The sequence below is a fragment of the Spea bombifrons genome, chromosome 12, assembly GCF_027358695.1.
Source record: "Spea bombifrons isolate aSpeBom1 chromosome 12, aSpeBom1.2.pri, whole genome shotgun sequence".
In the NCBI taxonomy this organism is placed as follows: Eukaryota; Metazoa; Chordata; class Amphibia; order Anura; family Pelobatidae; genus Spea; species Spea bombifrons.
The window spans coordinates 10,403,362-10,547,540 of record NC_071098.1 but is presented as its reverse complement, the minus strand read 5'-3'; the positions used below and the strand labels follow the sequence as shown (position 1 = coordinate 10,547,540).

Genomic DNA, 144,179 nt, shown 5'->3' with positions numbered 1-144,179 from the left:
CATTAACCGAGTCCGGGACACCAGAACTGGTTTATGGATGTGATCCGGTCACATTCTTTCCATTCACTTAATTTGGGTCCAGCCCTGTCCTGCGAGCGAGACCCCGCCGGACACCCCCAGCGATATTATTAAACAATCTTCCCGGTCGCTTTTCTTACGCACGTCGACTATTGTACCTGGAGACGGATCGCTCAGACAGAGCCTGGGGACACAGAACACGATAGCATTGAACTATCAGATGTCGTACAGGTGTCTCGGAAATGGAATGGAAACGAATACATTCCTGGGTGGGCTGTCATTTCGCCAAGTGCCGTAGACACCAAATAAACACACAGGTAACCGTTTAGATTATACCGAGACCCTTGTATTATTGTTGTCGAATATCGGGACCCCCACGCCTTTCTTAGTAACTACCAGGCATTATTCACTAAGTGGCATACATTACTGTTCACGTGTGGCGTGCCCATTTCAGACGTACCATGGCAACTAATAACCGTGATCAGCAGTGCCAGCTTTAATTATCTTTGCCACACAGCCTGTAGGTGAGTCCAGGTCACTTTATTCCCCAGCAAATCGAACCGATCTTATTAATGTCCACAAAAACAACGATCATTCTTAAAATCAAAAACAATAATAATAATAATAATAACTAAATTAAAAGTTTAATATATTCTGCAATCTATAAGTGTGGGGTAGCTCAGAATACTGGCACTGGCAGACGGTAGAGGGGCACTGTTCCCCTGTTTGTACCCCCTCGAGGGGGTCAATAAACAGCTGTATCTCTGATCATATTACAGTGTATTTGTGAACTCGCCGCTCGCCGTTGTGTACGTATTATAACTGATACACACAAGGTGTCGGTTTCGCTCCCTGTGAAGAATAAGCCGGCAGTATGTGACCCGCTAATATATAACACTCACGTCTAAGCTGTTAAAAGACATTAAGTGGCCAAGCCACCATCATAAGGGTCCCATGTGGACCAGCGGCTTGTGTGTCCCCCGTGCCGCAGGTTTCACCCCGTTTGCTTATAACTGTTCTATATTCTATATCAATGCATGACCCCGTGGTGCATTTGCCATAGCGGTGCCGGTGACTGACACGGGATTAGATATGATATAGGGTGCATTATACAGCCGTTTAAACGGGTAATTGCCCTTTTAAAGTAGGCGCTGTTAATGCCGTTTAGTATTGACACGCATTGATCGGAGGCCACTAAATTGGTTAATTATCAATATTCCGCAAACCATGGTTTAGGAGGGCCTGTTAATGATTACAAGTCCAAAATGGATTTAGCGTAATGTCTCTCTCTCGGTGTAGAGATGAAGCTGTCCCTACGTGACCTACCCTGGAAATGCTTGTGATCATGAGGCTCATCATAGCTCAGTTTTCATAGCAGTGATTTTGTGCCTGCGCGACTCGTTATCATAGCTGCAGAACAGGATTGCTATTTACCTTTTTGAGATGAGAGTGTTTATCCTCTCCCCCCCTTCTATATACTGACCTACACCTATGTCTGGGATAGGCCTGTTCATGTTATGTTTCTCAATGCTTGGCTAATAGAAGAGATTCCCAGAAAATACTGAGTAAGATTAATGACATCACTCAGTGAAACCAGTCTGTTCCACCCCGGGGTTTGCCGGTGAATTTCAGCTCCCTCTGGCAGAGAAGGGATTAAATGTGTTTTTTGGGGGGTATTGTACTGGTGCACGAGTTTCTACGCATACAGATACGTGCCTCGCACTTTCATAGAAGTGAAGTCACTCTCTCCGCCGCCGTCCGCTTCCCCGACTGCAGGCAGAAGCAGCCAAACAGACCGTCGGATGGACAGAAACAGGTGGAAGAGCTAAGCGGGGGAGAGGACGCTGGCCAAGAGCGATGGGGGAAGGCAAAGCTCTCTAGGTTTTTTTAATGCCTAAACCTACTGTCTCCTGCTGTTTGCGGAGAGGAAACAGTATCTGGCAGAGATTTTTGGGCTGTTGTTGAACTTTAACGCTCATTAGAATCGAAACATAGAATCTGACGGCAGATAAGAACCGTTCGGCCCATCTAGTCTGCCCATTTCACCTGATGTAGAGACTTGGACCTTAATGACTATCCCATGCATCGTATTAGCCTCTACCACTCCTGCTGGGAGGCTGTTCCACTTATCTACCACCCTCTCAGTAAAGTAGAACTTCCTTTAAATCTAATGCACTCATAAAGTATGTTAGCCCTATACTCTAGCATGTGTGTAAAGGGGGGCGATTAATTGAAGGGAACGACCAGATGACATATGAATGGCAGGTCTATGGGGGTGATGGGTTAAGGGAACGATGATTCAAGTCTAGAAGGATCTCACACTTACTTATTCTAACACCGGATGGATTGAGAGTATGAGCCAGGATAGTGCTTCCAGAGGTAAGGAAGAACTCAGTGGTCAGACACAGTTTGAAATGTGGATTTATCGTCATAGTCTAAATGGATTATTCCATTGGTTGCTATGGTGATAAATCCACTTTTGCAAAATGTGCATTAGAATTACTTTTTTTAATACAAAACCCCACCCTCCCCTCTGTGTGTACTGAATCGGATTAACCCGCAGTGAATGTGTAACTGTGTGTAACGCAATGTGCACCATGTGTCCGCCTGGGATCAGCATGAACGCGCTCCCCGATCTACATGTACCCCTTAACGATATGTACATGTTCCCTTCCCTGCCTTACGATCGTGATCCTGTACATCTAACATACACTTCACTCTTTGAGTTGTATGAAAGAAGCTGAAGAATTGTTACATTGAAATTACTGAAAAACGGGTAGACCAGACGGGCCGAACGGTTCTTATTTGCCGTCAAATTGGACACAACAAAACAGGACACAATTTTTTTTCTTCCAGTTTAAGAGCGAGCCGGGCGCACGATGGTTAAGCACGCAATGATTCATTTAGAATGTGTGGCTGGCAGGTCATGGAAGGTGTGGTCCGGCATTCAATAATGTGTGTGCTGACATTACAGAATTTACTAGAATTCCTGTGTGCGTAGAGCTATGTACACCGCTTCATCCACCGCACAGCAGAGAAGGGACAGTGTACGCAGTCAAAGCAAACACACAGGAGAGTGACCCACCCCGTATCCACAGAAAATATATCGCATCCAAATCCTTCGGCGGATCTTTATTGCTTTCTGTGGTTTTTGGCCCCATAACAATACATGCGTTAAAGGAGACAACAGGGTGCTGGGAATTCAGGGTTGAAACATCTCGCATAAATCACTCAACCAAGAGAGGTAGTTTATTATTAAATGGTGGAAAACGTGCTGACCCATCATTCCTTAGAACGATAAAATAAAAATATCTCCCAGCTCTCGGGGTGTCCGCGGGTGAGCATCACATTCCAGAGTTCTGTACGATCGGGTCGTGATGTGTTTCACGACCTTCCAGGAGATAAAATATGAGAACTGATTACCCCGAAATCCCTTGTTAGGGGGGCTTTAATGTATGCGTAAAATATCGGGGGAATATAGATAAAGGGAAGATCTAGTGTTCTATCCTTAGAGCAATTAACAGAATGTGGAGCTATAAGGGGCTATATAGGGGCTATAAAAGGGCCCTAGTTGTTATGAAGGCATTTATCGTCTCAGTTTAGCGAGCGGCGGGCTCAGAGCGTGAGATCAGTGGTCATTGTGTGGTTACTCCTCAGTGCACCTGCACGGTCGCCGTTCAAAAGAAGGAACCCTAGCGTAGGATGTTACAAGGGAGAAAAGGCTGGGGACTGCATAGTATGAGTGCTTCGAATCTGTGTATACTACAAGAACCTTGGCTGGCACCCAGAACCGCTGTTCGGTCAGTTCTGTGCAGCCATACCTTAAACATAAGAGGACACACTCTTAAATGAGAGGGGCAAATTCAGGAAACATTACTTTAATGAGAGCGTAGTGGATGCAAGGTATAGCCTTCCAACCGCCACCTCTTATCTGACCACCACCACCACATACTGGCTCTTATAAGGAGATGAAGAGGGTGAGATCCGTAGTAAGGGGATTTCACAGGAAAGCTGACTAAAAGAAAGTTGAATAGCACTGACATTTAATATTGCTGATGGCGATATACCATGTAGAATAGGGATGTAGTACTAAAGAACCTATACGAATTTTCAGGGAGGATGAGGTCCATACAGTAACTTGATTATGGATGGAGAGCTTGAACATCAAAGTATGATGACCAACATCCAAACATCTACTCAAACATCAACCAATCAAATCTGTAGGGAGGTGGGATTTGTACCTCCTCGTTCCTCTCTATGGATCACATCTTCACCCCAAAGATACTTACAGATGATATATATTCTATAGTTAACCCTACTCAGTTGTCACCGGCAAATGGTTACCTTACTAGGCAGTTATGTCTACAATAGGTTAATAATTATTACGGACTCTTCTTATACTTAGACTGCAATGCAAGTATCTGATCGTAAGTAGATCCTGAAGACCTGAGAATGGGTTTGAAAACTGAAGTTGGACTTTAGAATCAAAATAATTACTGAAAGATCCGTGACTAAACATGACTAATGTGGCAATTTACTAGACAATCATGAGTGACAATTTCCTGATGATAAAGTCAGCGGGGGTAGGGTTGTCCTCTTTTGCTGTGCTGTTGCCTGGACACTCTTTGAGAAGCTGAGCCTGGGGGTCGTGGGGGGCGTAGTTTCACTTGATAAAATGTTTGGCTTAGTAGAAAGAAAGGAGAGAGGAGAGAGAAGAGAAAGAGAAGACATAAGTGAAAAGGGAAGAGGAAAAAAGAAAACAACAAAGAAAGGAGTACAGAAAATAGAAACAACATGGAAAGGTTAGAAAAGATTGTAAGCTTGACTGAACCAGGCCCTCCTCACCTGTTACTCCTGTAAGTCAAATTGTTATGTTATATACTACTTGTTATGTCCTGGCTACCTGTTATACAGCGATACGGAATATGATGGCGCTATATAAAGCAATAAATGATAATAGAAGAAAGTAAAAAATAGAGGAGAAAATAGGCAGGTGAAGGCAGGGAAGATAGAAAAGTAGGGAGAAGGGATACAATGAAGGAAATTAGTAAAAAAAGGAAAGAAGGGAGAAAGCAGGGAATAGAAAAGCAAAAGGAGCGGACATAAAAGCAATACAGAAGAAAAGGAGCAAAACGAAAGAAGAGGAAAGAAGAAATCCTTGAAGTGGCTGACGGAGAGACATTTGGGACCCCAGCAAATTCATCAAAGCAAAAAAAAAAGATTATTACATTTTTACAAGAAAAAGCAATACCTGCTCACAATGGTAGTCTCCAATCTGCAGGACTGTGACATCATCTCCAGAGTCTACAGAACGCCAGCGCATGCACACCTCAATAGTGTAGCTTACACGGCACGCCAACTCTCTTCCCACCATGAACAGGGTCTGTCCCTCTCATACAATCAGCCACAACATTGGCCCTTATGGTGTTGACTGTATTGACAAAAACCCAAGTTGCCAGATGAGTTACAGATGTAACTTTTATTGACTTAAGACAGCACAAGACAAAACCAAACCAACTTGAACATCAACATGTCTATTCTCCACGTATCAGGTTTCTGTCAAGCTTAACATTTCAAGCTGTACTGGAGAACAGCTGGCGATTTGCGTTGGGGGCAAATTTGTCAGGGTGGTTGAGTCGATAAGGGTTTAGCTAATTATGTCAAATCATCTCCTCTTGAAGAGTCCAATCAATTTGTTGAATTGGAGATTTATCGTACTTACCTGATCCACGTGATATGTGTTTGAGTTGGCTGTCAAACTAAGCTTAGTGGATACACATGCTGCTCCATGAATGCCAAGGTCATCAGTAACCAGACTCGGTTTGCGTAGCGATTAGACACCACGGTCTTCAATTTTAAATTATATTTTAGCTTTACATTTGTTTTTACTGTAAGATATCCTGATCCGTTCTCTAAGCTGATCCTTAGCTTTGTGGTTTAATAAAACCCACAAAAATAAATGTACGATCACATCTTGACGGCCTCTGCGAGGCTCCCAGCTTGTTCCAAAGCCACACGTTTAAGGTTTATTGATAAACCGCAGAAATTACAACTGGTTTTCCAGTCCAATAGTTATTTGTAACAATTTTCCTCCCAAAGAGATCAGCAGCAAATACTGGAGTTCTATTCTGTAATAACGTGTGTTAAGCGGGACATCTTCCACCAGCGATACCACTTAGTGTAATTACTGTATTCGTGGGGCAAGAAGCATTCACATAATGGCGCGGGTAACTAATTTTTGTTATTTATGACCACTGAGATGTCCAAACACAAATCACGGCCAGTCTGAGGATGATCAGACACCCCCTATATCAGGGGTTCTCAAACTGCGGCCCTCCAGCTGCTGCAGGACTACATCTCCCATACTCCTCAGCCAGCCCCTTAGCTGAAGGAGCATTATGGGAGATAGTTTGAGAACCCCTGCCCTATATCTTTACTGTCATACGGCTGCCTCTGTATTCTATTCCGATCCTAAACATTGATGCACAGATTTACAGTCCAAAGTTATCATAAGTGGCTTTGTTAATAAATCACACCATTACATTTCTTAATAAGGTATGTATTTACCATGATAGTACATCGAGAGGTGATCTTAACGGTCATAGTAAATATATTTTATATACAAATACACAAATTACACAATGTAAAATAGAACATTCCTTTCGTTTTGAGCGCGGGGCGAAATTATAAGGCATTCGTGTTTCCAGCGTTACCAGTTTAAACAACCGTCCGGCAACAGGCAGACTACAGATTTCCCCTACTATGCATGTTTAAAATGAGGATGAACGCATTAACACTTTGCTGTCTGAATTCAGGACAGCAACATCGTCCATGTGCTGCGTTGGATAGACAACTGTATTACTCCGGTTGGTGTTGAAAGATCTTTGAGATGCGAGGCAAATGGAGAGTGAACAATCGTTAAGCGGCGCGCTGTGGGAAGCCATGCTGCTTCATGTCCAGTATGTATACTACAGGTAAAAATATACACAGAGGAAAAAGCATAAGGGTAAGACAATAACGCCAGTATGCGGCTTAAACAACTCTGTCGGGATACAGAACATGCAGAAGAAAAATCAAAAGGTCATCAAGGAACATGAGAAACCCCAAAATATATGGATTATTGACAAAGATTATCATCATGCACAGAAAATGTTAAATGAATGAAGATCAGAAATAAGCACACTGCAGTAGAAATATATTTATGTACGTATATATATATATATATATACCGTATACATAAATACATTATATATATATATATATATATATCCTGCAGGAAAATAAATCGGATGAAGATGCATATATATGCTTATTGCAAAATATGACTGAGGTTAGTTTCACATTAAACAAAAAGACACAAAAGATCTTAGTGCCAGAAAGATCACCCAGGAGCGCATTGCTTTCCACTTATAATACTGTAGGTACGCTATGACGAGAGCCGTTTCCAAGAACACCTTAGACCTCAGTATTCATCAGAAGCACTTGAATGTAATTTTATGTGCAAATTGTGCCATAGCTGATTTAGGTAGCGAGGTGGGAGGATAGCAACATAAAGAACGCAAAACAAAAAAAATATAAATAATATTAAAATGAACAGCACCCAGTGGAAGAAGATGGAGGTCTGTCCAAGGGTTGGATTACTTTACATATTAAGTATACGTCCAAGTTCTATATCATGTATCAGCGCCAAAAACTCCTTCCTCGCCAGTAATGCTCATCCGCACACGGAGAGGACCAGGCACACTGTCACTCGCAGATTACACAATGGTTTTGCGGAGTTAGAACTTCCTCCATATCCCAACAGTACATGCGTCTCACAGACCACAGGCAAGATTCCATCACACCCAAAATGCAGGTAGAAAGCAGTTCTTCATCATTATTATTATTATTGTGTACGTGGATAGAGAAATGGAAGATGGGTACATATGGGGTTAGTTAGACCCCTTTCCTGCTCAAGAGACCTGCGTAATGCATTAGATCTACGATTGTCTTCTTCCTTAATGCAGTCACTCGCAGAATGCGACAGGAACAGCGGATACTTTATGTAGGCAAATCCACCGTCCTCTTTTCAGGTGGCAAAGAGGAATCTTTGCCACCAACACAGGCTGTTCCATCAGTGAAAAGGTAACACGGACAAAGGGGACATACTAAGGAGAAACCCCCTAAAATTGCAGAACCACATATCTTCTCCAATGTCTCCCAGTCTTCAGCTCTGGTAGACAACGCAGGTCCCTCCTAGACAAGCAGAAGTGGGTTCTTTGTCAGAGGCTGGTAGACGAGACAGACAAGGTAGGAGAGGATGGTGGAGGAAAGTTGAGGAGTTCGAGCACTGCCACCCCTACGCTGCTCCTCCGGGTAAACATGCACGAGGCTGCCACCCACTTATTGGTGCGTGGGTTATACTTCTCGATAGAATTCAAACTGGAGCTGCCGTCATTCCCCCCCACGGCATACAGCCAGCCATCCATTGCTACCAGGTCGTGAGTGCTCCTGCAGAAATAAGAAAGGATCTATAAAGTACACACCTTTCTCTGGTATGCAAAACGACACGTGGCAGGAATATATTCACTAATCTGCTTAGTTTTTTCCGTTATAACCTTTTTTTTTTACTCCTGGGCATTAAGGCCTAATGATATAATATAGTTTAAATCGATATGGCATGGATGTCTAAGAAGACAAAACATTTGTTTTATATACATGTATGTATGAGTTATTATTGCAGAGATTAGAAAAGCACACCATAAGCGGATTCATTATCCCATACATTCGGGCTCTGATCCCCTTGTGCACATTCCCTTTATCAACCCATCTAGCTAGGAGAACCATTATAGACGGCGTAACTTCACAAGCCCTGATCTTTCCTCCTGGCCTTGGGACGTGCAACTTGGACAGTCGTTGGCATATCAGAATTCCATTAGAGATGTTATATAATTAGAAGTACCTTTTTGTTTCTCATTGAATCACAAGAAAGCTGAGATCAGTGGCAAGAGGCGGCATAGCTAATATATATATAAAAATATTTTCTGTCCTCAGTATTTCTCCATTCTTCTCCTCCCACCCATATAAAGGCTGCTTGAATCAATCAACAGCAATCAGCAACTTAACAGCAGGAGAGATAACTAAATGGGTGGGGGAATCATACAGATCCTCACATTATGCACATAGGGTGGGTTTGGAATATGCACATATATAGCCTATTTGAATCTGTAAACATAATGATGTTAGTTTATTTGGTGGATAGAACTGTACAACACAGACTTTTGCAGGGTCAGGCATTAACGTGGGACGAGTCTTTTCATAACTCTAGCAGCCAGAGGCTTCCAGGGAGTAACAATAGTGATAAAACAGAGCGTGTATGACAAGAGGCCGTCGGATGAAAATAATCATAGCTCCGAGTCGCTAAACTGCTGTGAGATTCTACAGCGAACTTCAAATTTAAACAAGATTAGTCCTCATTACACAACCTCCCGAGGGTATACAGCAGGGGGCCAGAAACGACACATTCTCAGTGCAAGACCAGGTCTCCCAGCTTGGGGTTATCTGATGTAAATGAGGCTGGGGAATCCTTTAATGTAAATAAAGGAGGCCTCTATGGCCAGATTGGGCCTTCTTTGATGTAAAATGAAACCCTGGAGAAACCTAAAAAAAATATATGAACCTTTGTGGTTCTACAAAATCTCATTTAATTGTAAAGCTGGTTAAGTAAACATGTATTTTCATGTCCTAAATAATAATGGAATAAGACAGGTAGATGGATAGATAGCTGATAGGTACAGTTATTGAAGGTGAACATTCTAGTTATACTTTGAGGACTGTTTTTGATCTATATAAATACTACAATATATTATGAATTAGGTGTGGAGTAGCTATTTCCAGGACAATGACTGCATTTCATGTACCCTTTACAGCACAGAAATCCATTTTATTTTTGGCTAAGAAATGGTCTCCTGACGGGCAGGTTCAGAGAATGAACCATCTATAACCTGTAAGCCCATACGCCTTACCTTCTAATATTCATTGGGGCCACGCTCTCCCATGTGTTTGCTTTAGGATTATATCTCTCCACTGAATTCAGGCAGCTCGTTCCATCGTTCCCTCCTGCTACGTACAGCATTCCCTCCAGGACAGCCACTCCAGCGCTGCTCCTCCGGCTAAGCATATTGGCGATTGGAGTCCACGTATTTATCTAAGAAAAAACACAAATAAAAAAGAATAGCTGAGCCAACTAGATGAATAACGTTAAACAGACTGCTACTTATACCATGTCCTGATGTGCACACGCGGCCCTGGATTGGGCTCCGTATCAAATGGCTCTGTCTCGTCCCACGGAGTTGGGATCACTGACGTAGCGTATACAGATCATATTCTGTATGCGCTTCATTTACACGGTCTACCTTTTAGATGTAACAATCATATATACAGTATGTATATGGGAAATGAAATAGTATATGGTGGGCTGCCTCCAATTTTTACCGTCGGTATAACAACCCTGCTCAGGGTATAGCTGGATATGTCTATTATGGGATCCTGGACAGTTTTATTCCCTCTCCTGTGCCTAATTACAATCGTACCAAGAAAATGTCTTACAAGGACACCACCCACATATGAAATACCGTCTTCCAAAATCCTCAAATATAGATATGCCAGTTTCCATTCCATGACAGAAATTAAAATAGCATGTGCTTTTTTCGGCAGATAGCGGCCTGGACGTCAGCAGGAATGTTTCCACGTGAAGGAGGTGTCGCGCTCAAAATCAAATCAGTAAGTCGGGGGAGAAGATAACGTAACAGCGGGGTATGTAAAAATACACAACTAAACGCAAGGAAATCTCACGCAGGCACTTAAACAAATGTAAACCAAAAAACAGATACAATATATGAATTTACAAAAATACAATGTATTATTTACTATGAATTACATATGTAAATTATATACTATAATACTATATATTTTATTCAGGACAAACTTATCATTAATCTTTCCGCCTGCATACGTGTACGTGTTATTTATCTTGGCCTATCATTATTTTTCTTGACCTAGACATGCAAACCCCGACACCATAAAATCCATCTCGTCTCCATAAAACTCAATTGACAACACATAGAAAAGGGATTAAAAGAGGTCATAGTAACAAACAGAATTGGCCAATAATCAGGGAATGTCCCAAATGATTGTGTTATCATACCCGACAGCCGAGCCTATGAGCCATGTCTTTATTATATAGGTAGGGGAAGAAACACCTAGTCATACACAATAGCATCATCCACTTCCTGTTGCTTCATGATGTAATAAACTGGCAACACCCATGTCATCTGCTAGCCCACCTAACCCAGGCTTCATACCCTCCCGGCACCTATATAGAGCAGGGTGGAGAAAGCCTTGGCTGAACCAGACCCGGAAGTTGAGATGTTTGTAAATATCAATGTGTGCAACAATTATCTCGCCCTATGACCAACAGCATCATTATAGACTCAGTCCTCCCCACTCCTCTAGACATTGCAGCTACATCCAGATCCTGACTCCTTCATCTTCAGAATAGGTGTCCAGGTACATCTCCCCCAAACCAAAAAGGACACTGCCAGACTGGTGTGCAGAATTCCTGGAAATCTATCATGTTACTACACAAGCAAGTACGGCTCAGCCTCATTTCTAGTAAAGTATGAGCTCAACCAAACACCACCAATAATCGTAACAATATACTGTATTTGCCATGACGGTTTCGGTAAGTTTAACCACATAACTTATAAAGGGAATGGTGGTCTTTGTTGTTTTAGAACCCAAGATCATGTGACCAAAGAGAATAAGAGATTGGCAAAGCATGGGTGCAATAAAGTGAAAAGGTTTCCCCCTACTGGTTGCCCAGTGAATCGCAATCACAGTCAATAATTTAATAGAATATTCATGTGATATAATACATAATTTAAGATTATTAAATCATTAAAGATTTCATTAAACCAAGTGTCCTTGTGAATATAACAGAAAGAATATTTTATCCGACATGACTAAGTAATGAATAAAATATCTGAATTCCAGGGCAAAATGCTGTATCTAAATGTGTGAATGGACCCCAGGATACATGAGCAAAATCCTTTAGCTTCAGCTATTGTTAAACTACAAAGCCCATGATGCTCAGTTGGCATTATAAATGAAAAAGAGGTATGCTTATGACTATAACACCATGAAAAGGTTAAAATGTTTTAGTTTACGAATTGCTGGATTTCTATAATTTGCATGCTTAGACATCAAAATGGGACCAAAGTGGTGCCGCAAAAAAGACCAAGCAAGCGCCAGTGTTCCAGATTCCCTGGACTCAAGTCTTGAAATTAGTTGAGCATCATTGGACTTATAGTCTACAGCAGCAGGCCTCCCAGAATGCATTACTGACTCGTTCTGAATAGTACTTATAAGTGATAGAAATGTATTATAAGGACATACATAAAGGAAGCAATTTTCTTGTCACCTGCCCCCACAGACTTGTATTAACATTACATCATTTGCATTTTTCCCCTTTTACATTAAACTTATTAAGTCTTTCTGCACCACAATGTGTACATTTAATCTGATTTCCCTAAAGAAAAACAACAAGCAAAAAAGTGAGAAGACCTGATTGCATAAAAAAGAGGATAGGGAGCAGAGAAGATCACCATAAAGGCAAGTCTGTACTTGCAATTTGGTGGCACTTACATGGGGATGTTACCCATCTACTACCAGGATGACATACTTTCTCACGTAGACTTACATAGTTTAATAAACACAAAATTAAAGGAAAAGTCCAGCACCCATTCTTTTTACTGATTGTACAAATCAAATAAAAAAAATATTTGGTTACAGAAATTAGAAAATGAACCTTCTGTAGCATTCCCATTGGGGGCAGATCTCCTACTGAAGTCAATGGGAGTAACAGCAGCCAATAGCATCTAGGCTAGCTGAATATATTATAATATATAATTTCATATAACTGCCTCTCGGATAGGTGCTTCGGTAAAAGAAACCCTGGGGGCTGGGTGAAAATGAAAGCCTGTCCGGAGGAGAAGAGCAAAGAATCGCTTGCCGGCCCTGTCTCTGCTTAGTTATTGGCCTATACCTAGTGACAAACAAAAATGGAAGCTGCCTTGTTTTTGTAATTCTCCTTGTGTCAAAGAAAGAAGAATAAGGTGTTGAAAATCCAGTGGATTCAAATGTCTAATGGTAACTTATATTTGGTAGGTTCCTGGACACTGAACCATAGCATTATCTAGCCCTCCATGGGAGTTACCATTGGCAGACTCACCTGGGGTTCATATTTTTCCACCGTGGCCAAGTGAGAAGAGCTGTCATATCCTCCAACTGCATAAAGATTTCCATCTACAAAAGGAAAAAAGTACTGTATAGGTGGCGGTAACCTCAGGGCAGGAGCGGCTCATATAGATACCGTAAGAGTACTCACCTAGTGTTGCTACTCGAACATATCTGCGTCGTGTGCTCATGGCAGCTATAGATGTCCAAGTACCTGTCAGCGGGTCATAACGTTCTGCACTGGAATTATAGAAACATCTTAAATATGAAAAATACACCCAACAGTGGGGTTCACAAGCAAATGTGAGGGCAGATTATTCTTTATGCGGGCAATGCATGGAAAAATATATTTCAATTTATATATTTGCTAACATCTTCAAGCCCCCAAATGTAGCCATTTTGGGTTGGAAGATAGCATTTAGGTGTAGTCCAAAGATTGTATTGTCCATAAAGGCTCACCATCGCTTGACTTGAATATGTCTGGATTAAGCCTGTTCTATGACCACGACAAACCTCCTAGCTTTGTGTGGAGACTCTTTCCCATGAAATCTAGTACAATGTGAACGGAGCTTGGCACCTGTTCAGACACGAAGCACCATCATAACCGCCGGCGGCATACAGGAGACCATGGAGTACGGCCACTCCTAGACAGCTGCGTCGTGTTCCCATGGAAACCTCGGGCTGCCATGTGTTTGTAACTGGGTCATAGGACTCCACGGTGGCAAGATCGGATGTGCCATCATATCTGAAACAATATATAAACACAGAGGACAGCTGGAGACAGTAATACTATAAACATGTTTATATATGTCGGTAATTGTTATGGGGTTGGGGTATTGTTTTTAGTGTTTTCTCACTGGAGCATCATCTGTCAGTTACTGTGATTCTTAAAACACGAAGAAACACAAAGAATCAAGAAGCCAATTAGAATTAAGCTTGATTCCAGCCTTAAGATATTAAAGTCACTCTCTCTCCCTACCGGACTTGTCTGCAGCAAGGTCAAGTCGTTTAAATCTTACCCTCCCACGGCATATAGCTTGTTCCCAATGGCTGCTACTCCCACTCGAGCTCTTCTAGTAGACATGGAAGCCACCATGTGCCAGCGGTCAGTACGTGTATCGTATGCTTCACAGTCACCATGTATGGCAAAGAGGCTCCCACCACCTGCAAATTAGATAATGTCAGGATACATAAGACACCATAGTCTGTCATCAGTCTACCTGATACTCAGACAAAGCCCACTGCATTAACATCCTAGAAATGCAGAAGTCCAAAAACATTACTGGTACAGCAGTAAACAGCTCATCGAAAGAATAAAGAAATGTTAAAAATGTAATTTAATGGATATATATTTCAGACACACCCAGTGGTCACAATTGGAATTGCAAGTAAGAAACAAAGCAACAAAAAAAAACCCAAAACAATTGATAATCAGAGAAGGCCCTGAGGGTTACTGTCCCCAATGACCCACGCTCCCCAATGATCCATTTATCATCATGTCACCTGAACAAACAAACAAAAACTAAAAATGCAATGTACAAGAAGAACAATTAAAACTAAAAAAAAGGACATCCCTCTCCCAGCCCTTAAAATTCATGAAGGTCTCAGGGGGCCCGGGAGGACTTTTGAAATTTTTTTTAAACTATTTGCTATTTTTTATTTTCGCATTCTATTCTAGGTGTGACCACAAGCGACAACTGATATAATAAATACGCAATTCCCCAGACAACACTTCTTGCTTCCTTCCAGCGTCCTAACCACTTAGCACCTAAAACAGACTTACCTACTGCAAAGAGGACCGTGCTGGCTCCCTCGCAGCGCCTCGGCCTGGTTCGGCTATTGCTCAGCACTCCGCGTTGTTCTGGCATCAGGTGGTACTTCAGCGCCTCGATGAGCAGGTCTTTACACTCCGAGTGATGACGCACAAGCAGTTCGGTGTCCACACTGCTCATGAGGAAATCCCTGCTCAGCAAAGGGAGCCGCACACACTTCATCAGCTGCAGACAACAGAAAGCGATGGATGGATTATCTAGAGCCGGTCTATTTTGTGATGATCTCTAACATACTGGTAAGTAATCTCACCCGGGGGACATGCTGCCTCCTGGCATCCACATCATGTTTGACCCAGTTCAGCACAGCCCGGTATACCTCTTCTTCTGAAGGAACATTGAGACTGTCACTAGAGATAAGGTCCAGCACCTGAAGAGCAAGGTGGAAAGACCACACTAGAAACAGAGCTTCTGTCCTATGCCCAATCCCTTCCCAGAGATGGCACCGAGAGGCTGTTTCCATGGAAACTGAAACACGTTCTTTAAAGTCTGTGTGTTTTTTTTGTTTTACTTCAGATGAATGAATAAAATGAATGATCCAGTTTAGATCCTTAACATTTTACAGAGCAACATTAATGTTGAAAAGCACCTTCAATATAAAGGAGACCCAGTTTACAAAGGAGAACGCGAACATGTGACATTATGAAACAGACAGAGATAAAAGGTCGAGAAAATACAGGGTAAAAAAAGGAATACGAACAAGTATTAAAAGCGTGGGAATGGATGTGTTGCTGGCACACTGGGCACTTGCGCCGCGGGTACGCTGGCAGCAGCCCATGTGGGGGCTTCCCTGCTTTTTGGCTCTAAACACAGTTGCTAGGAAGCCACCACCACACTTAACATTCAGATCAGAGCAATGGCAGTTATGTGGGTAAATCAGAAGGAGACAATGCAACGTACAGAGGAGACAGACCAGATGTGAGACTGGAAGCGAGAAAACACCATACAATACAGCCGAGCTGTATGCTGCTTGAGTTATTTTCTTTTAAAGATGAGATAATGCTGGCTCTGCCACAGGCTGCCACAGACCCCGGCTTCTATGAGGCCAGCTTTTAAACTAAACATCTTAAGAAACTGATATGTTGATTGACGAACAATAAAACTCAAGCTGTAAGTAGTTCTAATTAATACATTTAGTTAAAGTATGCGACAATGTCTCCGCTCACAGTTTAATGAGTTTAATGTATGATGGATACAAGATTGGTAACATAACACGTTGCACTCTAGTTCTTAAATAAAACGTCTATGATCTCCAACCAAGTCATGGCTGTTCAACAGAGCGTCCGCTAACTGTTCTGCTTCGACAAGCATTGTGAAGAAAGAAAGGTCTGGCCAATACCTGTTTAAGTGGCAGCAGCATGAATTCCTCAGTCTTGGACACCTCTACAAAGTGCTGTAAAACATACTTGTGTGCCGACTTCAGCAGGTCACTGCAGGAATGCGTGTCGGCAAAACTGCGGATTCCGAGGCAGTTGGATGGGTCGAGCTGGCTGAGCAGGAACTTGCAGCAGGCGTCTCTCACCCCATTCAGCTGCAGCAGGCTGGCAGCGGGAAGCAACGTCTGGCACAAAGATAGCAGTGGGTGTCAGCATGCGTCCTTGGATGTAATCAGCAAACGATTCCTCGATACTCAAGAATATATACGTATTGGCCAAGGACAGCATATTCAAGTCACCAACAGAAAGGGGTCCAGTCAAGAGGATCACTACATTGGTTGCTGTGGAGAATCAGGGCTTTACAAATAACTCCCATTATCAGGTGAAAGTACGTGATCAAATAACCCAAACTGGCCATTATTAACTAAAAACACAGTACAATAGGATGCAATTCATATACATTCGCCTAGTGGCAAAAAGGCTCAATCAAGGCCAGTAATCCATCAACTCTTTTGTAATGCAGCGAATATAATATTCATTCATTGTATGTAAGTTTCATATATATTTTATATATTTATTCACATGCTGCTGAATGGTTGACTTGATTTCCGTAACTCTGTGTACCCCCTACCTGAACATTGCCCTCTCCCACCACAATTTCTGCTGTGTACGCATACTGTACAAGCTGCTCCAGGGCCTGTGGGTCAATGTCGTGCAGCGTCACGTGAGTCTGTCGACTCTCACTCATCTCATCTAAAAGGCAAGAAGAATTTATGGAGCTAAAATCATCATTAAATGGCTCATAGGTATAACACAGACACACAATGTAGACAGATTGGATGAAAAATAACATTTAATATGTTGTAAGTGCACTTCTAGATTGTAAGTTCGGTTTCTGTTATTCCAAATTGTTATATGATGTGCTACTTGTTATGTCCTGTTGGCCCATTATTTAGCACTGTAGAGCTATTATCATTTATTGATTTATATAGTGCCATAATGTACATCCAAATACACCCCTTCACTGGCTCACATAAGCATTCCATAGGGGTCTATCAAGATCCCCAACATGCACATATAGAAGGTGCCCCTAAAGGGTAGGGCGATATTAAGTTTTTAAGATGCATTCTCCAATTGGTGGCACCCTAAGGCGCTTTGAAAAATGTAAATGCATGTAAATAGGTTTGAATGATGTAATCCTAAATAAAAACCACGTCCTTGAAGATCGAGTCCTTGGTCATTAAAAATAGCATTCTGTCCGTTACTGAGCTCAGTTCTCTAATCACCCGTGGGTGTATATTATCTCACTGCTTTGGGACACTGATCAGGGTCAGACAATGATGTGTTGGGCGTAAAGCTTTGGTTCCACTCATTTATAAGATTCCATTGATCTTCTTTTCTTATATCATTTATTATGAAACATGTTAAGTACATAACACATTTGTTTTATTAATATTATTTTTACATATGGTTTGTAAACACCCTAACCCTCAAATTCCAATGATGCTTCTGACTTCTTTCCTTATCAGCTGAACAAACCATTTTATCTTCATAAAAAGAAACAAAGGTGATATCCCTCGATTGATACTCTTACAAATCTGTCCCCATAAAGGAACCAGGTCATCAACCTGGCACGACCTCAAAGAACATAACCACTGAAGAAATCTACCCTTGTTTAACCCAATCTCCTATACCAAAGCCATGTTCTACAGTACATATACAGTAATGATTCTATAACGATTCCATAAATCTCCCGCAATTCTCTTTGTTTCAAAATTCAGCCAAACCTAGAGTTGTAAGCAGCGGTAACATTGGCGTTTTTTGCATCCCTATTGTTATAAACTCTGCATTGCAGCAAGTTTGCTTTCTGCTTTTAAGCCAAACTGGACTATACCGTTGAAACATTTCCAAGATTATGAAGCCTACACGCAGAGATACTAAGACGCCATCATCCTAGCTGCCTACAACATCAATGCTGGCCTGGTAATGATTCTCCAGCTCGTAGTATTCTTTTAGAACAACTTGTACTGCAAAAATAAATGAACCGTGGTTTCAGACGTATGATTACGTTTTCTTGGATTCCAGTTCTTATTAATGTCTTTGATTAACAAGGGATGGAAGGAATAGACGCAGGCACGGACTCACTTGTAAACATGGCATGGAAATAAGGACTGCAGGATGCCAGCACCACTTTATGGCCCTTGATCTCCTTGGTCCCCACATGGAGCACGATATCACACAGGAGTCCCCGTTGGCGCATTCTGTTCATGCACACGAAGGCGTCATGGTAGTGCCGCTTTGAGTTGTGGGATATGGTGTGACCATCCCGGCTTAGAAGCTGCACTGCCGAGTCCATGGCCGGAGACTGATCTCCTGATTTCTCCTTGACTGGCTTCACACGTTGAAGCTGCAAGTACACAATAAAAGTTCAGAGAGCATTTCCCACTTTACACAAAGACACAGAAACATATATGGAAATATTCCATAAAACAGGCTCTGAATAATATCTATGGAGACCATCAAGTAAGATATCTGTGATGTCAGATGTGAAATGGATCACATATTTAAAGATACTGTATACTTCAGTACAAAGTCAAATCAAGTTTATTTATATTCATCTCTGTCTTGATATTAAAGCACATCTTCATTATGCAAAATACAATGCACAATCAACGGCCCTTTGTTTGAAACGTGCTGGAACTATAAAATAAGAAAGTTTGAGGAAACATTCCCAGATTTCATTATAAAAATATTATTTCTATACATGTTATTCAGAGCAAAAGGATTCCCAAGGACAACAAATTACAAGTGACGGGTTTCTGGAACCTCGAAATTGAAGCAAAACAAATCAGAAGAGCGATCATCAGACCTGGACAGATCTTTTAGGAGGGTGCTCTGGGTAACTCATGGGGTCTGAAATGCTTGTATCGACAGAAAAAAAGTATTTAATATCACAGAATGACACACAGCGCTAGAATTTTAGGAAGCTGAAGGACCCTTATTACTTAAATGGTCCATATAATCATATGTGAGATCTACCCAGAGCTGTGTGGCTTTGTAAGAGGACATCCTTGAAGAGGGCGTAGATGGGGCTAGCCGTGCACCAATCAGACTTGAGCAGGAGGGGAAGTGGGTGGGGAGTAGTCATGGGTAATTCACTATTCTACCTGCCTGGAGAGAGAGGAGAGTGACCCTGACACCCCGGGAATCAACGCTTAACCCGGAGACTCTGGATCAAACCCTGAAAGTTCAGAGGTATCCATATAATCTGACTGCCTACGAGACGATACAGCAAGACTCTTATCAGTGGCGTAACTACAGGGGTCACAGCTGCGATTGGGGCTCGTGCCTTTAGGGGGCATAGTGTTACGGACACATATATTACAGACAGGCCTATCTGTGTAACAAATGAAAATTGTAACCAAAAGCTTTAATTTTAACCAGGCTGTACTGTGTCCTAAAAACAGTGGCAACCATATCCTTGAGCAGTTTAATCCTCATTACAAAAGTATCGATGCGATGCGAAACCAACCCCATGATGTTCTGCAAAACACAGTTTAGAGAGTAGTTTAGAAGGTATGAGGTAATTCAAGACCACTGCCTGTGGACAATAAAGGGGTTTACAAACAAGTGACATCATAAAGCATAAATCAAAAAAATGAATCCTATGCAAAAATTATAAGAAGAAAAAAGACAAATGCAGAGCCATTACTCAGTGTTCAGGGCCCTCGTCCTGTGAGTGCATCCTGCACACCTACACGAGGCTGATTAATGCGGTGTAAAAATAGACGGAAAGATGCAGTTTCTACCCATCTGTAATCACAACAGGGCGTCTGTGACTAACCTCCCTCCCTCTGCACACGAGATGCGGAGCGCGCAGAGAAGCGTGGTGAGCGGGGTAGGAGGACGGGCTATACATATACATATATATATATATATATATATATCTATACATATATCTAAGCCGGACCGTGTTCATTTATGTCTTAAAGAAATAATAGAATCCAGAACCTGAGACCGATAGAGCACCTGGAGGAGGATGTATTATATCTTATATAATAGACACTTTAATGTGATAAGGAGAAGACTTTATGTTGTATTTGGTCCTAAATCATTCTCCAGCTGACCTGCTGCAGACATAGAGGTGATCTACTTCAATCAACGATGGCTGGATTTGGGGGATAATCTAAAAGGTCTGTTGCAAAATGAGAGGGTTGCCAAAACACAGATGCGATTGGAACCCTAACTCAAGTAAGGATCTCCGTTCTATGGCTTCCTTCCCCGTCCATGTCCTCACCAGTGAAAGTGCAGGGGAAAAAATGACAGAGGACGCTGGACTAACCGAACAAAACATAAATGCGAGGGATGGAAGCCAAGGTAGCCTCGTTGGTGCAATGTGTCCCACCTTGACTATATGAGAGGCAGATGAGACATGATGTAGGTCTACTGAATGGAAACCAAAACACGGTTTTTGTTTGGTTGCTTCAAACCATTTCTCTAGAGAACCTTGAAGAAATGATAAGAAAGGGTCCCCAGACTATATAATGTTTATGTCTCAATGACGTAGTCAGAGTTGCAGCTTCTACGGTTAGGAGTGGTTTTGTATTCATTTGAAGACACTCGCATTTCCAGCTACTCCTACTCTCCGCGGAGGTTTGTTGTGCAAATAAGGATTAGAACATAACAGGATGCGTGGAGTGGGTCGCGTGACATACAACCATCAGCTTTACCTACCCGTAAATATTACCAAACATGCTCTGTTCCATGACGCAGCCTTACCATATCATTTCTACCCTTCATTTTCTATAATCACCACAGGTAATGGCAAACTAGAAAAGCTGTTCAATACGTCTAAGGTAACATGAGCCTAAGTCTGCTTTGTTTCCGTGCATTTAAAGATTGTAAGCTTGCGAGCCGGGCTCTCTCTACCAAATGTATCGGTTTGTCTTAGTCTGTCAATTCTTGTCTTGTCATATCCCTTGAATTTATGTATTGTATTAAGCGCTGCGTAAACTGTTGGCGCTATATAAATAAAGGATAATAAATAAAAAATAAATAAATTTAAAGCAATAAACTTGCTCAAAATTACCATCGAGACCAGATAAGTGGACACATCTGCTAAGGTTTGTTTGGTTAATATGCTATAGAACACAATAGGTGTCTAAGTGGAACAGCACCTTTACCTCCATGTTTTAATTATTTGTATAAAAATCCGATCACATTCATTTGGTTTATTTCTCCTACTTGGGGAAGTCTTTGTAAGGATGGGATGAAGAGGAGGGAGAACGCTTCAGGACAGGAGAATAATTGTTATTCTAGTTTTGCCACCTTTTGCCTCAGATCTTACCTACACAGGGGTAGCATGATCCTTTATATAAGTTACATGTATCTCGAAAAGAATAGCATTGGCTGAACAATAAAAAACACAAGCTAAAGGTAGCTTTAATATATATATTTACTAATAAAATCTGCTATCAGGATCTGCTATTAAAGGGTTAATTTTCCACGCGTGTCAGGGGCAGCTCATTTAGGAGGTTCCCAGGTCCGCACATTGCATGACATTCCGCAATATCCCGGCATTTTATATAAAATGACAGTAATCTGCTACAAATTGAAAGCTCAGCAGTAATTATCTCTACTGGGTGCTGAATGTGTACGTTTTGTGCACGGTCTACGGTTTACCTTGTGCCGTTATCTATAGTCTGATCATCAGCACGGGGTTTATTGCCGAACGCCTTCCCCCGTGCACCGAGTTATATAAAGTAATATCTGAATATTGCAAACGATTAAGCAGAAATTAAAACATGTCAGCAACTGTGGCGCTATATTATTATCTAACAGCTGCTCACAGACCCGGCTCATCAGGGAGAAAGTCCTACACCAGGGTACTCATCACGTTAGATTTTATATATCATAAACAAACACATACATAATGTATATAATCTATCCTAGATCACAGGGGCATTTCTGCCCCAAAAAACATTAAAGGCATTTAAACCACTGCTGTGAGTTACGACGACGACGACGACGACGACGACAACAACATCTGCCACTGGCTTCCTCTGCTGGTGGATAAATGGGGGATTGTTCTCGTGTCCTGGAATATAGAGACGCTACGGATGCAGTTTCCATAAATTCATGGAAATGGCACTTCCTACAGCCCACAAACAAGGCCAGCCCCCGGTTCCCGGTATTAAACTGTGTCATTAGCCATCTACCCTGACAGCGCGTGGAACTTGTGATGGAAACAGTGGTAGGTGAGATGGGAAACAGCCCGTGGACCACTTTACTAGGGGCAGATTGTCCTATTGGGGCCAAAATCCTCCCTTGATGGTCCTCCTTTCCAAGAGTCCATGTGTGCTGCGGATGATTGCATCACAATGATCTTCAGACCTAAAAGCCACAATAAGGTTTAGATAAAACAGCATAAATATTTATTAATTAAATTCTGAAACAATTTGTTTATTTGATGGTTGTTGATATGTGCAGGGCCCATATGGAAACTGTGATTCTGCCCCCAAACATTCTGGACCGCTATGCATTCACTACCTTTCCTGTAAGACCATTGTTAACCTGAATGAGGGTCTGACCCTGCATGATCTTAAAACAAATTCGGCAAATCGAGATATAAGGACATGAACTGTTAGATCTTGTTTTAGGCTACTTAAACTTAGAGAAACACAGCCCAATAAATCCACTAGACATTGACCAATGTGCACAAAGCTGCATCTAAGGTCAACGAGGACCAAGCTTTTACATGTACTAGTTTGGCACCCATCAAATTTGGAAGCAGATTAAATGTACACCAGAAAAGGGGTAAGACCACTTCAAACACAATGTGTTGGCGAATTTCCATGTTTATGCTGTCATTCAATTGAAAACAATAATAAAAAGTATCAAAAAAACAAACAAAAAACAAGGTGTTGGCATTGTGAGGCCTGCCAGTATCTGAGATGATAGAGACTATTTGGTGGTAGCGCTATTGAAAGTACTGGGCTAAGAGACTGGAGTCAAATTAATATAAAATGCAATTTTTATGTAATATTTAAATAAAACAATAAATATAGTATTGACATGAATAAAAAGTTTCGCCACCAGGCTAAGTTTAGACTATACAAGCAGTGGCTAGGAATGGTGGTAGGTTTTAAAGCACTGTGGGTTAATAAATTGATCGTTCTTAGTTTAAGATGCAGCCGGCTAACAGAATCACCAAGAGGTTAAGAGAAGTTAGATGATGTCATACGATGACTACCAAGGAGCCTTGTCTCATACCCCGAACCAACTGGAAAGCTTTCAATACACTGAACAGCTGGGAACCTGCTTACATCTAGCCTCGATGTTCAGTCTTAGTGGACTGTATGCGGTTTGGGGAAAAATTATTATAAATGACAATTTATTAAAACATTTGTATGGACTAAACATCTGCTGAGAGGTCATCAAAAAGCAGCTCTATCAATACCCTGTATAAAACATACATATTCACAGATTATTGGGGTCGCCTCCTTTGGAAGGAAGTTGTGAAGAGCGAAGCCCACCTATAATAACACTATATGTTCACAGCCATCTTTGCTTAGAACTTAAACGATAGGCATTTATTTCTATCTTTTTAGTTAGTCTTGCAATGATCACAAAGACAGGAAATATCTGGTCTCTGCCTTAAAATATGCGATCAATCATTTATTTATGTGTTCTGCATCTGTGTCCTGGATTCGGAGACCGTCATATTGGCGATTCAGCCATTTTTAATTAAATATTCAGCCGGTTCTGCCTGGATACAGCCTCTCTCCTCGCTGCGCTTAATGCTGGATCTCGCTGAAAGGCTGAATCATCTTCAACCGACGTTCTCCACACTACAGAGATGCTTTCAAGGGGAAGGGCTCTATCCGACACCTGTAACTGTTTGCACCAGAATCTCGTGGTGTGAACACAAGCCCTGCTCGGAAATCTTGTTTAAATATGCCCTGGGCACCATACAGATCAGGCGGATGAGACATTAGAAGATATTTAAGAACCGGAGTGAGATACAAGCGTTTCATACGCCTATCTACCCCATGTAAGAAATCACAGCCGCCTGTGCTGAAGGAGGAATCCCCATGTATCAGCCGTCACCTTTACTGAACCGGCGGCGTTATCCCCGAATGCACTAAGATGTGGTTAAGATAACAGTTTCTTTCTAAAGGTAGTCGGAAGCCGCTCGCTAGACATCCCTTTACTCAGATCGGAAGATGATTTTCGGCTACAATGTTTCAACCCCCTTCTGTACCGGTTCCATATACAGGTTCCATATACAGGTTCCATATACAAGCATGCAGAGCGGAGGGCTTACGACGCTTGCTATGATTTAGTACAGAGGCACCTCAGAAACTTTCAGCCCCCTTATCATGAGCGCACAGTCACTATATACAGAAAAGGCTACTTAAAATGTACACGAGAAGAGGGTCTGATTTGGGACATGGGGTCCGAAAAAAAACCTGCTAGACAAGATGGGAAATTTAGTAGCCCACTTAATGCTAAGTATCGAGATGGACAGCGTCATTAGTCCTAACCTCCTCACTCTATATGTATCAAGACTGGATAAACTGCTATAAATTGCTTTATTAAGGAGAAATTACATTTATAGGATACTGCAGACTCTCTAGAGTTGCTAAACATGGGTATACCCATAAACTATACAGGTTCTGCCCCGGCACAGTCTTTATGTTCCGGGGCTAGAAGTACCGGGCCACCGATTCTATTCCTCGTATAAGTCAGAGAAGGGAGAGGCTACTATGTGATTTGATCCTCACTTACGGAGCCCCAGGCAATTAAAGCTCGGTGTGCCGCACACGGCTTGTGGAAGTGAGTGGCCTCCAGCCAAACTCCAAGTTAACCTGAAATCACCCCAACGCTCAGGCACTGGCCCATTCCTAACAACGCACGGGGGGCTTTTTTGTGATAAACTCTCTTAACCAACTCTTCCGATGAGACATAGAATTCACCTATGTGTCAAAAATCTTCTAAAACAAGTAAACTTCCCTATATTAGGTTTCATTTCACAATAAAAAGGGAGCTCTGTGCAAAACAGAGGACATATTTCTGCTCAGCACAATAAAGAAGGGGACACCTACCACACAGATCATGCGCGCACACACTGCGATGGGGTTGAGCTCTGTCCTACACTGTGCCCATTGCAGCGGAGTCTGTTCCATGACTGCCGCAAGATCCAAAGAGCCGCAGAGAGCGCAGGAGAGAGAGGGCAGCAGAGAGAGGGCAGCAGAGAGAGCGCAGGAGAGAGAGAGGGCAGCAGAGAGAGGGCAGCAGAGAGAGGGCAGCAGAGAGAGCGCAGGAGAGAGAGCGCAGGAGAGAGAGCGCAGGAGAGAGAGGGCAGCAGAGAGAGCAGCGGCCTCTACATCATTCACAGCCCGTTTTATGCTGGTGCATTTGAGTGATGCAGTAACTGTTTCACTGCTGGAAGGGCCGGGAGTACCCGGGACCATACCAATAACAACAATATTCTGACTAAGAGCTACACAAACCGGCAGAGACAATCCACTGGTTTCCATGGCGATTGCCCCACACTTTAATACCTTGTCCTCTAGTTTGGTATCTTTTGCCAAGCTAATAGTTAGTGGACAGGCACTGATTAATGTAGCCATATATAACATATAAATAACAGTGTTATTCACTGCGCAAATATACACACACACATATATATATATATATATATATATATATATATATATATATATATATAGTGTGTGTGTGATATACATTAAATATACACATTTATGATATATATATAAAATTATGCATATACTCTATATAGTGTGTAATATACATACGGTATACATATATAACCATTTATTATATATACATAGTATAATTAGAAGTGTGAAGTAATATATATATATATAAACACACATACATATATATATATATATATATATACATATATATATATATATATATATATATATATATATATATATATATATAGTGTGTAGTGTATATACCGGCATATAGTGTGTATATATACATAGTGTGTGGTATATATATATATATATATATATATATATATATATATATTATGAAGCACATACGCAAGTGCAAAGTCTATTACAGCGCAATTCAGTGCGCTGTTCGTTAACCCCTTCGTTGCCGCAGGGATGGATGCTGCTCATACTCACAGACATAAGGCTGAGGGTGCAGAGCTTACTCCGCGCTGCTGCCTGGATGCCCCGGACTCATGTTACCGGTAAACACAGGAGGGGGGAGCTGGTAAGGTCTGTACACGGAGCCGGTATCCGGGCTGTGTCGGTTTATATGCCAGGGCCGGGTGCGAGCGACTTCTTTGTCATTATCCTCAATATAAACCTCTCCAGAATACCAAACTGTCAGGGGCTGAATCTGACGCAAATCTCAACCAACCAGCTGCCGGGATGCTGCTAAGGAAGCTCCTCCCACTCCATGCCATGTACTGCAAGCCGGCTACAGGAGACAGCAGGACGGGCACCCCGGGCACCGAATACCGCCGGCACCTCTAATGCACTGTATGGGACGGCAGCACGGAGGATGCCAACGGCACAGACCCCAGGGGCAGGACCGCATTACGGCTAAAGGCATGTTTACTGTGTGCATCGAGCAGTGCCGCCTTAACCAGCTATACTGCCCATAGGTGAACGTACGGCACCGCGCAGGTGATCACACTGCCTTCTGTGCCATCACATGGGCCCCGTGTATATTGTGCCACACATATATATATATTTATATATATATATATATACACACACACACACATATATATATATACACACACACACACACATATACACCATATTCCAATGCTCAGAGTCCCCAAAAACCTTTTAATCGCACGGCTCCCTACCCTAAACTGCTAACACGAGGAGTAAACCTGCCCTAAAGTGCAAACCGTCCATTATAGATCATGAAGCGATTCGTAATTGTTGACACTATATAAATATATTATTAATAATAATAATAACAACCATATATCTTGCATCTAGGGCTGCAACTAACGATTTACATAATAGATTAGTTGGCCGATTATTTTTTGAGCCCAGGCTTGCCACACTGCCTCCCAGACATGTCACTCCACCCTCCCCACATATGCCTTATACCCCCTGATATGCCTTATACCCCCCAGATATGCCATAGTGCTACTCTGCACCCCCAGATATGCCTTCTGCCCCCAGATATGCCCTTCTACCCCCAGATATGCCACTGTGCCCCCCTGATATGCCTTATCATAGAAGCCCCAGTGGAAGTGGCAGCAGTAGCGGAGGATGTCTGCGCGCATCGCACAGACGCCCACCGGCTGCCAGAGAGAATGATCCGGGTCCCCTGCAGCGCTGCGGTGGATCCTTCTCTCTGGCAGCGAGTGCGATCGTTGTGCAATGCGCGCAGACAACCTCCGCTGTGCTGGCCGATACTTTTGCCGGAACTTCTATGGTGGAGCCCCTATGGTGGAGCCCCAGAAGGTCACGTAACACTGGTGCTCGATCATAGAAGCCCCGGCGGAAGTGGAGGATAATTTTCATTCTTTGCATAATTTGCATCCTCATCAATCTAAAATATTGTAGGTTTTACAAGTGGCCACTGAAACATGGGCTTGGGCTGCTTTGAAGATATTTGACCAGTACCCTAAACTTGTTATGTCTTAATTGCAACTTACTCTATAGCCAATGTCTATATGTCTAACGTAAACAGAGCACCCGAGACCATTCCCACCATGCTTGGATCATTTCTCTGCTCCTTTTTGTGAATATGAGTTGAATGAATAGTCCACACGAGTGTGTTACTTGCCACATGCGTTCTTAACAGACATGTTACTGGGCTGTTTGGATGGCCTTGTCTGGGACAAAGGATGTAGCTTTTCCTTGACCACTAGAAAGTATATAAAAACAGCACTCAGTTTATTAAAATAAGGCCACATTTATGAGTGCAGCCAACCTCCCTCATATATACTATATACAGCACATAGTGGGAGAGCACTGACCTATGCAGGGTCACGGGAGACAGAACCTTCTGACTTAACTCCTATGAACACTAACCTCATGATGCAATGTGTTCTTCCCACCTCTGTACTCAAAGAGTTAAATCTCTTTATAAAAGCTCCAGGGTTGAAGCCAAGGTGCTAATAGCGGCCAGCAGTCTGATCGATCTCCTCCGTCCACATATACGTCAATGATAACATGGGACCTGTCTTTGCAACGTGCTGCCTGGGCCTGCACCGTATGGCCGTTCCCACCCCACACCCAGAAGTAATGTCAGGAGAAGCAATGGAGAAAGGAGACTTTGGTCAGCAGCCCTAACAGAATGAAACAAATATAGGAAGGGGATCCTTTTATGTCACAAATGGCGATCCTGCTTTATATCAGCAAACTGACGGAAAATACACAAGCTTTTTCTACTTTGAAACATTCATCAATTGTCCTAAAATGACCTCAAACCAATCTCACCTCGCAGAGACCCGCTTGGTAGCAGGTAGTAGCTGACAGTTCAAGGCTCTTGAGTGAGAAGGGTGCCAATGCAAAGGTGAAAAGGGGTCATAAAGTAAAACGTGGTCTTATCACCATAGCAACCACTATTCCTTGTGATTCAGCTGGTTGCTATGGTGGCAGGATAACTTTTCAACCTGAGCACTAGTATGGCTTTTTATACATAACCCCTAAAGTTTTCGTAGGGAGTGCCAATGTATACCAAGGAGTAGCCCCACTCCAGAAGGAACTTATGTTGAAGTTGTTATTTTGAGATGTAAAAGGACTAATTAATCTCATGTAAATTCATGAAACTAGCCAGTGGCACAGTGAGGCGGGTGGGTACCATTGCCTAAAAGATGTTTGGGTGACTTCTCTGTTTAAGTCGGCGATTTTCTGGGGAATAATTGCGGTGTGCCTTTGGGTGCTAGGCTATGACATCACAACCTGGATCGAGTCACTAAATAACCTCTTTTCAGAAGGGTCGCGGTTCTACTATATTCTACAAAAACTCACAGGACAGGGTATGGCCTTTATGTGGCCCTCTCGTCTCCAACACACATTCAGGCATTATACATTAACGGAATTACATTAACGGTCTCTAGATTATTTGTAAATAAAATATATATATATATATAATTTTGTGTCTCACTCATAAAACATCCTAGTACAGAAAAAAATATTCTATTAGAAACCTGGCAATGATATCGCTTCAAAGGGCCACTAAACTGCAGGGGCCACTTTTTAACCCTAGTCCTTCCCAGTACAAGGGTTCTTCATGAAGAAGTTTTGAGAGATGACATAAAAAGATTTTTTTGAGCCTTGAAACAAGCTTAATGGCACGTTTCAGGAATCTCCCAGACAGGAATACCTATAGAGTGGTATACGCACAGATGACATACAATCATGTGTTATGCTGGAATACCTATAGAGCATGGACACGCATATATGTACAGATAACATACAATCATGTGTCCTGCTAGAACACCTATAGACACGTATACACACACATAACGTACAATCATGTGTCCTGCTAAAATTAGAAATCTAGTGATATTAAAGTAAACCATGAACCACTGATTATGGGGCATTGTACACAACAGGAGGATAAATGGTTAAATGTAGTACTTACCCTCTCAACACTTTGCCACCAGAACAGGCTCATGAAGGCAGCGCTCAGACGCTTTGTGGAAGCTAAATCTCCAGTTTATATGCAGCATGACCTCCTGCCCGAGAATCAGACTATATTAAGGATACTTGGCACAAGACATCTAGGAGGGACTCCATGATAGGGGTGACCTCATCAAATAACACCAACATGGTCAGACAGAGCACAGGGCCTCGGGCAGACTCCCTGCATCCACCCTGCATCAGGGGACGCACTTCTAGAGGGACACACAACACCCCATAATCACAGATCTCTCTGCTGGGTAACTGGGGAGGACTCAGAAGAACTATTATGTCAAATAAGTCAACTCTCTAGTACAGGAGATGTCTCTATTAGAACACATAACACATCCACATTTTGTTTCCATAGCAACTGATATTTCACTTATCAGACAACAAATAAAGCTCTAATATAAGTCAAATAAAAATGCAGCCTGAGTGACACAAAGATCATTCAATCCCTCCCAGGGTAGAAGAAGACAGCAACACAACTCCCGCTGGCTGATCAGTTTCTTGCGCCCGACCGCACCGTATTTATTTTTTCTTAAATAAGTGACACTTCTTTACATTGTCGCCGTCTTTTACTGACGCGTTGACAGTAAATGTCCATACAATTAATGAAATAAATCTTATATCTTTGCATTGTATTAACGCTCGGTCATTGCGTGCGCGTAGTGTTTTTAGGTTTCTCGCCTCACTTTTGAAGACAAACTAATCCGAGAATCGTTGAACTGATGGGCCGCCGCGGTGGATTGTGGGAGAGGAAGGGCTGAGCACGTTGGAATTAAAGTACAGCATGGCGGCCTCCGGTAAAAGGTAAGAGTAACGGAGGAGGATTGTAGCGGATAAGCTAAACGGGGGACGCAGCTACAAAGCGACAAGGCTAAGGCCTGCGTGTCGATACAAAAGTTGTGATGAGTTTGCCCATTCCGGTGCAAAAAACCCGGTTCGTTTGTAAGCGGCACATGTTGCTGTGCTATTAAGGGTGGCGTGGTACACGTGGGATTGGGTTCATTAGTTAGGAAAGGGGTATTTAATGCAGATACCGGTGGCAGTTGGGTCATTCGGGTCAGGTTATCAGTATTTGCTACGTATTAACTCAATGTTTCCCTAATCAATTCTCCTCATAGATGCCAACTTGGCAGAGCATTCACCGGTTTAGGCTAAGTCCTGGGAGTGCTTTAAGGGTTAAATAACTATATCCACTCAACAGTGCTCCGTGGACGTGCATTTACGTGCATAGGGCCTATAGTGAGACCTGGTTAATGCTTAAAAGTTTAATGTTCTAAATGTGCTTCCAAATAGCTTCTTAAGCAGTTTGCTTTGCTGCCATACCAGAGATCTGCGAATGATCCTTAGAATATGTGATGTTAGCAGCTCAGTCCAAATAGAATGGGGTCTATTTACTAAATTGAGATTTGTAGTTTGCTATTCACTAAGAAGGGCCAGGTCTGGTAGGTTTCCCATGGAAGGAGCGCTGAGGAGGAATTTCATTGATTTGACTATACGTTATACAGGGCCCTTCGTGCGGCAGACGTTTAGTGGGTCTGTATAATGTGAAGTCAAGGGGTTTAAACCTCCTGCAAACTCTACCTTTAGCGAATAAACCTCAAAGGTAGCCTGATAAAAACGGTACCCTGTGTCGTGAGCACACCGGGTATGTTCGGGTTCTACATGCATGTCTATGGCAAGCCTAATGTTAGCGTGAGTAACAGTATTTCACATTCAGTATAAAGTCACCACCCAGTGAAGCTGCCGAAAATGCCCTGCAATAACAGAATACCCCCTGAAGGGTGTGTGATTCATAAACGAAGACCGATCCTTCTGTCCCACACTGCCTGTCATATCCACCTACCGTACGGTATCGATGGATCTATACAAATGTGTGCCTAAAAATTTACATTAACGTCCACAGACACACACTATAGCAACGATAAAGCTGCCATATCAGGTATATAAAGGTACATAGTGGGTATGAAAAAACATATCCAAATCACGTAAATATTCATCACGATCAATCAGCACGAATATTCTTGCTTACTGCTCCATTGTCTGTGTGTGTGTGTGGGGGGGGTGATGCCTATGGAAGTATTCTGCAGAATCTTTTGCAATGGGGGCCACACGCAGATTTTAAGGTACCATATGATCGTAATATACATGAAAGGTCATGCAATGGCCCCGGAATGTCCTTTTTGTATAGTTTATAGCACATATGAATAACCACCTTTGCTTCTGTTCAGGAAACTTTCTGAACTAAATGTAGACGAGTTTTTGACGTCCGCCTTTGACTCCGAAGGAGATGGGGAATCCGCAGAGGAAATGGATAATGACGACTTGGAGCAAGAAAGGAAAACTTCCAAAGTGAAGAAGAAAAAAGCTCTGCAGACTAAAAATGGAGAAAAGTGAGTGCTTGTGTTTTATTCTAGCAGCGGGTGCTGTATCACACAGCTGTGCTGTCAGTTTGGTAGCAGAGATGAGACAGGGTCCAGCCTGATCCCAACACAATATCTCTCTACTCCACACTTGTCGCTACATTGTAACCGAGTACTAGAGGTGAGACTGCAGAGAGATTTATATATGATACTGCCAGGTTAGCAGACTTCTCCATATTGAATAATGATCACAACTACAGTGAAAACATGAAGCGGATTGTTCTTTGGTAATGATACAAAATGCAAAGCCATACTGCGGTCCATAGGGCTACGTCCTAAGCTGAATAAGGCTGCTTCTATATGTTTTCTTAATGTTGATGATGGATTATAGATTTAAAGGGCAATCGTGACCCAAAATAACTTTGCCTTTCAGCAAAATCCAGGCAGCTGTGCTGCGCATGTATAAACAGACACTGGGAGGACGTATTACCTGATTGTGGCTTGTTCCTGTCCTGCTATGGAAGCAAAGACTTTCAGTGAATTTAACCATTTAAAAAACATATGAGCTTATATGTATAGTGTGTGTATCGTCCGTTACTGCCGTGTCAGAGGTCATTTTGATACACTTTTTGTCTCTTGCACTCATAATTCCTGATTCTCCGCAATGCCACTCACAGGAAAATCATGAAAAAGAAAGGAAAAGCCACCGAGCACAAGGACCAGCTCTCCCGGCTTAAGGAAAAAGACCCCGAGTTTTACAAGTACCTGGAAGAAAATGATAACACGCTTCTCAACTTTGATGACTCTGACAGCTCTGACGAGGAGAGAGGAGCCCACCAGCTACCTGACCACCTGGAGGTAATAGGACATGTTATTTACTAAGCTCCAGTCGTTTAGCCCAAAGAGCACGGCTTTCACCCTCTAAAAAAAATGTCAGCCCACCCGCTCTTTACTTTCTTTCCTTTTTTTGGTTGTTCAAAGTCTATTGATTTGTTTTTATTATCTGAAAACCCGATCATATACTGTGTCTCCGGTTTGGAATCGGTTTGTTCTTCTGCTTCTTTTATCCTTGAAATCACAATAACTCTCTTATGATGCAGGAAAAGGATGAGGACGAGGATGACAACGAGAAAGAAGAAGATGATGAGACATCCAAGAAAAAGAATAAGAAACTTGCTCAGGTTATCGTCACCATAAAGATGGTCGAAAAGTGGAAATCCGAAGCCAAAGTGAGTTCAATAATCTCAAGTAATATACATGAAAGGCAATGTAATGGCCCCGGAATGTCCTTTTTGTATAGTTTATAGCACATTGGGATTCTTTTTTGTTTCTAGGTTGATTTAAGGCCGAGGCTCTTTCATGAAATCGCCCAGGCCTTCAAAGCTGCTGTGGCTACAACTAAAGGTGAAGAAGGAGAAGACCCCAGCAAATTCAAGGTTGCCGACAGCACAGGTGAGATGGACATTGTATATTTGTTACCGCTTAATGTTTGCCTGGGGCCACAGACACTTCTATCATCTTAACGTGTTTATGTGGAGCCCGATGAGACCATTTAAAGTGACGGGTTCCTTCTTGTACACGGCACTCCTTCAGACATTTAGTTACAAATGTAAGGGCTTTTACTTGCTGCAGACATTGAAGTTAGTTTTGGAGCAAAACCTCACCAGGAAACATTTTTTTTTCTGCCCGTCCCGTAGTGTTCAATGCGTTGGTGTCGTTTTGCATACGAGATCTCTTTGTGCATCTGGATAAGAAGCTGCAGATGAAGCCGACTACGGGAAACAAGTAAGTTGTCGATAAGTGTCCGTGAGCTGAGGAGTACGCGCTCTGCTGAACGTAACGATACGGCGTCCTCTCCTGGTGCTCAGGTTAAGAAAGTATGGAGGCTGTGCTGTGCTGGAAAGGCAATGATCTCCATAGTCTTAATGGGCCAATTCCAAAGGAGGTGTTTTTATCTTATTTCTCTCCTAGTCTGTTGTTTAATGCATCATGTGACTTTATCTCCTTAATAACCAAGTTATGATCACAATGCATTCTGAAGCTGTAAGAATGAAGAAAAGGGGGAAATCTGTGTGACTCCCTCTGCCGAGGGATCTTGCTTCGTCCAGCTAGGGGTTTTCTCCTATAACAAACCCAACCAAATGGTCAATGCACGTCGGCACAATATTTTAACTTCTCTCTAGCTCTGTACGTGTTGCCTCTTCATATGGCTATAAACATTCTTTATACGGTAATTTTCAGTCTCAAAAACTATTAGAGCTTAATCTGTCACTTTTTTGTCTGTTGTAGGATGCCAAATCCCTCTAGTAGTGGCCTTTGGAAGAAGCTTCGCCTGGACATTAAAATGTACCTGAACTCAATTATCCAGGTAACTTTGCTGTTCTTGGACACCTTAAACCTTTTGCTCCCTCGTCGCCCTCTCCCTTTGAATGGGTTGCCATGTTGTAGTGTGTGTGTGTGTGTTTATATAAAGATATATATATATATATATATATATATAATTTTTTTGTTTTTATTAATTTAGCATCCTGAAATTTAGACCCCACAGCGTCTCCATGCTCTGATTTAAATGTATCCGTGACAGCACTATGTTGTATTTGAAATTATGGGTCATCCTGTAAAAATATGTACAAAAGCCAAGGTGGAGTTTTGCCCCACAGCGTGATTCTCGAGATGTATTTGGGGGGATCTGGGGAGATGTAACGTCTATGTCTAACCACGTGGCAGGCTGCAGATTGCTGGTGAATTGTAAATCTCCGTTTGTCCCATAGCTCCTGAGCTGTCTGACTGAAGCCACCGTTGGAACGGCTGTACTCCAGCATGTGAACAGCACTGTACATTACTACTTGTGCTTCCCCAAACATACCCGATTGCTGCTGAAGGTGAGGTGCTATTCATTATTTGTGTATTCTGGACTAGGCCAGCTTGGTCTGGGGTGGCATCCTTTCTGCCTCATAACCTTGGGGTGCTCATGCTGCCTGGGGCACTGTCTTCTTAATGGACTGCTTGGAGAGATTAGAAACCTCCGCTGTAACCGACCTATGTAACCATGTGGAGTCTGTGGCACCATGGCGTCCAATATCCACTCCATGCCGAGTTAAGAGGCTGAGTGCTGTGATGATGTCTGCAGAGTAATAAGACTTTCTGAAACAAAATGCACATAAGGTGGGTTACATTCTGCAGCTAGGACTGTGATTAGCTCCATAGATTTCATTAGTGTCAAAAAGCCTCCTGTACATTAGGAAGATGTCTAAGCAAGGAGAATAATCATTGGAAGAGCTCATCTCAAAAGATGTTTGGAGGCACACATATAATATGCATACTAGGGGACTTTCTAGCATATGCATGGATCAAAGTGAAGATTTCCTGGTCCAGTTTGTAATAGTGATATCATTTAAGCCGTGAACCTGTGTACTAACCCCCTCCATAACAAATTAAAGTTATATATATTCCTTCTCGCTCAATGCTGAGGTTTTTGACTGCAGTCTAAAGTTTATTTAAGCTTCGGAGCCAACGATCCTCTAATATCAGCTACTTAATCTGATCTAATTCTCTGGATGGTATGAAAGTTATTTTTTTAATGTATGAAGTGATTTGCTTGTTGTCACTCCGAATATACTATAACGGGTTCCTGCAATTTATACTGTGATTAGAGGGGAACCGACGCAATTGTCTGGAAATCTGAAATAACGCAAATTTTTACCTCTCTGACTCCATGTTGCAACTTTTTAACTAGCCCCCTATCCCCTTACGTGCCCATCTGATTGTACTTCATGATATGGTATGTGCTTCACATTATTGTCTTTACTAACGCTGACTGATGTATATGCAGCAAGCCATCAACCTCTGGAGTACCGGGGAGGAAACAGTCAGAGTTCTGGCCTTCTTGGTGTTGAATAAAATCTGCAGACACAGAAAAGATTCATACCTCAACCCAGTGTTAAAGGTAAGACCCCACTATGTGTACTCACTGTGATAGTTTTTAACATGACGGGCATATTTGGAACTCTCAGGGTTTGACCCCAATCCCAAGGTCTTGGGCTGAAGGGGTAGATTCTCAAGATCACACACAGTTGGGAACTGACCCCTTCCTAGTGTGATCATATAAAAGACTCCAATTTGATGCGTTTGCTGCCATGTTATGATTGATGTGACTTCTTGAAAGCAGGTGGCTGAATTGTAGAGTATCTTTAAATAATGACAAGTCAAGGGATTATTAGAGGCACTACATAGAATCTTCCCTATTATTAAAGGGTTCATTTTTCAAGTCTCGGGGTCAGCTCATTTAGAAAGTTCCCAGGTGATGGGATACTCTGTGTTCCTACAAGTACATTTTCTTGGAGAGATCCTGACAACGCTTAACACTTGGTTCCCCTTCACACCTATCTCATGTTTATATCACTGCATGGAACGTGCAGTCTGTGCTTCTATGGATAGATCATCACGGTGTATTTTGTATGTCAGAATCTAAAAGTCTAAAGAAATATTTGCCGCCTCATGGCTTCATCCAGTCTGAAATGAGACTTTTCTTTTCCTTCTTACAGAAAATGTACATCTCGTACGTCAAGAACTCCAAATTCACATCACCCAACGTTCTTCCAATGATCAACTTTATGCAGCGAACGTTGACCGAAATGTACGCTATTGATGTCCAGGAGTCCTACCAGCATATTTTTATATATGTCCGACAGCTGGCCATCCACCTACGCAGCGCGATGACCCTTAAGAAAAAGGTGAGAGGAGATTAGAGGAGTGTTTGTCATCTGCTTCTAGAAGCTTTGGAAACTCCTCATAGGTCTTATGTTTTTTTCTAGACCAGTTAATTTCATTTATGATAGAAATGTCAAGTGTTCTACTCTAGGAAACCATTTCCGATGGTGGCACTGAGTTTATCCTAACGAGCGGTAATAATTATTAACCCTATGTCTCCCGGGTATACCCTATGTTGGGTATAACCTCTCAAGCCTGATGTGTTAAATACTTGGGGCCAAGAGTTAAACTCTGGTTACCCAGCATTTGGTATTCTAAAAAGTGTAAATAAATATAGTTCTTGTCCTTTAGATATTACATTTTGGAAGGATCCTTATTGTCACTTTATTTGGGTTTGCAGAAAATGGTGACAGTTGTAAATATTGAAATATTTTGGTAAATTATCTGTAAAAAGCCCTTCTCTGTATACTGAGTATCTCTGGCGTATTCAGAAATTTGTCGTTATATGGATTTTGTTGGTATAGATTTTTGTAACTGATTCATAAAATGAAGAACAACAATCGGAAATTCTCCACGTTGTCAAATGGGTGCCTTGTGTTTCTTTAGAGTAAAGCTGGTAACTGGTTTGGTGGTCTTCACGTACCCGGCTGCACTAACCGTTATAGTAAATGTAATGTGTTGATGTAAAAGCCTCTTCCTATGTATCACAAATTAAGAAGGAATCCATTTTATTGTTTATGTAGAATCTAGAGCCCCTTTGTAATTTGCCAGCTGCTTTTAATGTATGAGACGGTTTTGCTGTCTAGCCTGGCTGACCACCTGCTGGATACGTGGAAGATTGTGTAATTTGGTAATAGCATTAGAATTAACCCTGTTTTAAGTGTCTAGATCTGTATCCAATCCCTCTGAAATAATTTAAAGACAATTAGTCTGTAGACACCGAGATGTCCCGCCATATGCGTAATGTCTCAACTCGGCATATCTTCATTGCTTGGCCTTCTGTGGACCTTCTGGGTTTGTTGTGTTGGTTTTGTGCAGAAGCCTCTGAATTTATTTTTTTTCCTTTAGAGAAACATGTCGTTTTTAGCTATTTTAAAAGTGAAAATGTACGTTTTCATATTTGCAGACATACAGTTGACTCAGAACGTATTTGATGGACTTTAATCTTGGTGAACCAATCCCCCTGGAAGCTCATTTAATAGATAATGAGTAATAGTACAAAAATAATATATTTGTGGCCTTGCTGCATTGGTCCCCCTAGTGATTCATATTTGGCACTGACTTTTTATTTCAGGACATGTTAAGTGTGTGTGTGTGTGTGTATGAATGCATGCGTGTGAATGCAGGTTTGTCTGTCTTGAAGTTTTATACTGTCTAGCTATAGGATTTGGAAACCGGGAGGAACCACATTAATTGGATGATGTTATTTAAAGCCATCTCGCTTCCCCACAAGCCAATTATTTCTCCTGGATGGTGACAAAACAAGCTGCCGGGAATAGAAATGCCAAATGCCGACGCGGCTCCTTTAAACTCCAGTCGGCATATAGAATTACATAAAAGTAGCAGTAAGGAGATGATAACCCCAATTACAAATATTTTCGAATATCTGTCTATCATTACTATAAACAACAAATACAGCCCGAGATGTATATATGTATTCAGGCATCACGACAGAATAAATATGTACACAATCATTGTATATATGTATGTATATGTATGTGTATATATATATAATATAAACTTCTGTTCGAACGTTTGGGGTCATTTAGAAGTTTATAAGTACATATCATAAAAATATAAATTTATATTGCCAAAGAACATTCTGGAAAAACAGATATTTGAGTGCTAATGAGGAAATGTAATTGGGTTATATGAGTCTCATACAAATAAAGTTTGCATTAAAGGCACATTAATAAGCACACTTGCAGGTAAAAGCATGCGCCTTATTTTTCACGCCGGCATTTGTACGTGGGCTGGCGGGCGGCTGTCGGATGAGCGTGTAACTCGCACGGCGAGGTCATTCGCCACCCCGGGTAATGAGGATCCCCTGCTGGTTTCTGCTCATTAGTCTGCGGAGCGCTTGGGTCTGCAGAGCGCGGCGCGGGGGGCCTAGGCGGTCACATCCTGAAGTATTACTGGCTTGTTAGGCAAAGACGTGTTGTTTTTCAGTCCCTTTGCACAAAGGGTTAATTTGATCCAAATTGAAAATGACAGCTTTATACGGCGTCCAGCACCGGCCTCCTCTTGCTGTTTGAGTTGCTTTGTTTTGTGTAACGTGAAGCTTTTCTGTTGGGTAGGAAGCCTGTATAGGTCAGTCTGAACAGAGAAATGTCCGCTACCTTAAAATAAAGAATAGACGACAAGCGGTCGGGCTCTACTTTTCACGTTGCTTTTCCAGTCAACAATTCCCATAAACAGCCGATCATATGATTCTGTTCTTCAGTCCACCTTTTCTTATACCTTTTATTGGTAAATGTCGCACATCATCTTGATATCTTCTTCCGCTCTGTTCTCCTTTCTCGTTAATGTTTCTTCTCCTTCTCTGTTGTCTTTTTTTCTCTTTGCCATACCTCCCTCTTTTTTCCCTGCCACTTTTCTAAAATCTTTTTTTTTCCCTTCCGTACATTTTTCTCTCCTCCATGTCTTCTCAGCGTATTTTCCTCTCTGCGGTCTCTCTTCCTTCTTTCCTAGTATTCTCTCCACCGTTTCTCCTCCATCCTCCCCTGCCTTTTCCCATTCACCTCTTCCACATCCTCCTCATCCTTTTTTTTCCTCCCAAGCATCTCTTCCCTCTTAGGGATTTTTTTATCAGTCCCCTTTCCTCTCCATGGTCTTTTAAACTAATTCGTTTTGTAAAAGCGTGTTCCCTTCCCCGGAATATAAAGAGCATACAGAGCGTGATATTACGTCGCGGACCATTTCCCGGCTCCCGGAATGTTCCGGACATGCCGCAGATCCATTGCATGAATTATAGACAACGGTGACATTTGTTTTCTTGTTTTTATACAGGGGGCTTATCAGTCCGTCTATAACTGGCAGTACATCCACTGCTTGTACCTCTGGTGTCGGGTCCTCAGCACTCTCCATCCGAATGAAGTCCTGCATCCTCTGATTTACCCTCTTACACAAGTCATCACGGGATGCATCAGGTGGGAGCAGTTATTATTCGCTATGGAAGACCCGATTAAATACAAATGTATATTAATTTGGGTTTCACATACGGTTTGGTGGGATAAGCCCTTCCGCTTAAAATTAAGGGGGTAGCAGAAGCATTATTAAACACTATTATTAAATAGTTTTTTTAATTTTATTATTTAATTTTTGAATTGTATTAAATTATTAGCAAGCCTGGTCTGGTGGATGTAGATTAGTGTTTAATTTGGGTTTCTACAGCGTTAACTCTTACGGTGCTCGGCAGTCGCGTTTTAATCATCAGTTTATGACACAAGGTATCCAATTCCAGCGATATATCGTAGAAATCAGGAGCTGGGCGGCTAATTGCCCTTTAAAAATGACCTCTTTTTGATTGTACTGTTCTAGCGAAAGCCTTACCGCTGATAATGTGCCGCGCTTTGCCGGCTCACCAGCTGGGACTCAGAAAATCACCGAAATATTTAATAAACTAATGTCTTTTGAGATACCTGAGTGCTGCAGGCAGACTGTGCCGTTTCCTCCGGAGGAAGATATAGTTTATTAAAGTCAGCTGGAAATAATCAGACGGTTTAAGGAAGGTGACTAGAGTCTGAACGGGCCATAAAATCACGATCTGTCTAGAAATATTAGACGGCAGTGAATCCTGCAATAAAGACAACAGCTGAAAAGTAGATATTAAACAGAGCTCCGTGACACAAACAAATCGTTTTTTTTCTGGGGAATGACATTTATAACATTAATGAGTATGTTGCTGTTCTTTAATAAAACTGCATTGGTGGAGTATCCAAACCACACGTCTGGCGTGTAATCATGATAATTACGATAATGTCACAATAGTATGTATGACATACGCAGTGAAATGACTGCTCAGTCCTTCTCGGAAAGAAAAACTTGCAGAAAGATTTTTATTCTGAGTATTTGGGAAAGTCACATTGAAGCCAAGAGAGAAGATGTTTTTTTCTTCTTCTTCAAGCAAAAGGTGGAAGTGTGTCCAAATCAGAGCGAGGAAACGGTAGTGACAAATGTGAAGCTCCAGAGGAGCCGCAGTGGATCACTGGATCCCAGATCATACTCCCAAAAGGTGTTTGTGACTCCTTCATTCATTCGCTCACCAGCCATGGTGCCTGCAGAAAGCCTGGTCCTTCTTGGTCACCCTCACAAGAGAGGTCTTCAAGGTGAAGCAGGAGCCAAAATGTACAACCAAAAAGCCAAATAATCTGTGATCTGGCACTAATGTGACCTTTTCAGCATCAGTGATATTACAGTTTGTGGTTTGAATAAATAAAATATACAAAAAGAGCTAAAATAATAGATACATGTGCACTAATAGCGCAATTTGTAAAGAGAAATTAAAAAATGAAAGCCAATAGAGGCTGTACAAGAGGCGCCCACCAGCTTCTATGAGAATTCCAGGGTCTGATGACCATCTGATTAGGGTCATGTTGGCCCTTCACATGATAAAGAATAAGGGAAGACAAGATGGTAATTTTACATTTTATCTCCAGCATTTATAAGTTCATCTCAGCGTGTTGAATATTGTGCAATATTGGGGTGGCTGGATGGGAATTAATGGTTACTAAGGGTACAACGTTCAAAATGATGGAGGAACATTGGTGATCAGAATATGAAACATTAAGATCTTCCAATAGGTGGCACTGTTGCTCAAGCTCCGGGACATGCGCGTCCCGCTGAAGAGTCGCCTTACTGGAAATCGGCTGCTAAACCATTTTTTACAAGCCATGCAGCCAGCGTGTCGTGGCAACATCAGACATTGCGTGCATGAAGACAGACCTTGTTTGCATGGGATTCTTACCCTGTACCTCGTGACATTGGACAATGGCCAAGATTGCTAACGCAGAGTTAATTACTCTCCCGTTGGCCAAAAGGCTCTGCAAATATTCGTTATACTAGAACAGGTTTTTGGAACTTTCACGGTCGAATGCAATTTCGGCAATATGTAATACCACCCTCCGTAAAATACTATGGGCAACCTGTACCCCTCTTTTCCTGGTGAATGTACCCAAATATCGCACCAATAATTTATTTTTCTAATAATAAAAGTATGGTGTTGTACTCATATTTTTGCAACAATTATACGTTGTACATACATAGTTTCTATGTATCTTCTCTTTCTTTAAGAGAACCCCATTCTCCAGCTCACAGGGGCATTAGATTGCGGCGTTGCCTGATGAGAATCCTCTCGGTCAGGCCGGGCAAATTTGTGTAGGAGCCAGATCTAAAAATCTAGCAGCCAGGGCTACCTGCCCCCTGGGATAGTCATATTCAAGCTTCTGGGGGTGTGAAATAGCCTTTGGTTTATTTATTGTAATTTCTGTGTCAATAAATTATAATTTTTGCTTTTTTCTGTTACCTTTGCAGACTGATCCCCACCATGCGTTACTTCCCGCTGCGGATACATTGTGTGCAGGCGCTGACGCTGCTTTCTGAAAGCACAGACGTTTTCATTCCGATATTACCCTTCATCTTGGAGGTAAAGTACCCTCGGTCACACATTTTTCACATCTGCCTTTCCAATTATGTCAAGAGTACAAGCAATTATTGGGTGACTCCAATCATGATATGCACTTTAATACACAGGGTAGTTTGCATGGGGGGAACCCGCAGAACCCCCACCCCATATACATTTGCTCCTTTGGTAAAGTTGGGTATAAAGTTGTCCTTGATTCTCAGTGGTTTCATGTTTTGGCCTATGGAACTTCTTTCTGCTGGTACTATAACTAGCTAAAGCCACGCCAAAAAAGAGGTAGCCAACTAATAAAACCTCAGTAATGTGCCAAGGTATAATTTTCTAGAAAGTAAGCCTATTAGGGCAGAGTCGTCCTCATCCTTTTGTAGAAATAACCAAACTTTTACTCCAGATTGTAAGAATGATTTAAAAGGGCTGCTGCCCCCTACACCACGGTGCATGGGATTGTGTATAAAAGGTTTGGAGATATTGTTACTGTGCGATCTACTACTAATTGGACTCGGGACTGGTCGGTCGGCAGCTGCGGCACGTCGGCTCCCGCGCTCTTCCCCTCGGTCAGGGCTGAATGTTTTTTGTTTGATTTGGTTTTTGTGTGCTGCGTCTTCAGTCGGGTCTGGCTCTGAAGGCAGGGTGACGGCTCAGACGGGGATGAGGTTTGGGTGGAGGGCTGTGGTTGACCTGGCCGTAGTTTGGCTTGCGTAGCACAGGGATGGGAAGCGGCGGAGGTTTGTGCTGCCCCGTGATGCTCCGTCTGTCCCGTAGCCAAGATGTTATTCAGTTAGTCGAAGGAAATGCTTCTGCAGCTCCAGGCGTCCGTCCAGCCCACATCCTCCCGTCTTCTGCCAGCCAAGTCTCTTCCATTCAGCCCACTCCCTCCCTGCAGGTTCCTGGCGGCAGTCTCCTCCACGCTTCCGCTCAGCATCTTGCACACTATAGCTTTGATGGATTGATTTTGTCTCTTCCTAGAACAGCAGATCTGGTTCTTATTGGGCATGTTAAAGGGAAATAACCCCTTGAAATCTCCTTTGTTGTGGGGAATAAAGATGTTCCTGTCTTTTGTAAAGGTCATTGAATAGAGACGACCTCTAATCCTGTTTTACTGGCCAAAGGTTTTTTTTTTTGTAAAAAAAAAAAAAAAAGGGCTGATCTGAAATCTCTAATTTAACTCGTTCTCGACGTTTCTGTCTGATGACAGCGGCCTTTAAGGTTACTTTTCTGGCTTGCTGAAGATTCACAGACCAGAATATCTTTAGTAACGCTTGGCTTAAGATAAATGTGGAAGGATACCAGTTATAGTAAGGGAGCTTAATAGACAAATACAGTATATGGGGTATTTGGAAGAATTGGGAGACCCGGCCGGAGTCTGATGGTGACTTTTTACATTGTGCTGCAGATCAGACTTGTGAATTCTGCCACTTTGATGACTTAATGCCACGAGAAATGATATTTTTGCAGGTTGGCTTTAGCCTGAAAGTCGCAGCGTTCTACTTTTGACTGTTTTGGCTATAAAAATGATGAAAGATCACATTTAGCTCGCTTTGTTCCGTGTTGTTGAGATTTTTTTTGAGGTTTTTTTTTTTGGCGAGCACTTCTTAGGAAACACTGAAACGCAAAAAGTGGATGCTGTGGCTCATTTGGGCGTTCTGGGGGCATTCTGTAAACAAAGTTGGAAACATCCTCTTATCACCACAGCAACCAACGGATGTTCATGGTAACAGGAGCCTTGCATTGGTTGCTATGGTGATAAGACCACATTTGCAACATGGCACCAGGACCACTTTTTATTCACAGAAGTCTAATGGCTCAGCGGCTCGGTTTTGTCCTTTTGGCGTTGCGTTACACACGTCCGCCACGCGCGTCTCTTATGTTTGAGTCGGCACCTGTCGCTTTGGCTTTAAAGGCTTTTATTTTCCTCTATTATCTGGTTCCAACTGTCTGCTTCTTTTACAAACGGTGATTAGGGTGACGATATCTTGGAAGCGTAGGGGTTAATCATTTAACCATAAAACTCCAAGCGGCTTGGGACAGGCGTTCTTCCAGGAAAACTTGCTTAATGTGTTAAAGCCTTAAACTGGGTGTATTCAAATAAATAATGTAACTTTTTAACCCTCTGAGTTCAGGATGCGCTTAAGTGTCCACAACACACGGGTATGTAAAACGTGCTGGTTTTGTACGCTGAACCGCTACCCCTGCGTAGAAACACAATGGAGTTTACTTGCTGAATGGAGAGTGATTACTAATTGGTTTGTATATCGCCATCATATTCAACAGCGCTGTACAATGAGCAAACAGGACATAACATGCAGTGCATCACATAAGTTTGAACTCACAGAAACCAGAGATGAGGAGCGTCCTGGTCAAAGGAGCTTACGGCCGGCCCCATATAAAGTGGAGAAACCTCCATCATGAATAGTGTGGGAGGTGAAATAACTCCTCTCCGTCCATTACCCCCCTCCAGTGATTAAACCCAAACATGTAGCCACGCAGCGAAAGGGTAAAACTCTTGCTAATTAGCGGGAAATGATTTCACCGGGTAGCAGTTTATCTCTTAATGACATGCGAGGGTAGCAGATAATGATGCTTTTCAGATGACGCTGACAAGTCGCTAACTGCATAAGGAAACTGGGCTAGCTGACAGCGGCCAGATGTGCTTTTCTGGGAAGTCGGCGGCCACCACCTACCGACTTGCTGCTGTCCGTGCCACGGTGGGCATATGTAGTGTAGCACCCTGTGGATTCACATTGTGGCTCCCTGTGCCAATAACCCTTTACAGGAACATTCTTAAGGCCACCTACCTTAATTACAAAGTAGCTAAACCTCCCCTGGCACTGACAGGGTTAAGAGTGCATGCCATCAGACAAGAATATTAATAATATCCTTTATAAACAGATGGGATCTGCCACACGAGCTGCCGATCTAGATCTGTAAATGAAAGCTTTTGATTGGCTGATCATTTAATCATGTTTGGTAGAACTCTCTGTTAGAACCTTTTTGATGTGTTCGACGAGACTACATTACAAAAAGTTCTGGTAAATGTATAGTTCAAGGCTCCGTATAAATCCATCTCCCCTAATGATCTTTTTCTTTATATATATAACGGACGGGCTTTTTAATCCTTTTAGCACATGCGTTGCGGTCATCATTGCCCTTAAGGGGTTGAGGTTTCTTAATTCTTTTGGCGTTGTAATTCTGAAAATATTTCTATTTTTTTCCCCCCGATGTAAGATAAGTAATATATCGGGAGTAAGAAATGGAAAAACGCCGGCAGCGGTTAGTCTGCTGGTGACACCCGAGATCGTTCAGTCTGAGTATTGATGGTGACCTTTTGAGGCCAGGCGGGAGGTTTAAAGATTCTCTCCGCTAATGGTTCCACCAGACCCATTTTCTAATTAATACATTGATTTCGCAATAGAAGCCTCTGAGAAAACGCGGAGCAGGAAGCGGCTCAAAATAATTACTGGTGACGCTGATGCACTTCGCCTCCGTCAATCGAGTAAACACGGAGGGAGCCGCTCTGGTCAAAAGTCCAGCGCGCCGCAGCGTTCCTGGACCTGACTACGCAAGGGAGACTCTTCCTCCACATTCCTAAAAATAAATATTATCCCGGCCTTCCGAGTTACAACAGAACCGATGCCTCTTACAATAAAAGGTGTAATCTTACTATCATACGACGGCTGGCAGCCACCGCCATCCGCTGCATGCATCAGCAGGTCCGTGATTGGCACGTGACATCCAGAAATGTACGCATTGCGCACGCTCGCTCACCTCGCCAGTGTTAAACCCCTCCCCCCAAGCGTTTACAAATGGACAACATGAACATTTAGGGTCCATCCATCTATAATATGCCTTAAAGTCTTTAAACATGCGCAGAATAGATCTCATCTGCCATCATATTCTATATTTCTTAAGGTGAAAACACGGCTAAGAACCCGTTATATTGCATGTTCTCCATCATGGTGATGGAATATGTTTTTTTTTCTCTTGTAGATTTTACAGATGGTGGATTTTAATAAAAAGCCGGGTCGGATCAGCGTGAAGCCGATAAACTTTGCCGTCATCCTGAAACTGTCCAATACCAACCTGCAGGAAAAAGTGTTCCGGGTAAGAATTCTGGCATTGGATGTCATAAATAAAGAATATCCAGGTGGCCTGTGGGAATAATTCACTGTTTTAGTATTTTAGAATGTGATAATCCACTTAATTCGGCTTCTCTCCCAGACGTGTTGGGGATGTAGTCACATATTTACTGTCACTAAGGAGCAGACATTTTTTTATTGGGGTGGCATTTTTGTTGCTGCCCCAATTAGTCCAAATGAAATTAATTATATTTGTCAATACCTGGATCAACTATAATCTATTAGAATTGTCTTTTTGTGGGTTGTGGTGCAGTGAGACCGATTTCATTACTTATTATGAAGGTCCAGCTCAGGTGACGATCACCGTAAGAAAGACTTACCTGGCCCCACATAATAGTTTAATAGTTCCTTAGTAGTTTACGCCTGCGTTGTTATTTATCTGTTTAAAGTACTAAATCATGGTCCATTTTTGGTATTTAGATAATTGTTCCTTATCTAAAAAAATCTTCTATGCGTTTACTTAAAGCCTCGAAAAAAATATATATTTCCCTGTCCTGCAGGGTTTGTTATTACGGCAGCCACCTGGACTCCCCAAATCATCCGCAACCTGGAAACCAAATTCCATTTCCAAGTTCATACTGTGCATTTTAATGTGTGCGCAGACTTGATCCTTTGTTATACTTGGTGCCAAGTTGCTGATGTATCAGATATTTCAGTTTATTCCGTCCCAGGGCTGTTGAATATTTAGTCTGGCTAGGACCTTATGCGAGTCCTCTTTTACTTCTATTCTGCTTCATGGGAAGTTGCTGTATTCTGTGTAACGCGTGTCTCGTGTTCCCTACAGGACGGTCTCATTGAGCAGATCTACGATCGCATATTGGAATATCTGCACAGCCAGGCTCACTGCATTGGGTTCCCAGAATTGGTCCTCCCCTGCATTATTCAGGTACCGAGCTTATTGAGTAATGGGCTGGGACCGCGTGTGGAATCTTGCAGGGTTCGCTCATGTTGGGGCGGCTCAGCTGTATGTCTCTTCATGTTTAACCTGTTCAGTGTACGGTGTTTTAATATCAGATGTCGACCTGCTTGACATGGAACTCTTTGGATGGGGGGCTGGTAGAGAGCCTTACAGCTGTCGCAAAACTACAGCTCCCATGATTCAGGTAGCATTATATTTGAGTTCCCAGATCAGCTTGAGAGTTCCAAAGTGCAGCTTAACACTAGGCTGGCCCCATCTGCCATTTTTAGAGGACATCAACACATCTGTGGCACCAACATCTACATTACCTGCAGTCTCTGAGCCTTTTGGGGTCATTTATTTCCCCATCACACGCCGGAGAATCTTGCCCATGCCTACAGCCTGCAGCCTAGCTTGGAGCAGGCCCTGATTAAATGCCGCTCTCCAGCTGGCCGGGGCTCAGAAGCTGAGCTGATATATGCACGGGATTGCTCCTTTGTAACGCAGACCTCATTTCCAGCACCACATGAGTCTCTGCACTGTTTTAATCTTTGCCTTATTTGTAGCCTAGCGAGAGACGGGTAGCGTGCAGGGTGAGGGTGAGGGTGGGTGTGTGTGCGTGTGCGCGCGCGCGCAGTGACACGAATAGGCAGTCCGATCCTCCGATGTATACACGACTGCCAGCTCAAAGCGGTCGGCAGCGCATAGTAAAGCGAACGTGTAAACAGACTGTGACGTTGTGAATGTAAAGCAATAAGAGGAATATTCAATGCAATGTGATTGTTAATTAGAAGCAAATGTGTAGATCAAGGAAACTCGCTGTTAATGTGGTAATGCTGCATCGTGTGCAGATTAACTTCTGTTTATATTGGTTGGCATGGTAACATCAGATAATCAGTTTGGGTATCGATTGGAATGATGGGAGCCATTTTCTTCTCGATCCATACTGGTATACGTACAAACCCTGAAACAGCTTATTGTTCACGCTGGTCTCGGCGTCCCTTGATTCTGGACGGAGTAATAGAGCCCCTCGGGCACAATCTGTACTGAGAGCAAAGGTCACCCTCTTCCATTTTTAACATAATTTAGTTGTTACCGTATTTGCTTGCTTGTAAGACAAGGTTTTTTTTTTTAGTTTTTTGAGAAAATAACCTTTCTTCCTCTATTAAAATCCAAATCCGCAAGTGAATGCGATAGGCTTGGCATAAAATCCCAAAACAGTCCAGGGTTTAGTCTGCCAAGTTACGCTGCGCCAATCCCCCTCATAATTCAACTTTCTGCTGGCCTGGGCATAAATTATGCAACAGAAAAATGCACAGTAATAACCTATTGAGGCAAGCCCAGATATTTTGTGGGGTTTTAGCTTTTTTTCATTTACGACCTGTTTTTCTCTCTCTCTCTAATAGTAAGTTATTATCTATCTTTTTTTTTTCTTGGCCTCGTTTAAAGCGCTACAGGGCAGGGCTAGAGTTTGTTGACTGAGAGTGCTGGGATTAGTCCCCGCCGGCTCTCGTATAGAAGCGTGTGTGTGTATACGTTGCTGGCAGCCTGACAGCGTCTGCTCTGCTAATCACAGCCTATTTTGGCTCTGAGCTCGCGGCTGAAGCTGTTTCTCGCTCTCTGTGTGACACGCTCTGTTCGCCCGGCGCTGGGAGAAGACAGAGGCAGTCAAGTTTTTTTGGCAGACCGCAAATCTCCGCTCCGGAGCAGCATGCGGTTATTACCGTCTCTCATTAACCCTGTAGTGGCGAACGGGGCGTCCTCGGCAGAACGCAGACAGGCGCTGCGTCCTCTCCATCCAGTATCTCCGGGGTTACGGGGTTTGGATGGCTGTCAGAGATCTGTTTTCTCGTCAGGCGGCGGCGAGCGCTCACAGCCTTTCTATTTTGAGCCTGCAGCTGCGTGAGGGATTCAGGATGTTTCAGTGACTGCGGGTCACTCGTTGCATTTTAATTATGGGGAAGTTTGAACAACCAAGTCTACTTTTCTCCTTCCCACAATATGCCGCTTTTTGTGTGTTTTTTACCCGCCGTTTTTGTATTTTGGGTTGTGATAATTTCACATCCGGATCCGGAATCTCGCATATTATTGTTTTTAGTTTAATGTCGCTGGGTTATAGGCCTAGGGCGCCCGCGAGGTACTTTTTTTTTTTTTTTTGCTTTAATCCATTCCGCCTGTTATTGATACAGGAATGCTGCTTTTGGAAACGGGATAGACGCGTTACACGGTCCAAGGGTAACCAGATGTTGCAGGCTTCAGGTCACACAGACAGCCTGGGCCGCCGCGTACTTACAGCTGACGTTAGCACGGAAATTTGGAATCCTGCCCCGCGCTCCCCTCCTTTTCTCATGCGTCATCCATTAGACCACACGTTGACACGTTGGAGACCCCCTGGCTGTCTGCGGCTCAGGGCTCCGTAAGCAGTTTCCCCTGCCCGATCCCAGATGTGTGTCCGCGCCGCTCCGAGAGGATGGTTGGGAACAGAGCCCGCAGTCTCCTGCCAGAGGGGGTTTCTCTCGGCACGGCTGCAGATGTGCAAACAGCCGCTCTGAGCTTTGCGGTGCTGCGGCCTCGGGGTCTGTGGGAAAGGAGGGGGCTCTGCTTGGGGAATTGAGCAACAGTCCCGGAATTAAAGCAGATTTTGTTTTCCTTGTGTGCTTTACATCACGTTACTATTTGATCTCTGGGGGTCACAAATTATTCCTTTTGCTCGCTTTGTTCCGCAGTCCACCGCTTTTGAGGAATTGGCTAAAGATATATCAAAAAGAGCAAACCTTTCCCGTCAGTGGAAGAAGGGACCTCGGAGGTCTTGAAAGCTTATACAAGATCCATGTTTGTGTCCAACTATTTAAAGTAGTTTGAAAGCAGCCCTACTCAAATGGGAACCAAAAAAGAATAATAAAATGGACACCCACATGGCACATCCAGTTCTGTAACTAGTTCCAATATACAGTCGTAACGGCACCTCTGTGTCGGACTGGATTTTTGAGAATACCAGTGTCTCCAATAAGTCCTCTCATACCATAACGCTGGGGGGCTACTGATCCCATAATACATCGCTACCTCTGTAGATCTATTATAACAAAAGACAATTTCGCTTTCCCGATTCCCTTCATTCCACATTTGTAAATACTTATCTATTACAAAAATCTGTCTCTGGTTCCGCACGGTCCCGGTAGGAAGGCCGTTCACATAAAAGTTAAGTGAAGGTAATGGATGAAGACGTGAATTTTGTCATCTGCGCCCACATTTATATATTCTTCTCAGAGCGCTGTGGAAAACCTGGAAAATCAGGGCCGTACGCAATTAATTGCTATGATTATTTTGCCAAAAACCAACACAGATCCTTTTTTTTTTTTTTTTTTTTTTCTTTTTTTCTTAACTCTGTTCTTTTTGCCCTTGCAGCTGAAATCTTTCCTGAAGAAATGCAAAGTTTCCAATTACTGCAAGCCAATGCGCCAGCTGCTGGAGAAGATCCAAGAGAATTCCGCCTACATGAGTAGCAAGAGGCAGAAATGTGCCTTTGGGGTGGCCGACAAAGCGGCCGTGGTGAGTGTTAGTGCCGTTCTATGGCTGTAGGTATGATGTTGATATGGTGGCGTGTTCTCACCTTTTGGATTTCCACTCCCAGGATCCTTTGCATTGCTAGTCTAAAGTACTTTGTTCTGTATGCTCTGAGACGGAGTGTTGGATCAATGAGAATATCTTTCTGATATGCTGATAATGATTGCTCTGCCACGTAGAATATTTCACTGTGTATAATAAGGGGCCGACCCCGGAGAGCTTGTCCTGTAGAAAAATCAGGGGAGGGCTAGACTGGGGGCAGGTAAAGCCATCAGCCCCTTGACCCCTGTAACTAACATAGGCACACATTCACACACATTCACACACTCGCGCATACCTACATACTCCACCAGTATTCCCTCACTCTGCTTCTACTCCCATAAGCCTCACTGTCTTCTTTCCTCACCCCTTACCATGTTCAACATAATTTTTTTATGATTGTTCACGTGCCGTGTACAGCTGCATTCTTACCGCTGGATCACGTAAAATTGTGTTACATGACCCTGCTCGGTGTAGCGGGAGTGTCGGAACTTTAAGCTGTTGTAGACTTAACTATAGGAGAATGCTGCATCTGCCACAGGCTGCTGCCTATCTCCATGAGGTTAGCTTCTTATTTAGATATATATTTAAAACGGTGACAATGATTGAGAAAATTAACAAAGGTTATAGGTAGTTTTACCCCATGGATTCAGTCCCCCCTTCAGTAAACTGTATGGTCACCGATATAATGTATTGCAGCTATTATTATTATATATATTTTTTACCCATGGTGGGTTTCATTGACTGGTAACGGCTCCTGACCTTTTTAATCCCATGAAAGGCAGTAACTGTCATCTGCCCCCCTCCCTCTCCTCCGCCGCTTGCCGGAAAGACCTCCCATGCACGGCTCTCCAGTACATCGCAGCCACCTCTGGCTCCAAAGGGAGCAGATAAATCTCGGTAATTAGCATTGTGTTGTTTGCTGGCTGACGGAGCTCCGTCTACTCTGCAACCCTAGAACAGCAGCGCGGATGTAATGCCTTCATAAATATTTTAACGGCAGACTGCTGGTAATATAAATCAGGGGCTGGGGTGCCAGAAGCAGTCCACAGACACTCTGGCACCACTTCGCAGGGACAGAAGCAGTAGGAACGTGTCGGATGAGAGACGCCCGCGTGTTGTGAAGCTGCACCGTGGGATAGCAGGTGGTGGATCTGCGTTAAAGCCGCAGACGCCTGCTCGGTACAGGGATGGCAGGAAGTGAAAGAATGAACTTCTGTCTGTTATTATTAAATTTTTTTGTCTAGAACAAAGACACTTTGTTTTGCGCTGTGTGTGATGTGATGTCACTCATCGGTTCATGATCTATTATGATCCCGGAATTAGTTTTATATGTGATATATTGGGTCTCGGCTCTGGATGCCATGACATTAATACTACGATATTGCTTCCGAGCAGGAACCCACCCCGCAGAGGGCAAATTGATGAGCCTTCCCAGCGGTCGTGAAGGATGTTAGGTCCTTCTTTGCCGCAAAGGTATCATCATCCTCCTTCTCCTCAGTGAAGGCTCTTTTATGTAGTGTTGCTGTGTATTTGCCCCCCCCCCCAATGCTATCAGTTACCCAGTCTTAGGGCATCTTGTGACCTACGCTGCGGTTTCCAGTGCTCTCTGAGGCCAGAACAGGATTACGATGTGCGGAAATGTCACCGGATGATTCCAAACTCATCCCTCCCTGTATCGTTTACCCAATCCATGTAGAGATGGCCTCTGAGTATCTGCCAAATATTATAAACAGAGTCCCTTTAACAGTTAACTCCTTGAGTACTCGAAAAGCAAAGCAACGCTGCCTCGCACGGCTTGGTGAACCTGAAAGCGATGTCAATTCTTGTACTATGGGCCATGTATAAAAACGTCTATTGGTGGAACTATTACCTAATGTGGGACGGTCAGTGGAAATGTTTCCTTGTTCTCCACAGTGCCCGTTAAAGTAATCTATAGTGAATGCAAAGGATTCTGGGAGTGTCTCTATGGCATACATTAGCATAAGTCTCTGTGGTTTGGCGGCATCAGTTAAGCCTGGGCTGTCATGTGCAGCCTCTCGCTGTTTATCTAAGCCGTGCCGATGGGGAAGTTGGACTGAAATATATCTCCGAGGCTCCCACAAACCACAGTTTGCATGCAAAGCCCAACGTCCTGTCATCCGCCGCTCACTGCTGGATCATCTCTTATTTACAAACGTCGCCTCCTCAAGCCACCAGTCATCTAGTGAAGAAGCCACTGGCGCTGCCTCTGAGTCACGGCCTTTCCGTGTCACACGCAGGGGCCGCGTGAAGTCACGTGCGCAATATCCCCATCGCACACACTGGACTGAAATCTCCCCTTAATGATTATAGGAGAATTCCATAGAGCTTTCCATGAACATGTGGGGCATTTACATGGCGTTTATGTGCGGCACCTGATGATTGTGTAAGACAATGATAAGCAGAGGGTGTAATTGGTGGCATAGCGGCAGGAACCTCAAAGCCTGATCCGGTGCTTGGATCCTTGTATTAGCTGGATGGGCATTGTATGCTCCATGACCAGTGACTCCGTACGTGTTCTTGTACATCGCATGGTACCCCGTGAGCACGGAGAATACGTATAATGTTGAGTACAAGCGCTATGAAGTGGAATGAAAACACATATGTAACATATATATAAACTTGAAGACTGGGTGTCAAACAGCTAATTGTATTTGTTTGCTTTTTCAGTTAAACTGGGAGAAACAGATTAAGGAAGAGGGGACCCCTCTATCCAAATACTACACCAACTGGAAGAAGTTGAGGGAGAAGGAGATTCAGCTGGAGATCAGTGGCAAGGAGAGGGTAAGTGAGATGCCCCATCAAGCAGCCTGCTGGGAATCTATGGACCCGGAGTGACTGCTTGTTCGTGGGCATGAAGCGTCATTCTCTAGGAAGGGCTCAGACATTGGCTCCTTTTTTTTTTTTTTAAGTCGCGTTATTCTGACGCTAAGCCGTTCATTCATCCACCCAGCACTTGCACATCGCCAAAACCCTTCTGAGAAGATAATTTTTAATTTCGTAAAACTTTGTATGATTCATACATTTTGTCAGGAACACTTTATCATGTGACACAAAGGTAAATACTGATATGATGTTGCCATAGAAACAGAAGCGTCTTCAACGCTCTTGTTTTTATAAAATCAAACCTTCATGGGAAAGAATAAAGTGGGGGGATGTGCTAAAGTTTATTCACCTAACATGAAAAACAGATCAATTTATGTTTTGTCTAATTGGAACAGCACCTTAAACAGTTTGGTTTTCTGAGGCGGGCCGGCTAGTCAGCTGTACGATTGCCTGCGGGTTCGCGAGCGAACGTTGTTCCCCGAGGAGCTCGACGCTTGGCTACAGACCTGACATGAATGTGTCATGGGATTCAAATGCTTATTTACATTATGCTAATCCATAGCAGGAGTTGCCGGCTCAAGGGATTAGAGGAGCTTCTCCCCTACCAGGTTTATGTGTGACCGCGTGTGCCCAGTAGGTGGCAGTGTGGCGCTCAGTACCGGTTTGGCTGTCGGAGGACAAGATAAGACTTTCTCCTAAAGTCTCCGTCACTTGCGTTAAATTTAAAAATTTAAAGCTGATTCCGGATCCGGATCGCTTCCTTCGAGAATAACTTACCCAAAAAATCAGCAGAGCCGGGGGCCTTCGGACTTCCAGATCCAATGCACTGAAACCTAGAAGTCAAGTTGCCGGTTTGGCCAGCGGTTTCTGTGTGTTTCAGGCCTGTTTGGGAATGCGTATATACAGGGAAACAAACCCCGTATGAATTTTACATATAACGATTTTACATAAAATATGTATATTATAAAAAGGATAATGTATGCCCAGTGCTTCCATATGTAGCTGTTCGTGAATATTGCAAAAAAGTGCCACCAAGTACACAAAAAACAATCACAGTTTAGCGTAGCCGGTATTTTGGATTTTCTCCTATCTTATAAGGTTTGAGGTGCTTCTTTGGGGTTTCTGTCTATCTTCCCGGTTGTGGGGGGGCTCTTTTGGGAGGTTCTGTATCTTCCTGGGGGGCTCTTTTGGGGGGTTCTGAATCCTCCCTGGGGGGGGCTCTTTTGTGGGGATCTGTCTATATTTTCCAGTGGGGGTTCTCTCTATCTTCTCCGGTGGTGCTCCTTTGGGGGTTCTGCCTACTCCAGGGGGGGGTTGTCTATTTTCCCTGGGGGGCTCCTTTGGGGGTTCTGCCTACTCCAGGGGGGGGGGGTTGTCTATCTTCCCTGGCGATCTCCTTTGGGGGGTTCTGTCTATCTTCCCTGGGGGGGCTCCTTTGGGGATTCTGTCTTCCCCTCCTCCACCGGAGGTGCGTGTCTGCGCTCAGGTTAGTCTGCTAGCGTTCATGCGGAGGTAAATGTGATAGCTGTCTGCTGTGTCTATGCATGTCTGTGTGTGTGTAGGTGAGTGTGTGTGCGAGAGCGTTTCGGCTCTCGTCAGTGCTAATAATTACAGCGCTAAGCATTTTTCCAGGAGCTTCTAACAGCCTCTAATGACGCCGCCGTGGAAGGGTGACAGCAGTCGTTAGCTCCTTCATTAGGAGCAGCAGATTAACGAGCAGAGGGCTTAACTACTTCAATAACAAAAAAAAAAGAGAGGAAATATAAAATGCCGACTTGGGAGTCTCTTGCTGGCTTCCTGTTATCTCATTATCGGCAGCTTATTAACGAGGGACAGGAATAATGTGACAATAGCGAGCGGCAGTTTCCGATGACCCCCTCCCCTTTCCATTTTTTGTATTTAGCAGATTATGCAGCCCTATTATTCGCATTCACAATAATGTTTAGGATGTATCTGCGGGGCACGTGTCTCTCTCCTCGTGTGGACCTCGAACGCGTTAATGACCAGTCGGAGCCGAGACGTACCGGCCATGACTCATATCTTAAGACCACTCGCTGATTTGAATTAAATGTCAACAGCGCGTTATTGATATCTCCCTATAATTTAGACCCGTGTGTGCCAGCGAATGAATGATAAAAATATTCCAGAATGAATGTATCTCTGTAAACCTAATAATCCGATAATATTTTTATCTTGAGGACAGCATTAGTGTGATCTTAAATATATAAAAATAGCCAAAGAAGCAAATAGTGTAAGTTTTGGAGAGATATGCTAATTATTGACCAACTTAATGATTCTTAACGGCTCCATCATATTTAAGTGCTAAATTAATCAGATGTGATATTGTGGTCTGGCCCAAATCAGACAGAATTAGATGTAGTTGGAAAACAAAATTAATACTGCTGGACGATATCCACAATGTTTTGCGGTATTTTAGGAGAATTTCCGCGAGTATCATCATTATGCTGATTGAATTGAATTATAGATTAATGTATAATATTAAAATACTGAAACATTCATACTTCCGCGTTTAAGCATCCGATAGAGCTTAGCTTAAAAAAACCCTCATTTTTTTTATTATGCTAATTCCAGTTTCTGGCTTTTCTGTCTAACTGTTTATTTATCTTCATCTAAGATGGAAGATCTGAACTTCCCAGAGATAAAGAGGAGGAAATTTGAGAAGAAGGAGGAAGATAAGCGAGAATTTAAAGATCTCTTCGATTCCGATAGCGAGTCCGAAACCGGGGGACTGGCTCTTAAAGGTACGTTGCAATAACCGCCTTACGGCTGCTGTCTTTATAGGCGACTTCCAGTAGCCGCAATCTGGTGTTTTTTGTCTGGCTGGAATAGGTTAATTTTTGGAATAAAGAATCCCCTTTTCATTGTGTTCTCTATAATGTATATAATTGCGTATCTTTTTTTTGGTAAGGTCCCTTTTAAACAAAGACATTGCCGATATTCCATGTTTTGCATGTAATTGTAGCGGCAGCCTTTCCTTGTTCTTTGAGGTTGATGAGCATTTAATTAGTCCTAAAAAAAAAAGCCTTTTGGTGAGATATTCTTAACGCCGGTTATTGTTACTGTTCCTTGATTCCTGGACCCCAAGCTGAAAAGCAATTAAATAGCCTATGAACGTGGCGCTTAAATGTAACCTTTTTAAAGAGTCTGCTGCGGGTTCGCAGATGTTGCCGAATAATCCACGTTATTACGAAAAAGCATATTTTTTATTATTTTGACCTCATCTGGCGGCACGCGCTTATTAATTAAGCATAGATTTATTACTTTTGGTGGAATGCTGGCTTGTGATTGGATTCTAGCCCGGCAGAAATTGGTTGACCGGTAAAAGCTTATTCCCTGTGAGCTGGAAAGGAGTGCTTTCTCCTTATTTTATCTTTCATTTCTCGTACTTTTCATTTTCTTGTGCGTTGTATAATTTAGGCGCGGTGCCCCGCCATCTCTGTTTTGATGAACATTTTGCTAATACAGTAACCTGGCGCCTTGAATCATCCATTAGAAACAGTGTACATAACCACACATGCCTCGTGGACCTCTCCGCTGCACCCCACACCTCCGCGATTCTCTGTGCGGGGCGCGCATGTATAACCGCCGCCAACAAATTTCACACCTATGCTAATATCAATTAAGAAAATGCCATTAATGCAGCCGCTGATTTAACTACCTAGGTGGGTGACTGAGCTCCTTAATAGATGTCTAAGCTGGTGATTGGGTGATGGATGGCCCTAATTGACACTCGTGATGGTGGGAGGCTGACATCGCAGCGTGACGGATGGCTCCGGCGCTGGGTCCTGTGGCTGAGTTGTGTAAAAGCAAACGGCTAATATGCAGCACGCGGTTTGCACGTATATTGAGTGTGATTCAGGCCGGAAGCCATGGCTTAGAGACACACGGACAATGTATTCTGCACCAGGTGCCTCCAGAACACCAATAGCTTTAACATTTAATGCCTATATGTAATATGGTATCATCCATCGTTGTGCTGTTATTCCAGGTACCCACTACCCTTTCTGTGGAATTTCTGTATTTTTCCCGTGTATTGCTACTTTATAGAATTCCTTCTCCTCCTTTTGCTTCTTTTTATTGGCGCCGGTCATCCTCCTCACCTCCTCTCCATCCGACATGACTTCTTGTATGCGGCGGCGGAGCGCTTTCTTTTCTGCCGCTCATTCATTGACCCGCTCGCCCTTCCCCACCTCCGCTGGTAAAAGCATTTACTCGCCTAAGCTGCACTGGAGGTCCTGCACTCCCGTCTCTTGGGACTGATCTGAGGTTGGGACCTCCGTATATACTACACAGCAGCCCCCCCACGCACCAGCCCTTGCCAGAAATCTGTTGTTAATTCTACCCGGGGGTCCCGTAGGCCTGTGACCGCAGGTGGACCTTCTCTTTGTAGCCGATGATCCCATGAGGGGAAGAGGTATAATCTGAAACAGCTGACTGCAAAGGTCCAGAACGGGCAGCTGAGGAGATGTGCCGGATCCATTCTCCTAAACGCCTTTTATTCTGCTGAACGATTCCTGCATGCAAAGCAAACCAAGCAGAAAAAAGCATTAATTAAACCGGTGCAGAGCAGAGCACTCGCCGTCCGACCGGCCTCTCGTATATATCATCTATTCAGTATGCGTTTTATATGTTGAATTGATTATTCATACCATAGGAGTGTTGAATAAATGGTTAAACTTAACTGTGAGCCCTTCAGGACCGTGGGTAACCCTTTCTGCCAATAGTGTGGACGGCCATATGAAAGAGCTGCCTGCGGACCCAGAGAAGCTGTCGGGGGTCCCCATACCACACCCCCATGTCTCGGGTTATTGGTAGAATGTGCTTCTATCTATTTTAGAATGCATGCTATAAATGTAGCAGGGCGGATGACTGAGTAATCCAAAGCCATGTGGCCATTAATAGGCATAATTAATGGCCTTCGTTAACATTTTCCCTTTAACCACTTCAAATGACTTGGGGGTGAATCGATCACTGGAATGCAGCGTAGCAGAGGGGCGCTCAGCTCGACCCCCAAAATAGGGCTTTGGCTGAATGCACGGTGTAGCCGCGTAACGCTGCTTCTCCTGCCCTCGGCGGCCGCCTGTGACGGATCTGTGCTTGGGAGCGCATTGCAGCCCTGGCCTGTTTTAATGGCTCTTCCAGCAGGGCCGGATGTGCTTCTCGTCGGGTAATTAGCGGAGAGTAGCGGGCAGCAGAGGTATCGGGGAGAGACGCTCTAATGAGCACCGTGCGAGTCTAATGGACGCTGGGGACCTCGATCGTTACTCCAATCACCTCCAGAAGCACAAAGAGGGTTCTTTGGCTTTATTTTTTATGTTATTCTGCTGATTTAAACATTCTATACCCGGCCTCCTTATTTGAGACTACTTTTTTTTTCTGGAATTGCTTTTATATTTCCTCATCCTTCAAACCCCCCCCCCCCACTCCCTACCTTCTCCCTGGAGGGGGTTCTGCCCCTGCCTTTCATTCCCTGTCTTGTGTTTGGTCCCTGGAGTTTATTTCATGGTCCTGCACTCATGTCCAGTCACACTCCAGATTGCTGTCAGCCAGATGTGACAGTAGCTCACTGCAGAATGAACTCGCTGCAGCATGCGCGTCACCGCCGCATCCCCGCCACCAGCACCGCCGCATCCCCGCCACCAGCACCGCCACATCCCCGCCGGGGTTGGTGTTACAATCAAAACAACAAATTATACCCCAATGTGGAAAACCTTAGACTCCGAATGATTACCTTTTATAGGCTAGAAATTTCCATAATGGGGCTCTTTGCCTTCCGATTCCCTTATTTCTAGAAGTTCTGTGTGTTCTCGGTTTTAGTTTGGTCTTCCTTGGGGTTTTATTGACAATAAAGTGAGTTGTGGGTAAGTTTTGGTGAGATGAAGAATCTTATTCTGCCAAGCAGAGGGGGAATCCACTGAATTAATTCCGTTCTGTGTCTCCAGGAAAATCAAAGAGCGGTGGGGGGTCTTCAGATGAGAGTTCGGAGCTGAGCAGCGAGGGAGAGGAAGGAGAGTATGAGGTGGAGGACGAGGAGGACAGTGACTTTGAGGGTAAGTCATTGCATGTGGACCGTACTCACAGGGCCCGTGGTCTTCTGTAGAACATTGGGAGTTCTTTGTGTTTCGTTAGGTTCTAAAGTCTGTGCCGAATACTTCGTTCAGTACTGTGTATCTAGAGACGCAACGAAAAAGCGCTGTAAGGCGCGGGGTGCTATATTTAGTTATTTATAGAGACCGCTGGAGATCCGGGGCTCTGCTGCAGACGTTGGGTGTTAAGGGGTTAATCTGGTACGGCTGCTGGGTAATGAGCTGTGGAGGCAGCCTGGGACAGAGTGCTTTATCTCAGGCCCCGTGTCATTAATCACCAGGTACGGAGCGAGCTCCGGCGGGGCCGCGCTCCCCCCATGTGCTGTTTCCATGGCCCAATACCCCATCCATTCTCTGAAATGCCATTCAGACAGCAGCAGCCAAAGTCACAGGCCGGTGCGGGGAGGCACTTTAGGAGGAGAGTTACCCCGCAGACTCATAACGTTTACCTGACACGCCATTGATATAGGGGAACTTTTTTCTGTATACGTGGCCGTAACTTATTTAAATGGAGATAAGATGCAGATGTTAGAGAACCAACATGAATTGATTTTTTTCTCCCCGTTTGTGGATGTTTTGAGGCACCTGTTGAGATCCACCCTCCTAGACCGCGTTCCGGTTTTCTTTTATTTAGCGGTATTGACAGAGCCGCGCAGGAGAACGCATCTTTTGTACAGCCACGTCCTCATGCGCCGCGCGGCTTGGGCAGCCCAGGCCCTCTCTATCTGGATGCTGCAGCAAGCAGAGATAAATTAATGAGAGCCGAGATTAATTAGTGATGAGCCACCCTCGGCCAGCTTGTTCCTTCCTGATAAAGCAGAATTTATATTTGCTCTTCCGCCCACAGGGGAATCGGAGGATGAAGAGGAGGAGGAGGAGGGAGAGAGCGCCGGCAGCGGAAGCCGTAAGAAGAAGAAGAAGGGGGTGCAGCGCGTCTCGCAAGACGACCTGAAGGATCTGGCCAAGGGGGATGAAGATATTGTACAGGATCTCGAATTCTCAGACGATGACTAAACTAGTAGAGATTTACCTGCAATCTACAGTGGTATCGAGTCTAATGAGCACGGTGCCCCCTGATTAAAAACTAAGTACATGAAGTGGTGGAACATGCATCGATTCGAAACATTCTGTTTTTCTACTAATACACCAGCCTCCTGGCACTCGGAGGGTTAACCCAGGAGGCAGACATGTTGGTCTTCTAATTTAAAGTATCATACGCCAGCAGTGGCTGCTCCAGAACACTTTTCTATATTTACCAAGAGATTTACAGCAGATTTCATGTTATAGTAAAAAAAAAAATAAAAAAATCTTAAAAGATCTCGCTATTTGAGCCCAATATATTTGTTGTTAAACTGTATGGAACATCCTTTTCATGTGTATAATATATATATTTCTTCAATATATATATATATATAAACAATTTGACAGATTTCTACGCTTGCTCTGGATCTTTCCATTTTTTTTTATTAATGTATAGGCTGCAGATCATAACATTTTCCCTGGGTGCGTGTTGTGGCCCTAATGGGCCGTGTTAGGGTCCGGCCTCCTCCTGCATGGGTTTGTTGTGACATCTTGACCTGAACAAGAACGTATTTTTGGGGGAAGGGGTTTAAAGTATTAATGTCGTGGTTTTAGTGATTTGGTGAATGTTCTGGAACACGCTTCCGTGGTCTGCTTGGTTCCGGGACGGATGTACCGAGCGGGGGAAATGTAGACACGGACACCGCCTCCCCGATTCTAGAGCCCACTTATCAGATTAACGCAGCTGCTGTCGCTCGTCACGTTTCCCCGGCTTGTCGTCTGCCCGTCAGTTGCAAATTACCGGCTGACAGAATCTGTTAAAACGGCTCCCACTTAACCTCCTCCGCAAGAAATAGTGGAGAGGCCTTCGGCGGCAGGCGGGGGGAGAGAAAGGTATAATTATCCCCTTCCGCATCAGGACTCGTTATCCTTCTCTGCATCAGGGTAGACGGGGGGTCTCACACTTTCTATGGGTGCAGCAGGAGGTGACGGGGTTGTGATAACCCCACTGCTTTCCCAAATGCCCTGCCAACTACTTATACCACACCCACATAAGCTCCACCCACAGTCAAGTATGCCCTTTTTTCTTGTGCGTCTCATTAAATCAAAGTCCCGCCTACAGACCTTTTTTTAAATGTTTTTTTTGGGGGGGTAGTTTTAGTAGTTATGGTGTCACAGCGATTCCTATTACTGCTGCTATATTACCTCCTTGATCCGCATAGCTTTTATTTCTGCGCTGGCGGGCTGGATGCTAAACCATCGATTCCTGTAGACCTAAAAGGGTTTACGCAATCCTTGTGCAATAAAGTGCAATTCTCATGTTTGAAGTGGTTTATAGGAAAAGCGTTATCAGTTTAGCCAAATGGGCGGTTTTATATCTGCATTGTAACAGAAATGAAACTCGATGACCCGGGTTGTAGGTAAGATTGCTGTGTGCCGGACGTACTTTGCTTCCAGTAACCCCATAATAATAATAACAAGCCTCGGGTATCAGTCCGGGGCATCTAGTAACCTTGGCCAAGAACACTTAGGATCTGTGGCTGGCTTTGATAAAGTAACGACATTTAAAGATAGAGACTCGACGAGGCGAGCAGCTCTAGACGGAAATGATGAAATGGCAGTAAAAAGGTCACTTGCCTTATTTTATTTTTCTACATTTATTGTCGGTGAGAAGCTCTCCAGAAGAGCGCATGAAATCCAAACGGATTGTTAGATGTTAATGGTGACCAATAACATGTTTATCTTCTGCGTGTTATTAATGTGTATTAATAACTGAATGTGAGAAGCGTCTTTTTCCCATGATAATGTTAGAATAATGGGCCGATATCTCAACCTAGAGGTCAGAGGCTTAGATGTAACGTAAGGAGAGGATGGTATTTAAGTGGAACAGCCTCCCAGCGGAGGGGATTGAGGCTGATACAGTGAGGGGATTTAAACACGCGTGGGATAGATATAACGCTATTCGTGATCTAAGACGAGACTAACGACTGATTACGGTCTGATTCGTTACATGAGGAGAAATGGGCCGACTGGACGGGCCGGATGGTTCTGATCTGCATTATGAGCGTCACGATGCGGCGACTGCACAGTAACCTTAGAGAAAAATAAAATAAGAGCTTTTAACTCCTGTTTATCTTTTTATTGATTCATTTTAACCTTTTCTTTGTATATTGTTTATATTTATATGAAGCCGCTACACTTCTTGTAATATAAATATTTACATCCCGTTCTATAGACCCGTCTGTGTAATATATACATGTATGGTCGTTTATAACGATAAGTTTGGTACGCGGTTCAGTGAATGTTTTGGTTTGTTTCAGCACGGCAGTGGTTAACGGCAGCTTTGCAAGCGCTCTGAATCCCTACAGGACGGCGCCCCGGAGGCGCTTTGCATGCTCGATAAGCGTAGCGAGCGCCGCGGTGCGGGTTACGCCTTTCTCCTGTGAAGCCGTGCTTTGTAGTGACATCAAAGGTTTTATTTTCTGCTTTCCCCTTTGAATGAAAAGCCGCCACCAGCCTTGTGTTCCCAGAGCGCTGCGTTAACCCTTTGCCAGCGATGTTGATCTCTCTCGCTCCAAGCGGCGCTCTCCTTGGCGTGTGGGGGGGGGGGATCGACATTTCTTTATGGGCTGAAACCCCCCCCCTCCCTGCCAAGACAGACAGAGTGACGGCGCGGATTTAGGCTGTCAGGCTGCTCTTTTGTACGCAAAAAAGCAAACTACCAGCCTGACAAGGCCCATTGTGTGTTTATCACCTTCATCTCTCGCTTCTTTCAGGTTCACAGTAAGTTTCCTGAACGGTTTGTGTCTTCTGGCAATCCTGAGGACCCGGTGGATTAACCACCCTTTTTATAAAAATAAAAATCATTAAGGTGATTCCGTCCGCAGTTAGTTCAGAATGTATTTGTTAAACTGCAATTAGCGAAGTGGATATTCTTGGTCTAAAAGGAACCAGAGAAACTGGGCTCAGTGGCATTTGGTGGCAAAACACAACTGGAGCGTCTTTGGGGTTTATTCACTAAAGCGAGGATTATTAGGAGAGTTTGCTGGAGAGCTGTGGTTCCAACTCATTAACTTCGCTATACATTATGAAAGCCTCCTTTCACATTGAAGTATGCATTATACAGGGCCAGCTCTGCCCTTCATAGTGAATAGTGAAGTGAAGGAGCTGTAACCACAACTAGGTTGTGTTTTTGCTTTTACCGAACCAATGTAGGAAAAAGATGTAGCGTCACAAATTTTTGACCTCGGGGTTCTTCCTCAGACAGAAGAATTCTATGTTTTATACGCGGATCCCATAAAAAGGATCAAGTTTGACTGGACAGCACCTTCTTTGGAGCTAATAGCCATTTTCCTCTATAGAAGTATGCACAGTGTGGCCCTTCGTGAGTACTTATATAATATTATATATTACATATATATTAAAACAATGAAAGCGCCACTTGAAGCAGCCAATCAGTGGCCGCAATGTGCTCCCATAGATGGCGGCGGCAGCAGCCCGACCCCCCCCCCTTAGAGTTCCCTGAGCCAGTGCTGGAGCTGACCGGAGGCGAGTAAATCACATGCAAGGAGACGCGTTCGCTGAATACATCTCCTGCGAGGCGTTTAGCCGGGATTAAGGAAAGGGGTAAATATATATTATATGTAGTGGAGAATACTTTTAACTCCTAAGGAAAACTCGGGAGTTAAATAGTTAAAAATCAGTGCAGCAAGATGCAGCCTTGACACGTCTACGTGTGTGCGTGTGTTTTTGTATGCGTGTGTTTTTGTATGTGTATCACTATTATGTAGAAGAGTAAATGTAGAAAAATAGCCTCCCTCCTAGAAGAGACTTGAATGCGAGTGATTTTTCTTTACTGTAAGAAGGAAAAAAAACAAACGCAATTACATAAGCTAACGGCGCTCGGCTCTCAAACGCCCAGCTAAAATGACAATAAAAGCATCAATTACCCAATTATACCAATTAAACATTTTGCAATTTCTTGCTTTGGTCCTGCGTGGCGCAGCGGACGAGCTCCAATTAGACACCTCCGTTTACATCCAAGCTGCTATTATAAAGCTTGCACGCCATAAAATCTGCTCTCTAAAGAGATTTCTCCCGGACCGCCGCGTCGCTTTGTATTCATGCGGCTTATAAACGCTGGGCTTTGCGCATTTACACTGTTTGTATTGAAATGCCTAGCGGCCGACCAGCACATTGTATGACGGCGCAGGCACCAAAGGGCCTATCCAGCTGGAAACTGGGAAGGGGGATAGGTCTTGGGGAGGAAGAAGCAGAAAGTAGCACCAGGTGGAGCGGGTGTCCCTTTAGATCGCTCGCTGCCCCCAGAACCCAAAGGCCGCTCCGGAGTCTCCGTGACGGTTCCCACGTACCGCAGCGTGTTTATTACAAACCTTGTAAACCCCCCCCCCAAATACAGTTTCACTATTTTATGAACCTTCTGGAATTGGAGACCCCCCACTACTAAACACGACACATTTGATTATTACATTTTTTTATTGTAACTGGCTGCTGTCGGGTGATCCGTTAAGAGCTGAGTTTTTTGTTTTTTTTAACAAAAATCGCTAGTTGTACCGCTTATCTATTCCTGTTTAGTTCCCCCAAATAGAAATGAACATGTGAGGGGGGCGGATGAATAGGAGGGATGGATTGTGCAACTTGTAAACAAAGCAGACCCTGAAGGGTGAGTACCGTATCCGTCTGCACAAGGCTCTATGACTTGTCTAATGGGTGAGGGTCTTTGCCCATTCACAATCGTACAGCGGGCGTTATGTGGCGCCATCTGAGGCTCAGAATCGAGTCCATACAGGCACATCTTGCAGCCGCAGCCATGATTCTCCTGTGACCAACATCCACTGTGAAACGCCTCCAAGGGATAGTTAAAAGATTGTCCAAAGCTCCCCACATCTCCCGCAAACACCCCTAGCCCCCTCACCCACAAACACAAACCCCCATCACTTCCAAAGAAGTACACAAAGCAAAACCAAGGCAGCTGCAACGAATGAATGTGCGCGTCACTGAAAGGTCCCTTACGGTCGTGTCCAAAGTTCTTATTTCACCATGGAGAGAAGGAACGTTGGGTAGGAACAGGCGTGAAAATCCCTTCTAGCAGCAGAGACCAAAAGGAATCCCGATTCCAGTAGTGTACCGACTGCTAGGGACGTGGCAGTGCGGCTTCTCTTTGGTACAAAAGGAGGTTGCAGGAAATGCATAGACCATGGAGACCGTAGATCAGCCTTCTCCAAAAAAGCGGTTGCCGTCCTTTCTTCCCACTCTTCTCCCGCTCAAGTTCCAAGCGACTGTTCCATCCTAACACTCTCGGGTAATTCCATCTGTTGGTCTACACCGTGTGATTTTCTGTATGGCTGAGGATTTTTGTATTTTCCTACCTACGACCCAGTTGTCCATCGACCTCCTCTATCTGTTTTAGACAATGCTGGCACAAATAGTTATTTTTTCCCACCAGTCTCTCGCTCTTTTTTTTAAGCTTTGATCTCTTTACAAAGTTGTCAAAGGAAATAAAAATATATACATACATCTATTTATCTGTTTTTCTGCGAAGGCTTCTAGGCTTTTTTGGACCAGTAATGGTGGTGTAAGGGCTCCCTGCATTGCTTCTTTAAGCCTCTTCACAGATCCTGCAGTACAGTCATGAGTTACCCAAGCAGCTGAAAGGAAGCCGCTCCGAAGCAAAGTATCCCTTCCTGTCCGAAGCTTCAGGAACGCAGCGTTTAAAGTATCCAGGTATAGGAAGAGGCAGAGTTACGAGAGGGATTTAGCAGGTTCGGTTAAGTAGGTTGATCCACCGTTCTCGTGTTTAGGGGAGATGCGGCTTGTGGGCAGGAGAGAACCTGTGTAAGGGGAACCAGCGCTGCCCGTAGAGGGAGGTCTGATCTCGCTGCCAGCCAAGTCTCTGTCTGCCGGTCTCAAGCCAGGATGCTGCAAAGGGAACGCCACGGGGAAGCTGGCCATGTAAAGGACCCTTCCAAGTCTCTTGGCCACCTGTAAAAGAAAACACAATGGTGGTTACAGGTGAGATAGCGGATAACATCTACCATACTGTTCATTGGATAAAAGCATCATATCACCAATTAAGGCGTCACCTCTTTGGTGGCTGGGATGATGTATATCACATACTGTCCATAGCATTCTGCACACTATGGGTGATGCACTCACCGCCATGGAGCTGAAGTAGTAACGTCCCAGGGCATATAATATGCAGTAAGGGATAGAGGTCACAGAGAACATTACACTCCATAAGATAAGCATGGTAGTGTTAGTCTCACAATACCCATATATTACCCATATATCACTATTTACTAAACAAACAATCCTTTTCCTTTATAAATACAATGACTTCTGTCTATAGTGAATGCAGTAAAGTCATTTTTTCCATAAATACCGGTATATACAATCCTTCTCAGTAAGGTTGGCCAAAATTCTTCCCGCCATAGCGTCTTGCTCTTTTTATTGTAGCAGATTTATATGCGTATCAGATAAATGTTATTTCCTGGAAGTAGACTCTGTTTCAGTTCTAAGGCTTTACGTCATTTTGTAGCAAACATACATGGGTTATGATTTCTGTGCAGTGACATATCTGCATCATGACATTAATGTTTGGATGAATTCAGCGTTAATTTTCTTTAAAAGTAGAACAAAAAGATGGAAACATTTGGAAATCGTATCAGTTCAGATATTTTTTCGCTCCCTCACATCTGGTTGGAGAGCACATTTTATTTTATTTTGCTTTTTTTATACACCACAAAATGTTTATCCTGAGTTAGAAGACCTAATTTATGGTTTCATATTTGTACGGATTGTAAGGGTGATCCTATGTTATGATATTTCTCTAAAAGAGCTGAAACAGGCTTACTATTTCATAACCAAAAATCATAACCACACACATGATCACCCTTACAATCCTCCTCCTAACTCAACTGCTTCCACAGAAAAGTCCCAAGTTGGACTACTTGGATGATCACCTTCTGCCCTCTCTTAACTCTTCGTGAGACTGAAACGGTCCGTGGGCCTGAAGCGATGGGTTTGAAGTCATTTTATGGTGTATACGGGTGAAGTTGATGTTTTATAGGCTGTGGTGCGCACTGACACTGTACCAGGGAAAGCATGTGTTTGAGATGGGATGGAACGCAGATCTCTAGCAGTAAAACTGATTTATGAGGCAGCTACTGGAGACATGACTTAACCCCTTATCGTGCACATGGTCCTATTCTTTAAGGTCTGTAAGGAACCCACCAATGGGAAGTTAGAACTTAGATTTTGGTTGACAGTAATTCATGTGACCTTATTAGTCTGATGATGCAGTGGGGTCAGCGGAGTGTTCTATCTACACCAAACATGTGAAGTTTATTAAAAGAGCCTTCTGGCCGGTAATCAGAAGCTCCCATCTCTCCAGAATGTACAGGCAGCTGATGAAATCCATGAGGCTAGAATAATTAATCAAACTTTAGCAGAAGAAAAGCACTGATCCAGAACCTAAACACACTGTTCTGTTCTGAGACTTTATCTCATTATCTCGCATGTGGCATGTGTCATACGTGGAAGTTATTACATGCCCTTGATCATGCGCTAGTATGTACCTTGAGTCTGTTTACTTTATATAACTATTCGAAAACCTGCTTTCTGTGGGTAAGTGTGCCTTTAAGACAGTTATCTCGGCACACGCCGACTACGTGTTAGGCTCATCCAGAATATGCATGATACTGTTTGGAACCAAAAATTGCTTATTTTCTCCCAAGGGCAGAATCAAGGCCAAGGGATATTTCCTTAAGTTATAAGGGGGGTAAAAACTGCTCTAGAAAACAATTCTCTCTATCTCACCCCCTCCACGTAGCAAAAATGTTCCATAATCTGGCCTTGGAGAGCAACCTGCTATCCCTACCCCTCCCCCATCCGCTAAACTGCAGCACATTTCTAACGAATTGATCCATGGGGAACAATTGGCCAAAGAACCTTTTTATTACACCCGTCATAAACAGCCAGGGCTGGAGGGAAAGCCATAAACTGCAGTTACCACTTTATTATAAGGCCTGCAGGCCCCAGCACAATCCTATTACATTGTGTTAGTGTGTACGGGTGTGCTACAGTCTGCAGCCCCTCTGCGTGAGCAGCACAGTCCCGATACACATATTACATTGTGTTAGTGTGTACGGGTGTGCTACAGTCTGCAGCCCCTCTGCGTGAGCAGCACAGTCTCCATACACATATTACATTGTGTTAGTGTGTACGGGTGTGCTACGGTCTGCAGCCCCTCTGTGTGAGCAGCACAGTCTCCATACACATATTACATTGTGTTAGTGTGTACGGGTGTGCTACAGTCTGCAGCCCCTCTGCGTGAGCAGCACAGTCTCCATACACATATTACATTGTGTTAGTGTGTACGGGTGTGCTACGGTCTGCAGCCCCTCTGTGTGAGCAGCACAGTCTCCATACACATATTACATTGTGTTAGTGTGTACGGGTGTGCTACGGTCTGCAGCCCCTCTGTGTGAGCAGCACAGTCTCCATACACATATTACATTGTGTTAGTGTGTACGGGTGTGCTACAGTCCGCCGTCCTGATACACTTGGTGCTACTCGCACTGCTCATTCTCTAGGCAATTTTTGCCCTAGTTCTGTATAGAAGAATCGTTTAAAATGACACATTTTAAGTGTTCCATGCAACTACTGTCCGGATGGGGAACTTGTCCTGCCTGTAATTTGTTGGCCTGTGGCATGTGGCTTTAAAATTCTAGAAAGCGATTATTACCTGAGCTCTTATCTTCAGAGCCGGTCCAAGTTTGAGACCCATATTATTTAGTAAGTGCTCTTCGGTCAGCAGAGGCAAGGTCTCCCCATCGATACTGTGCTCCCGAAATACCTGCAGGGAATAGATCATGGAGTCTTAACTAAAAGTGTAACAAGTTCCTATGGCTGCGCTCAGTTCCTTGTAATTGCAGTGAAATTGGGCGCTTTATGATAAAGTGACATCATGTAAAATATTTTACAAGCCGCATTAACAGGCTGGCACAATGATTGATAAACGGATACCCCTCACTAAAGGCACAGCACAAAAATAAGATGGTCGCCCCCAAGTAATTCTGTATTTATGAGATGATTTAATTGCACGGGACATAAACCCTTTTATAGAACCCATAAGGCCAGACTCAGAAGCCCAAAACATTTTTTTCATCTTGTTTTATTTCGTAACTCGAGCGTGATGCAACCCGACTCTAATACACAAATTCTTCATCCGCACCTCACACTCATAAACACGTCTTCCCAACCCTCACACTGGATCTTCTACTTCCTCCAACCTCTCGCTCCTCATTCCGTCTCCCCTTTCCTTCCTCCCATTTCTTTCCTCCCGTCTAAAATGCTTCTGCACCCCGCTCCGGCCCTGCTGCGGGGAGGGGAAGTGTGGCAGTGCAGGTGGTTTTAATGAAGCATGTCATACGGGGATTAGCACAGGGGGAAAGGAAAGGGAATAAAATCAGCCGTCAAGACTCTCCCCGCTCCAACTGTGACGCAGTGTATAGGAAAGAGGACTGTTAGAGGGCATCCCCTAATGATCAATAAAGGACCTGGGCCCAGCTTCCCCTCATAACGAGGAATAAAAAGGAACTTGAATAAGAAGGAAAAAAAAAGGGGAGAAGAGTCAGAGAGCTACCGGGAGAGTGAAACCCGGGACTAGTGCTAGACGATCTTAATCAAGGCATGATGGGATGGTTGGTATGTATAAAGGAGGCAGACTGTTACCTGCACATATTCGCCGCAGCCAGACAGACTTCCCACAAAGCTGCACACATCCTCCACTGTCCATTTGCTGAGGTCCTCAAGCACCACACTCTCCTCCCCATCCAAGAAGAGTCCCCCCATGGCACCTGGGGAAAAAAGCAAGGAGCAAAGGGAGTGGGGAGGCAAGGTGAAGAAAGATGGGAAGGTTGAGTGAGGAAAATTGAAAAGGTGGGGAGGAAAAGGATGGAGAGAGAGAGAGAGAGAGAGAGAGAGAGAGAGAGAAATGCATTAATCGTTAAAATCCCATAGAAAACAAGGCGGCAGTGAGCTCAACAGATGAACGTATTCTGTAGCCAAACATCCATCTTTAATGACCTGTCAACACCATGCAGGGTACAGATTTTGCTCTCCCACAATTCTTTCCAAACAGGGGAAGAGTCATGAAGAACAGCTAATTGCAGCAGGAGACGAGGTGGTCGCAGATACATAAACGATATCCGTCAGTCCACGCAGGGGACTAGGGGTCAGCAGGAATTCAAAGGGTGGGAGGGGAACGGAACAAAAACTGATTTCGGCTCAATTATTCCATGCGCAGCCTGAGGTCAGGCCGTGCCGCTAGCTTCCCACAAATCCCGGAGAAGGTGGGTGGCTAGAACCGAGCGCAACATCCCAATTAGCCACTTCCTCTGGCTTTTGGCGGCCAGGAGTTGCCACAATGTCTGGCGGAAAGGAGATGGAAGAGGCAGAGCTGTCAGCCAGCCTGAGAGTTGGCGGACGCTGACAATCCTACCTGCAATTAGTGACGTGAACCCATAGGCTGGTGGCCTCATGTATAGTAATGCGGCACTGCACACCGCAATCATAACAGTTAATAGGAGAGACTGCGAGAAGTTCTCCTGATACCGAAACGTAGCAGGCTATAAAAATAACCCTCTGCCTCGTGTGTCGGGGTAGATATGGTGGGGGAACAGGTTTAGGTTGGTGCGCTCGTGCCCGGTTGTATTAATTGTACTGAGGACTAAGGATCAATAGAAAGGATCTTAGCTTCCTTATCTGTCCCCGGGGTGCGTGGGGAGAAGGGAGGTGGGGGGGAGCAAGCCATGCACTGGAGGGAAAGACAAGGTCGGTCACAGACAAGGAGAGGCAGACAGGAGGGGGGGCAGGATTGGCACTGATAAATTACCCCCTCCCTGTTCTCACTTCACAGCTCCCAGCCACACGGGGGTCAGGGGAGTCATATGTGATGGGATGCACAGCTGCATGGCCTGTCCTGACCTCGGGTTTTAACTGTGGCCTCCAGCAACTATCCTTTAACCCTTTCACAACATACGTGGCAGAGTATTTTATTTTCAAATTCTAGGTGGTTAATGAGATGTTTATGATCCGGGACAGCATCAAACATCGACCCCAAAGACCCTACACAATATGTAGCTGCTGCAAGGTTCTGCTGCAGACACCAAACTACTTCCAGTTTGCATCATGCGCAATCACACAGAAACATAGAACATAGCAGATCAGACCCATTCGGCCCCATCTAGTCTGCACTGCTGTAAAGACTCAGACCTTAATCAGTCCCTGGTCTCATCTCGGGAGCCATATGCAAACTCGAATGCCATAATGTACCCATAGGAGCTTTTCTTAATAGAGGATATTTTCTGTAATAATGAAACTGTATTACATCACAGCCCAGCCAGGCACTCTGTGCTCTAATTGTTCCAGTGTGTGTCCTGCAAAAGTGATCTCAGCCCGAAACTAATAAATCTTTGGGCTGATATTTCCCTACGCACTTCCATTAAATTGCAGAGATTATTAATCCCTCCTAACGAAAAAAACCACGTATTCCCCGTCCCCCAAAGGGGATACTAATACTAATCGTATGGCATTTAATATGTCCCAGAAAAGTTAAAACCTCCAATAAATAAAGTATTATAAATATTTCTATATATCAAAATGAACCTGGTCCGTGGGTGCAGATCATTGACAATGTATGAGAAGAGAACTAGGAACTCTAATGAATCATTCCTTACCTGCAAAGCCCACTATGAATATGGCCAATCAAGAGACCTAGATAGTCCCAGAAGCTTGCAATCCATTGTACGTCAGTTAGCCAATAAAGTTATCACCTTCACCAAATTTGCTCTTACTCTTTCTATGGGTAACACGGTACAACTCTATACCTTTATGTCAATACAAAATACTATAGTAAAGTATCCTGGTTTTTAGCACGGTTTGGGTTTATTACAAAATGCCGACAAAAAAAATTATTATGGGTTCTCCTAAGGCTTTTATTATCCAGAGACGTAAAGGACAGTCTGAAGACTACGTGTCTCAAATCTGAACAGTACCTAATGTCAGACACAGACACGTTCTGACGTTACTGTTAAATAGGACCGAATATTTTTAGCCTACCTCTATATTCAATTATTCTACACCTCTATATCCAATTATGCCAAGGCTATTATGGGTCAGCAGCTAGTCACATGGCTTCCTATTGGCTGAAATTGCACATTGGTGAGTTGATTTGCCTTTTAATTTTGGGCGCCTATCTACCTCCATTAAATGTATTTGGTCTGCATAAGGAGATAGGGAGAGTAGTGGTTACTCTCCACCTCCACCTGTAAGTATATGGTATGTAAAAAGACAGATCGTTTGTGGGTTCCTGCAGTATTAGGGCTCTTCGGTAGTCTCGCTGATTGATGGTGGAGCCGGCATGGTGGGTTTGATGAGGGTTTGTGGAGGGGGGGTTAACAGGAAGCCTTTGGAACAGTGATAGGAATTCCATTCTCCTAATGTATTGCAAAATCAATACCGCTAAATCCAGTCCCAGCGCAGCCGTCTCACTCGATTACCGGCGGCGTGAGTCTGGGCAGACGAGGAAAGGCAGAGGGGGGAAATGGAAAGAAGGGGTGTCCCCGCACACCGGGCAAAGCCGGCCTGTCAATCACCGCTAATGCGTTTCTTTAAACCCAATCAGTGATGAGTTCAGTAAAACGCAATCACTGCACAAATGCTAAGCGCCAATGATTAAACCTTTGATTACCAGGGATAAGCAAAGCACTCTACAACCTGTCACAATCAGCTGCGGGGTTAAGGTTACCCCGTAATAATACAATAACGGTGATTAATATCACACACTTTTGCCTTTGGAGGGGTTTAGTAAATGCACAGAATTAACACTAAACCTCTGGCATGCGCCTTCGCTCTCTTACATCTATTTTTAGTGAGGTTACGACTCCCTGTAACATTTAGAATACGGTGAAGTTAGGAATCCACCTCGACGACAGAGACCCTTCAATCTCCGCCGCGGACAGAGACCCTTCAATCTCCGCCACCTACTTAGGGGGTTTTAGAGAAAAGAAGTGGCTTTTAGCGTAATGCTCTGCTTTAGATTGCACGCCAACAGTTAATTTAACTCCTGATTTCTGGCCTGAAATAATTTCATAGCGGCTGGAAACAAACGATGTTCAGATGCACATAATGCCAGTGATGATTGAGAAGATTGTGGGGCACGCATGGCGGTTAATATATTTGGTCTTTATACTAACTACATCCGGAGAGGTTTTCCTCTTGGGCACTGGAAATATGGATTTCTTTGGTTATATTACGTTCCGTGACAAATACAGAAGTGACCTTCAAATACACGGCACCTACCTGTGTGGAAGTAAGGATTGACAGCGTAGGGAAATCCAAAAGGAAGTGGCTGTGGTGGAGGCACGGTGCCAGAGGGCAAATATTTCCCCTCTACTTTGCCGATTCCTGGTCCCAAAAGGTGAGTAGGGGATTCTGATGGGCCACACGGGAGGCTTTGGTGGGTGTGAGCATCACTTGGCTCCTTTACAGGCTCCCCTCCTTTAAGAGTGTCTTTGCCCTCCTGTAGTTCATGGGACGAGGAAGAGGCAGCACGCTCGGCTCTCAGGCTATCGCTCTTTTCCTCCGCCTCACTTTCTGAATCCTTCATCTCCTCGTCGTTGCCCTCTGACACCCCTTCCCGCATACGCAGGTCCAGTTCCTTGGTTTCATTGTTGCCATGGGATTCTGTCCGATGATGTGCAGCCTTCCGATTGGCTCTCCTTGCACTACTAGACTCCTTGGGAGGAGGAACGTTGGGGACCCCTTGGTGGTTGAGGGACAGCAGGGGGGTGTTGTTGTGTCGGAGTACCAGCATGGCATTTCTGCGGGAAAGCTCATCTCGCAAAGGGTGACCCTCCGGGAGCTCATGCAAGTTCCGAAGGGCAGGGTGATCGGGGGGTAAACCCGGGTGAAGGCTTAGAGGGTCACCAGCCAAAAGTCGTTGCCTGTGTAAATTCTCCAGTTCTTTTTGGCGGATGATTTCTGCCGACATCTCAAGTCTTAATAAAAAAAAATATATCTATATAAATTTTAGGACTAAAAATAATGCAGGTACAGAACTATGTGAAGAATACAAAACAAATCTATTCTCAAAATACTTGTCAAGTCATAGAGATCTAAATATATATATATATATATATATATATATATATATATATATATATATATATATATACACACACACACACACATACATATACATACATACATACATACTACTGCTAATAGGTGCACGGCATCCTAAAAGCAGCTGTCACATTACACTTCCCCACATAACACCAATACCGGCAATAACTCAACGAGTGGGCACAGGACGGAAAGTAAAAAAGGTTACTCATACTTGGCAGCCACCCAGGAGAAGCGAAGGAATTTAAACATGCACGGGATAGACATACGGCTTCTGAATGTAAGATGAGGTCAAGGACCGATTAAGGTCTGAGCCTCTAGATCAGAAAAAATGGGCAGACTAGATGGGCCAAATGAGTCTGATCTGCTGTTAAATTCTGTGTTTCTAGGTATGTAAAAAAATAGATAATAAAATTGTCAACACATAATGAAAACTTGTTTATGAGATGCCAAGTTATGGAAAATGGATACATGTGTGTATGTGTACATATTATATGTATATACATACATGTATATGGCATGTATATATATGTACATACAATCTGAAGGGGGGGGCAGAGTGGAGGTAAAGGCGTGAGAGACATACCTGGCCAGGTTTTGTTTTCTGAGCATTTCCTGCTGCCGTGCGAATATCTCTGCTTGTGCTGGCTGCAGGAACCCGTAACCTGCAAAAAGAAGACATGGAACTCACACATTCTGCTAATAATCTAATCTGCCAATTCCAATGCAAGGAGTCATGATATTAATGTTACCATATGCAGCATATTGTATGGATTTTGTATTTTTAGTGGACATCTAAACATTCATTGCTCTGGCAGTTGCCAATGATTTCCATCATTACTCAAGCTTAGGTCTACCGCCATTTTTTAAGAAGAACAAAACCACATTTTTGGGGTAACCCCTGATTAAGCATCTTCCAAAAGGTGTGGGAGATATACATACCTGGATTCTGACACAAAGCGGATGGCATCCCAAGGAAAGGTGGCCTTAGATGTGGTCCCAAAGCGATGTGAGGTGCATTCTGAGGTGACAACAGTGGTGGTGGGTGAGACATCTCCCTACAAGAGAAAGGTTGAAGTATATTAGACAAAATCACCATCAGCAATTTTTACATACATTCCGTAGGAAATATACTAAGTGTTATTGCTTAGCCCTACTATAGCGCAAGGATCCATAATCCTCGATCTGCTTTAGCAAGTGAGGTGTCCAAATGATGGAGGACATTCAGTAAACTGTTTGCAATCGTTTCAGATCCCTTAAGACTCGATGCGATAATCTAAAATCGTCCTTGACACTCTACTTTGGTCTACAGTAAGCCTCTTCCAGACACATTATTTCACAGAACGATGAGACTTGTAGAAAAACACCTGACAGTTTGTGACTACCTGTGACTCATGGCATTTGATATTGTTGAGGAATCATGACTCTGAACACAATTACATTGGTATAAAAGAAAAATTTTAGGTGGAAAATAGTTTTAGCGGCTATCTCAATGGACGTGACTTGCATCTACCTTCCAACGGTTGTGCTTTTTTAGTATCATTTATCACTATGACCGAGCAGTTAAAGCCAAGTCCCCGAACCTGTACAAAAAGTTTACGCAATAAACCGAGGCCTCGAAAACCAGCGAGTGGTCCTATTTCCAACAGGACTATATAGTTCTGCTTTTGAAATAATAGTTTGCGTTCACCCAGAACCACCAATAACCTGGAGTTCTGTGACATGGGGACATCGCCCAGCCCCTGTCGGGTGCGATAAAGAAGTTCCATAATTCATTAACATTCCGGTGACAACAGAGACTGATGAGGCCTGTGAATTCCTCATACATTAGTAATACCTCGATAGCCAAACATTTCGACAGCTGAGCTGCTTATTCCAACATCTGGGTACCACTCCCATAACTCACACAGCAACTGGACTGAGATGCCGTGGCAAGGCAACGCAACCACACTAGCAAAGTAATAAGGCAATAAAACATTAATGGCTCTACGATGCTAAAGATGGATGAGTCTCTCACCGCCCTGCCTTCATTAACATTAACCTCTCTAATGTAGGATGGAACCAAATGAAAAATTTCACCTCTCTTGATTTATTACGCTGTGTTCTATTATCTCCTCCTTCCTGAAAACATCAATGGAAATAAACTGGATCGTAAAAAGCCTCAAATATTGCAATTATCCAAACTTCCAGCCATCCGAATGAATGAGGTTACGCTCTGAACATCCTCCCAAGCCGTATTGCTTTCGGTTCTATGACACGCAGGACTAAATGAGTTTTTGGTCATGATTTTGTTTTTTCTAGTCCTAATCCATTGATCAGAAATAAGGTATCCACAATCTGCTTAACGGTTCATTTCATTCTCTCAAACCCCTGTCAAATGTTTGCCATGTATCTATATGGCGTCTTCTAATGGCCTGAATGCTGGGGCAGCCCTGGGAACCCTCATTGTTCGGGGTCGGAGGCAAACTTCTGAAAGCGCAGATTCCAATGGAACATTCAGAAATTGTTCTGTGTCTGTTGGGGCCTCTGTGATCCCCTCCGCATGCTGGGCGCCATTTTTGGATTGCCAGCAATATGGGTACAGACAAGAATCTCCCAAAAAAACGACAGAAGGTAGTTTGGAATGTGAGACGTATCAAACCCTTTAAAAGGAAACGTTAGGTCTAATTCCCCAGAGGCATTGAAAACACTAGACGCAGCATTTTGGGAACGTCGTTTCATCAAGGCTTATACTATAGAGAATACAAGGAAAATATGAAAAATCCTTCAGCGGACAAAATAACGCCGTATCTGTACGATTTCTCTCATCTTTAGAAACAAACTCTACCTAGAAACAGGCACCCAGAGCCCCTCTGCTATGTTTTTCTCTCCTCGGTCTTCAGCATAAGGCGCAGCTGCTATAATCCGTCTCCTTTATATTTACATCCCCCGCGTATCGCCTCTCTCCCTCCTCCATCTCTATCTCTCTACCCTCACACAGCACTAAACTAATTGCCCAGCTCGTGGTGTCTGAGAGGAGCGGCCATCGATTCCTCGCAGCTGAAACGTCCTGCTAATCGTATCAGCGCTCCGCCAGTTCCTCGCACTCGTCTGGCAGCTCCAATTAATCTCAGGTAACGCAGAAAGTGACCTTCGGCTCGGAGCCGGGGCAGCAGCCAAGCGATGCTTATGTAATTACACCGTGAAGTGTGTAATCACCTGGCCTAATCCCCCAGGCCCGACAATTAGCCGAGGCCTCTGTCGCTGGGCTGCCAAGTGCTCTGCCACCCGGACAGCCTGCAGATGAATAACGGTCAATTAAAGCTGCATGGCGGGGGCGAGGAGGTGTCCGGTCGATGTAATTAGCTGTAATCATGGGGAGACGAGGCTGCCAGACGCGAGGCGGCTTTTATATAGGATGCGATGTGGGAAATCAGGCAGAGATTAACCATTTTGCAGCTTCTCCCATATACAATCAGCTCAACGCAAACACGGATACAGTATTTGGTCACCAACTATAACGTGTTTACGCATGGACTTCAAACACAAGCAAAAAAAAAACTGTCTGGCAGACACAATGTTCCCACAATAAATCCCGCATTTCTGGTGTGATTTAATTGCTGATCTCCCGTCTCGCGTCAGATTGTTTTCCTTTAGTCGGGAAGTTTAGTCTTTTCATATAACTTTGTATTCATCACTCATTATTCGGTAAGATACGCCGCGCTATCCTGATACTAAGGCGTTACCGTGCTTATATTTCCAATAATATGCAATAATACCCCCCCCCACACACACACACACAGATCCCTATACAGGCAGTTAAGAGTTGAGGGCAAGCCTTAGATTCTAGCCAGAGGAAGGGGTACTGTGTATTAGAACTATACAGCCATAGGAAGGGGTACTGTGTATTAGAACTATATAAGCCCTCTGGCTTCCATGCTCCGATGAACTGGTCCCTCATGGACAATCAAACACGTCCGGCCTCAAAGGCTTACAGCCAAAACACATTACAAGGTTTTACTAGGCTTGGTTAACCCTGTCCTGGCAGACTCCAATGCACGGTTGCCATAGAGACTGTTCCCACCGGACCTCTGCAGAGGACCAATAAAGTTAGAATGCGGCGGTCAGCATGATGCAATTATAAGACGTGGTTCTGTACGCCTCCCTGTAATTTCCATAATTGAAACAAGGAGGACCCCTACAGCCTTTTCACGTCATCGGCGAGAAGCCGTCCGAAATCTCTAACCGCAAATATAAGTGCGGAGGAGCAGAGAAATGTCAACGCGTGTATCACGCAAGAGAACCGCGGGGCATGCGAATTAAAAGCTACCGGACATAACAAGACGCTCTTACGGACTATTCACATCACACAAAATACTGATCATAGTTCTTTATTCTACATCATTATATTAATAAAAATAATATACACGTCTCGGGGGTAACTATACGCAGTACCATGCGACGGAGTATTTATGCGTTGCTCCTATCTCTTCGCACGCAGATCCCCATTGGATCTTTGGCACGCAGACACAAGCTTGTACAATTTAACACATCTCACGCCATGTTGGTGTGTTAAGTTCCCTCAAACAATCAGCAAAAGATATACACAGTGTGACCTATCCATTGTGTCTCAAAAGGCAACGGCCGCACCTGCGTACCTGCCTGGTACCTGACAGCAGAAGGGGACATCAGCATATTCTGTTCTAGAGACTGGCATGCACATAAAGGGTTAAAAAGCTCTGCTTGTGCGGAATACACTTCTTGGTGTACTCTGGAGCCAAGAAACGCAAGGGACTAAAGGATTTGGATTGTAGCTCTGTGGTGGCTAATGCAATATCTTGCTTCGCCGGCTCCCAGCCGCTGGATCCGATGTCTGCGTCTTCACTTTCCGCTCCTCGGAGCACGGCTCCTCCAGCCATCCAGGGCATTAAGGGATTTGAGCTGCACGCTGCTAAATTTGATATGTCCTTTAACAGGAGACAAACGGCTCACGAGGCTTTAAAAGAATCGATTTTTCTTTAACAATAAGCGCTAATGGCCTTCAAATAATCAATAGTTAAAGTTATTACGGGGCTACCCATTACACAGTTAAAACGCGCTACCGTTCATTTAACCCAGCCCTGTCTGCAAGCGGGCTACAGTTACGTCTGCGCATGTAGATGTATACCCGGCGTAACCTCAATCTTCACGCCTACCCCAATGGGCAACAAACTGTCTGTGAACCCAACCTCCTAAAAAAAACAAGGAAAGCAAGAACATATCCCCTATTCTGGAAACCAGCTGGAAAAGGTTAAAATAATAAATTTTGTGTAAATGTTTCCCGGGACACAATAAAACCCTAATTCCAGCCCCTTTAAATACGCAGAAACTACGGTAAAAATAATATGCACGGCTGCCATTGCCGCGATGAGGGTCGGCTATTCATTTGGCGCCTGTGCCTTTAAACAAAACCCTCTTTATAAATAAGAAGAGGAGCGGATGTAAAGGGGGTGCTCTGATTGAGCTCTGGGACTGGCAATTATTCCTCGGTTTATCGTGGCGGTAATTTCCTGTTCCAGCGCGAGCAGCCGCTGCTAGGATGGAAGGCACCGTGCCAGGTGATAACAAATCCCAGCATTCATTTGGCTTTGGAATGGATGGATTTCAGAGCTGTGAAGATACTCAGTCATTCTCCCTCCCCTGGAGTTCCCCCACAGGAAGCCGGGATGGAATCTTAACCCCATGCCAAGCCTTGTCCTCCCTGCGCTCCTCTCCCTTAGAGGCTGCCTCTCTCCGGTTGCCATAAATCTACCTTCCGCTGACGCACCCGGCCCGAGGGAGGGAACCGGCATAGAACAAAAAGAGGGAGTTTGGTTTCACGGCTCCAGTTATGTGCTCCAGGCCAGCCAATTCCACGATCTACTGTTAACTCTTAAAGGGTACAGATCAGTCTGCAAGCACATAGCGCGAGCTATCAATGAAATGTTCTGATCGGCAATGAAATCATCTGCAGAATGTTACTTGGGAGACACAGCGTGTAACTTCAGAGTCACGATTTGTCCCTTCTAACCCACAATGTTCTATTGCTCAGGCAGACTCAAACTCAAAACAACATTTTAGCAGCTATTGGCTAATTTAGACCAAACGGCTCTTTTTAGAGTCCCACTGAAATGCAAAATATCAGAATAATGTGAAACGTCAGGTCGATGAAGCCAAAAGAAAAAAGAAATGGTACCGTATCTAGGAACACCTGAATCAATTGCCAATTCATTGGCTCCTAAAAAAGCCTGAAGTATACATCTTAATGAGATTTGCGAGGCACCGGAAAAATAGATCTGTTGACTTGAACGATACATAAAGTTAAAGATCCCAATCAGTCTTCCGGCATTCATTTTCATATTGCTGCCAAAAGGTTCTCCGGTGGGGGGGTCAGACTCAAGGTCACAAAGCATCTAAATCAGGTTGATTCCTAAACCGACCCTTTTACTGAGGTTATTCAGTCTGGCCAAATGCTGACAATATGACAACGTGAAAAAAATGATATGATATAAAAACACATTAACGTTACGACCAAACGTCTAAGACTCAGGAAAGTTCCATCCGACTCCTTAATGCTTCAACTAGAAAGGAGGTGCGGAATCCCTTTAGATACAATAAAAAACAAACACGCTGGATCTGGACTGTTTCAATGACCTCTGTGACAAGGAGAACCGGATACTGGTGGATTCCGAGGAAGAGAGAGTCAACAGAGTTTAAAGGCTTGTTTAGATCTTTATTTATTATTATTTTTTTAAGTCTGGCAATTAGCCCTCCGGCAGCCAGATAACTCCACAACGTCAAGCCGACACCAGACAGAAGAAAAACAACCACACTTTTTGTTTGCCAAACATTGATCTTATAGAAAGCCTTGGGTCTTTCCCTCCCTCTTACTGGAATCAACCGTTATTTAGTGCTCTGCTGCCAGAATCAACGGCAGAAGATCTGGACCTGCCCAGAAAAAGAACGTTTTTTATCGAGTGATAAACAACCACCACATTCCCCCGCTTTCCTCCCAAAACCCAGAATACAGAAAAGGACCATCTCCCTTCCAGATGGAAAGTATAGTCCCAAGCCAGAATTTACTCCGCAGACACACTTTTCTCTCTGGCTCTTTCCCCCACCCTAACATGCTTTCTTCATCTTCTTCCCCGACTTCCCTGGAAGAGGTCCAGGCCACACAGAGGTTGGGAGGTTTTCCTGGAGTTATGCTGGACAGGAACCATGCGATCCTCGCAGCCCTGGCGTGTCTGTGTCTGCAGCGTTCCCCACGATGGGGAGGGTTAGCCAAAGTGCAAGCCCCTTCGCTCGCCTCTGTTCCCACAACACTGTCACGCTTAATGCGCTCCTACCGGAGAGGCTGAACCCAAGCACCATTTATAAAGCAGGGTCATCACTTCACAATTCAGTAGGATGCCGGATTCTTCAGTATGAACGTTTTTCTACGCAAAAGTCTACCAATAAGTATTTATTTTTTACTTTCAAATATGTGAAAACACATAATGTGTTTTTGAGCAGGTTACTGTTCACTCACTGCAGGGCACTGGGGGCTGCGTACAACGCACTGCAGGGCACTGGGGGCCGTGTACAACTCACTGCAGGGCACTGGGGGCCACGTACAACTCACTGCAGGGCACTGGGGGCCGCGTACAACTCACTGCAGGGCGCTGGGCGCTGTGTATAATTCACTCACTGCAGGGCACTGGGGGCCGTATAGATTTTATTCCTAATCTAGTACCAGGGAGAGAGGGAGCCGACAGCTTAATCTTATCACCTTTTGAATTTGCCATGAAAAAGGTTCATAAAGCTAGATAAATGGCCTAGCAAGACACCCGGACACATGGGTGCCTACCCCAGCAGAGCTTAGCGGGTAAACCTCCTTCTACAACCTGCTTATTTTAAACACTTGATAAGTTGATACAACAGATTTTTACCACTTTGCACAATAAGCAACACTTCATATATGATCCCCTTAGTCTGAGGTTTAGATCAGCTTTAATACCGTCCTGGGAGGTATCTTGCAAAAATGTTTATTGACATGCATAACGTGGGCTGTATTAAGCCATGAATGGGTAAAAATATATATAATATTAAGTGATATGAAGAAGTCTACACATATCCTGAAATCAATATAAAGGACATTCAAAGTAAGGAAGCCAAACTATAAAGTAATATTTATTGGGCTTTATTGTACAAAGGGGTAAAAAGAATACTAAGGGCAAGTTGTTCTACACCTTCTTTATCTTTGAAACAACTTCTCAAAGCTGGATAAACTTAAGAGGTCCTTATCCTAAAGGACTGTGATACACGACACAATGCCTGGGGGTTTACGCATCTAGAAGGACCATTTGGCTAATGGTGGCCACTCAGCACAGTATGTATATTTTCTGGGTTGTGTTACCTGTCTGTGAAGTGAGATGTGTCTCGGTGCTGCGGCAGGCCCTGCTTCCTCCGCTGACTCGAGGAGTTACTGGATGAGGGAATATGAGCTTCCATAGCCCCTGGATTTCGCACCACGGCAGCTGCCACTTCTTGTCGGGCTCGGAGCAGATCTGCAGGGAAGAGAGGAAAAACCTGTCAAAGACCGGGAGGGAGTCAGGTAGGCAGCGGCACTCAGATGAGCATCCAGCAGAACACCGCAGATCTGCAGCACCTCCCCACGTTGCAGCTCCGTCACCGACGTACCCTTATGATGTTTACCTGACTGCTCGCTCTGCTCATCCCGCTCCTTCACGCTGCCTCGCTCCATCTCTGCCCTTCTTTTATGTTTGTGCTCCTTTTAGCTGCGTCCTTTCCCTTCTCTCTACTTTTTCCCCCCTGTCTATTTCTCTCCCAGTTCTACACAATGAAAACCACATGTTCGCTGCCATAGTTACTGACGAACTGTGTTTTCTATAAACGCAAGCAACGTATTACTCAGTCACCCCATGGTGGGGGGTGAGAGGGCAGAGAAACGGTCTGATTTATATGCTCCAAAGTATAAAATAGGTCACTACAAGGACCATAGAGCGAGGGGAAGCGCTTGGCAGGGCACGAGGTTAAACTGCTGTCCGAGTACACATGGCGGCTGTAATACCGGGATAACCATCAACTCAAAATATTGATTTCTTGGCATCAGTAAGCGATTCTGCTGATAAGGGTACGGGTTGTTTATATCGCCAAAGTCAAACGGACCAGACTTGTAAGATGGCATTGAGAGTCAATGGTTTTTAGGGGGTCAAAATGCAGGTCTGTCTCATGGGTCCTTAAACCGTGAAATGTTTAATATTTCCGCACAGTCCTCCTGAGAAACAACTTTACTCGTGGCCCAGATTGGCCCCAGTAAGGGACCCAGGTCTTAGTATCCACAATATACAATATAACACTGTCTTAAACAGAAATACATTGTCACCGCATTAGTTACCTTAACCAATCCTATCACATCCAATGCCCTCATCACAAATATACATTAATAGATGTAGAAACGGATCCCTTCTCAGTGAAGAAAGAATTATCTGGGGTTCTATTTACCTAAAGATAAGAAAATATCTTCTTTCTATTATCGTCACCTTAGTGAGATATCTTAATGCCTGAAAAAGTATTTCCACAATTTGGTGAAAAAAAACCCTTATTCGGTTAATGAGTCCCTTTTCCCGGGGTGAATAACAGCGAATGATCAGTTATTGTGCCGTTAGCGTGAGCTTTTCTAAGATGGCATCTCGGAATCTGCTACTTATTGGAGATGCATTCCTCCCCCTCCCCAGACGGGTACGTTTTAATAAATGAGGTCCGCTCCTCGGCTCTCCCTCACCGCTGAGAGTAATGATTTTAATAAATCAAAGTCCTAAGGATGAAAATCTTCGCTAACCCAGCGGAAACAGCCGGCGGGACTCCCGCTGATACTATCTACCGGCTGCCCACCAGGCTCGGGGTCCGCAGGATGTCCCTTCGGATTATGGTTTCTGCATTGCTGATACTGAGCTGTGCTTGAACCATACCAGGGATTTGGCACGGTCACGGAGGGAAATCTGCTAAGAATTATTCTGACGGAACATTTTTTTTTATAGTTTAACACTGTAATTGCCAGGGGGTTGTGCAATACATTGGAGCGCTGTTGGAAAGTTTCCCGGAGGCCCTGCGCGTCTCCGTAAGGAATGTAGTCCTCACGTTGAGAATTTCGCTCTCATTCTAAAGAGGAATCTCACTGGATTCGGGAGAAATGTGGCGTCTATAGGATGTATTCACAGATTTTTTTCCCGAACGGCTTCCTTTATGGTAACGCAGTAATCTTTCACCTTCTGTTAGGTTTACGTAGGACCTAAGTCATTGAGAAATGTATAGGCATAAGGCCTATCCTGTCTAGGGCTCATCGCCTAAAAAATGCACTTTTCAAAACACTGCCCAAGCCTTCTTTATTTCTAATTATTTGGCTACCAGCAGATTTTCTTTGAAGATGGAAAACATATGTGGGGTATTTTAGAGCAGAACGGTACCACTTGCCCGAGGCATGTCCATTACTTGGCCTTACCGCTGTGTGTTGGCACTGCCATTGAATTTGCCAGCTGGTAGAGGCGTTGCTGCTGCTCCTCGAAGCTGCCATGCTCGTTAAGGGCCGACATCATGCGCCTGTAGTGCTCCTCGGGGGTCATTTGGGCCACCGGCTCCTCCAGCAGAGGCGTGTGGGAGTTTTCTGCATGAACAAGAGAGCAATTCAATCTTCATTCACCCAACACTGTACACATACATCAAAGTCAGCACACACGGCGTGTTATATATACGGTTTATTTATCAAATCATCCCAGGGTTCAGATAAGCGATATCGTTTAGATTTTCACCAAAAACGGACATATTAGCCCCAGAACTTTATTAATCCTTTGAGTGCCAGAGGGCGCTTAACGCAGTACTAAGGGGTACAAAGCAACAAATCTCTTGTTTTAGTCTTGGTTAAACCCTTACACACGGTGGAAGGAAAAGATATCCGATCCTGTGGGTTTTATTGTCCTCAAAACCATAATTACCACTTCACAAGCCCCTAGAAGGGCAGGATTATGGGAGATGAAAGGACACGTTGAAGCCGCAAAGGTCTATGTACCAAGAAGCCCCTGTGACATGTTATCAAAGTGCCTTAGTGTTGGTAATGGGGATTATTTTCTTTGACAAACATACTCCTGCATTTTACAGCAGGGAAGCGATAACCTAATCCCACATCACCTTCCACCATGCACGCGAACCGAGGCCCCGCACTGTAGGAACATGTTTCAGGCACGCTTGTAAATTGGGGAATTCTATACATACAAAGCCATGTCATTCAAAAAAGTGGGTGGTGGTCCAATTAACCATTTGAGTGCTGGTGGGGTGCCAACCCCTTTGGTCCTCCATAGGTATAATCACGATTGTTAATGTTAAAACCACGAAGCACATTGGGCGCACCTATAGGACCAGCGGCACCGGCAGCTGCACGCTAATCACAGACACGCCGTCGCCTGCCTATTTATAGTCCTGTCACCTGCACAGAGAGGTACGCGCTGACCTTTCTGTAAAGAGACATTGCGAGCCTTGGGAATAACGTGACATTTATACAGCTGGGGCTGTGAAATTTAAAGGGACTCGAGAGCAAGAAAATATATATAAAAAGAAGAATACTAATGATGAAACCGCTTACATTAAAATTGCTTTATACAACATATAAAACATTCAGAAGCAGGATTATCGGTAGGAAACGTGACGACGGCTTGTTTTAAGCCAATGGGTGCGCAGTTGCCACTTTGACTTTTCCTACGAGTGAAAGAATAATTATCTGTAGCCTGAACCGGGGTGTAGCCTCTAGCTATTCTTGTTAACTGCCACAAAAAAAGTGAGCGCCCTTAATTACAACGGCTCTTCTAAAAGGGGAGGGGAAAGAAAGATAAAAATGGCTACCATCAGCCGTTGCATACAGTTCATTTGTGGATTTTTTTTTTTACCTAGCAAGATAGATCCTTTGAATGTTTCTGACAGGATCTCAAGCATTCACCATATACCGGTCAATTACTTGCTTCAATCTGATTGATTTAGGATGCCGATTTAAAACTGGCTTTATGGTCCGTATGGCCAATATCTTTCATGCAAGGTTTTAAAACCCAGGAACTTTCTATTAGTGTTAGTATCTTTATGCATGCAGACAATAAGTGGAATACATCTTTAGGTAAAAGGATTAAAAAATAAAACTGGGCCGCTTAAGATTCTACCTGCTGACACAGAGATAGAGGCCAGCAGGCTAAAGAGAACAGTCTTCTCATATTCCTTTATCAGAATACGGGGGTCATTAATTAGCTGGAAGTCCAGACAAAACCGATCTGGAGCTTTATGTGGATTCAGCGCTCGCTAATACCATGCTCGCTGCGGCTTTCCTGTGTCTGCTCTGGTCATTACCAGCTAATATGGCCAACGACTGGACATTGATCCGGCCAAATCTCCTGCAGGCACCAGAGAGCCGATGTACAGACCAGACAGCGGCATCTGTCTGTCTGTCTTCCCATTCCGACTCGCAATGAGAACAATTATCTGGTGGCCGAGGCAGAAGTTGCAGCTTTCATAGCCAGCCAATTAGCGGTTCCTGAACCGTCTTCCCGGCAGCTTGAAAGGTTGAGTGGGTCGCTGAACGGATAGACAGCCAAGCTTCCCCTCAAGTGATATCTTACAGAGTGCGGGAGACCTGAGCGTAATAGGAAATATCTTCCCATTAACTGCTGGAAAGGCCTAGCAGATACAGTTTCAAACCCTCCTCTCTTTCATTATGGTGCCACAGTCCCTACAACCACCACAAACCATTAACAACCTATTCAAATTATTCCAAGCAGCAAAGGCAATGGTAGAACTGATTGTCTATTGTCTAAGATGGCAACAATAGTGATATAAATTCTGTATCCCAATATTGATAAAACACTTCAATGTGCAAGTGACAACAAACCTATAATGAAACATTTAAGAAGTTGAAGTGATACACAATTTGTTACAATATATCATTGTGTAAATGGTTTTGGGGATGTGTGGCTGTATAGAGTGACCTGAAACAAATTGTCAGATTGGTCATTTGGTCTTTTAATGAATATATTAACTAAGGTACCTTCCATTACCATTGTGTACCTTTTGCAAATGCATGGGGGGGGGTCTTTATGTATTTGCCCGTCCCCCGCTATTTCCATGCAGGAAATGTGTTCACATTTGTGTTATACACACATGATATACTTATTTAGACCCCCATACGCATGTTCAAAAATTGCTCTCACTGATTTAAATGGGAGTGCTTTCCTGCCACTGACCGCTTCAAGCACAACTTGGGTAGCCAAGTTAAAATGAGCAGTCTCTTTATATTGCATTATTTTATGATTACAACTGTGAGAAAGTATTGCTGCTGGCAGAGCAGGGGTTAATTTCAAGCTTCCGAGGCCAGTCATTGGTTCGTTCGTGACCATGCAATCTTATAACGAGAAAGATTCAAGGAGACCTCAAAACAAAGGAAGGAATCTAGCGAGACTCCAAAAATTAAAAACACTAATTATTTCTGATTAATTTAGTTTGGTAGAGCGAACAGGAAAGCGGCTTAGAGAATTAATTGCTAGGTTTTTTTTCATCATCATCATCTTATTTTTTTCCTGATCTCCACGCGGTGTAATTAAGCGCCGCGCTATATAAATGGAGAGCAGACACCAACTTCAGCTCCTTTGTTTGAGTGCCGAGGAGCATTAGGAGAGTTCTTCTGACTCGGAACAAGGCTGAATGGTTGGTTTGGTAGAGAGGCACGAGAGGGCAGGTAGGGAAAGAAGCGGTGGGGCAGGGATGGAGAAAAAGCCAAGGTGAAAATAGAGATCTATCATGAAAGATAAGAAGAGGACAGGAAAACAGACAGATGGACGGCCTGAGAAAGATGAGTCCTGCCGGGAAAATAAAACAGATTGACTTCACATGCAGCTCTGATCACTATCCTCCCGATGACTGCTTCCCACAATGCATTGCGTAGGGATATTTAAACAACAAGTTTGGGAACCGGCCCTGACAAATCAAGAAAATTAAAGAAAATGGCAAATTTTTTAACGCAACTATCTGTAAATTCATTTATCAAAACCACCTATATACTGTCCTTGGGCTACTGAGCTTTAGTTCGGGAAAGTTGATCTGTGACAAACCGTAGCAAAACTCTAACATATATATAAAATATATATATTTTCCTTATTATAATCCATAAACACCATGAGATGATTCAGAGGTGGGGGATAAATATCTGCTCTGATTATAGATTCTGGATCCAGTTTCCTAATTGCTCTGGTATACCAATAGACCATCGGTTTTGACACGACCGAACCATCCCTTAAATATGGAAAAGTCTGGAGTCTGAACAGCATTCTGCATGTTTAAAATGTTTAGTGATGTCTTCATCGCCCATCACAGTTCATCTTTAGATGGGTTACTATCATTATTCATAGATACTACGAGACGTATCATCCTGACAATTTAAATGAGGGACTTTTAACAAATATATATAAGAAATCTTTGAAAGTGGCATGTTTACCCATCCCGTCCCGTACTAATTTCACATGGACAGTCGCATTTTGTAGCTATTATAATACTTTTTTTTTAACTTAATTTTCTTCATCTGCACAACAGAACGATACGGACTCCTCTGGAAATGATTTAGGAGAGACAAACTGCATCATGACGGGATACATTGTCTTAGATTAGTGACTAATGTGAGTCCCACTGTCTCTACTTATTCCTCCGAGTACAAATCCTGCAGAATTATGCAATATCCCGGCTAAGTCTTCATAATGCCAAGGTCTCGTCCCTTAAATATTTATCCCTCCTTTTCAGCAAATTTAATATGAATTAATGGCGTTCCCATTACTTTGTCTCTGAATAAGACATTTTATCCTCCTACTACTCATTTCTCTGGAATTAATAACTGGATTTAAGAGAACTGAACTTGAAAAGTGCGGAAGTGATATATAAAATCAAAATCTATTAAGAGAAAAAATCTGCAATCGGTACTTAAATCTCGCAACATAATAGGTAGTAGGTAGGTATGGGAGACTCCCTTAGCCAAGAAGTTGTTCGGTTATGCCAGGCCAAACCGAAGAGCATCGCTGATTCTGATGGTTTTATCACCACAGCAGTCAATTTTGGGTTAATAGGGTGAATATTTCCTATTCAATCTATAGGGAATGTTTTGAGGGCAGACAGATGTAATGGTCCGAGGGAAGGTGACGGGACAGAGCTCTATATGTTGTTTGTGTTACAGTTTCGGAGTGAAGGCTCTGAATTTGGCAGAACTCTTCCTCATCGAGTCCAACACTGTCGGCTAAGATCGCGACTTAATGTCTGGACTTACATCATGTAAAGTTTTAGCTGCCTCATTAACACCCATCCGCATGCAGAGAGAATCATTAGCGTGCAGAGCGATGTCCCTGAGAGCAATGAAAGGGTGGGCTAATGAGGCATTTTTATCCACTCCATGGTCCGCTCCCCTCCCTCCTGCTACACTGTAACACTCCACAAACACATCACCTTGACAACTCTCCCTCCCTCCTTCCACGCCCTCCATCAACCCTACAATCCACCCCCCACACACACACACACACCACCCCCTCCATTTACAACCAGCTGTAAGGAAGCGAGCAAGACATCACTCACCCTTAGGAGACTCGCTTCTGGCTTTTTTGCTTTCCACAGGACACTCGCTGTTACTATTGGGAGAGCATTCTCGCTTCTTTCCTAAAAAGTCATCTGGGGGGGAAACAGAGAACAGAATATGAAAAAATACATTGGGAGAAATGGGTGTGGGTGGGGGCAGATAAATATCATAAAAATAGCATGGAAAACATATAGGTTTCATATACAAACAGTGTTTTACTATTTTAAAAAAATCATGTTGTGAAATTAGATACAAATGGAGCTTAAGCCTGAGAAAATAAGAGATAACGATTATTAGGAAACAACCGTAAAAGCCTTTGCGCCGTGCACGGATGTAACCGTGCGTTCTGCTTGCCCCTGCGTGGCACGCCGGTTGCTCGTGCAGAGCGAGGATCAATAAAAAAAAGATTTCAAGCTATAAAAATATTGAACGTAGGTTATTCCTTACTGAGATTCATCATCTGTCCCCCGTGTGTTTCCACGGCTTTCAAAACCCTGGTGCAGAGTAACTGGGAAAGAGCCTGAAATTCTACAGTGTTTCTCCGCCTGGGTCTTCTCTCTACACTCCTCGCCTCTCCTCCTTTTCTTGGCTGTCTCTGTCTTACACTCCTCGCCTCTCGTCCTTTCCTTGGCTGTCTCTGTCTCTACAGCTGTCTCGCCTCGCCTGCCTGCCTGTCTCTTCTTCTCCTCTGCCTCTCCCTGCCCTTCTGCTCGTGGATGTTACGGAAACGTCAGACTTTTTTTTTTTTTTTTGCATTAGTGAAGCTCTGCTGAAGCCAACGCAAATATCTAATATACAATTACAGCGTCCCCCTTGCGCAGATTTCCAATCAATACCCTCCTATTATGTGGCTGGGGGAGGCTGGAGCCGACGCTGCTGCACGCGGCAGGAAGGAAGAGGCTGTCATTGGAAGCTTCAAATTCTCATCTATCAAGGGCTCGTTATAGATGCGGCATCTTCCAGGAACGAGCCTCCTTCCGCTAACAGCACATTCTGACTCGGGCTTTGTACCGAGGGCACAATACACACCAAATCCCCCGGCCTCGTACAACTAAAGGGGGTTGGGGCAAAAATTCCCCTCCACACAAACCCATATAATTATCCAAATACGGGTTCAAAGGGCGAATAGCATTCAGAGAAATACAGTGTTTACACGTTTAAGATATGGATCTGAGCAGGCAGAGCACACACTATCACTCTGCCTGCGTGTGGTTCACATACCTCGCAGGCACCGAGGAAGACAAAGAACAAGTAGAGGCAAAGTTTGAAGAAAGTCACAGACGGTATTCTCGGTCACGAGTACTGCGCACGCACAAAACACTGGCAGATGTCCACACAACCTTCAGAGACAACTTCTGCCAGGAACGTTACAAGCCGCGAAGGGCAGGAACCTACAGGCATGTGCGCCGAGCCAGAATCTACCCACACGCTGACACGCTCACTCGATTCTGACAAAAACAAATACACACACACAATGACAGCGTTCACAGACGCGCTCTCGCTACCATACTATGTATTCAGAGACACACGCTAACACCGCAGCCACTCAACCACAGACTCACACAATCCCGCATACACAAAGCGAAGCGGGGCAATGTTACTCCACAGAGTCAAACCGCCATAAGAGATATACTCAGTATATAAGTATGCATACTCAGAGGTACACTCAGTATCGACTCATGCGCTCAACAATATGCTTAAGATTTAAGGAACATTCCAGCTCTAATTTTGAATGCATTCTATTGCTTGCAAATTGGTGCACAAGGTCTCTTTTGTAGGAAGGTAGAGAATGAGACATCAGCCCCCTCCCCCCTTCTGCTTCTTCTGAAGCAGGAAGCATACTTAAGTACACTTTACATATATGTAAACTGTTTTTTTACCAAACCTTAAAGGCATTCGCACCAGAGATAACTTCTCAGACACATGCCACATGCTACTTTATCCAGACACGTGTTCACTTTGGAATCATTAAAATCCAGGCAAGTTAAAGGGTGAGACAATGATGAAGATCAACTTCTCCCTTTGTAAGCCCATCCTTAGAAGGAACGAGGCTGTGTGACCCTGCCCTGCGTTCACAACGTTTCCACTCTTAAACACGTTCACATATATAACTTATGTATCACTCAAACCATAAGTACCGGGGAACGCTCCTACACAGTTATCCTAAAGCAATGTTCATTAGGAATACAATTGTCCATACACTACGGTCCATCGCCCTGATACTTGATCATACCCACAGACTCACCTTTATCGCGGTCTCCATTCTGTTTGACACCCAAAGCATCCTGACAGCCGTTGTTTATCGGCACGCGGGGTGACAGATGTGAGTGGGATTGGGGTAGGAATAGCGTCCCAGATCTTGGGCATGCTTTATGGAGTTGGAGCGGATTTTGCTGAGGAGGGATATTTTGGACCCAAAAACAATCAACACTTAGGGAACACTTCGTGGATCATCAATTGCAAGGCTAGAGAAATCCACGGGGTTATTAAGCCCAACACGCACTGCGCTATGCTGTAAGCGCTTGCTACCTATACCTCTATGAATTCGGAAGAGTGTGTGCATATATTTAAGAGAAAGAGAATTATTAAGTGCTGAAACACTAAAGAGGGAATTCTCCATTATTCTATGGCATCCACAGCTTGCAAATAGTGTCCAAAGAACAGTGTGGAGTGGGGATATATCAATAAATAATAATAATATTATTAATAATAAAATAATTTTTATTAAGGGCCTGGCTTTTCAGGCATTCATTATATCTTTATACAAAGGCAGAACACTGTGTACCATGTGGGTGGCATCCATCATGTATAAGGTGTAAAGCTGTGGTAGAACACCTTTAGCCCAGCGGGATAAAAAAAACAGGACAGGTGAGAGCTTTTCGGCACCCCTCCGAGTTCCGTAGGCTTGAAGCCAAACACATTTGAATAAAGCTCCCACCAAAGCCTACGAGAAGCTGTTCCGAAGAGATCCTCCGTGTTTGTTACTGTATAAGCCTTATGGCTGCCTGAGGGATAAGCCAAAGGTTGGTGCACAGATTGCAGAAACGGGAAGCCATTCAATTAGGGATAAACCTCTCCAAATGATACGGCTTCCAAATCACAGAAACGGACGTAGAAAAATTATAATATCTTGCAGTTTCTCTTTAATAAAGTTGTATGCTGCGCCTGGCTTTTACCATATAAAAGGGTGTTATGTGGCTATATAGCATACATACAATAAATAAGGCCAGTGGTTGAGATATAGGCTCTGTGAGAGCACAGGTTCGCGGGTACTTATATACAGTTATGAAGACCGGTTTTATTTATTTTGCTTACAAAGAATACGTGCCGAGTAGTTGTCTATCATTATGACATTTTCATCAGGAAATATATGCTTAAAAAAAGTTCTGCTTCTCGTCCGTGCACTAACTCTGTTTATATCATATGCTTTCGATACCCCCTTCATTCTGTTCTCTCTCCATTTATTACCCAAGTCCCTTTTAGACATCTTCACTTTCTTGATCCTGTTTCTGCCGCCTTGGCTTTCTCTTCTCATTTTCCCACCTCGCTCCTTTTTCGCTCCCTGGAACTCTCTCTGCTATTAAGAAGTAACCTGCAGGGCAAACAGAGCTGCGGGAGACGGCATTAGGAATAAGGCAATGACACCTCTTGCCTCTGCCCAGCTAATGAGGTAGCACTTAACCACAGTGACTTTAGAGAGCTTTTCTGTCGACCCCAGCACAGCCTTTAAGAGCCCAAAGTGCCCATGCCAGGACTTGGCGTCAACCACGGCTCATAGGGGCCAACACCTCCCCTGTCCAGGACACATCCGATGGCACAGACTTCTATAATTCCGCTCTCTTATTCCCTTAATCTGTCATCTTCATCAGGCTGGGGAAGTGGCAGCCGGCAAACCAAGCCTCCCGCACAATCAATCTCCACATTATGGCTGACAGAATGGTGCTAATAACTTATTGATCTAATGTTTGCCCACTGGGGCTGAAGCTTCGCCGCCGATTAGCTCGTAAGGGGGGACTCTGCCCAGAGCAAAGCGGAAAAGCCTTCAAACCATCTTCTTCCCGAGGACCATGGGGGCAAGAAGAGGAGGGCTGGGGAGGAGGGTGGGCATTAAGAGTAAATGGAGGTGAAATACAGAGACAGACAACAGAGGACGTGCGTTCTAAACAAGCGGAAAACACAAACCCAACAGGCAAGAAGAGAAATGTGGTGCTTAGAACCACGGAAGGAATTATACAATCACAAGCAGAATACAAACATAAAAAACAATAGAGCCTATGCATGTAGATTATATATACGAATAAAACATGTTAATTATACCTGTAACAGGTGACTACGACAAATAATAATATTTTCAGGATTTTTTTTCTAACCATATCAGTGCTAGATGGTCAGGCAATGTTTAAGTACATGCTAGAGACATGCGATTCCTAATATGTATATAATAAAACTTTATTCTACGGGAACAGTTATGAAGTGCTTTAAAAGTAGTGAATGAGCGTAGAATATGACGGCTCTTACCCCCAGCCCCGACAGCAGCGCAGACAGCGGGTCCAGGCAAAACCAAGATGAGCTAAGAAGACACTTAGCAGCGAGCAAAAGGGGGAGATTATCAGACAGAGTGAGGACAGAGGTGCGAAGCAGTAAAGAGAGGTACAAACAGCAACGCTCTGATTCTGTGACTGACCTGAAGAGGGCTTCAGAGAGACAGATAGGAAGGTGGTGAGAGGGAGAGGTCCTGTCTGCTGAGAAGCAGCAGCACCTTGAAAGCTGTGCAAACCTCAGGGATCTAAACCACAAAGCCTTTAATAAGTCGTCACTCAGACAGGTCTGCTGTCAGCACCAATTCTAACACATCCCATTAGAAGGGCAGGGGCTGCAGGCGCTCAGCCGGTCTATGGACTCCCTGTCTCTTCCCATTACTGCTTTCTTCGAGGTGTCTCTTACAATCTTGCAAAGATACTGACCTAATTTGCTATTTCTATGAATTCTTCTCTCAAAGCCCAACCTAGTCTACGAATGAGTTGCATACACTTTTTTTCACATTTGTTGTATTACAAAATGTATATTTTCACTCGGAGACCCAACACCCATCAGTGTCCTTTCCTTATGGCCAATGTCTCTCTCTCATGCTGTGTCGGGTTCATTCCCTTATTCCTTTTCGTGCCACCTGCCCTCTTTGTGTAGTGAGGCGAGCCCTTCACACCCTGGCGTGTAGCTGCATGCCCAGAAACCGGTGAATCCTACATTCCTATCACGCTGGATGCACCGAGAATGGCGCTGCCCGTCTAAACAGCTCCTAATAACCCCAGGATGGCATAATGAAGCGTACAACCCAACGGTCAATTTAATTAAGCTACTAAAAAAAACAAAGCTCGTAGTGGGAAAAAGAAGACACGATTATTCATACAATTCCTATTAGAATGTCTGTCATTGTTCTATGTCATGAAGTGGATACATTGAGCTTGGTCTCTTCTAATCTGTTGAAGTCTACTTGGTAGTAAGTGGTTTGGGGCTTTTAATTTAGGATAAGAGCGCAAACCGTTCCACGGACGTATCTACCATACAAACATCTACTTGGACAGTAGTGTAAAAGCCTTACGTGTCTTCTCCCAGCTCCACGGTCAGGTCTAACGCAGGTGAAGTTTAAGAATGATGACATCAGGAGGAACGCGTATCCCTTGTCTTAAACTCAAGACCAATGATACATTTGGCTCTGGGCATCCAACGTTAAACAAACATATCTGTTACTCTGCCTCCCAGGTGAGACAAGGATATCCTGTTCCAGGATTAACCCTTCAAATGCTTCAGAACACATCTGGCAGCCCACAAGTGGTTCATACAGTAACGCAAAAATGATTCCTGAAAACCGCTGAAAGCGGGGGATAAGGTGAATATTTCACACCATATGCTACGTTACAACCATATTAAACGTTTACAGCCACGCAGCTACAATCATGCCTCAAACCAGATTGTAAAGCGCCTGCAGGTATAAGCCGCTTAAACATTGTGAAGAATGTAAAGTATAATATTACTTCACGTCATAGCTTGGCTTACACCACACGCCTATATGTCCCTGAAGTGTTTTTAAAGGTGCCGTTCCACTCCAAACATGAATCGCACACTCTGGGATATAAATCTTAGCAGACCTGCCATGTTCTCATCTCCTCTAAAGGTTTAAATCACATAGAAGACAATGCAGATGGTTGTCAGACTTCTGATTTCCTACCACAATAACCTATCAGTACCTGCTTTTGTGTCACATGACAATTAAGCGCTCCTGCCGAAAAAAGTCACCATTTTACATGATTAAATGATACTAGCAATGCTGTTTTAATGCTGCATTTATATAATAGTACATTAAGTTAGCAGGGTAGGTGAAATAGAAACTTTAAAAAAATGTGAAGTAACTTTTTTGACAACCTTCAAAAAAACTGGGATTTAAGATTTTCAAATAATGCAAAACCGTTAAAAGGAACAGCCAGCCCAAATTTCTGCATTATTATTGCTAATTGTATGTCAGCGATATATTTAACAAGAGAATATAACTTCCTAATTGCTATAACTGAGACCTGCAAGTCAGTCTTGGCTGTTACATGCCAAAAATATTTCTGTAAATACATACAGTTTACGGCAATTAATAAATGGCGGAGTAATTCAAACAACGATTTTTGCAGTCTATATATAAGAAATCTCACCTTCTCGTATGTACCTTAAAGCAATCAAACAATTTGCAAGTCAAATACAATAGTGTAATAGTATTACCATAGCACGTATCAGTCCGGAAAAGACAGGGTTAATGGTAGGTGGTAGACGCGTAAGGCCCTTTGGAGTGAGGTATGTGCGGCGGCGGCGATCGGCGGGTGAAGTGCTGCTATCCCTCTCTGGGCCGGGTGAATTAGCTAAAGTGGATGGCTAGGATTGTGCTTGTTTACAGAGACACTTCGAGCCGCTTAAAGAGGCTTCTAAATCTGTGTTTAATGTGCAAACCTGCAGCTTTCTGGGCTGTCTCTGTCAGCGAGCCATGGCTGCCTCATCCCTTTGTATGTCTTTTCCAATTAAGATTAAAGTGAGCCGTGTGCTCAGATCATCCTCTCTCCCTTCAGATAAACCCTTGAGCTTCAGCCAGCGCTGCACCTTGAGTCTTATCACCTGCTAATCTCATCCTAAACACAGATATAAATCTCACCCCGCGTACCGATTGCCTCCGCGCTCAGGGCAGTTCTGTCACCTCAAACGTTTACCTACCTTTCCCTCTAATCTGCATTATATTCGAATAGATAATAAAGCCCGTGGTGGACGGGATGATAATTCTCTACTGTAGAGACACTGACATCCAATTGTCCCGGACTAAATACGGGTCGGGGCAAATATATTCCAACCTGACTTAAACTCTGAGCCCGACTTCTGTTTATGCTCTATTCAAAACTTAAATGTTCTGTGAATTGCCTTTGCTTCAAAATGAAAGGAAAAATCACAAAAACAACAGCGTCGCCGGTCATAGGTTCTGAATCATTTAGTTTTCTTGACATTTGCAACAATGCACGGTATGTACTTATAGCCTAAAGGGCTAATCACGGTATACTGCCGGTAATATTGGCTCAAGGACATAGGGGCAAAATGCCTCTAAGGGATGACAATGGCTATTAATTAATTATATTCCACAGTATATCTTACTTAGAAGGTTTTGCCGTTAATTTAGCTTTAAAAAGCCCTTAAAGCCGTTACTGAGCTCTTCCATTTGAAAGCAATGTGATGACATAAAGCACCACTCACTTAGTTACCCAAGTCTGTCTTATTATAGAGATTAAATGGGAAATGACAGCTTTTGGCATTAATACATTTATCTTAAACTTACGTACTTGTTTTTTGATCAATCAGAAACAATCAGCAACTTAACAATAGGTGATATACAACTTAATAGGGATTTATAATCATGCAGATCCTGGGAGCAAGAATTTAAGAAGGCTGCTCCCATACTATACATAGAAGGAGAGTTTATTTTAACCTGAAAACACCAATACGCAGGTAGAATTAGTGTACAGAACTGTAAAATATAAGATATGAGAAAAGCGATAGAGGTTTCTATCTCTTTGCTTCATTATTCATTTGCATGCCACAGGCTTTGATGTGAGGGCATTGGAACTCTAAAATTAAGCATTCATTTAATCATGTCAGTTTGAGAAGGTGTTCAGTATTATTTGAACCTGACCAGGTGCCCAAGGGTTAGAAGATCATGATAATTAACTTGTTTGAGGATTGTCCGATTCGGCAAAGTTCTCAAGCACACGTGTGTTGGTTCTGAAAATCCGTATTAAACAATGTAAAATTTGATGTAAAAAATGTTCATTGGATTCAAACGGCCAATAGTTCTAAATGTCTCTGTACTGTACGAGACTCCAAATCCATGGTACAGCAAAAATAGACCAATTTAGTACACAGCTTGCCACCTTTTTACTCAGCAGGCACTACGAGATTGATGATTTTGCCAGTTTCTGGGCAGTCTCATACATTGACTTTTATCCCAATAGATTGGTCTATAAATGCCAGAAGAGAAATGGAAAAATAGGTACCCCGGCATCACATTCTCAATCAATAAGATCGTAAAAGGAGAATTTACTTAAAAAATAAACATCCCTAACCACGTGTCTTAAAGTGGTCTACTCCTGACAGATACTTCAGTGGGGGTTATTATTGATCACGCGACCTGACCTGACCCTTGTTATCTGAGTTCCATGCAATATTCTGGCACAGGGAGACAGGCCATAAGGGATAACTTTAACATTAAAGCTAAAACAATACATTGTGTGCACAACCTCAGTCTGTTTTTGCTTGGAAGATACAAAGGTATATGTAGCAATGTGCTTTTTCTTGGAATTCACATATACCTAAGTTGCGCTCATCACCAGCTATCTTCAGTTTCTCCATAACCTTCTGAAGACGCTGTGCTTGTGTTCCATAAACAGGGGAGTTCTAATGTATGCTGAAACCAAGTATTACTGTGACATGGAGTAATTCCACCAGCCTACAAAGACCAGGACGTACTACAAGGATTAATGCAATGAACCTTGGCTGAGAGTCACCATCATGTCCATGGTAACAAAGTATGGCCACATGAGCCAACATCCATTAATACGACTATAAACTATAATAAGAAATCCGAATAATGCAAGTCCAAGTCCTAATCAACACACCTTAAGATCAAGTCTAGAATGCAAATGTATCTGTAAATATTGCGCAATACACATTGCCTATATACTTTTAAAATTTGAGCACACCGTATGCACTCTGGATAGAAAGAATAAATGATCCTTTGTTTAAGCAGTTGTTCTTGCTGCAACGATAGGGTTAAGCTGGATAAATCATATCAGTCTGTCCCTGAGATCTGAATAGGAAGGGAATACACATCTCAATCACCCCCAGGCTCTCACGCTGGCTCCGAGACAGATCAATATAGCAATTAGATGTTATCAGCTCTCGCTGCCTCTACTGCTTCCCTCTGGCCTTACTCCCTCCTCCACCATAAAATCCATCGCTTTCATACTCAGGACTTATGGTCTGAGTGTCACAAGGAGACCTGGGTGTAAGACCTCTGTGTGACTTTGTGCGGCAATCCGTGGAGAGCCAATATTTCATACGGAAAAATAAAAAAGCAGCCTGGGTGGATGAAATTAAGACAAGCTATCAGCCGTTAGAAAGTAATGGCGTTGGTTAACTCTTCCATCACGGTGTCACTGTCAGCCAACCAACAAAGCAAATATTAACAATAACAGTAACAATCAATAGCACTTAACTCAAAAAAGTGTCAGCTCTATGGCACCGTTAGATATAAAGGGAAAAAAACATGGTTATGCTTAACCTTTTCCAAGGATGGGGAGTCAGCAACATACCCCATGAAAAATCCTTCCCCTTTTTTGTTTCGGAGCCTTTAAAATCTAGCACACGATATTTTAACTGGACGTTTGCAGGTAGCCATCAACGGCCAAAGTACCCACATTTGCTTATCAAGCTTGTTAAAACCAAAAGTAGATAATTGCTTTGAGATTAGAACTCATATCTCCATTCAACTCAATTATTCCTTAGACAGTACTTATCACTCGCAAGCTTCCATAAACAAAAGTAAAAGGATAGATACAGTTAACCCTATCTGGGAACACATGCATCATCTTCACCTTGGCTACCGGTTTTATGGCTATTGCTATTTGAATACAATAGAAATGGATTAACCTACAAAATGTTATTTTGAAAAAAAGGAAGCTTTAGCTGGTATTAAAATAAGGTTGTATATATATATATATATATATATATATATATATATATATATATATATATATAAATTCCTAACACATGGAGGAGTTATTTGATCTGAAACACACATACAACTTTACATTTCTCATGTCACGGGGAACAGAGGTGGAATATTTACTATACATAAATATGATTACATGTTCTTCATATTTGGGGTTGACCATCTTCAGGGCCGTAACCTCTCGCTGCTACCTTATCTCTGCGGAGCCATTTGCATAGCCAGACCTCATACAGGTAGCTTAAGGAGAGCAGCTCAACTTCCAAAATGTTGGTTTCCCATAACAGTTCTCTAGGTTACTTATGTGCGGCAAAATAAAAAAACAGAAGGAGGACTTTACCTGCTGATGGAAAACTGAGTTGGTGGCTATTTCTCTTGCTCTGGTTCTCTGGCATTACTAGTTGGTGGCTCTGATGAAGGTTGGAGATTATGCTGGAAAGGTCGCTATCACGGCTGTTATAGGAGAAAGGAAAGCAAGTAATTGTTAGTGAAAATGAAAAGAACTTACTAGAGCAGAGATCTGATGTGTTCATGGGACAACAACAAAAAAATCTCTCCATGTGTGCAACTAGCATACAAACAAGTTGGACATTTTTATATATATATTAGCAATAGTAATATTAGGTTAACTGCGAAAAATCATTAACATTTAACAGATTTTTATTTTTAAAATATTAGTCTAGATAAGTAATTTACAATATATTTACAAAGTCTTAGACCACTAATAAAGACATAACCCCAAAAAATGGTATTATTGGACTAACACATGTAGAAAGTAGGCGCTAAATAAATAAATATATTTAGAGTCAAACATTAGTTTCCATAAAAAGAGCCTAAAAAGACTCAAAAACGTAGGTGCTAGGAATAACATTTTACCCAGTCCTGATGATGGGGGGGGGGCACGATGATTTAGAACAAAACAAACATTATCTGCTACTTTCTTAAAATGTATTATATTGTTTTTTGCAATACTAAATTTTATTAAAGCAATTGCAGCCTGGGATACTATGATTCACAGGAATATTTTTAATACACTTTTTTTTTTTTTTTTAAATCTTATAAAATGGAGAAAAAAGCCTGAACAATTACAAGCTCCACCTAGTAACAGAAGAAACCCGAATCCTGTCCGTTCAGATCTCAGCATGGTTGAGGATGTGGAGTAAATTTAATGAGCGCCAATTAAAAACTGCAAAGAACAACTTCTATCAATTGCTCTAAGATCACCGGATAGAGAGCTCTAAATCATTATTATTTCCGTGGGGTTATCAGCCATGACAAGGAGAATCTATCCCCTTCCAGTAATTACAGAACTAATATTTCATGTTAAGAGACACCGGGAAGGATTCAGAGCCCCTGCACAGCAAGGAAAACTCCTGATATGACATTCCGGATACCAAAATGTTATGGGCGACAACAAAAAAGGAGAACTATCCAAAAAACCTTTCCATACTTCTAATATGTGCATTATATCAATCTTTCCCCTCTTAACAATGTTACAAATCCTGTTGATTACTAACCTAATATAGAGTCTATGTTTCACACATAGTATCTAATACATCAAGGAAAACACAGCTCAGAACACAGCCAATACTTTGTCAATGGTTTGTCAACAATGTTGCAATATCTTTGTAATGAGTTGCTTTTCATACACACATACTTTTATGATGTCATATTGTAGATTTAAGTCAAGAAAATGTGTGTGATCACAAGGATTACAGGTGTGATGGCAACTCGCGGAAAGTCTGTTAACTCTTTAGGGGCCCACATGCCTACAGCCATCCTGAATATCCTTACATGACTTCCCCACTTACAAACGAACACCTTTCTTTCCCACCGTGCCCTCTTACTCACATGATTTGGGACCCCCATCTTTGTCTCGGTAACACACAGCACATGGTCTGCATGGAGCCAAAAAAAGTGAAGATGACTTCAAGTTGTGCTCGGCCCCTAAGAACGTGAACTTAGTGAAGGGCACGTCAGCTTCTGAGTGCCCTTTAAATCCCCCATCTCCCTGCTGAGTTCCCTCCTACTGGGGCAGACATACCGCTCTCCAGCACCATGGCTAGCAGCCCCCAGCAGAGGAGCGGGCTTAACGTGCAGATAAAGCACTGCAACTAATAGGATCAGACTGCGTCTTCACATTGCCAGTCTTCACATTGCCAGCGTTTTACAGTTTGTCTGGCTACAGATTTGTGCTGGATATTAAATAAAAGGTTTTACGTCTCCTTGTTACTTGCGCCTATTCTCACCCCCCTCCCCATATGTCTAATCACCCACTTATACCCTGGATTTGGATACCTCTCCCTCCCCCCCACCCGGTAGAAGTGCAGGGGATAGGGCTGTAAGGACAGTGCCTTGCATCCTAATCCTTTTTTGGGTGCGATCTCTTCCCAGCTCTGCCAGAGCGTATTATATTATGTAAATAGCGCTGGTTGGTAAGCAGTTTATGAAGTGATTACCAGTTCTGTGTTTTTAATCCTGCAGAACGCAGAGGAGAAGCCTCATCCAGAGGACAAACTGAGATTAATGTTACCGTCACCCTTAAAGTACCAGCGAGAGGAGCTGTAACCGACGGGGTGTGCGGGTTTGCGGAGTTGGGATGGAGACCTCGTGGGGGTAGACTTATCTCTTCGAAAGCTAGGCCCATTAAAGCCAACACAGGGGACATCAGAAATACAAAGGGGTACACGTCAACAGCTACGTTCTAATGGGTTCTTGCAAACACCAGGAAAATTGTATAATTAAACATTACACCTTATGCACCCCAAAAAACTACAAGGAAACACATGACATCCAATGCACATTAACGGATACTTTTACAATTGAGTAATATATATATAATGATATCATTCTAATAAATACAAGCACGTCGGAATGATATTCATCTTATTAAATGGCCAATGACCAATGACCAAGGAATGGCTTAGGTTGTGTTAAACCGGGCTTTTGCCTGAATTTGACAATTCACCGATCTCTTACAATGACCACTAGATTGTCACCGGGCATGACCACAACTCACTCGGTAAATAGGTCTGTCTTAATCCAGACAGACACTCATCTGATGCGGTGCCCAAGTTAACTGAGTGGGGTCACTACCTGACAGAGGAGAGAGGGCACGACATCCATAGAACAAGCAAGGGAATTTGGGTAAGTAATTGGATAGCGAGCAATCTTTATATTTATATGTCTAATACGTACATCCTCATTAAAAAGGTCTTCTCTTCTTTAAATTGCACTACTTTAAAGCGGGCGTGATAGATAAAAGCTGTGATTTAAATCATAATTCCCACAAAAAAATAAATAAATAAGAATTGACATCTTAACTTAAACCAATTACTTATTAAAGGGGCAAGCAAAGTGTTGCATTACTTCACTGGCATCCCTTCGGTTAAAAAGGAATGTCGTGGCAGTGCCCAGCTAGCCACCTATACCCTTTACAATCGTGCCAGGAGTATAATCCCGCTGCCCGGCTGATCTACTCCGTAGCCAGACTATAGGCAGCAACAAGAGGCTGATACCACCTAACGAGCCCTTATCACCTCTCCGCTGCCCCCCTCCACCTCTCCCCACCTCCTCTCCTTTTTTATCCCCCCTGCCCCTCCTTTCCGCTCACAAACCCTGGGCCCATGGGACTCTGCTAATTAGCTCATTAGAATTCAGTGAGAAGGAGGGGGTAATAAATAAATAAAGGAAGCCGGAGCTGTAAATCCTACCCTTAATGCGCTTCACTTAGCGATAAAATCTCTGGCTACGCTGTCTCTCCGCGCGGGGTCCACTTTGTATTTACCGCTCGGGATGGAAAAGATAGACCAAGACAAATTTAACCTTTAAGACCCCAGAGAATTAAAAAGGCTTGAAGAAGTAAATGCCGGCGTAAGGGCCACCTAATTATCCTGAAACATTTTTATGTAATACGGACATCTCATATTGTTTTCGTGGGTTTTTTTTCTAAGTTTGGGGGTTGAGACATAACTGGAGTAATATGCAGATAAGCCCTTTAAGCGGCGGTTAATTTACAATGGATGATGCAGGTGAAAAGAAGGTTATACGGAGTGCGAGGATTGCAGACGGAATGTGAATATACATATCTGGGAAGCCTCAGGGTTTGCCCGGAGTCTCAGGGTGTTTGTCCCAATCTCAGGGTCTAGTGGTGAAGGGGTAGATTCTCAGGGTCACACAGTTTTGAACCGACCCCTTCCTATTCTACACTACTGCGGTCGTATAAAAAACTTCAATTGGTGCTTTCGATGCCAGTATGCTGTGTTTGTTATCCCTGCTTGAATGCAGGTGACTCCATTAAAGGTATCTTTACATAAATACATGTCAAAGTTTCCATGTGGGCTGGTATTGGAGCAATTTGGTTAATGCATTTCACTACATGGAATCTTCACCATGGGCAGTTAGAAGGTTAATATTTCAAGAGTCTCAGGGTCAGCTCATTGTGAAAGTCCCCAGGTACCTAGACCTAGTGTCATACAACATTGTGTAAATTTACTAATTATCACAACTTCCATAGAAGTTGATATAGAAACACAGAATCTGCCCATTTTCCTGATTTTATCTACCAACCTTATCACAATGTAAAACGTACATTACATCTAAACCTCTGACCCTCTAGTTTTAGATTTGTCTACAGGGCCCGACTCTGGGGGTTACGTATTAAAAGGGACCATGATGCAAAATCCCCTGACTGGACCATTCCATTGGTTGCTACGGTAAAAAGGCAACTTTTCAAACTTCCCACTTTTTAAACATAACCATCAACGCATATTTAAAGGGTGGAAGACGTGGCGGTTTTACACTTTTATGATCAGTCAGGGATCACATGAAAAAAGCCTTAATGCTTCCCTCGAACCATATTATATTTCCATCTCTCCTTAATAGGCCAGTTCTTTCTTAAAGAGGGCAGCAGATCAATAATGTGCCACACTAACCCCCCGGGTAACCGGCATGGAAACGGTCAACTGGCATTGCTTTCTGTCACCCTCAGCATATTCCGAGCTGAATTATTCATTGAACTTTCCGAGAGCAAGACGTGGACGGAATACGGTTTACAGAAACTGGACAGAGAGTACCCTCTCACTGACCGGGGGGGGGGTCGGGGGGCAAAAGGTGGGGAGGAGGTCACAGCGGGGGGCAGAAAAAGCAATTAGCATATTTGTAATCAAGGCGATTTGGAATCAATTAACCAAATGCCTTAAGCGGCCTTAAAGTATTCAGGAAACACTGACCCTGCCAATCCCATTAGAGGAGCTGAAGTCTGCAGAAAAATGCCAGCCGCGCAGGTCTGGGGGGGATTAACCTCTCTGCTGCCAGAAGGGCTGGCAATACAAATATCTACGTAGTGCATTCACTAAACACATGAGTTTGCAGCAGGGCTTAACATTATAATTGGTCCTCCCCACTGAGCGCATGGTTTAGGGGGAAGTCCTATGGAAAATTATTTTTCTCCTTCAGCATAAAACACAGCGCTGTATCCAGAAAGTAGTGACGTCAACGCAAATGCCTGGTTTTACTTGTTTTCCAATAAACTTCGTGTGGAGACCTCGAGGCTGATTCCTTATGGCGATGATACTGAAGTCTGTTCCTCCATAGGCTTTCATTAATCAGAGTGTCCTGCTGGGTGATTAAGACTGAGCCATTCGATTGTTTGCCACAGGCAGTCTGACAAGGAGTATTTGTCTAGTAGATTGGGTTAAGATGAAAGAACACATACTGATGGCTAATACACAGGAGCCTAGAAACATTATATTATGTAAAAACTGTATTTATGGAAACAATTTGGATTTGGATCAACCAATGCGACTGGTATGGATATGTAAGCATATGGGGAGGGTAATGGGCAGACAATAAGGTTGCCATATCAGCGACTTGCTTCCGGGACACATCAAATGTTTACATGCTTCTGGCTACCACCTATAGTGATACCCTGTAGCATGTGGGATGTATAAAATCACAGAAAGATGTTACTTAATCATGGTTATTCCCCCAACAAAGCAAGGAAGCGCTTTATAACAGAGATCATCAAAGAGTAAAAAATACATGTCCTATAAAACGGCCAATATGGGAACCCTAGCGGAGCTCCTAGGCGGTCAGGAACAAGATTTTATGACAAAGCCATTCCAAATGACCATTCCATTGGATTGGTTAGAGGTAGGTTAGAGTGAAACCAAGCAAGCAATTAGATTAATAATTACTTAATAATAAGTACTTCTAAGGAAAAGGTAAATGATAGATCGCATGTTGGAAAAAAACATAAACTAGCAAGCACCGTTCAGTATATACTAAGCGATGGTATAGCAAGCTTTCTTGGATACCGTTCCGGCACCAACATGGTTAATAAAGACCAATCTAACAACGCAGAACTATGAAATATTAAACTGCCCCCCCCTTCCGCTTGTGAACCTCAGCATCCACGGAGCGCCAACTGGAAGCGGCATCAGCCTTTTAAAGGGTAATTGCTATTCTCCGCTGAATTAATTAAGGCGCTGTCGCTAGAGTCTTCGCACCGATAACTTCAACAGGATAAAGATATATCAAGGGTCCCTTAACAGTTGGTTGTTTGAGACGCCTAAAAATGCATTGTGGGGCATAAAATACTGATTTTGCCGGAAGAAAAAAGAAAAAAAAAAAAGACATCAGCTAATAATTGCTGCATATTAAGTGCAATTAAGACTCACATTGCGCACTGTAGGCTTTGGCATGGAAAGGGTTGCTGAAATTGTACTAAAACTATCAGGATACCTACATAAAATATGAGCGAGGAAACATATAAATAAAGAGTAAAAGCCCTCTCAGCCTCCCTGCATCCTTTAACGAGCTCCCAGCAGCTGCGGGGATTATACTGAGCCGCACAGATCAATAAGGAAACCAATCACCCTGACCCTGCAGCTTCCCTCCTCCGAAAATAAAATCCGATAAGTGGCACGGGGGGGGGGGCTCCGCCAGCTCGAGGGGAGCGAGAGGCGCTGATGTGCTTTATGAATAAGCGCGAGAAGCTGAAAATCCCTCCGAGCGTGTGCGAGGGTGATCAGCATCTTTGGGAATCTGCATTTCAGGGGATCTGGGTGCGTTACTGTGCCTATATCAGACGCCATGCTAGGGGTAGCTATGGGGTTAAAGCCTGGCATCTAGTAGGAAAAAGAGGAGGCAACAGGTATTGAGGCAAATGGGAGCATTGGGTGGGTTAGGTGTATATGGGGTGTGTTTATAGTGTATTCAGGGGTTAATAAAGTGTTTAGATTAGTTAAATGCTGATGAAGATAGGATGATCTTAAACCCAAGATCCTGGCAATACCCCTGGGGTATATCCATGCCATGTGCCACTAGTACAGACGGGGCCCTTCAGCGTGAGCAGGGCCAGACTAACAAGGGGAATTTGCCCCAGTGCCCCTCGTTTGCGGCTGTGTATATTTGGATATTTGAATATAGTGTTTATTGTGCCGGGTGATGTGGGTGCCCAGATCGGGGCCAACTTGGTGCATGGGGTCACAGATGGGATTCATGTCTGGAGTATGATGGATTGCAGAACATGCTGATGTAATATGAATGGACCAGTGAGGAAGAAGCTCCTTTTTAGAAGCATTTTGTAATCAGTAGGTGTGGAAACTGCAAGCTTCTCTGCTTATAGGCAAGGCTCAGAGTCATTGTGTCAGCAGCCTGCAGCCAAAGGAGCAGAGATACCCCATGCATGTAGTTACTAAAGGGAACAAAAACAGTGCTTTTCCCCTTAAATACGATTTCCGGTAATGCCACCCTGTGCCCCACCTCCTCTTGATCCATCCCAGACTGTTCTGCAGAATTCACCTGAGAGTACATTCATTAATCAACACGCGAGAGTGACTGATTTTGCCCAGTGCCTCTGTGCATAGATAGATAGACAGACAGGGCTGCACCATTAAGTATACTGTTGGGCAAGTAATAGTACCAAAGTGCCATAGGTGATAGTCCCTATGGGATTGGTATGGCGTACTGTGGCTACTTCTGAATAGCTCTGTTCATGCGATTTTAAATAGATTAAATAAACTGTTGCTTTATTCCAAGTCCTCTGCCTTAGATTCTACTCCTCTGATGTTGCCTGATACTGGGGACTATCACCTAGTTTAATGCTGCCAAACATTGGAGGAGTGGGACTGCAGCTCGAGACTCATCTATCACTTACAGGTAGAGGGCACAAGCACAGCATTAGTGGCGCGCAGGGAGCCGTATTACGCCGTTAGCCCATCACCTCCGCGCAGGGTGATAAGGGAAGGTGACACCCCCGTAAACAGAGCCCGTAAGACACAGCAATCTGAGTCAGCACAGGCTGAAGGGATCTGTTTTATGGATATGACAGCTGCGGGAGGGAGAAACACAGCAGACATTAGTCCTCATATCCAGCCTCTTAAATCTGCGTAAAGCCCCTTTCCTCCACGCAGAGTGAGCCGAGGCAGAATGACCCCCTGAAAGGATAAGAATGGGTGGATTAGGGTCAAGCACTATTAAAAGGCATCTATAGGAAGGAATGGGATTTAACTCTTCTGTGCCATTGGACTCAGCAAACCCTTGCACCAAACGGTTAATAGGCGCTACCTGTAACTATTGCAATGAGATGTTATTTCCAACACTTGGATGGAACAACCAAAGGAAAAGAAAAGCCAGAAACACAAACTTTTTTTTGATATATAATATGAACTTGGGTATTGTCTTATATCCTCATAACCTTAAAAAGAATATAAAAAATGAAAATACATTTTAAAACGTATGTGCATAACAGCTGAACATTTAAAGAAAAATGCATTGCTCATTTAAAACATAAATATTTGCTTTCACACAACAAACACAAGTATATATTAATACATTTTTATATATATATATATATATATATACATACAACCTCGTATCACAGTATGAATGTCATACACCAGAGAAGACATTGTTGCAAAGCTTCCTAGTGATCTGTGTATGAATGAAGATGTAGGTGTTTAAACAGACACAGAAAGAGAGTGAATTAAGGCTCATACCTGCAGGAGCTGTCTTGAAAGGAGATGTTTAAATCCCAGTGAGCCCGTATCCTGATGATAAATAAAAAAAAGTTATCAGTTTACGCATTCCCAAGACATGTAATAAGCAGCCCGGAAATATAACCTTGCCTTTATCCCGGAAACCTCTCAACGACAGAGTGTCCCGGACTAACAAAGAGGTGTACTCTGCAAAAGTAAACAAATGTGCCAAAAGAGCCACGGATTAATCCTTTTCGTGACCCTGATAATGGAGCAAACCTGTGCTGCCAACAACTTCAGCAATTCTGCGTTAGTTGCCTGGTGGACGGCTGCCTACAGGTACTGAGAGTTGTATCCTAACCGGCGGGTGGTACCAGAAGGTGTATACACAGTATATATAACGGATATAATAAATAAATCTGCTAAAATGGAACCACATGTAATGCTGGTGGATATTTGGAGAGGGAATACGAGGGTGTGTATTATAGCATTAATGGATTACATGTTTATACTTACTTAAGCAGGACCAATAAAAAAGCTCCATCTTGGCCCAAAACTGCTATATCTATCCTTTTATTTTTTTAAATTACAATAACAGAATTTCATTGTCGGAAAAGGATAAAGCTAAAGCCTCATCCACTTCCCTTTTGTCAGCGTGGTTTCCCAGCTCCCTTCCTCTGTCTGGATAATTAACGCCGGTATCTGCGGCAAACAAATCCTCAGCCGTGGCAAAACTGCCATTAACCCCTTAATGCCCAAATCACACATGTAATAACGCCTGAGAACACGGGGTTTTATTTTTCACAGTACTCGGCGTACAGCCATTTTCTATAAAAAAAAAACAGCCACGTGCGACGAGCGCTAAAACGAGGGCCCTTAAAGAAAAACCTTTGGCGTACTGGAGAGGAGAAGTCAACGAGATAAGAATTAGGAATAGAGAGTTTTGAAGATACAGGGAGTTCTGAAAATAAGAAATTGTCTTGTTGCGTACAGCTTGGGGGTAATGGATATAAAGCGATATACATGCACTGTTTGAAGAATAGTCTTATTGTCGTAGTCGGTTGGCCCAATCAGCGGGAATATTCCAAAGGTGTCTATAGTCGTAAGACTACTGTGCACCCCATTTGCGCTACATGCCAGAATATTTTATTTCATTTTCAGCCTCCTTTGCCCCCCTCCCAAAAAACCAATATCCAGCCAATTCCCTAAGAGGTAATCGCCACAAAAACTCTTTGCGATTAAAATAAAAATATCCCAGCTGCTTAATTTTGGTGAAATGGATGGAATACATTTTTGAGGCAGCATGACGGTAAATCCTGAGGGATCTCGCACTTTTTTTTATGCCGTCACATTCTTTTCCGGCGGTAAAGCCATCAGTTACAGCAGATCCATTAGAATTGAGTGCTAATCTGTAATTAATTGCTCTGTATCTCCCCGTGTGATCCGGCATTCCATCTCACTTCTTTACCTCTTCATGTTATACCCCCACCTCTCTAGCAAAAGAACCTATAGACACTTATAGACAATTTGCGCCAACCACCTGAGCAATTCCAAGATGGCCGCTTCCATCCGAGGTCCACAAACAGCCTTCTTTAATTTGTTAATCACTGGGGTTTTTTGGTCTTTAATGAAAACGGTACTGCTTGATTTTCAGGAAAAAAGATGCGTATTCTTAGAAATATGTACAACCCATTGATGTTCAGGGTTTTTCTTTCTTTCAATGCGTTTGAAAAACAAAACTCCAGGTGGGCCCAAGGAATAACATATCCCGGGGGGAAAGACGAGTCTGATGCGAAAGGAATAAAATTACATTGCCGCAGCCACCGTCGGCTTCAATCTATCAATTTCCTGACGCTGGAGAGTCCGGGGAACCTGAGGATTCACGGCTCCGTATACATAGAGGTTTCTTGGTACATGGCGTTCTCGCCCCATTTGTTGCTATCGTCGCTTTCCCTGTGCAAAGGGGGCACTGACGTAATGGAGCTTTCAATGGACTAACGGGGTTTTAGCTATGTTTTTGTTCAATTACACCCATGACAGGTGCAGGAGGTCCGTTCTGCTTCTCTGCCTTTGTAGTTCCCCATTTTATTACAGAGGAACCCTGGTGTTTTCTGGACCATCAAAGTAAGGTTGTTAAAACGTGGCGTGCCCCCAACATTTCAGGCGTCCAAAGCGGGACCCCCGCGTTGGTGAGCGTGGTTAGAGGTCAGGTGGAGCTACAGACACTATTACCTAATACATTTAGTTACGTCCTTGTAAAGGGTGCGCGTGTTAAATAAAATCACACCGGGAAGGCGAGCAATCCGTGTGAAACTACCGAGCCGAAGACGCGTAGAGAACCGCCAACGTATAGCAGGTAAAAGATAGCTTTCAATAAGATAATCTGCAACTATCCCGCGTCGCTCCGAATCCCAGGCACCACTAATGTAAAACGTTTCAATCGTATCACACGCTTAGAATCATTTCTTATAGATAGTGGGGCCCGAGATAAATACAAGCAATCTAAAGAATACGTGGGTGCAATTTAAACGAGTTCAGTTCCTTAATTCTGCCCTAAGAGACTGAAAGCCGACTATTTAAAGGGTTAAATATCATTATATGGGCCATGGCCGAAACGGGTGTTAACACAGGTAACCCTAGATTACTCTCCACAAGGTTAGTGTATTTTCACGTTTACACACTGTACATACACATCATGTACCTCACAGCTGTACACGCACACACATGCATCATACATGTGCGGGGCCGTACACGTTTCCTGTGCATGTAGACACGGGTGAACGTTCCTTGCTCAGGAAGGACACATTTCTTCTTGTTTTGCAGACAGTAACCATTTCCTGACCAACGAACCTCAAGGTCTAGCAGACCTTCCGGTCGGTCTGGCAGCGGTCCAGCCGATCCGCCTGCTTCAGGAAGCTCAGTTTTTGCTGGTAAACACCAGAAAAAAAAAACACATTACTAGACCCAACGTCACAAGATTTAGGGATACTTTCTATTGATCTTTGCGTTAAGAACATTTTGAAATCAGAATTCCCACGGTGAGCGCATTACACGTGATTTGGAATAAATTTTCACATTTACGCTCTGTTTTAATCCATTCTTGTGGATTTTACACAATCGCAAAGAACATGAAATATAAGCCTGTTCATTGATTTTATTAATTCCCATAGAACTAAAGGAGTTAACAGATTCAGATTCCCGTAGGTATTGGATTTTAGCGCTCAGCTGTACCCCGCGCGCATGTTGCCCACGCACTACATAACGTCAATACCGTAGACAGTCATGTCATATACTATTTCGGGTGGTTTACAGGCTCGACTCCAGAAAAGGGTCATGGGGGCACATGGTGATGAGACGATCCTTTCTCTGAAATGAATCCGCCGCTATTCCAATAACTCAAGGTTTTAAGGAGACAGCGGGAGTCCCGTTATAGGAAACGTCTTTGTGAAAGCCGCAGAACGAAGAAGAACCGACACATGTGGCTTCCAAGATACGGCTACGTGGGACGGGAGCCTTTTATTTGCTCGGAAGCCATCCAGCCTAATTTATAACCTAGTTCACAAGGGGGTTAGTGGCTGCGCTCTCACGGATGTGTATGAAATATATAAAAGAAAGAAAAACACAATAGTGCAATATGTCTCAAAGCTTATTTTTGTTTGAAATGAAGGCCACAAAGGGCTACTCACATTTGGTAGGGGGTATTTATAACCTACTACCAGCTTTGTGTGCCCTTTTAGAGAGACGCCTGATGCTTCGGTGGCTTTAGGAGATCATTCGAAGCCGTCATTATGTAGATGTTTGCATATTCTTATTTTTATGTATTGAACACATAGGAGAAGCACCATAGATAATATCCACCCTACGCCTATGAACCGTGAATCACTCTTTTGTGTCAGATTTAGTAATTGCCCTTGGCCGACCATTCAGCACAAGGGCATTGATTGCTAATTAACAAAATGCCCATACCGCTATTTTATTTTGCTTTACAACCTGTTTGGACACGCTATTCTCCTATTTATGCACGCTGACCTTCTAATGACCTGCCGTACCGTCGATATCCCATGCATGCAAACGTTATCCTCTATTGACCTATTCCGTTAAGGGGGGGCCGTTTCGTAACGTTCAGCTTGTGTACTTGGTGGGGTAAAGGTAGGGCAAGGACAACAGACTTAGATACGAGAGCTCGTTGACGCCAGAGACCTTGTAAAAACCAATAACGTTTGCCGTAAGCTCCCTACTTGGCTTTAATTCATAGACCTTCGAGCCAGCTCTAAAATATTCGAGATTTGGAGAGAACGGATATATATTCCCGAACCCCTGGATTCTTTAATGTGCTGCTGGATATATATATACCGTAGTATGACAACCAATGTATACGCCTGCCACTGACCACGTTTCTGGAGTCAATCCCTGGGCTTCGAAACATTGCTTTTAATGATTGTATTATTATTATTGTTATTATTTGTTTTGAGATAATTTTTGGAGTGATGTCACTCATCTTTCTTCGGTCTCTGCAAACACGCAGAAAATGCCTTATTACTCAACTGTTCAATAGTCAAGTTGAAATTATGCTTTTCTCTGGAAACTGCAAAAAAACCTAAATTTTGCATCTTCAAAAAAAATCCATATAGTATTACTATACACGGCAGATCACTAATATCTCTGTTATTTTAACCCTCTCGCTTCCGTGTTTAGTAATAAATGGTTAAAAGAATAAATTGGTCTCAGAATTGCCAGCATTTAAACGGTGCATGCGATGTGCTGCCAAGAACCCCCCCCTTGTTCCTGTAATTGGTTTATATATTTTCCTGTCTCCTTTATTTTTCAAGAGGCAGTAAAGTGGCAGCTCAGACACTTAAAGCTTTAACCCCGGCGGATCACATTAAAGAAGGCTGGGTACGAGGGAGATGAAAACCAAAGGTTAGAGTGAAGGGGCAGATGCTTTAGGTTGGTCCGGGCTCCATCTGTTCCGTCTGGCAGGAATGAGAGAGAGAGAGAGAGGGTTATCAGGTGGCACCCAGACTGATCTTAAACCGGACCAATGCGCTAGCCGGACAGCGTCTAAATGACTCCAATATTCCCTATTCCACCAAAATAAACCATATTTGCAGCCGAAGACAGTGCCGGGTATCTGAGTAATAATCACAGCCTGAGCGTATTGAGTAACGTGCATGCGCGCCCCAACGATGGTACAAATAGGCACAGTGGTGATTTAGGATCAAACACCTATATATTTGTAGCTTATGCCTCCAGGATCACCTAAACATGAGCACGCGTGTGAATCCATGGCGGCCTGGTGGATCTCACACGGACAGCTAATGGGAAACTAGCGGGGAGAGGTGGTATAAGTTTGCCATCAGGTGAACAACCCCCCGTGTGGAATATGTGCGCTTTATTGGTATTTTTCCTACTGATTTTTGCCACCAACCTGAAAAAACCTCTTGATTGCGACAGAGAGGTCTACAAAACACAACAGCAGCGCTCTTCTGACTACCAGTCAAAATGAGTTGCCAAGCAAAGCACGATAAGTCGTCCGTGCCCTACCCGTTATGTGGACGCTGTTTTGTACTTTGTGTACTAAATGTGTTATTTGGCAATGCCTCGGAGTCCCACAGACCCCTCCGTGAGCCAATTTATTTGATTATACTTCATTTGCCAAGACCTGTGTAATTCCATAATACAAAAGGCGGTCAGATCTCATCTCCAGATCTTTCATCGATATGGAGTTACATATAAACACACAGACCTCGCAAAGGTGCTCGATTACCAACCGGGGCAAATACGTTGTAAAAAATCTAAACCGAGGGTCTCCAGCTGCTAGCCCTAAAGATACCGGAGCAACTCAAAGGGCCAGCGTGTCTGGAAGACATTCGCACACAAACAATCGTTACACTGTAACACAAATAAATAAATATAAATAATTCAAACATTAATGATATTTAAAGTACATCCTTATTCCATAAAAAATATGGCGCCCAGTATACCTCTTTCAGTTTGGATAACTTATACAGAGTTAATAACACGTTACCACGCCAGCTAGTTCTACCGGGCACTCTTCTCCGTGCGCGCATGTTAATGACGCACCGCTATCCTCAATAGGCAGAGTTTACGGAAAAAAAAGGTGTGTATGTTAGCGTGAATTAAGAGCCGCGAGCTACCGTTCTCGCCAAAATATACGATGCCCGTGATTTAAGTTTAAATCCATTTGGCAAATTTACGGGAAGTTGGGTAAAGGTTTTATTATAGGCCGCACATAATTTTTATGGGCGATAAATACAAGAAAACGCGAAGCTGATATTCATTCCAGCGCAGCTCCTGCACTCACGCGGGAATAGCCTCAGTAGCTGGCACATTAAGGATTGCTAATGTATGGAGTGTGAGTGCGCACACCCAGTAGGCGATGTTAAGATCTAAGTTACCGCAATGTGTGGTCCTGTCTCGCTTCTTCCAAGGCCGTGTGCCAAATTCTAACCCCACAGGCAGTTGCTACATCGCTTCCCAAGCAACTGAAACGGGCACCGAGCCTTTAGTCTGTGATCTGCAGCTAAGTATCCTCTGCCGCACACATAAACCCGCTAAAAGGTGCGCTAACTTCGCGGCACGCTCGCTAATTAAAAGTTGACTTTTAATTTGTTGATTCCAAACTGTATTACATTTGCGGCTGACTTAACCATTGAACGTTAAACCGCCCTCCTTCAGTATTTTTGTATTATTTTTTATACCAGGTGCAATCTGGTGTCTGTGCCGTAACCAATCTCACGAGGTTAGGATGGGTTAAACTTGTGTTCTTGCACGCTTTGGTCACATGCCGCAAGAAACGTGCAGTTTCAGACGTTTATACCAATTTATTTCACTCTCTCCTTCCCTGAAGAATTAGCAGAAGCCTGCTCGCCGCTTGGCGTTCCCCGTTTCATGCTGGGACGAGATCAGCGAGAGCGGCAGGTGCTGTCCGAGAGGCATCCACGGATCCGGTTTCCACGAAAATGTTGCCAGCGCGAGAGGGAGGGGTCGGCCAAAATGAGCCCACACATGATGGCTTTTCAAAGCCGTTACCCCCGGGCGCTGGGAGCTCGTTAAACAGAGTGTCTCGTTAGGACACGTACCTTCTTTTCATGATACTGATGTGCAGATCCTCTTCCAGTTTCACAGAATGGTGCTCTCCATTCCCTTTGGGACTTTCCTCCCCCGTGGAGAACACTGTACAAGGCTCCTTTTTAGGGATCCGGCTAGGAGGGAGAGGGATGGTGCGTTTCTCAGCGAGGCGGCCTCGGTTCTGTGTGGAGAAGAAGCGGAGATTCTGAGCTGAAGTTTTTCCGTAGCAATATTTACACAGCACATGCACTCAGCGGGCAAATCTAGAACAAGCCGTCGCAGTAAGTTAATGCAGAACGTATCCTACAGGTCCTAGCTCAGAAAGAATACATCGTTCACATCGCGCCACGTCCATTCACACTTCTACACATCTTTAACTAATGTTAAGTTCTTAATATTCTGAGCAAGCCATCCCTCCCATTCCAGAGTTACAGGCAAATCTCTCAGATAAGTTCACGGAAGTACAACCAGTCGGCAGCACGGGGACAACTCGCCAGCACCCGCTGAGATCAGTCGGACTTTCCGCACAAGCAGCTTTTATAAATCCGCTATTAGTATGCACCAAATAACGTCGCTGGGCTTATAGCCCTGTGGTTTGTTTTTTTTCAACTCAGAGCAGCGTTTCCTTCCTCACTACTGCGTCATCCACAACGCTAGATGCGGAGATACGTTGTCTACGTCAGGGCTGGAGAAATCCCAGGTAGCCGTGGCTCCTAGATCTGGTTCCTAGGACTTTCTGGTTGCCTAAAATGATAGAGTTTGCTCCGTCTGGCTCCTACCTTTTACAGAGATGTGTCCAGCCCTGATCTCATTGTTTTTTTTGTCAAAATCTTTCAATATAATAAAACTGAATGAGTATGTATGCGTCGGTAAAATCTCCACCGAGACTGGGTAATGTGCTGTATTTTGTAACATTGTTTCCGTAGAGGACATTCCCGGCCATCCTTGGCTTTATACAAATTAAGCCTTCAGAACGGAGAAGACCTGTCCTACCTTTAGGGCAAAGAGTCAGCCGGGAACAGGGGTCTCCAACCCTACATTTAACGGCCTCCGCGATACGTATCCTAGCGGATATTAGTAGCTTCCACCGGCATCGATGGATATTGCAACATAAAAATAAATAATAACCAGAAACGAGAGATAACAGAAAAAAGTACCGTGGCGCAGACAAAAGCTGTGGTTTATGATCGGGGGAAGACATAAGAAGGGTTTTCCGTGATTGAATGCGCATCAGAGGGAAAAGATAGCGACTAGCTCATAAAAACCCTTTATGGCCATTAAGGTGCTGTGGGGCAGTTAGCAGCAGCGATAGAGCGTCCAGAGACTTGTGATTAATAACTAGAAAAGATATGCAGCCGTGTAGCCGCCGCATTTACATGGAAACATACTACTCTCCGCTGCATACATCAGGGTTGCGGTTCTACCGCTCGCCCGCATGGGTTTGGCTGGATGGGGATCATAAGAGTTGCCTACCTACTGCTTAGGGGCGAGTTGCCCAAATCTGATGTTCATCCGGCGACTAATACGCTCCAAACCGAGACGGTCTATGGCAGGCAGGTACACTAATTTACTGATTTGCCTCTTTTTGTCACCAGATGACATTTTCTGCCACATTTGAACATCAGCCACAAGTAAAATCCATGTAACTTTAGCGAAAATTATATTAAAATATATAGATTTTTTACAATATAGACTCTTAATATCTACTTAGAATCTAAAATGTACCTTTAATAATCTCTCTGCAAAAAAAAAAAAAAAATCTAATTAATGATATCCTTAAGCACTCATAACATTTATTGAATTTTAAACTAGACATTATAAAATATGTAACTGATTGAAATATATAATGAATACATTACGGGGAAAAAGGTACATTTAGAAGAATATAGGTTTTGCGGGAGGCCGATATGTTTTGCAAAACAAAATATACATGTAAAAGACACTCTTAATCTTTTAACGGCAAGAATAGCGGGCGGCAGATTAAAATTCTAATCACGGGGTAAAATAAATCCATAGAACAGACAGGAATTTGTCTGTATAGCTTAGCATGCGCCTCTAAGGGGTGAGAGCAGCTTGCGGAAGGGGAATGAGATTGTCTCTGGGTGTTTACCGCTGGAGCCGAAGTTTATATGTATTACGAAGCCCCCCCAGCTCCCTGGGTTGCAGGAGGAGGTCAAAACAGCTGTATCCCCAGCTGTGACATCTGGAGCTGGGCTGATATGGAAAGGTTCCCCAGTCAGGGCTCGTCAGGCTTTAATTGATCCCAGCGCTGCGCGTCCCTCATCGGCACCAAGCTGTGAAGAGCGTGCGGAAGCGAAGAAAGGAAAAATAACAAGCGAAGCACAGCTCCTCGGTTAACCCCGGGCGTGCCGGAAAACCCCGGAGAGGATTCTGAGCCCAGAGACGCATTGCTCCTACGCAATTGGGCTTTAAAATGAATACATTAAATGGAAATGTTACTATCTATCCACAGCCCCCTGTAAGGGAATACCCCTTCACCAAAAAGATGAAGTACTGGGGGGGTCAACAGTACAGATCGCAACAAAATATCGGATAGGCACGCACACAACACTGGAAATATTATACTGTAGGCGAAACGCACCGGGGTAGGCAAAATTAGGCTTTGTGCTGGCCATTTGACCAAATCCGCTAAATAGATATAAACATACGCGTTCACAAGCCTTGTCATAGCGGCGTCTGCATACAAACGCCTTTTCTAAAGCACTGCAGAACTGGCGAACATGTTTAAGCGGTGGGTCACATAACAATTTGGATTTAGGGAAACAAGAGGTTTAGCTGGTCCTGCTCGAGCAAGCTACCCCTGCTTTAAGGGATGCTTGAAAAGCATTAACAAAGTCATTATTTCTGGCTATTATTCCCACTAAACCTTTGGCAGTGGTTCCCTCTGTTCCGTATACTGTACAGACGCTCTCTAATTCCCCCCCACAACAATTTTAGATCCAGCGGAGATTGGGTTAAGCCTACCGCCTTGTGGTTCTAAGAGGTCCCCTGCATTTACTTAGGAAATTCAGCCCTTGGGTGAGATTAAAAGAAAAAAGTCCCCCTGTAACCAGCAGCGGGAGACCAGAAATTATAACCTTTTCCATATGTGACGGAAATCCTGCCATCTAGACGGTGAACCCTCGGCACCCCAGCTCCCCATCCCACCCTGTACTTTCTCTCGCAGATAATAAATAATGGTTTCCTCCTTATGAAAGCCGCCACTAAGTATTTTCATACGTAATAAAAAAAACGGGAATATATTGTTTTTCACCATGCACGTTGAACGGCAATGGGAAATAACACCGGAAAAAAATCTTAGCCGCCGGGCAGGATAGCGGAAGACACGGCCGCGCGCCCACACATAGCGGCCGGCAGATGCCCAAGAGATGAGGCAATACCGGACAATTTTTTCACCTATAAGATATAAATGGCTGAATTATGGCCTTTTCTTTTCTATTATCAAACCCCTTAGTCCTAGGCAAAGATAGTTTCATTACCTTAACCCTTTATTTTCCGGCTTTATCCATGTACCCAAAGATTTAAAAACTTGAATGTTTATTTTTGAGTACGATGGCCACTCGTCATCATATTAAAGTGTGTTGGAGGCAAATTCTACTTGTAATTTATACATTAGAAAAGCGGTTGAAAAGGGACCCAATGTATCAATCCAAGCCATGAATAGGGATTGCCCATTAACCCCCTGCATTGTTTCTGGACTTTTGAGGTCTCTGTCTGGGGGGCAGGCAGGACTCCGGGAGGCCGCAGATGTGCCTCTGAAGAAGCGTCTGACCTAGTAGTCGCCTGCGGAGCCTGCAGGCCCTGGCTCAAACATCAGAAACCAAACAAAAGCTAAGCAAACAAGCCTCTCCTTCAGAAAGAAAGCCGACAGCTCGGCCCGGCAAACAGTAACCTCGCTGCTCCATTATAGTCACATGCCGAATAACACAATGTGTGCGCGTCTCCCTGACCTCTCCAATTAGGAGCTCGGGCAGAGACTGCGACATTCAGCGCCAACAGGACCACAATGAACCTTCCCACCTTGCTGGAGACCAGCGCTCCCAAATTCTAGCACATTAACCCTTCCATGCTTTTCGTCTCTCTATAAAAAGGTGAACGCCATACAACAAATAGAAGCTTGAGATATATATATATTTTTTTTTATTTATATGTATGTGTGGTGAAGGGAATGTTGTTTCAATATTCTAATTATTTGGTGGTAAAAATGAATAGCTGTGCCGAAATTGTGCAGAAAAGCAGCCAATAACGAATTTTTATACTTGCAGAATTTGCAAGAGTTAAATGGGTTACTTGAAAGAGCGTTTCTATTTTCCCTAAAGCACACATAAAATAATTTTATGGAATAAGTGATTTAATATGAATATGTGTATATATACGGCATCGTTATCCATCCATGTAGGGGAGTTCAGGGTTCTCACCAAGCCGCTTTAGTTGCGTTGGGAACCAGTGTTCCTTTTTGCGCCAATTTTGGGTTTTAAACACGCATCACTGATTGTTATGAAAAGCATCATTTAGTTAGTAAGGGCCTGTCCTCGTCTACCCCTCCTCCATCCAATAAACCTTTTATCTGCTCTGATAAAATGGAAGGTTTGCCTGATACACCTGGGGGATTTTTCCTGCAAATTACATTACTTTATTTGCTCAATTGGGCCACAAATTGATTTTCCTGTGCAAATAATGAACATTTATGGTTATTTTCCCAGCAGACTGCTTTATTTTCAGTGTGACGGGAGGCAGTGAGTAATGTCTTGCCCTTATCGTCTGTCCTTCTCCTTAGTGCCTTTCAGATGGTGTGAAATGACAGCTCGTGGGTCATCCCACAAATAGCCCGCCTGGCTTCCCATAACATAAACCCGCTTCCTTTTCTTAAAGGTTCAGGCTTTAGGAGCTCGCAGAATAGCCAAAACCGCGTCTAGGATTATTACCTAGTCCTATCGGGAAGAGGCACGAGAACAACCGTCTATCAATGCCATATTATACGTGTGTTCCACAGCCAATCAGTGACTGCTCTTGTGTCATGTGATTCATTACACAATCCCAACAAAATTCTGACAAGACAAACGTTTAAGTGATTAAAGACTTATTTCTGCAAAGAGTTTGGGCATTCAACGACACCAAGAATGGTGTTACTAATGCAGCAGTTACTTATAAAAGTTACAGCAAACTATATGGGTCAACATCTTTAAGGACTAATCAAAGTCCAGTAGCCAACCTCTAGAATCCAGACTAACTACTAACTCAGATTTGGAAAGCAAACTACATAATTTCTGAAGAAGGGTCCATAGTCCTTTTAAGTAGTCACAGATGCTGATCCCTGCCGGCTGCCCTCAGTGACCTCTGACCTGTTGTAAACATTGACGAAGAAACCACTACTGTGATGACAAATTCACCTCCAGGCTGCTGCTGAGGGTCTGAGCCGGGTCAGGAGCTGCGCTGTGTCAGAGCGGACCTACCGGAGATCACGGGGTGTTTAATGTCACACGATTGTAATACCGTGTACATTGCTTCGTAATACTAAAGTTGGATAAAGAACATTTGTTTATGTTGCTATAGACATATATTGTTTAAAAAAGGTAAAAGTGAAAAAGAGTACCCGACAATGCCCATTACACACACTGCAGGCACCTGTACGGTCGGCGACCAATTCAGTAAGGAGCCAATGAAGCGAGCATCGAAGAGGTCCGTTAGTTGGCTTTTTTGTTGAATCTCTTAAGATAGAGTAAGCCTTACTGATGATATTGAAAGTTTGCATTAACAAAAAAAAATTGCTGTCTTAAAAAGCGGCCCCAACGCAGAAGACGTACTAGGAACCAGCTTTGTACTCTCTAATTAGCAATGGCTTTTGAGAGAGCCTGCAGCAGTTTTGAAGGTCACTCCTGCAGGTACGGAAATGAACCTTCTCAACGCTGGCAAGGCGTAGCTCTACGCTTGCCATGCAGCTAAGGGGATCTCTTCTCTATTCATGTTTATTATTGAAGTAAAAGAATGTGGCACAAAAAACAAGGCGCATCTCCAAAAATAACCTATTCCATAAAATATCATGACAGAAGTTATTTTATGACACGGCAGCCAAACAACCCTTACAAGGTAAGAAAGAGTCGTCACTGGTGAAGGAGTGAGGACGCGCTTTCGCCCACATCCTCGAGAGAAGAGGCGACTTCCTCGGCTATGATAACTATTCCAGGGTGTTAATCCGGTCGGAAGAACTACATTAACACTATCTTTTATCATAAAGTCCCCGGAATCAATCAAATTCATCTCGGATTCATAATATTTTGCCACAATACCATAAGACATGGCTGGACATTTTTTCCCCCTAAAGTCGGCATTGGCAGTGAAACAGTTACAGAAAACAAAAATACTCTCTGCACGGAAAAAAAAAGCAGATGTTCGTAAACAAAGAAAGTGGTTATCGCGACCTCCGGGTCTGCGGTATTTCCCTACTCGAATGTGGTATGCGTGTCGAAGAGCGCCTACGAGTATGAGAGGGAGCTTGTAGGTGAATGCAAATGAAAGCCAAGGAGGCAGATCGTTGGGTTTGGGAGATTCTCTGACGTCGTGTCTTCCGGACGGCACTTATGAAACCACACACTCCGCCATCTATGCGAGACGTTATAAAGAGGAACTGTGTCTCGGGCCCAGCTAGTAATGGCTTCTTGGAAATTGTACAGTCCCAAATCCTTATATTTACCATTTTCACCAAATCCAGAACCTGTAAAATGCTTTTTTTTATAGCAGGATTGAGACAGTTTTGTAGGTAACTTGCCCGTCAAGGTGTTGGTACGTCGTGTCTAAACCTGGGGTGGTCGGGCACAGGGGGCTATTGCCTAACCCACCCCGGCCTGTCCAAACTTCTTGAAACTCTTGAGGATTTGGGAAGGCAGTGCGGCTGCAAAATGTGACGACCCCGCGGTAATATCACAAGTAGCTATAAGGAAGTGCTCCAGGCAAGGCAAAGGTGTGAGATGTGATAATAGAGTGATGATGTTTGAGTTTGAGTGTGTATGTGTTAGCGTGACATTGTGTGTGCTACTGTGTATATTTAGTTACTAGGAAGGGGGCACAACGGGCTGGGGGGGTACTTGGGTTTACTTGCCCCCGAGACCAGAAGGCGCTAGTCCTACCCTGGGCCCTGAGTCCTATTTATTTAGTTCATTGGTTTTAGCCTACCGTTGCTGATGGATCATTAGTGTATATTAATAACAATAGTATATCAACGTGCCTGTTAAAGTTCACCAGCTTTGCTATCCTCATGGTAGGTCATTTAGGGTACACATGGAACTCTCGCAAATTAAAACAGTTTCAAACCCATTAAATCGCCGACAATTGTAGCGGAGGATATAGACTAGACGCAACGTGACATTTAGCTATGAGGAGCATGAAATGCGGGAATATTAAACGCATAATACTAATGAACCACTGTTTGTATAAAATGCAAAGAGGTGACCATAGCGCACTGATGTATTTCCAAGCTGCAACCACAAAAGATCAGGAAATGATTCAATTCTCCAAGGGTACGGAGGAAAGATCCCAGATGTCCTTCTGCATTAAGCTTTCACCTTTTTCAGTGCTGTGAATTAGTTCCAGTGGCAGTTACAGCACAAGAACCCAAAACGTAGACAGGTTAATGGCTTCCCAAAGACGGAGATATATGGCAACACAGATAAAAGGAGATTCTTTACCGATCAAATATAACCCTGATGTGAAAGGGCTTTACCGGCAGGACTGAACGGATCTTTGCAGATTACGGGAATGAGCACTGAGATTAGGGGCAGCCCTAGGAGTCACTGAGAGGAGCTGTGTATGGATTAAAGACCCGCGCCTCTTAAAAGGGTCACCCCATATGCACTGTATACAATAGTTGGTTGGTCCATTAACATTTTGATGGTGTCTCCCGTAAAAACGACCCACTCCCCGCCCATTTCCCCTTTAAATGGGGTGTTTCCCATGATGTCAGCGAGAACACCCACTGACGCCGGGATCGTCCACGACATCAGAGGGACTGTCCATGCCGAGTCCGGCAAGGGTAGGCTCAGGGTAGCCAGAGCCCACAAGTCCCCAGGTATGCTTATCAGCAGTCTGCTCCGGCGTTGGCTCTGTGACCATTCTTGGGGAGTTTAACCCCCGCTCACAAGAGCAGAACGTCCTCCCATTTATTTCAGGCAACCAATTAGTGGTGCAAAAAACTGGACCACTGGAGCTGCTGCTTCTCCTTTAGACACGTCATTTAATTGTAATGATTTGCAGGTTTAATGAACGCATATGAAAAGTATTACAAAGTACGTTAACTTGTATTAACTGTTCAGTGGGCTCCCAGGGACACCGGAGAGTCCCTGTAACATGCATGTGCTTACAGCTGGGATATGACATCATACGCTGTTTTCTTCCCAGTAGAGAGCCACAAGTAAAATTAATCATACAGATCTGTGCCGGAGGGGCATATAACTCCCTCAGACGCAGCCAGGTATGGCCAGTCTACCTTCCCTCACACAGCGCCAGCCTCTACCTAAATAAACCGGAGGGAGCCAGACAGCGTGATTTTTTTTTACTTCCCTCTCAACTTGCCCCAAAACACACAAATTATGTTTTTCCCCATTAATAGGGTGTCATGTGTATACTGTGCCACACATACATGGGAGAACTTAAATTAAATACAATAACTTTTGACCTGTTCAACAGCGGCAAAAAAAAACCTTTTTTTTAAAAAAAAAAGCAAACAAAAAAAAAACCCACTTTCCTTCCTTTTATGTGACCCTTTCTTTTAGCGACCCTCGGGTGGACATTCAATCTCTCCCGGTTTTGAATACCGTCAAGATTAGTGCTTTACAAAGCTGCAGGATTACAATCCGGTCAACTGGAAATCAGAACCGCCAGCTAGAACGGGTTCGCGCACGCGCAGGGAAAGCCAATAAGCCCTAATCTAATACCAAGTTGCTTTTGTCTGCAGAGTAAGAACATCTCTCACCCTTCCCTCGGTGATATTAAGAACATCCATCTCTGGCCAAACAGTAGCAATAACTATGACCAAGTCACTATCGTTCACGCACCGGAACACTACTGCAATCAACGTGCTATTACTTGGCCAGCAACGTATAGATGCGCCTCGTGCAATCAGCCAACCAAATATCCAACCATCAGGATGGAAATGTTACAGCAAAACAACATACAAAGCCTTAGAAACCAAAGGCCAAGAGAACACGCAGACGCTGCCAATGGAGGATTACATATCTCTCCGTATCACAGCCAGCGAGCTTGACACATATCATCTCGGTCCCCCCCGAGACATCAGTAATATGTTTACCCAGCCAGTCAGCTCATCCGCCTCCTACTCGCATATCACGAATCCGTGTCTTATCCCTTTTCCTACTAAAGCAACGCAAATGGCGTCATCTTCGCTCTCGCAAGAACGTCGGGTCTTCTTTTTTTTTATACCTTACATCTGTTCCACCATGGAGAACACGGAGACACATCACAAACATGCCTCCTGCAGAGACATTTAGCAAGAAACACGCATTTAGAGTTTGCCGCTAGTATTTGAGCAATGGTTACAGACTCACACAGGCATAACTCCTTTACGAGCCGTAACCGCCTATTTTTTTGCCTTTCCTCCTAAATGCGTTATGGAAATATTGGAAACGGCGAAAGCATCTACAGGGGACCTAAGTGCAACTTCTCCGGCGCGGTGTTTGCTAGAGCGTTCTGAGGTCAAATGGATTTTTCACTCCCTGGGAGGTCACACATTGTTCGCTGGCTCCTGCAGTCTTTCCACCCCCTCCAGCTCATTTATTGAGCCCAAGGGGTCAATGGCATGCCAGAGAAAGCCGTCGGTATCGGCAGAGGCCAGCCGTCTTTGAACTATACGTAATTATCGAAGCCTCCCTACATACAGTTTTATATATAACATTTAAATTTAGTTATATTTACTTCTGTTCAATGATATATAATAAAATACGATGAAATGTAACCATTTTTTTTACATAATAAATCTATTGTTGCATTTCGTATGAAAGAAATATTGTTCTCCCTTTCCGCTTAGTAAAAGTTTGCACACATTTCCATCTTGGAACAGAATCAACCGGGAATTCTAAATTACATACCGCTGTACAAAAAATTCCTTATGAAATCATGGAGCACATTTTTAATTTAATTAAGTACTGGAAACAGGGCAGAGTTTGATGCATCCTGGGTGCACTCGGCTCTAATCGGGTAGAAAAAAAAAAATACTTAGGGAATTCACTATTTTTTAAGTAGCTTTAGAATCTTTAAACAATTAATGAGTTGTTGAACCGATCTTGACAGGGTCTGGAGGACAGACTTTAGAACCTAAAATGGGCCGAGATCGTTCTAGCGGATAATAGTGGTGACGGTTTTCAGGCAGGAACCTAAGAATTATCTCATCTCTTTAGAGAGAAGATCAGCATTTCTACAACAAAAGTCCATTTCCATATTTCATCTGGAAAACACAAAATTAGAAGCCCGTAATTCATGCCCTTAAGTGGGTCTTAAGAATAATAAGACCATCCAGACATCAGAATCATAGATTTTCTAATAGTGACACATAAAGCATTACACGAAATGTCCATATGTAGAAAGAGGACAAGTTACAAGCATGTCTTCCGAGGCTGTCGCCATGCACTTGTGTATTTGGACCTAGGCCGACTTTACCTAGGGGCAGCAGGTCCAGGTGACGGCACCTCCTCTGCTGAAAAACAGAGGGAAATCCACCATGTTGGACGATCAGGCTTCCCGACATTCCGCTACTCAGTAGGGCGGTTACATGAGAGATCTCTGATCATATTCCCCAGCGCTCAGGAGAAGGGAAGGCAGCTGCCTAGGGCACCACCCAACAGACACACACCACCGCTTATAAGGACTCCTTACTTGGACCCTTTCTTCACTGCTTTTACCTTTTTCTTTTTCATTTAAAGAACGGCTGTTGGACAGGAACGGCAATGCCCGTTGAATGTGTGTTTGACTACTTTATTTCTGCACCACTTAGCTGGGCTTGGTAGAAATGGGATGTAATTCTCACATCATGATGCGTGTAAACTACCTCTGCAGAGGTAAACCATGAAGCCAACAAGCATACATATAAATGATATTACATTCCAAACACACCAAAGAAAATCTAAATTCCACAGAACCAAACGGCAGCAGCTTCCCGTGTATCATTTAAAGGTGATAAAGCCCTGCTTATTTATTTTACTTGAATAATTTCACATTAAATTCAGTCAAAGGGTTTGCTCCTCGGTGTAGAACCACAAGGTAGAGACTGGAACGACGGTGTCTCAGAGGGACCATAACACTAAAAGGGGAACCTTTACATTTCAAAGGCTAACCTATGAAGCAAATTAGCATGAAATAATTAGATTTTACACCACACTTCCCCGAATTATATAATTTAGAACCTCAAAGTTCAACAATGATGGAATAAATCTCTGTCTGCGGAGCTTACAATTTAATGGTGACTGAATATCACAGCTATTTGTGAAAGGTCAAAGTTAGTAATGAAATTACCAATTTGTCAACTCTAGAGGGTGTGTTATATGATTTAAACCCATAACCCAACATCAAGTTGCTGCATTACCTCTTCTTAAAGGGTGGCTTCCAAAAGTTCAGCGGTCACAATATCATTAAGCAAGAATAAAGTATAAGAGGACTAACAGTTTTTTTCACAGCAGATCCAACCAAGACTGGAGTTGCCTAAAAGGCACTGGCACTTTAAGGCATGTGGCGGCCATATTACAGCTGGATAAGCGTGGCCGCCCGTTGCGTTTTTTCATACCCTCGCACTATGCTAACGCAGGTGTTCAGCCGGCAGCCGCACTCATCGTTTGTAAGCATGCAGCCCTGTCGGCCACTTTCCACGTTCTCACACACATTCTTCCTCATACAAATATGCGTACGTTCCTCCTCTGCTGGAGGCTACGGACCTCTTACACCCTCACAGCCCTAAATTATATCCCCTATAGCTTTCTTGTGGTTCTGTGGCTATAAGCCATTGGGTCCCATATACAAAACCCTACACTTAAAAACCCAAGAAAACCCCCATCTTTGACTCACGTTATTATTCCCACTCAACAAGAATGTATGATCATTTAGCCAAAAGAAACGATTTGGAAGCTGGATCCAACACGTCAGTCATTGGAGAAGGCCATAGGCTCTACTTACGTAATTGGCTATAACTATGAACTGATTAGCAGGGGCAATGTCGAGGTACAAGGCCGTAGCAGCCTGGCAGCCATTAAGGCCACAAATAGACAAATATTTGTAAAATGTGGGAACCAGACAAACACAGAGAGATGCCAATTTTTTTAAGTGAAAAACACACTCAGAAGTAATATTTTTAGAGCCTTGGCTCTCTGGTGTTTGTCAAAACCTGATGAAGGTACGTGGAGGATATAGGAGTCACCGCGGACTATGATCTCCTTTGGTAGCATAACACATGTGTGATAAATGCAGCGGTCAATGTTTTAGTGACATACTCGTACTATACATTAGGTGCTTCCACATACATGCAATGCAGCAGGGACCCTCCAGAAAACAAAATGGCAGGACTCCCACTTATTCTAGAATTATCACAATAACTCGTGTAGACAGGGGGCAGGAATTTATATTTCTCCAATAATTCCAATGGGGGGGGGTAAGGACATACATTACAGCCAGAGATTCTCAAAGGGAGTAACTCGAGAATTCTTAAAATGGGGAGTGCAACAGATAACTAATCAGTTGAGAAGAAACATCAATCCATCACAGCTGGAAGGAGAAACGTGGCACGGGGTCAATAACATAATCTTCTGCTTTAAGATGGGGAGGGCGAATCTGCCCCAGTGGAATGGTATTCATCATTCAAATCAAGCCCACTAAGTAATTTAATAGATTCTTTGCGTCTCCTTACCGTGCAAGGGCTTTATTTGCACACCTGATCTCAGGTATATTTACGGAGTCTCGTGCAGGTGTTAGTAGGATAAGCAGCGTGTGTGTGTGAGCGCAAGCCCGTAAGATATAAACAAGATTAAAGCGTTAACTCACAATGTCATATCACATTCTGATAAACGGGGACGCAAGAAGCGACAATGACATGTAAACGCAGACGATAAGATTATTAGCGATTCTGAACTCCATTGAACGTATGCATTACTCTCTAACAATATAATATTATAGGTCTGTACGCAGAAGCCAACATGTTCTGCACCTTTCCTTGTGAGATTAATAAAAATGCATCTGAGAATAATTAAATGCCGTAGACAAAACAAATATATGCATTACCCTATCAGTCTTTACATTTAATTCAAAATTCACCAATAAAAAACGTATCATTATTAATACCTAAAGGGTAGGAGATATGCGGTTTTAATAATTGCTATTTTTTAATATCATTTTTAATCTGGAGCTAAGACCAGGATATTTTCGCATTTAACTGCATTCATATTTCTCACTAATGCGTCCTTACTGGCTGTTAGGAATTCATTTAGTGCTAACGCAGCCCATTCCTGCTGGAATTCCGCGTTTCGGAAGAAGCACGGATATGCGTGTGCTAATGAGTCACGCTTTTCGGCTTTGCCGTGAATATATTTATCACGTTCGCTCATTTGAAATGTGCGCACAGACTCTCGAGTGAAATGTGGGGTAACACAATGCGCCCCCACATAGCACCCCGGCTACAATAGCCTTCACAGTGCCGCTACTGCTATGTAACCAATGGGGTGCGCTAGCAGATAATCCATGAGCACAACAGGCACTCCCCCCCAGAGTTTAGGGCCCCTAGGAACTTGCCTGATGGATAAACTGCAACCATTTAGTATGGTATCCAACCATACTAAAGACACCGAGGTAAGAGGAATAGCCACATTATGCCGGATCGGAAGGGCTTCTGGGAACCCAAGAACAGTTCTGTGGAACCTCCAGCTGGTAAAGCATCCGTTGTAGAATTTTGGGAAGTATCCCGCTGCACTTCCCACCTCGCTTCCTAGCAAACAATAGCTCACAGCTTTATTGTTTCAGTAACTGTCTGCACTCCTGTATGGTTGGTAGAAGGTCCAGCGCTATGGTATACAGTGCTGCCATTATACACAATCTAAATGAATCCCTGCATTTTACAGAGAGACAAGCGGCTGACGGCACAAGTCCTGACCGCAGCGCTCCCTGCCCTCAGTCCAAGGTCTTTTCCGAGCACGTGTGAGCCCTTGGTACGCACGGCACATATAGCGAATGATGTAGATTTACCGCGCTATAAGCCGGAGAGGTCTGACCTACATAACATTACCAGTGAAATACAGATAACGTGGTTCATTAGGAAACCTGCGGCACATTATCACCGCGCTTCTCCGCTAGACGGAAGCCAAAAGGGAGAACGCTTTATCCATCCTTACAGGAACCGACAACATGTAACAGGGCCAACATTCTCGCAATGCTGATGGCACCCCTGAGAAACAGCATATGGATTCACTTTTTAGTGACTCTTATTATATAATAATTATTATAGAATAGTTCTAGAAGCACCACTCTGCCTCAAATAAAAAAATGTTATATAAATTTATTTTGCCCTCTCTAAACAGACATATATAAATATTCAAAAATACTATTATTTATTGTTTTATATAGCGCCATCATATTCTGCGGCGCTGTACAATGGGTAAGCGGGTCAAGTAGTATATAACATATCAATTAGAGACTTACAGAAACGTACAGAAACAGCGGGCAAGGAGGCTCAAACGAGCTATTAATCTATAGGGAATACTCTTACTTTTAAATATACACATTAACAAAATACATAATTAAATCAGTTGTTTTCTAACTTTTTTGTTTTATTACAAAAAATGATTTAATAAATAAGTTTTCCCCATTTTAGTAAACATCGCAATTTTTCACCAATACGAACGCTTGTCATATTGGGTTCTTTTACATCCCGTGTACCCACAGACTCTTCACACATCAGGAATGTCTCCCGAGTAACCCGGTGGTTGGAACCGGTCCAGGATCATTAGAGGAGGCACACAGGGAGATATGTATGAAGACGTGCACGCCTTGACAATATAGCGCTGTATTCTGTTAATGGCCTGTTCCTCCCAACGTCCCGACCTAAGAAAAAAAAAAGTACAGACGGGGCGTGGAAGGAACGCGAACATCCAGGTGCGAGGAAGCTTGGCTGGATGTCACGGAGGATTCTGGGACACAAGGCTTCTAATACCCGGAGGATCTGAACACGTGCATTGTGATGGATCACAGGTGCAGATGTACACTGTGGGCAAAACCTGGATTTGCCCGAGGCACCTACACCAAACGTCAATGTTGGAGGATAACTGGTCTGTGTCATCGTAGTGATGTCAAAAATATTAAAAAGGAATATAAGAGTATATCTCAAGCTGTGGTAAAGTTAAAACTTCAACCATTGTCAGCCATCCATCCTTTGTTTCAGGGAAGTTATTGTTCTTTTGAATGGCTAAGGACAATGGAGGCAGAGGAGTAGACCTAAGACTCTATAGAGGTTCTGCACAGCCTTTCGCCATACATTAAAAAAATTAAAAAGGTTCCAAAGAAACATATACAGAGCAACGTCTATAGAATTTTTACGATGATTGTTGAAGTTATCTAGAAATGTCTTCAGAGTGTTTCGCGTTGTCTTTTCTTTCAGTGGACATCCTCACACCCGTAGATTACTGCTTGTACTTTCACCTCTCCGTAGATGGCCCGGGAGGCAGAAAGCAGTGCCCCTCAATTATCTACTTTCATCTAATCTCGCTCCATCAGTGGAGCTCCAGACAGTGGGGAGAATGGATGCTTGCCCTTTCTTGTCTTCAGGAAATATCTGCGGTTACCATAGCAACAAGGCAGAAGCAGCATCTACGGTACCACGCAACTCCTATTGCGTGCGTGTTCCAAATCGAGAGATCCTGTCCTAAAGATAGTTGTATGGAAAGCCGAAGTTGCGTCGCCAAGTGAAAATATAATGGCTGCAGGCAGACTCGCAGGGCGAGCTAGTGGTGGCCGCGGGCAGAAGACACAGACATCATGTAGCGCAGGAGATAAAATGCAGATCTGTTGGACCAAAAGACGTACTGCCATGTCCTTAAACGTACATATCGGGTATGCTAATGTATGCAAGGGCTCCCAGGAACCTGTTCATTATAGTTTGACAACAAACGGAGAGCTATCCGCTGGATACAACCAGACTGCAAAATAATGTTACAACGTCTACACAATATGAACAAAAAGTTACCATTATCGAGGGTATTTAGACCTCTCAGTACAGATTTCCGGCAGCTTCACTATTAGCTGCGGTCACACAGAGCAATAACTACACGTCCGCCTACTAAACGGTAGATGATCTATACATTTTAAAATGAAACATATTCTGCAGGGCGCTAAAATACGATGAAAACATCTCCCACTGGCCAAAAAAGGCATCATATAGGGCCGGCAAATAACTTCAAAAGCATCTTCCATTCACCTTCACTCCTAAGGAAGCAAGTAGGACGCTAACTTTAAGAGGCACAAAGGGTTATTTGTTCCAAAACCTACCCTGCATCATAAAATCTGTCACTCTTTCCTCAAACTCTGTGAGCAAACGAAAAAAAAAACCCATGGCCAACCCAATCTGAACATTTAGAAATGTGGCTCCTAAGCTCTAGTTGTTACTCGGCGCTCTCGAGTAAACCTCGGATTTTGATCAGCGGTTCCTGCTCTTAGCCCCTCGGTATTCGCACTTCTGTACCGTGCTGCTGTCCACCAAAACCACTAAACCCCAACGCACGCTTTCCTGCCGCAGATCTGCGGATCCAAAAGCTACAGCCATCCCCTCGTCTCCTTTCCCCTCAATTATCTCCAGTCTCCTCCGACGCTATCATCCAGCCCCCCCGCGCCCGTCTCCCCACCTTCGCCCTTGCCAAGTAATTTCCTCTTCAAATCAATTCTCCTAATCACTGAAAACCCAAAAGGGCCACATGAACGCAGCCTCGAACCAGAGCGCAGACATTAATTAAACCCCCTCTAGCCTCCCTGACACTACAAATTGGATGCGACAGGGGTGGGCTGCCTCCTCTGAAATATTAACCCTTTTTTGGGGCGGATAAGCGACTACGCAGACGAGAACAAGAATCGTGATTGAATCCATGCCAACCAGAGCCTGGGACTTCACGATCTACTAATAGCAATTATTAATAAGAAAGTCCCTATTCATCTCGGGGATTTGGCAGAGACACAATTTCCACACTCCAGCACATAAAGCTGACAGTTTCTTGGTCCTGCTGGAGGGAGATGGTGGGAGGTCCCTGGCAGGGTAACAAGGTGCTTATGAAAGAAGCTTGGGCTTCCCTCCTGCATCCCCCCCCCACCCTCACCCGCCGAGGACCATGTGAGCCGCCGAGCATCACACTGGGCCCGGCGTGCCCCTGACACTGAAACCACAGTCAACAGACAGAAGGAGACGAGTCCTGCCCATTTCCCGAGAGCTTTCAAAGGGGAATTGTTAGCTGAATATCTGCGTGCAACGCTGACGGCCCCTCCGGAGCTCGCCTCCCCCCAACTGCACAGAGAGACGGTTTATCTGACAGCTGTGAGGTCTGACCGCATTGGGAGGGGGGAACGGACGTGTTACGGGCGCAGCTGGAGAACCAAGCTTTCAGTTATAGGCAGGGGGTCTCCTAGATAAGAAGGCAGTCAGCAACCGCCTAGTGCCCAACTCGGCGCTGGCCGAGAGGAATTATCCCGGGGGGGGGACTTTGCGTCAAATTTATGCTGCAGTTTTTTTCCCGAAAAGAAAACTTCTCCTGAAATTAATTGGTGTTTTTCTAACATCAGCAAGGTTGGGAATAAAATAATCTTTAACCCTTCTTCTTAAAATGGTGAAGTCCAGAAATGCCCTACAAATGCGCAGGAAAAAAAAAAAGACTTGATTTTTGGGGCATTGGAGGTTTATTTAATATTATACCAACCCTTCTGGCAGATAGTGGGGGCAGGGTTTAAATAATGGATTGGGGATAGGAGAGATCATTCATTTTCTTTGAACGGCCGGCTGAATTATATATATATATATGACATTAATTAATATCGGAAGTCCTTGAGCAGATTTAATATTGCCAACATTTTGCTCGGTATAATATTTTATGCTTTTTTGCCTTAAATCTCTATTTTTTCTTTAATTTCTGCGCTTTATCTACAGGTCCGGTCTGTGTACTTTACTAACCTACAAGGTATATTTAAACCCCGCGTCGACAACACACTAGATTCTCTACAGAGGTTATCTGCGCCACTGACGGCACTTTAACGCAATCCCATTAAACTCTCTCTCCCTGCTGGATGAACCCGATATGAAAGCGCCAACCAAGCGTGTTATCTTCTCATTCCCTAATAAACCCCAACACATAAGCCCCATCGTAGAAACCGAGAAGAGATCGGAAGTTAACCCCACTCCGGTTAGATTGGTCCTGGGAGCCGCCCGAGCCTCGGGTCAATAAAATCCTTTTACGAAAAGCCTAATGGATATACGAGACGTTCCGAATTTGGTTTTAATTCCCTCGATTGGCTGACGACGGCCGCGCTGACAGCTCAAAGACCTCTTGTGTGTTAATTACTGTCAGAGTGGGTAAAAAGCACTTGTCTTTCAATATGAATTCTCAACATCAAGCTCTAGCGAAGCGGGCCATCCCTACCCCCTGTTCTGTTTGTTCCAACATTCCACGCCCGTTGTACAGCGCTACAGAATCTGTTGGTGCTATAGAAAAAATAAAGATAAAGACAAGTATCTCTTATGACACGAGTTGTAAAGAGGACCGGAGGGACTTTCATTAAAACTCACCAACAACTGTTTTGGGGAGAAACCATGAATGTAATTTGTATGCCAGCCGCTCAAACTTTTAACTAAACATTTTCAACTACAGCTAGAAGATTTCCATTCATTTTGGATACCATGCGCGATATACATAAGACATGTCAATGCAATCCACACAGACCAACTTTAAATATTAGGTAAATGTCCCCAGAACATGAATAACAACAAACCCATTGTACAGCGCTGCTGAATATGATAGCGCTATATAAAACAATAATAATAAACCCTCTTGCTTCATAATGGGGCGGCTAAAATCCAACAGCGACCAAGGAACAGACTGCAAGTATTACATCTACTACTATACAAATCAACCGCTATATAACTCAGAAACGGCGGCTTTTATATGTCCGATAACCCTCAGCCATCCCCGAGGATGGCTGAAGTTGGTGGGACTGCAGCTCGAATACTGCCGTAGTATTGGATACGGCCTTCTGGGATACAGGAATAAACATATTAAGAGCAAATTAATCATCGCGCTCGCTGGAGGAGAGGCTTAAATTGAATCCCTGGGAAAATATCGGAAGGAAGGGCAACTTGGCTCACATCAGAAACCTCTTCAAATCTTATTTTTTTTTATTGCAGCGTAAAACGCATTCAGGATGGGTAATAAAACAGGATATCAATGAAACTGCCATTAGATTCCACAAAATTGTCTTTTTGACTAATTTCTTCCGTCTGCCTATAGGATTTCATTGATTTTAGCGTTTTTCACCATTAATGCCCTCTCCGTAGGTTTTTTTTAATTACTTGCAGCTCTGCATTGCCTGTTAGGGGAGTTGCATTCCTCCCGCTGATAAAGCCCACAGATAAATGTACTATATATATATATATATATATATAATTTCAAAAGGGTGCAACAACACAGAATGGGTAGCATACAATTCCACAAAGTTGGTTAAAAAAAATCTGCATTTTACATAGAAATAAAGCAGACGCGCTCTCTTTTTCTTATTTCTGTATGGCTGTTGCATCGGGTAGATGACATTTTGACACTAATTGTGACAGCAACGCTTTCCTTCGATGACGCATTCAAGGGTTAACTCGGGTCCTGACACTGCAGCTGGCATGGGTAAAAAAAAAAACACCCCTGCATAATGCTGCCTGAGCATGATGGGAGTCACAGTGAAGAAAAAAACCCAACTAGACTCAGAATTAACAACCCGTGTCCTATACCGGCTCACCTTGACACTAATAAATAAAAGTGATTGAGATCAAAAGACTCCAGCGACTTCACGCCAACCCATAAACTTTTATGCGAGCCTAAAGGCACTGGAGGGTTGGAATGGAAATGTAGTCATTTATCAGGAATGCAGATCCAATATCAAAACTCAGTCAAACGGTGGAATATATACAGACTATCGTACGCGGCACGTACCGACTATGGTGGGGAGGGGGGGTAGAGGTTTTTGGGGAGGTTTAAGCAAATCAGTTTCAGAACAGCCTGTTCATAACAGCTTGGCCGTAGCCTTAAACCAGGAAAGGGTTAAAAAAAAAAAAAAAAAAAAAAAAAACCCGAACCATTACTTCAATCAATAACCTAACGTCTGAAACAGGAATGCCATTAACATCGATAAACATTATTAATTCAACGGCGCTGTTGTGTTTGGGGGCTAGCAAGGCGGCTGAGAGTCATATGAAATATTGTGTATATATATATATATTATAGTAATATATATATATATATATATATATATATATATGCGCATCAGTTCTTTAATTATGATATTAAAGCATGCGATATGAAACCTATACACATTGATATATACACATCTGATAGCTTCAGCTGTCGCGGTGGGTTTTTCCGCTCGTAATTTTGTTTTTTTCTTCCCAGTTCGTAGGAAAGTGGCGGCGGCGGCCAAGAGCGGCTTCCTTTCTTTAGCAGTCAAGAACGCATATCCTGTTCAGACCCCAAACCATAACATCTGCCAGCCAGACAGCGCATGCACACAGTAACTACTACAGTGTCAAAACCTCTCTGACCAAAGCCTTCAAACGATGCAGCAAGGGGGGCTAAAACACAGAGTCTGAGCAATAATCTTACCACTGGAGACGAAATTCGACACCCAGGGCAATCACAGATTGGAGGATGTACCTGTAAGATTCCTTTGGACATAAGAGTCTTCAAACTTTTCCCTGGGAGCAACACATGAAAGAAAGAGAGAGAAAAAAAAACAAGTTGAGGAGCGACAGGCTGTGATGGCACAGAAAACAGACACCCGCTGATACCCCCCACCCCTACCCGGGCACAGCGAGGGTGACACACGCGGCACAGCGAGGGTGACAGGTGGCATTTACCCACGCACAAAAAAACAGGTACACAAACACAACACGGTGACATGGCAGCTATTCACATGTTGTAACAAGTAAGGGTTAAAAAAAGAGGTACATTAAACTTACTCTATAAACTAAGCACATTTATTCCAAACAAGCACATTTACAGTCATAACACGATCCCATGTGCTAAATATGTTATATGCAGAGAATGGTACCCCGGAGGATGGTATGTCATGTGGCGCCCCCACTCACCAAATAATGGACACAGACCACATTAATCAGTCACACAGAAATAGAGCAGACAAGTGACCCTTTTAGAAAGAGTGTACGCGGAGTACACGGTGTAAATTAGGCTTCACTATGTGCTCCGCTCCCTGGGACTGGCAGTGCCCGCCGGGTGTACAGCCCAGACTCCTAATCCGTTACTCTCCCCCCTCCTCTGTTTCTTCCTCCACCTCCTCCTCCTCTTACTGTCAGGCAGCTCCCTGGGGGGTTAATGACCTCTCATTAGTGCTGCCCTGTCCCCCCCCTCCCTGCTTACCCCCCACCCACTATGAGTGCATGACACACTCTGTGCCTTTTTTAACTGTTTTCTTGCCAATAATGGAGGGGGCAGAGTGTGATGCCCCACAGACTTTTCTCAGGGAGAAAAAAAAAGTAAAGCACTTAAAGCTATGCATAGCAATCAGATGTCTAGGATCCAGGGAGCCAGTCCACAGCCTGCCCGCTTATACCACCCACGGGCATGTGCCACTCTGGGTTACACTGAGCCTTTATGCCACACAACTTCACACAAATATTTGTCTGGGCAAATAACAGACAGAGAGTACCTGGTAACCAGACAGTCATAAAATAACATAAAGTAATATTCATCTGTTTACTGATCATTAAATCTCCTGCCAAGGCACAAGCATTAACCCCTTCAGTAATGGAGAGCTTCAGCATGGCACACAAACCCTATGGGTGTGCAAACTGCCCCAATCAGCAGTGCACAGTTACTACCTCTGCCAGCTACAGAGATCTGCACCTACCCTCTCCAAAAACCCCTCTGCCAACAGCCCCTCTCCATTAAAGGTATCCTGAGGTTATGACCCTGGGTACCTAAGGTGGGGGTAGGGTATGAATGTGCCCACAGGGGCAGGGGGTGCACCCTAGCCCTTCCCATTTACCTCTCCAACCCCAGCAGCCTGCGTCTCAATGCCAAATCCCCATCCGGAGAGCTGGGGTCACCGGAGAGGAAAGGAAAGGAGGGAGGGCAGATACAGCGAAGGGGAGGGCAGTTTGGGGCTGTGTCACTCCGAGCCACACATCACAGCTTCCTATAACCACGCCAGGCTATTAACCCCCGCCCCGAAGCACACTGCCAGGAGGGAGGGGGTCACGCTCTCTGGCTCGCAAAGGGTTAACCGATAAAACAAACTTTAAAAACAAACAGCGACTTGAGAGGAAACAATAACATTCATGATAAATATTATGCCTTTACTGTGAAAATATAATACCCAGCAGGCAATACGTCAGATATTCACATTAACCCCTTCGACATCCATTATAAAGCAATAAATCAGGCATTTTCCCCTGAGCCGGACAGTATGTTTGGGGGGGGCGGTGTTTTAAGGGTTAAATATATTGGCACAAGTACTTTGGAGGATTAACCCCTCTGGTGCCTGGCAGTTAATTGGTAAACAAGCAGACATTGTCAAAAATCAGGATTTCACAGCAAAAAAAAAAAAAGGGAAGTATTTGCTGCCCCCAAATTCTGTAACGACCGTAAAACGGGGACCTTCTTACCGGATCCCCACACACTAACCTGGCGTCATCCCATACAATAAAAAAGCCCCTTTTATAAAGTATAATCAGCACTGGGTACACTGACAGCAGCGTGAATCGTTATATAAAAATCTCCAATATGAGCCACACACGGTAAATGCCAGCAGCGACCTCCGGTCACACGGGAATGAATCTTCCATAATGCCACGGTGCCAATAAAATGAGATTTTAATCCGCTCGGCACACAGTGGGTTAACGGACTGGCAGAATTAACCCCTTCCATGTCAAATGTGATATGCCCTCGTGTAATCAGCGGGGCAGGGGTCTGCGGTGGACTTTGCCCGAACTTTGCAGCTAGTTGCCCTCTTGCCCCTCTCTCGCTCCCGGTACCTTTGTGCCTGATGCTCCGTTTCCAGTCCTTGGCAGTCTCCCGGCCGCTGACAAATTGGAACTCGTTGGGGGTGAGCCACTCGCCCCGGTAGCGGATGGATGGCCCCTTACTGCCCTGGCACAACTTCTGGATGTAGAGTAAAGCCTTGTTCTCCCCGCACTCCACCTCTATGCAGGGCTCCCCCTGGTCAAACAGGGGCTGGAAGTCGGGGATGGACGAGAACCTCTCCAGCATGAGGTCATCGGGCAGCGGGGGGTGCTGGGGCTCATGCAGACCCAGGTAGGCACGGTGTGGGGTAAAGAGATGCTCGTAAGACGGAGGGTGCGGGGTCACCACGGGGATGGCAGCTGCCAGGTAGCTCGGGATGGTGTCCATGGGCTGGTTAAAGGCTGCCAGGGCTAGTTCCTCGCGATCCGGTCTCTCCTTCTTGATGGCCGGCATGGTGTCCCCGGACCGACCCCCCGGGATTGCGCTGTCCTGGCTGCGGCTCGCCTCCCTCAGCACTCGGGCTCTCCGGCTGCTCTCAGAGCGCTTCCTCTGCCGATCTGCCTCCCAGTCCAACTGAGACATGACATGCCGGAGAGGGCTGAGCCGCCGGAGACATCATGTTGCTTTAGGAAATGCCTTTTGATCCCCTGTCGCCGTCCCCACCCCCTGCACTCTGGGGCTCCGTGTGCCCCCTACTCACCTACCCCGCCACGCGCTCTGTTGCCCCTGTGCACCTCCTGTCCTGCCCTCTTCCGCGAGCTTTTACTCTCCTCCTTTACTTGCCGTCCCCTCGCTGACCCCCTGCCCCCTGACACTGGGAAGTTTTAGGGCACTCTGGGGTCCCCCCGATCCACCTGCCAGGCTGCCCCCCGGCCCCGGAATTAGAGGTGATAATAGTAATAATTGTTATGTGAGTGCCTGCCCCGGCCCCGTGCTCAGCTCACCCCCAGTCCCCTGCTCTGATGCCCCGGCTCAGTGGAGGGGATCCCTCTCCAGCCTACATGTCACAAACACTCCGGAGTTCACAGACTCTCTGACCAAACAAGATTCGCCTTCTCCGCCGCTTCTCTAACTTGGCCCATTTAAACAGCACAGGCGGCAGCGGGAGGGGGAGGCGGAGAGGCCAGGGGGGTTTGCGAAGGACGACATCCTTCATCCTGTTGCCGCTCCTGCCACGGGCTGATGCGATGCGTGACAGCCGCCTCGGAGGTCGCACTGGGGAAAAAACAGGCTGCGTAACTTTGCACCGCAGTGACCTATAACTCCCATAACACTAAGCCACCCAGACCATCAGCAAATAATAGAGAATTCCAGGCACTGCTCTGTGAACTGATGCATTTAATTCATATTTCTAGCACTTTACTGCAGACAAAAATAATCTATTTATAATGTAAGAAAAAAATATATTTTCCTATATCTTTACCATAAAGTATGTATGTTCCTTATAAATAATGATCACTCAGGCATATAGGGTCACAATCAAGACAATAAATTGTTCTTAGTATCTAGACCTGTCCTAGGGGTATTTAGACCTGTCCTAGAGGAATTTAACAAGTCTGGATTATGGCATTACATATTCCCAGTTATGTCCAATTATACACATAAATTTAAAAAGCTTTATTATATAGGCAGCCCTCACCCTTACAGCTGGTTGACCTTTTTAACGTGATTTAAGTTGAAATGATGTAAGTCGGTAGTGATTTTTACATATTAATAAATAATATAAACGAGCTTGTTCTTTACCTAAGGTCTGATGCCCAATAGTCTTATAAAAATTCCACGTAATGGAAGCAGCCATTCAGTGGCAGGAAAGTGCTACCATTAGACTCAATGGGAGCGCCTGCCACACATGCACGCAGCGCCTGAGTAGACTTGCGGTGTTCGCAGATCTAGTGGTGGAGCTGGCCGGCGTGTATCGCATGCAAGGAGATGCGTTCGCCAAATACATCACCTTCACCCAAAATAGCCGAGGGCGGGAAAGGGGCAAATGCATATGGGGGATTCTGCATATTTTACCCCCACTAACCTCCAGGGCTAGCTTGGCAAACACTGCAGGCGTCAAAAAGTGTTAAAATGACCCCAGGAAAATACCCTTAGTTGTCTTCTTTTCGGTAAAGTATTATTTTATGGGGTGGTTTTGATATTCGAGACAAGATAGAGGCCCACCAAGCTAAATTTGGGGGGGGGGTAAGAGTTTGAAAAAAGTTATGTACAACTCGTAAGATTTGCCCTATAATGGACAAAAACAGATGAAAATCCTAGGCAAATAGGGTAATTTCTAAATCAGGGCAATTTAATATTTTTTAGGTATTTTTTCCCCATTGGTTATAGATGTGTGTTATTTATACATACGGTATGTATAAATGTACACCAAATATTATTTTGATACAAAATATAACAATGTATACAATATAATGTATATAAGTATGAATATGGTTTTAAAACAAAGCTCTACTTGTGCCGAAAAAAAAATCTAAAATTTGTCGAGTATGTTAAAATAGCCCTGGTATAAAATAAAATAGCCCTGGTCCTTAAGGGGTTAAAATATTCCTAGCATTATTTTAATAGAACTGGATTATTATTATTATTATTATTATTCATGTGCATCAATGCTGGTGCCGCAAAATACTTATATTTTGTGCTCCGCATTCCAAATGACATCATTTCCAACAAAAATCTCCACGGGCCAAGGAACCACATGGAAATTGTTCTTGGAAACTGCGTCAGGTTTCCATTTATTACTTCACACTGTACTTTTTGGAAGATACGACTGGCTTTTTCCCTTGAGGACCGGTATTAAAGCCGTTTGGTTAACACAGTTGGCAAGTCGCCACATATAATCTTCACGGTGGGCTGCTAAAGGGTTAATATTTAAAAAGTCCCAAAAGTCATTGAGAAAGTTGCCAGGTATGGTAATGGAGACAGCCAAATGTCAAAATCACAGTCTTTATGAAAAGCGTTACTTGCGAAGAGGTGAATTTTGCCCGGAGAAAGAAGAAAAGCGACTCGGAGACCCAGAGAAGTAGCTCCTCACCTGGAGACTCCGAGTCAAACATTACAGGTCCTAGAGTTCGGGGAGAATCCCTACCTGAAAGCAGGTAGATTAACGACGCAGGGGTTTAATGAGACGCCTGTGCTCCAACTGGGATATCCAAAACCTCTGACGTGTTGGTGGCCATGAACAACTGGAATTGCGCAGTCCCGCCT

The 144,179-nt window shown here is 43.7% G+C and overlaps 3 protein-coding genes across 7 annotated transcripts; 1 reads left to right on the top strand and 2 right to left on the bottom strand.

Annotated features, from left to right (window-relative positions):
- Positions 1-8,091: 8,091 nt before the first annotated feature.
- Positions 8,092-26,810, bottom strand: KLHL17 (kelch like family member 17). The gene is made up of 12 exons (XM_053452501.1): positions 26,665-26,810; positions 18,644-18,905; positions 17,130-17,251; positions 16,462-16,683; positions 15,376-15,492; positions 15,077-15,290; positions 14,313-14,457; positions 13,871-14,038; positions 13,445-13,533; positions 13,289-13,362; positions 10,023-10,204; positions 8,092-8,508 (listed from the first exon to the last, which is right to left on the bottom strand). Exons 1-12 carry the CDS (start codon positions 26,668-26,670, stop codon positions 8,280-8,282), a joined length of 1,830 nt encoding a protein of 609 aa, XP_053308476.1. The 5' UTR covers positions 26,671-26,810; the 3' UTR covers positions 8,092-8,279.
- Positions 26,811-30,860: 4,050 nt separating this feature from the next.
- NOC2L (NOC2 like nucleolar associated transcriptional repressor) lies at positions 30,861-61,561 on the top strand. The gene is made up of 19 exons (XM_053451951.1): positions 30,861-30,957; positions 32,382-32,543; positions 33,191-33,371; positions 33,614-33,742; positions 33,848-33,965; positions 34,211-34,298; positions 34,803-34,881; positions 35,285-35,395; positions 36,346-36,459; positions 37,058-37,246; positions 40,233-40,372; positions 42,756-42,867; positions 46,852-46,965; positions 47,785-47,886; positions 51,304-51,447; positions 54,193-54,306; positions 56,984-57,110; positions 60,312-60,419; positions 61,303-61,561. Exons 1-19 carry the CDS (start codon positions 30,938-30,940, stop codon positions 61,467-61,469), a joined length of 2,319 nt encoding a protein of 772 aa, XP_053307926.1. The 5' UTR covers positions 30,861-30,937; the 3' UTR covers positions 61,470-61,561.
- A 5,403-nt stretch (positions 61,562-66,964) lies between these two features.
- On the bottom strand, positions 66,965-141,977 carry SAMD11 (sterile alpha motif domain containing 11). 5 transcript variants are annotated; one of them, XM_053452299.1, is made up of 14 exons: positions 140,984-141,977; positions 138,594-138,685; positions 117,714-117,883; positions 110,632-110,682; positions 101,970-102,082; positions 91,326-91,418; positions 86,188-86,349; positions 84,082-84,232; positions 76,629-76,744; positions 76,273-76,351; positions 74,862-75,559; positions 71,232-71,356; positions 70,243-70,353; positions 66,965-67,478 (listed from the first exon to the last, which is right to left on the bottom strand). In XM_053452299.1, exons 1-14 carry the CDS (start codon positions 141,552-141,554, stop codon positions 67,239-67,241), a joined length of 2,772 nt encoding a protein of 923 aa, XP_053308274.1. In that variant the 5' UTR covers positions 141,555-141,977; the 3' UTR covers positions 66,965-67,238. The 5 variants fall into 5 exon arrangements, with proteins under 5 accessions (XP_053308274.1, XP_053308275.1, XP_053308276.1 ...); XM_053452300.1 differs by having other exon boundaries at positions 138,645-138,685; XM_053452301.1 differs by lacking the exon at positions 140,984-141,977 and adding an exon at positions 139,996-140,050.
- Between the last annotated feature and the right edge of the window lie 2,202 nt (positions 141,978-144,179).

What these genes read in the sequence shown, in the direction of transcription:
- KLHL17 (XM_053452501.1), bottom strand. An exon ending in TGGGAGAGGGCAATGTTCAG is followed by an intron (nt 16,684 to 17,129) that starts GTAGGGGGTACA and finishes TCTTTGTGCCAG; the next exon opens with ACGTTGCTTCCCGCTGCCAG. An exon ending in TGGAAAAATATGAACCCCAG is followed by an intron (nt 10,205 to 13,288) that starts GTGAGTCTGCCA and finishes GTTTTTTCTTAG; the next exon opens with ATAAATACGTGGACTCCAAT.
- NOC2L (XM_053451951.1), top strand. Translation starts at nt 30,938, where the DNA reads ATGGCGGCCTCCGGTAAAAG. An exon ending in CAGACTAAAAATGGAGAAAA is followed by an intron (nt 32,544 to 33,190) that starts GTGAGTGCTTGT and finishes TGCCACTCACAG; the next exon opens with GAAAATCATGAAAAAGAAAG. An exon ending in AGTGGAAATCCGAAGCCAAA is followed by an intron (nt 33,743 to 33,847) that starts GTGAGTTCAATA and finishes TTTTGTTTCTAG; the next exon opens with GTTGATTTAAGGCCGAGGCT.
- SAMD11 (XM_053452299.1), bottom strand. Translation starts at nt 141,554, where the DNA reads ATGTCTCAGTTGGACTGGGAGGCAGATCGGCAGAGGAAGCGCTCTGAG. An exon ending in AGAAAACAAAACCTGGCCAG is followed by an intron (nt 75,560 to 76,272) that starts GTATGTCTCTCA and finishes TTTTTTATTAAG; the next exon opens with ACTTGAGATGTCGGCAGAAA. An exon ending in CTCTGAAGATAAGAGCTCAG is followed by an intron (nt 67,479 to 70,242) that starts GTAATAATCGCT and finishes TTTCTTTTACAG; the next exon opens with GTGGCCAAGAGACTTGGAAG.